General features: G+C 47.4%; 3 protein-coding genes and 1 long non-coding RNA gene across 17 annotated transcripts; 1 reads left to right on the forward strand and 3 right to left on the reverse strand.

Annotated features, from left to right (window-relative positions):
- Positions 1 to 12,547: 12,547 nt before the first annotated feature.
- Positions 12,548 to 40,296, reverse strand: TSPOAP1 (TSPO associated protein 1). 12 transcript variants are annotated; one of them, XM_030828493.1, is made up of 32 exons: positions 39,093 to 40,296; positions 38,191 to 38,298; positions 37,801 to 37,929; positions 37,047 to 37,226; positions 36,314 to 36,505; positions 34,979 to 35,056; positions 34,809 to 34,892; positions 34,461 to 34,550; positions 34,165 to 34,287; positions 33,821 to 33,925; positions 32,038 to 32,088; positions 31,615 to 31,635; positions 30,597 to 30,801; positions 29,787 to 29,959; positions 27,973 to 28,088; positions 27,571 to 27,680; positions 23,149 to 23,979; positions 22,828 to 22,979; positions 22,113 to 22,490; positions 21,789 to 22,028; positions 21,241 to 21,435; positions 19,815 to 20,654; positions 19,116 to 19,215; positions 18,884 to 19,035; positions 18,075 to 18,243; positions 17,617 to 17,661; positions 17,121 to 17,153; positions 16,828 to 16,931; positions 16,673 to 16,744; positions 16,347 to 16,457; positions 15,649 to 15,710; positions 12,548 to 13,766 (listed from the first exon to the last, which is right to left on the reverse strand). In XM_030828493.1, exons 1-31 carry the CDS (start codon positions 39,423 to 39,425, stop codon positions 15,681 to 15,683), a joined length of 5,550 nt encoding a protein of 1,849 aa, XP_030684353.1. In that variant the 5' UTR covers positions 39,426 to 40,296; the 3' UTR covers positions 12,548 to 13,766; positions 15,649 to 15,680. The 12 variants fall into 12 exon arrangements, with proteins under 12 accessions (XP_030684353.1, XP_030684352.1, XP_030684357.1 ...); XM_030828492.1 differs by having other exon boundaries at positions 17,617 to 17,688; XM_030828497.1 differs by lacking the exon at positions 37,047 to 37,226 and having other exon boundaries at positions 17,617 to 17,688.
- A 147-nt stretch (positions 40,297 to 40,443) lies between these two features.
- LOC105739063 lies at positions 40,444 to 65,238 on the forward strand. 2 transcript variants are annotated; one of them, XR_001114926.2, is made up of 4 exons: positions 40,444 to 40,580; positions 48,972 to 49,203; positions 63,260 to 63,439; positions 63,523 to 65,238. It is a non-coding gene; the product is annotated as an uncharacterized LOC105739063 (long non-coding RNA). The 2 variants fall into 2 exon arrangements; XR_004033434.1 differs by lacking the exon at positions 40,444 to 40,580 and adding an exon at positions 41,107 to 41,166.
- On the reverse strand, positions 57,455 to 63,733 carry SUPT4H1 (SPT4 homolog, DSIF elongation factor subunit). The gene is made up of 5 exons (XM_004090325.3): positions 63,591 to 63,733; positions 62,926 to 63,032; positions 59,074 to 59,129; positions 58,726 to 58,779; positions 57,455 to 57,854 (listed from the first exon to the last, which is right to left on the reverse strand). The coding sequence occupies exons 1-5, from the start codon at positions 63,708 to 63,710 to the stop codon at positions 57,787 to 57,789; spliced, it is 405 nt and encodes a 134-aa protein (XP_004090373.1). The 5' UTR covers positions 63,711 to 63,733; the 3' UTR covers positions 57,455 to 57,786.
- RNF43 (ring finger protein 43) lies at positions 65,187 to 83,070 on the reverse strand. 2 transcript variants are annotated; one of them, XM_030828500.1, is made up of 8 exons: positions 82,856 to 83,070; positions 75,029 to 75,103; positions 74,779 to 74,910; positions 74,048 to 74,152; positions 72,324 to 72,485; positions 71,691 to 71,793; positions 68,990 to 70,345; positions 65,187 to 66,497 (listed from the first exon to the last, which is right to left on the reverse strand). In XM_030828500.1, the coding sequence occupies exons 2-8, from the start codon at positions 75,095 to 75,097 to the stop codon at positions 66,454 to 66,456; spliced, it is 1,971 nt and encodes a 656-aa protein (XP_030684360.1). In that variant the 5' UTR covers positions 75,098 to 75,103; positions 82,856 to 83,070; the 3' UTR covers positions 65,187 to 66,453. The 2 variants fall into 2 exon arrangements, with proteins under 2 accessions (XP_030684360.1, XP_030684359.1); XM_030828499.1 differs by lacking the exon at positions 65,187 to 66,497 and having other exon boundaries at positions 68,688 to 70,345.
- Between the last annotated feature and the right edge of the window lie 49,770 nt (positions 83,071 to 132,840).

Consider the following 132,840-nt stretch of genomic DNA (forward strand, 5'->3'; position numbering starts at 1 on the left):
GACTTCGTGATCCACCCACCTCAGCCTCCCAAAGTGCTGGGATTACAGGTGTGAGCCACCACGCCTGGCCCTTATTTTTTTTTTTTATAGAGACGGGATCTCACTATGTTGCTCAGGCTGGAGGTACAGTGGCTATTCACAGGCACAGCCATTGCACACTACAACCTTGAACTCCTTAGCTCAAGCGATCTTCCTGCTTCAGCCTCCTGAGTAGCTGAGACTACAGGTGTGTGCACTGTTCCCAGCAAAGGTAAGTATTCTTAAAGAAAACGAAATGTAATGGGATTCTACTCTTTTAGTTTTCTATAAAAGGTAGATTCATTTATCTGAAAAGCACTACATTTCTAACCGACCTTTCTACAAAGGTTAGAGTCTGTATCTGATGAAGATACAATGTTTTGTTTGTTTGTTTTGAGACCGAGTTTCCCTCTATCACCTAGGCTGGAGTACAATGGCATGATCTCAGCTCACTGCAACCTCCATCTCCCGGGTTCAAGCAATTCTCCTGCCTCAGCCTCCCAAGTAGCTGGGATTACAAGCATGTCCCACCATGCCATGCTAATTTTTGTATTTTTAGTAGAGGCAGGGTTTCACGATGTTGGTCAGGCTGGTCTCAAACTCCTGACCTTGTGATCCACCCGCCTCAGCCTCCCAAAGTGCTGGGATTACAGGCGTAAGCCACTGCACCCGGCCAAGATATAATTTTTTTAAAGAGTGAATTTTTGCTGGCATGGTGGCTCACACCTGTAATCCCAGCACTTTGGGAGGCTGAGGCAGGCTGATCACAAGGTCAGGAGTTTGAGACCAGCCTGGCCAACATGGCGAAACCCCTTCTCTACTAAAAAAAATACAAAAATTAGCCTGGCATGGTGGTGCGCACCTGCAATCCCAGCTACCTAGGAGGTTGAGGCAGGAGAATTGCTTGAACCCAGGAGGCGGAGGTTGCATTGAGCTGAGATTGCGCCACTGCACTCCAGCCTGGGCAACAGAGCAAGACTCCGTCTCAAAAAAAAAAAAAAAAGAGTTAATTTAAAAAATTTTTTAGTTTCAAATTTGGTTTTCAAATATGTTTAGGTCAGTACTGTAAAAGTTAAGACAAGTTAAATTCTGTGATTTTACAAATGCTTAATGGTTTTTCAGTTACTCCACCCTTTATACTTGTGGTTATTTGGGGAGGGGGTAAGCTTCCATGAGTCAAAGTTCTACAAAAGACACTAAAAATAAGAAACATTAAACTCAAAGAACAAGAATTAAACAGCATCTTCACCAATAAGATTAGTTAAAATAGAAAAGACTGATAAACCCAGTGCCAGTCAGGATGTGAAAAAAAAAAAAGCATAGCTTGGCCCTATGCCATGGGATGGCAATCTGACAACGTAAGTCAAACTCCAAAGTGCTCTGACTCAGCAATTCCACTTCCAGGTAGGAATTTATCTTTCAGACACATTCTTAGGAAAGCATAAAGATACCTACCCAAGTGTGTTCATTTCCACCTCATTTGCAACAACCAAAAGACTGGAAGCAAGCCAAATGTCCATCAGAAAAGTTTTGCCAGGTTGTGGTATATCCTGGTAAATGTGTTTTATGCAGCCTTTAAAACAGAGGGACATCTATTTGTAGCAAAATGGTAAGATTCAACCTGAGAAAACTGATTGGGAAAAAAAAATGAAGAAAAAGAACAAAATGGCAAGAAATGTTGCCAAAAGAAAATAACTAGTTACAAAACATTATATACAGCATGTTGCAATTCATACAAAACACACAGACATACATACATGCATAGGCACCACACACATGCACACAGAAGTGTTTACATACACATAAAGATTCCGAGAGCAGGCACAAAAGCCTATTTACAGTGGTTACATCCGGGGAATAAGCTGAAGGGGCTGAGGAACAAGACCTTTTTGCTTCATACTCATTGCTCTTCTCCAAGTTTTACAAGGAAAATATAATAATTTTATCATGAAAGAACTAAAAATCTCTCCCTCACCACAATCCCTCAAAGTAGCAAACTTTGGTTTTACTTAATCAGTAGGTTTGGATTACTTTTACATTGGCTTACTAATATGAAGCCAGACACTAACAAAGATTGAAGTGGTAGCACTGGGCCAGGTGCGGTGGCTCACTCCTGTAATCCCAGCACTTTGGGAGGCCAAGGCAGGCGGATCACTTGAGGTCAGGAGTTTGAGACCAGCCTGGCCAATATGACAAACCTCCGTCTTTTTTTTTTTTTGAGACAGTTTCGTTCTTGTTGCCGCTCCTGGAGTGCAATGGTGCGATCTCGGCTCACCACAACCTCCTCCTCCCAGATTCAAGTGGTTCTCCTGCCTCAGCCTCCCGAGTAGCTGGGATTACAGGCACATACCACCACGCCCGGCCAATTTTTCTGTATTTTCAGTAGAGATGGGGTTTCTCCATGTTGGTCAGGCTGGTCTCGAACTCCCAACCTCAGGTGATCCACCCATCTCAGCCTCCCAAAGTGCTGGGATTACAGGCATGAGCCACCATGCCCGGACCTCTGTCTTTACTAAAAATATAAAAATTAGCCAGGCATGCTGGCGCACACTTGTAATCCTAGCTACTCAGGAGGTTGAGGCATGAGAATTGCTTCAATCTGGAAGGCAGAGGTTGCAGTGAGCCAAAATTGAACCACTGCACTCCAGCCTGGGTGACAGAGTAAGACTCTGTCTCAAAAAATGGAAATCAAAAACAAACAAACAAAAACATTCTTTGCAAACTAAGAAGAAAAGGAACTTCCTCAAGCCTGACAAAGGATATCTACAAACAAAGATATCACTAGCGTGATACTTAATGAAGAAAGACTGAATGCATTCTCCCTAAGACAGGGAATGAGGCAAGGATGTCTGCTTCTGCCGTTTCTATTCAGCATTGTATTGGAGAGTCTGTGCTGTACAATGAGACAAGAAAAGGAAATTAAAGGGATCAGAATTTGAATTCTGTCTTTGCTTATATACAATATGATCACATATATACATACACACACAGAGATACACACACACATATATATATATGATTCTGAGGAATCTACGTAAAATCTAGTAGAATCAGTAAGTGAGTTTAGGAAGGTTGCAATATACAGGGCCAAAATACAAAAATTAGCTGTGTTTCTATATACTAGCAACAAACAATCAGAAATTGAAATAAACATAACAATACCACTTTCAATTAAGCATCGAAAATGTGAAACACTTAGGGATAAATCTGACAAAAGATATACAAGATTGATACTGAAAACAAAAAAACATTGCTAAGAGAAATTAAAGGAGACCTAAATAAATGGAAGGATATACTTTTTGATAGGTCAACAGACTCTATATTGTGAAAATGTCAATTCTTCCCAAATTGATCTATAATTCAATGCAATCGAGATATTAATAAGAAGCTCCCATTCTAGGTAAGATGGAATAAACACATTCCACACTGTCTGTCTCTCTCACAATGAATGCAGCTATAAATTTTGTACAGAATGCATGGAGCAACTATATGAAGATTCTGAAAGTAAATCAACGCAGGCAGATTGGAGAAGAATAGTATATTTGAACATACCACTCGAGTAGCAGTGAGTTTACTGTATTTTTTCCTCTGGTATCCCCCAACCTGAACTCAATGCAGCCCAAAACCCAATATGGGCATCTATGGGGACAGAGGGGGCTCCAGGAGAAAACTCTCTGGATCTGGCTTAAGGTGCAGGAAAGAGATCTCCTAAGTTCAGAGAGTACAGAGGTCTTCCACTTTTCTCTTTTTCTTTTCTCCATTATCTTGCACCCCAGTTCCTAGCAATCCTTGGTAATAGTGGCAGCAGCAGGAGAAGGGGCCAGAGAGACCCTAGAACTCTGAGGGAGGGCAGACTTCCTCTCCATTCAGAGGAGCTGTCGTCCCAGTAAGGTGGAATGAATCCTTCATACTCTTTCTTCTCTCTCTCTCTGTCTTCCCATTGCCCTGCCCCTGGTGCAGGCATGGTCACAGGAAGTACATCACAGAACAAGGTAAATAAGCTTTTTGGCTGAGGGATCAAGAATCTCAAGGAATCATAATGCATCAGGGAGATGACAGAAAAGGAGGGGCTCAGGAAAGCAACCCTTTAAAGAACCTGTGGGACAATACCAAAAGGTCTAACATTTGTGTCATCCAAGTCTCAGTAGGAGAGGGAGAAAAATGTGGCATAGAAAAATATTTGAAGAAAACTTCAAATTTGGCAAACTCCCCAAATTTGGCAAAGACATAGACCTATAGAATCAAGAAGCTCAGCAAACCCCAAATAGAATAAACATAAATAAACATAAAAGAACCCATATTCAACACGCAGTCAAACTGCTGAGAACAAAGGACAAAGACAAAAATCTTGCAAGAAACCAAAGAAAGATACATTACTACAGAGAATCAACAATTTGCATGACTGTGGCTTTCTTATCAGAGATTATGAAACAGCAGGAAGGGAAACAATATTTTTAAAGTGTTGAAATAAAGAACTTTCAACCCATAATTCTCTATCCAATGAAAATATCCTTCAAGAATGAAAGTGAAATAAAGACATTCTCAGTTGAAGAAAAACTAAGATAATCCACTGTCACCATTTCTCTGAAATGACACCAGAAAGAAACTTGGGACATCAGAAATAAAGAAAGAGCAACAAAATGTTAAATATCTCGGTTAAATATAATAGACTATTTCTCTCCTTTGAGTTTCTTAAAACCTATTTTCTGGTTGAAAGCAAAAGTTATAGTGCTGCCCAATGAAATTTTTCATGTATGTAGAGACACGTGGCAACTGGGGAGAAAGATTAAGGAAAATATATGGTGGTAAAATCTCTAAATCCCACTTAAAGTGCTAAAATATTGATTTAAGTAATGAAAAGTCAAATGTATATGCTATCATACCTAAAGCAACCACTAAAAATGTTATATATCTGTATATATACATATAATGTGTGTACATGTATATATAAATGCAATAATATTTAAAAGAATACCAAAAATTGTTCAAACAACCCAGAAGAAAGCAAGAAAGAGAAAACAGAGGGAACAAGCAGAAAACAAATAATATAATTGTAAACCAAAATATAAATAATCACACTGAATCTAAGTGAATGGTCTTAACACATCAGTTAAAACACAGATTGTCAGAATGATTTGGTTTTTTTTTAGACAGGGTCTCACTCTGTCACCCAGCCTGGAGTGCAGTGGTGCAATCTCAGCTCACTGCAACCTCCACCTCCCAGGCTCAAGTGATTCTCCTGCCTCAGCCTCCCATGTAGCTGAGATTACAGGCACACACCACTACCGCCCGGCTAATTTTTGTATTTTCAGTAGAGACGGTGTTTCACCACATTGACCAGGCTGGTCTTGAACTCCTGACCTCAAATAATCCGCCCGCCTCAGCTTCCCAATGTGCTGGGATTACAGGCATGAGCCACCATGCTCAGCCCAGAACGATTTTTTAAATGACACAACTATATATTGTCTAAAAGAAGCCCACTTCAAATATAATCATATAAGTAGGTTAAAGGCAAAAGGATAGAAAAAGATATGCAATGCTAACATAAATCAAAATAGAGCTAGAGTGGCTATACTAGTATCCAACAAAAATACTTCAAAGTAAAGAAAATAACTAATGATAAAGCAGGAAAGAGTTAATTCTCTAAGAAGACCTAACAATTCTAGATTTATAAGTGTTTAACAACAGGGCTTTGAAGAACAAAGCAAAACTGACAAAATTAAAAGGAAAAATAAATAAATTCACAATTGTAGTTGGAGGCTTTTACACTCCTCTCTCAGTAATTAGTAGAACCAATGGCAATTCCATTTGCTTTCCTCTGATACTCCAAACATGGACTCACACAATCCTCCCACCTCAGCTTCCTGAGTAGCTGGAACTATAGGTGAACACCACTAAGCCCAGCTGATTTATTTATTTATTTATGTTTGTAGAGATAGAGGTCTCGCCGTGTTGCCCAGGCTGGTCTCAAACTCCTAGCGTCAAGCAATCCTCCCACCTTGGCCTCCCAAAGTGCTGGGATTACAGGCATGAGCCACCGTGCTTGGCCCAATTTCTTTTACAGGCTATGAAAGAGGAAGCAACACCAATCGGATGAATTATAAGAAGAATCAGAATCTCGGTCATGCAAAGAGAGACCCAGTTTCCCCAGTGATTCCTGTCAGCTACAACATTTTGAAGTATATTAACATTAAGCCCTGAATATGCTTCTTATTTTAAATACTGTGGTATAGTGCAATTCATTAGCCTTTTTGAAAGGCATAGAAAGGATTTGAAGTCAAGCGTGTCTTAAAGAAGCAGAGAGACTGATAGTCAATACCAATCGCCCAGACCCAGAAGTGGGGCAACAAGCGCAGAGCGCAGGCTTAGTATCAACCTGATTGTGTCTAATGCATTCTAATGACACCTCTGCAACTGAGCGTTAGCATCCATACTGTTCCAATTCTCCATACGGCATCTTCTACAGAAGCAGATCTCTAGGAGGAGAATTGAAAAAGTTTCATCCAATCTTCAAAAAAAGTTAATGTCAAGTAAGGACATTACTGTTACATTATAATATTGCATCCCAAAGTCAGCCTAGTGAAACAAATGCTTAATTTCTTCTCCTCCTTCTTATTTGTAGTGTCAACAGATCAAAAGGCAAATGTACTCTAAAACTAAATCTAAATATTTAAAATTATTCACCTCTTTTTACTGCTTATTATCCCTCATAAATAATAACTAGCTAACCAAGACATGGAAATTTTACTCAGAAAGAAAAGCTTAGTTATGGCAATAAAAATATTCTTATAATACAAACTAAAATAAAAAACCTAATATTCCTTTGTCTGCTCTATTGATAAGCAATAGAATCAAATTAAAATTAGAATCAAATATTTTAGGAATGTCAGTGACCTTAGAGATGGTTTAGCTAAAAAATCTCACTTTAAGACTACAAAGATGAAGTTTGAGCATCATAAGAAACCTGTCGAGGTAACACAGAATACTACCGGCAAAAAGTGGCTGCAGATCCCTGGCTGCCTATCCACCAGTTTTGTGTCCCTTTGTTTATTAAATGCTGTCTTTTCACAGTGTTATGAAGGTAAAAGGCTAGCACACCAGCCTCTCTGGCTTGTAAGTAAGTAATGAATGGGGGATATAAAGTAGTCTAACTCACTGTGCATTGAAAGTAGATAGAAACCTCTTGTGAACACCTGGGCAGTAGAATAACTGAAATAAACAATTTTTCTAGTTGCTACAGCAGAAGCAAGAAAGAATGAAGTTGACTTTATTTATCTATTTAAAGAGTGAAGACAGAAACTGCAATAAGAATTCTGGCATCACTGTTCAACCAAGAGCTAACATTTATATTGTTTTAGAAAATGTAGTCATTGGCCGGGCGCGGTGGCTCAAGTCTGTAATCCCAGCACTTTGAGAGGCTGAGGCGGGCAGATCACAAGGTCAGGAGTTCGAGACCAGCCTGGCCAATATGGTGAAACCCTGTCTCTACTAAAAATACAAAAATTAGCCAGGAGTGGTGGCGCGTGTCTGTAGTCCCAGCTACTCAGGAGGCTGAGGCAGGAGAATCGCTTCAACTCCAGAGGCGGAGGTTGCAATGAGCCGAGATCATACCACTGCACTCCAGCCTGGGCAACAGAGTGAGACTCTGTCTCAAAAAAAAAAAAAAAAAAGAAAGTGTAGTGACTATTTTATTGTCGATGATTTTACCTCATATGACATTCCTGACATTGTGATTAATAAATAAAAGTTGTGCTGCCAGAAAAAAAAAAAAAAGAACTAATGGAGAGAAAATCAGCAAAGATATATACTGAACAACACCATCAACCAAATGGAAACAATTTATATGTATACAAAATGCTACCTAATAATAGCAGAATAAACATTATTTCCAAGTGCACATGGAACACTCATAAAAATAGGCCACATTCTAGGCCATAAAGCAAGCCTCAACAAATTTAAGAGAATTAAAATCTTACAAAGTGTGTTCTTTAAGCATAATGGGATCAAACTAGAAAACAATAAAAGAAAGATAACAGGAAAACATCCAAACACTTGGAAACTAAGAAAACACACTTCTAAATAACCCATAAGTCAAGAAATGTTTTTTTAAAAAATGAGAACTGAGGATGGGCCGGTGGCTCGCACCTGTAATCCCAGCACTTTGGGAGGCCGAGATGAGCAGATCACCTGAGGTCAGGAGCTCAAAACCAGCCTGGCCAAAGTGGTAAAACCCCGTCTCTACTAAAAATACAAAAATTGGCCAGGTGTGGTGGTGCACGCTTGTAATCCCAGCCACTTGGGAGGTTGAGGCAGGAGAATCACTTGAACTCAGGAGGCGGAGGTTGCAGTGAGCAGAGATTGCATCACTGCACTCCAGCCTGGGCCATAGAGTGAGAATCTGTCTCAAAAAATAAATAAATAAATAAATAAATAAATAAAACAGAATGAAAATTGAAACAATATGTCAAAATTTGTGGAATGCAGCTAAACAATGCATAGAGGGAAATTTGTAGCATTAAATGCTTACATTAGAAAAGAAAGAAATGTCTCAAATCAATGATCTAAGCTTATGCTTTGTTAAACAAGAAAAAGAAGACTACAGTAAACAAAGCAAGCAGAAGGATAAAATAATAAAGGCTAGAAATTAATTAAATAATAAAATAAATGTCAGAAATTAATGAAATTTAACACAGAAAAATAATAGAGAAAAAAATGAAACCAAGAAGATGATTCTTTGAAAGATCGATTTTATTGATAAACCTCTAGTTAAACTGACCAAGCAAAAAAGAAGACAACTTACAAACATCAGTAATAAAAGAGGGAACATTACCACAGACCCTACATATATTATGAATATAAATGTGACAACTAGGATAAAAAATTCCTTGAAACAAATTACAAAAGCTCACTCAAGAAGAAATAGTTATATTTAAGTCCTGTATCTATTAGTGACATTAAATTCATGGTTTAAAAGCCTCACACAAAGAAAACTCCAACCCTAGATGCTTTCACTGGCAAATTTTATCAAACATTTAAGAAAGATATAATGTGGGCTGGGTGCGGTGGTTCACGCCTATAATCCCAGCACTTTGGGAGGCCGAGGTGCACAGATCACTTGAGGTCGGGAGTTCCGAGACCAGCCTGGTCAACATGGTGAAACCCTGTCTCTACTAAAAATACAAAAATTAGCTGGGTGTGGTAGCACATGCCTATAATCCAAGTTACTCAGGAGGCTGTGGCAGAAGAATCGCTTAAACCTGGGAGGTGGAGGTTGCAGTGAGCTAAGACTGCGCCATTGCACTCCAGCCTGGGCGACAGAGCAAAACTCCGTCTAAAAAAAAAAAAGAAAGAAAGAAAGATATAATGCTAGTTCTACACAATCTCTTCCATGATGTAGAATGTCATAGAAATTTTCCACCTTATTTTATGAGGCTAACTGTACTCGATATTAAAACCTGACATGGACATTACAATAAAAGAATACTACAGAACAAGATAACTCATGAAAACACATGCAAAATTCCTCAACAAAATAGTAGCAAATTGAATTCAGCAATATAAAAAAAGTAACAGTGGGGTTTATCCTGGGAGTACAAATCTATTTCAACTTTTGAAAAATCAATTTAATTCAGCTTATCAACAGCCTAAAGAAAAAAAAAGACATTTGATCATCTTAATAGATGCAGAACAAACATTTGACAAAATTTAACACCCATTCTTGATAAAAATCTCTCTGCAATCTAGGAAAAAACAAAAGGAACTTTTTCTGCCTGACAAACGGCATCTATAAAAGCAAAACAGAAAAACTCAATGAAAATCATTCTTAATGGTGAACAACTGAATGCCTTTCCCCTAAGATTAGAAAGAAAGCAAGGATATCTGTTTTCACCACTCCTAGTCAACATGGTACTGGAGGTCCTGGCCAGTGCAATAGGCAAGGAAAAAAATTAATGTCATACAAATTGTAAAGGAAGAAATAAAACTGTCCCCATTCCCAGATAACAAATTGCTTAAAAAATTCCAAAGAATAACCAAGAAAAAAGCTACTAGAACTAATAAGTGAGTTTAGCAAGGTTGCAGGATACAAAATCAGTATACAAAACTCAATCGTATTTCTTCATCCTAGATTTTTCTTTGCAGGACAGTTCTCCAGGTAGCCTTAGACCAACCCAGTTCTTCCCCTTTGTTGTTTGTAGTTATCAAGAATGACTGTAAAATTTGCTGGGAATACAACATCCTGAGATAGGGAGGAACTGACCAGAACAGCCTGGGCTCTCCTCCAGTACCCCGTCCCCCAACAGAAGACAGATGTCCTTCAAGGCTTTATCCCAGAGAGTCCTGAGGTATAAAACCCAGAGTAGGCTGTCTTCCAGGGTCCCACAGCTGCAGTGCAAATGGGGTACATGCAGATAAGATTCCACCCAATTTCCTTATTTTTCTTATCTGCTATATATTTAGAAACTATGAAAGTATGCTTTCACTTATCAAATGATTTTTCAGCATCTTGAAGTGAGTATGTGGTTTTTCTCCTTTGATCTGTTAAAGTAGTGAATTCTATTAACATAGAATAATAGAATTAATCAATGTAATAATAAAATGGTGAAACACTTTTGCCTTATTAAGATAAACGCTACAGGCCAGGCACAGTGGCTCATGTCTGTAATCCCAACAGTTTAGAAGGCCAAGGCAAGAGAATCACTTGAGGCCAGGAGTTCAAGACCAGCCTGGGTAACATAGCAAGACTCTGTCTCTTAAAAATTGTTTTTAAATTAGTTGGGCATGGTGGCATGTGCCTATACTCCCAGCTACTCAGGAGGCTGAGGTGAGAAGATCATTTGTGCCCAGGAAGTCAAGGCTGCAGTGAGCTGTGATCATGCCACTGTACTCCAGCCTAGGTGACAGAGCAAGACCCTGTCTCAAAAAAAAAAAAAAAAAATTTAAAAATGCTACAGCCATGATGTATATTTAATTTCCTAAATCTATATTTAGGATATTCTGTGTTCATAAACAAGATAGATCTGTCATAATGTTTTCTTGTCCTGTTCTAGTTTGGGTGACAAGATTATTCAAGTCTCAAACACTGAATTGGGTTGCTTCTGTACTTGTAATTTATTTATCAGCTTCACATGCAGTAAGTCTTTTGAATGTAAGTATCTGTGTCTTTCTTCAGTCCTAGAAAATTTATAGCCATTATTTGTTCTATCACTCATGGTCTCTACTTCTCCCCACATCTTCCCAACCCCGGGGTATTCTTATGAATAGATACTGAAACATTTGACCCCATCCTCCATGTATAACTTTTCTTTCATTTTGCTCATCTCTTTTATCCCTTTGTACAGCACTCTGAGGGAATTACTTACCTCAAATTTCAAGCTTACTAATTGCATCCAACTATGAATTATATGCTCTTCACCCATATATTGAGTCCTTTTTTAACAAGAATATATGTATTTTTTTGCAAGATCTCTATTAGGATATTTTTCATAACTACTTGTTCTTGTTTCCCATATGTAATTCCTTTATTTCTCCAACAATAACTGTAGACTTTTTAAAGTTTTCTCCTAATGCTTTATTGACTTGTGTATATTTTTCCATTTCCATTTGTTGTCTCTCTTAGTGAAGTTGGCTTTCCTCAAATATTTTTTGAGTCTTTACTGTGTTCTTGCCATTGTGGTTGGGAGTCTCTGCTGGACGGCTGGGTGGGAACTGCTGCCATGATTCTGAGGGTTTCGGTTGAGAGGGAAGGGTCACAGTATGCTGCGGTTTGGTGGCTTCTCACCTGGGCGGTGATACATCTTGTTTCTGCCAGGTGTAGCCAGCCACGTAAAGTACCACCTGGTCTCTGATCCCAGCTGCAACCCCTACTGTTCTCTAAGTCTGTCATCTAAAGGCGGACATTTTCACCTTTGCCCTTGGCCCATGGCAGAAGGAGAATGTGCAACAATCAATCAAAGAAAAACCCCAACTAACCACACCATCGGTAGGCCCTAGGGTCTCTTCTGCCCTGTTTGCACTGCCTGTAGTCCAGAGGCAGCGTGCAGAGCTCTCCCACATACACCCTACTCTCAAGTTTCTCAGTATGATCTGCCATCTGTTCTTGTCTTTTCCAGAATCCCGTTGTTTCTAGTCTACTGAGAGTCCCCTTTCTTGCTTTCAAATGGAACTGTGTATAGTGTTTATTTGTTCTATTTCTCTCATGTCTATTATTTCTGTGCATTTGATGTAGAGGAGAAAGACTGCAGTGTGTGTTCAGTCCACCATCTTGAAACTGGTGCTTTCCCTCTGTGTGTTTCCCCTGTCTGTCCCATCTTCCTCCACAACCCCAGCCCCAGTAGTAAATACCTGGCCCTGTGACCACGGGCTCAGGAAGCTACCAAACCTTCTTAGGAAAAGGATTCAAAAGCTCGTGGTGTTGATTGGTTTTTGCCCCTGTTACCCCAGGATGTAACTTCTGGGGTCTGAAGTCCAGAGTCCAAAGCCCAGCTGCCCCACCCCTCCAAGGAGTCCTTTGCCCACGTAGAGTCCAGCATAGATTTTGTGAAAATAGACTTTATTATAATAAAATGTCTTTTAAACAAATTCCCCCACCATTCCACACCCCTGGAGACCAAGGTCGGGGTGGGGGCTCAGTCAAACTATCTCCCACCACAGCAAAGGAAACATGCAAAGAGACACTCACCCTCAGAGGGTGGGGGATGGAGTGGATCGGGTAACGGTGGAGAACCCCTACCCCACTCTGAACAGGGAATGTATGAAAATAGCTGCATAAATCTGTCCTTTTCTCCAGCCCCTGGACTCCAACAGGGCTTAGAAGAAAACTATGCAAAAGAACTTGAATCCAATGAGCAAAATAAGGCAAACCCAACTCCGCTTTTGGTCCCGCTGGCCCCAGGGTCTTTGGGTGCGGGACCATACAGGGGCCAGCAGGCCCCGTCAGGGAAGGATGGAGCACGACGGGGGCAGGGTGGGGCCCACTTTGGCTTGGCCTTTCTCCTTCCCGGGCCTGTGCAGTGGAAGCGAGGTGGAGGAAGCTGAACTGAGGCACTGAGTATGTACATATATACAGGCTCCGCCCACCTGCCCGCTGGGGAGATGGGGCTCCAAGAAAATCCAGTGCAAACTTTCCTTCAGAGGAGGGAAGACATGATCAGGACAGCCAGAGCCATCAGGGGGCACAGGCTCCTTTCTCCCCCCAGGGTCCGTCCTGGGACTGGGAAGGGTTGCAGAAGGGACTAGCGCAGCACTGTGGGACACTAGTAGACGAGGTGGGTGGACCAGGACGTGAGAGTCCTGGGTCCAGTCCTGGCTCAGTGACCTTGGTCAAGTTACATACTCACTGTGGGCTCAGTTTCCCCTCCTGTAGGAGGAAGGTGCTTCTCTAGAGAGTTCATCCTTAAGGAGCCATTTAGCTCTGACCTTCACCAAGGCTCTTTGATTCCCTCTGAATGCCACAGTGTTAACACAGAAGAACAGGGGCTCTGGGCCCAGTCTGAGCCTTCCCTGCTCAGCAGAGACAGTGATCTGGGGGCCTCTCAGGGCCTCTTCTGCCTGCAGGATGGGCCACAGCTTCACTCCTTCTTCCCAGAGCCCAGCCTCCTGAGGAGCTGCTTCCCCTTGGAGAAGAAACCCCACATCTTCTCGCTTCTGCCCTGGGGCTCCCCGCGTTCAATCCTGGGGGCGCTGCCAGGGCTGGGGGCACAAGGCCCACCTGGGGGCCCCGGGGGCCCTTGTGTGGTGCAGCCCCAGTCCTGAAATGTGAGACAGAAGGAGCAAGGTCAGGGCCTGATTCCCTCCTGACCCCCTGACCCCTTTTTTCCACAGCCTAAGGGGCCTGCAGCCTCCCATGTCACAGAACCATGGGTGAGAACCAGGTCCTCACCTCCCACCACTGTCAGACACACACAGCACAGGCGGTGAATGGGAGAGTGATGCCGAGGGAACACTGAGCTGGGAGGCCCAGGGGATGCAGTCTCGGTTCCGGATTGCTCACCCGTGACCCTGGGCAGGCCCCTTCCCTTCTCCTTCCAGGGTGCAGGGCTGACAGGGCCCAAGAGTTCTTGGAACCTGCCCCTCAGGATGGGTGCCCGCAACTTCTCACATGTCACCTCCCTCCCAAAACATGGAGCGCAAGGACAAGGACTGCTTAGAAGCAGCGGTCACTGCCAAGGAAGGCAGCTTCTACAGCCCCTCATAGACAGAAAGAGCGTCTCCCCAAACCCAGCAGATGTGGCCCCCCAGGCCTTCATGGTGTGCAGCCAGTACCCACTCCATGGGGAAGAAGATTGGGACTCTCCCTTAAGGGCCCCTAAGAGGACTGTGGGGAGGCCAAGGACCCAGAGGGACTCACAGCTGGGGGCACCACTCAGCCCCCACCACAGGCTCTGGAGGCTCTAGCGTCTTCTCCCTCACTGAATCTCCTCCGAACTCCACTCCCTTTGCCTCAAGCCCACCCAGACGGCGCTCCTTAATGATCTAAGGCCAGGGAGCTGGGAGAACAGAGAAGCCACCAGAAAGCCCCCCACACCTATGTTCCCACCTTCACCTCTGGTACCTGGCACAGCTCTGTCAGCTCTTGCCGGCCTGCATGATTTCCCTTCCTCAAACTCCCACTTGCTGCCCAGAGCCTGGCAGGCTCCCAGCCAGAACCAACTATAGAGCCCAGGCCAAAGGCAAGGAAAGTGGGTGCACAACCGAAGCCCCACCCCCGCCCCAGGCCTGCAGTGATTTGGCAGGACTGCCCGCAGAGGCCAAAGCATCTACCCCCAAACCAGCCAGAGCCAACAGCCGGCTGGCGAGCCCCAGGCCCTTCCCACTCCCTCTTAGGGCTCCTTCCACAACATCCAGGAGGGAGAGGTTGTTAGGGAAACAAAAGGAGGATGTTTCTGAGCCCCAGAGAATAATGGTTTGGGGTTATTTATGGATTTGAACTACTCAAACTTCCCTTTTATTTTTTTATTTTTGAGACAGTCTTGCTCTGTCACCCAGGCTGGAGTGCAGTGGCGTGATCACCGCTCACTGCAGCCTCGACCTCCTGGGCTCAAGTGACTCCCACCTCAACCTCCCAAGTAGCTAGTATTAAAGGCATGAGCCATCACACCTGGCCAAACCTCCCCTTTTATCCCCCAAGTAGAGAAAACTGAGAGTTGGAGGTAAATCATGCATCTGATCACCCTAACAGGTCACAATGCAGAGGACAAGGGTGGGAAGCCTATTATTACTGGTGGCATTAGAGTGTCACCCTGGCTCCAGTAATAATTACGATATTATAATACCATAGCCACACAGTATCATAATACCACTGATGAGTCCCAATGTGGATGCCACGTCATGTTCTATAAACCACATGTGTTATAGAATAGGAGGCATCAGCTAATGTGGGACATCACACACTAAGATGACATGTAATCCTATGACAGCTGGCACTGCCTTGGATAAAGGCAAGGCAAGGGGAGCAGGGAGGGGGAAGGATGACTCTTTATGCAAATCTGGCTCATGGCAAGCTCTCCTTCGCCATTCCCTGGACGACAGTGGGAAAGCTGGGTCAGCTCCAGTATTTGAGACAAAGGAGCACTGTCTGATTATGGTCAAGTGGGGGTGGACGGTCACACAGGGGGGCAGTCCCCCACTTACATGTTGCTCTCTCTACATATATCTATCTCCATCTAGCACTGGACTCTTCTCCTCCTCGTTCTCTGAGGACAGGGAACAAAGAGAGGAGATGGGTTACCGACAGACCCGCGTCTTCTCCGCCCAGCTGCCAGGTGGCCCTGCACAGGGATGGGCCCTACTCTCCAAGGCCTTTGCGTTTACACATGGAAGCCCTGAGTTTTCTGGCTGGGGCTTGGCCTCTTCACCCTCTCTCCCTGCCCTCTGAGGGTGGAGGCTTAGTTGTATTCCACTCACCCCAAGGAGAGACAAGCTCTAGGAGTGAGAACCCAGGAAGCTGGGCCTGGCTGGGCAACTGGCTTCCAAAGGCACCTGGGAGGTAGGGAGACCCTCCCCCAGGGTGGGAGTGTCCTGAAACAGGGACTTTGATTGGCTACAGGTGTGAGGCGGAGGGTCCTTTTCCACAGGGCCCCCTCACCTGTGTCAGCCCCCAGGTGTTGGCAGCCGGTGAGATGGCCTGAGGGTCAGGGTCACAGCTATCATCCCTCTGCAGAGAGGGGCACATACTGGGGGGCAGCTGCCTGGTGGGGCTCCCCTCTGGTGGTCACTTAGCGGCTCTGTGCTGGACACAGTGCAACCCTGCCGCAACACTGCCCTGGCCCTACCACCCCACCAGTAGGGCAGACTGCCCTGCCAAGCTGGGTGCCCAGCTCCTCACTGACCTGACTCTCAGCCTGGGGTGTCCTGGGTTCCCTGTCCAGGCCGCCTGCCTCAGGCCCAGGGCCCTCCAGGAAGTTGGATGGAACCAGGCCCCTTTGTCCATTTAATTCCCCCTGGAGAGGAGAGGCCGGTGAGACTGAGATCAGGAAAGAGGCTCTAGCCCTGCCCCTCGACCCTGATGCCCCTGGGGAACAGCTGGGGCCAAAACCACTGTCCAGGGAGGTGACCCGTTCCATTCCTCCAGACTTCCTGAGGGTTCCTTGCCTATCCCCCTGCGCGAAGTCTGGGGGGCTGGGATATGGTACACCCTCCCCAACAATGTTCTCACATAGTAGAAACCGTCATCGTCCATGCCCCCAAACACAGTAATGACGTCCCCTGCCCGGAAGGGCAGCTCTGCCTGTGGAAAACAAGAGGAGGGCATCAGGCCCAGGAAGGCTCTGCCACCGCCCCCTTTGCTGGGCTCTATCTGAGGGTCCTCACCTCCACGTCCATATTGGGGGAACTCTCCTGGGGGTTGTAGTCAAATGCAGCCACCATGGAGCGGGGAGCTTTCAGGTCAGCCGAGGGGACCAGCTTAGGGGGGCCTGCAGGGGGAGGAGGAGAAGACTCTGGACTCTCTGGAGAGCCCTACACCCCATCCTGTCTTCTGCCCCGGACCCCTGCTGACCCCCTGTCACCACCTCCCCACTGGTTGTAGCCAATGGGGCGAGGCCAGAGGGGCCACCCACCCTATTTCCTTCCCCAGCCTCCCGGGCCCAGGGATGTTCCTTCACCTGGACAGGGCTGGGCAGGGCCTTCCGACTCAGCTGTGGAAAGAATGTGCCTGTGAGCCCCCTCCCACCCCGCCCACCCAGGCTGCAGGTGCTGCAGCGCAGGCCAGACACTCGCCCACACACAAGTAGGCTGCTGAGGGCGCATCTCCCCAACCCATTTGTGTGGCAGTGAACTAACACCCAGAAAGGGTAAATGGCACGCTCTGGGATTCATGGATTTTATAGTCAGGTGCCTGTGGGAACAGAGAGTTCCACAAACCATCCCTCATCCCCACCGGAACAAAGCCCCCCATGGGGGGAGGCAGCGGATGTGGGTGGTCTGCCGATTCCCTTTACCTGCTCAAAACCCCAGAGGTGCCTCCCCAGACAGCCAAGCAGCGCCACCCACCAGCACACACATCCTCCCAGCACCTGAGAGAAAACAGACAGCCAAGCAGCGCCACCCACCAGCACACACACCCTCCCAGCACCTGAGAGAGAATTCGGTCTTACCCACCTTTCTTGGAGCGGCGGGGCTTGGGAGGAGGCCCAGTTGTGCGGGCTGTGGAGTACACAAAGGGACCATTCCCTGATCCAGGAAAGCAGAGAGAAAGCGAGGCAGGGGAAGTGGGAGAGACAGGACTGGGACTCTGGAGTTTCCTCTCAGGGCCGTGCTGGGTTACTGAGCTTGTTTCGTAAGGGCATTCATCTCCCATCCCTGACAAGAGCCCCACCCAACCTCCAGGACCCAAAATTCCTGGCTGCATGGCTGCATTCTCCTCTGCAACAGACGCCCACTCCACGCGGCCAGCCCACGTACAGTCTGACCACTGCGTCACAGGGTTCAAGGCAGGCTCCAAGGCTCTGCTAGAGTCTGGGGAAGGGGGAGCACCCCAGACACAACAATTGCTCAGGGTCAGGTGGAGTTGGAAGGGGGCTGGTGGGAGGTGGGTGAGGGACAGCAGCAGGTCATACCTGAGCCCTCAAGGAGAATATCTGGGGACAAATAACCCCGCTGGAGCAGCTGCTGTCTCCCAGCAGGGCTGTCCACAGCCGCCTCAGCCACCATGTTGCAGGGAATGTAGCCTGTCCGGCCCCCACCTTCGCCCTGGTAGAAGCCATCGGCATCCTTGTCCCCAAACACCTGGAGGCAAAACCAGTGGTCTCAGCCAGTTCTGCTTGCTCCCTGTGCCCCTAGGCCCCGAACCCCAGCAACACCCCACTTGGAAATGCAGAAGAATGTTCTCCCTTTTGTATGCCATGGAATGGGAAAAGGGGGAACACAGCAAAGAACAGGATCACAGGGATAGGAGAAGACAGCCCTTTCTGTATTATGCCCATTCACTGTCTACATGGCCATGCCCTTCGCCCACCCCAGACTGGATCTCCTTAATCTCAGAGCAATAGCAAAATGCCTTTAATCAATACTTGGAGGAATAATAAAAATAGTAATGTCAGCAGCAGATAGTTAGATTGTGCTGCCTATGTGTCAGGTGGTTTAAGCACTTTATGTACATTGGATCATTTAATCCACAAACCACCCTGTGAGGTAGACACTAATATTATCCCATTTTACCAATAAGAAAACTGAGGCCCGGGGGCCTAGGTAATCTACTCAAGGTTACACAGCTAGAAGCAGCAGAGTCAGGTCCAAACCCACGTCATCTGCTCTGGAAGCCATGTGCTCCACCATGATTCTGTGCTACCTCCAGTGGAGGAAAGGAGGGAGGAGGGAAGACCTAGTTGGTGTTTGGAGCTCTGAGACCTGATGGCGAATCAGTCACCTTCAGGATCTGACCCTCTCGGAAGGGAAGCTCTTCTTCTCCAGCATCAGGATTGGGCGACATTGACACGGGGTCATAGTCAAACAGAGCCACAAAGATCCTGACGGGTAGGTGTTGGTAAGCCAGTGTTTCTGAGGGGCTCCTCGCAGGGACTGTGGAGACAGTGGAGAGGGGCGGTGTTGCAGCGAGCTCTGGCCAAGGGGCTCTAGCTCAAGCCCCATCAGGTGCTCACCTAGCTCTGCAGTGCTTGGCCTGGGGACTCGGACACCTCTCTTCTGGGAGCCCCTCCGCCCAGAGCTGTCCTGCCCTCTGGCCTCTCCGGTCTCTGTTGCCTGCAAAAAGAGGGCAACAGACGGCAAAAGTAACACACCATCCCTCTGGTGGGCTCGTGCTCCCCCAGCTCTGCCCCATCAGCGTAAGCAGCACAGCAGCGCAGGAGCACAGCGTTCCTCTCCTGGAGCCTCGGCCCAGCCTGCTGGAGACCTCAGACACCCCCACAGTGGAAGGGAGGGCAGGAGGGGAGGCCCCAGCCCCAGCCCCCGAGTAGATGAGTGGAGTAGAGGGAACTGGAGTTGGCTGAGGAGCCTGCGAGAGGAGGGCCTCCCGTCAGCATCAGGGCAGGTAACCCTGGACATGGCATCACAGTCAGCGTCCTGAAGCCATAACTAGCTATGCAGAGGAAAGGGCGACCCTGCCCAAAGGCTGCAACAGGTGACTAGTGATAGAATATTGTGCATCCCAGTTCTGATCAGCAGAAGCAGCAAAGCAGTGGAATGTGGGTGGGAGGAGGCAGGTGAGGGAGCCCGGAGGCCTGGCCCCACCTCTGCTGATGGAGGCGGGCAGCGTGGAATGGGAGCTGCTGGTGGGCAGCAAGCAGGGCCACCAAGTGGCAGCAGGCAGAGGCTGCCCAGGGCGGGGAGTGAGCACGGACCCGGGAGAGTGGCTCCTTGGCTCTGCCCGTCGCACTGCGGCCTCTCCGCTCTGGCTCCCCTTTTTCCCAGGCTGGGAGGCGTGGGTAGGGTTTGGGGCCTGAATTGGCCTTCGGAGGCCCCCTGGGCCTTCCTACAGTTGCTGTGCCCCAGGCCTCCCCATCTCCAGGGTAGCAGGAGCTGGTGATGCTGATGCCCCCGCTGCCTGCCTCCTGCTCGTCCTCCGAATCATATTCAATGCTGATTTCCAAGCACTTGGGGGAAAGGCAGCTGGCCAGGCCAGGCTCCAGCGCCCGGCCACGGGAGCACCTCCGGGAAGGGCCCAGCCGCCCTCTCCCACTAGCCTCTAGTCCAGTCCTGGGGCCCTCAATTACGGGGAGGCCACCCCTCTCCCGCGTGGGGCCCGGTCGTCCAGAGGCCTGGGGCCCATTGTTGCTGAGAAGTCGGCTGCAGTGTTCACGGGGATCTGGAGGCCGCCTGCGGCTTGGGGGCTTCTCAGGGGAGCCCCCTCCTCTCCTCCGGCTGCTTCCACCAACTAATCCAGGCATGTCTTCCAGGCAGTCTCCAGCCCTGGAGGACTCAGGAGACAAGGGCCACTGGCCAGGTCTTCGGGGCTGACCACTGTCACAGCCCAGCCCCAGCAATGCAGGTTCAGGTGGGCCAGGGTCTCGGGAAGAACAGCCTGCCCCTGGCTTCTCCTCCTCCTCGTCCTCCTCTTCCTCCTCCTCCTCTTCTGGGATACTAAAGAGCTTCTTGCTGCAGAACTGCTGGAGGGGCAGCTCCAGGATCTGCTCCAAGATCTCCTCATCGCTGTCAGTCTCACAAAACGGGTCGGGCTGGGACTGGTGGAGGTGGGGAGGTGGGAGTAGAACACAGCAGGGAAGAGAGATGCGTGGGGAAGAGGAGACAGAGCTGTGATCTTTGCCCTCAAACGACGGCAGGGGTTACGGACAACCCCACAGCCCTCCCACAGCTTCCTCCGAGAGGAAAGAACCAGAGGGACAGTGGCTGGCCCAAAGTCGCACACATATCCAGTGAGAGCCAAAGGAAGAATTAGGGAACACACTCTAGGAACCGTCACCAGCCCCTGTGGGACAGGAGCATTGAGGAGCAGGCCTCCCCATCTCCTCCCCAGAAGCTACCAGCACAAGGATCTTAGGTGGCACCAGCCTCCCCTGGCCAGGGCGCTGTATCTGGTGGGCTGGAGGGAGAGAAGGTACAGAAATGAGCTCCTCCTCTTCCCCTTTCTTTCCAGGAGGGCAGAGGCCAATCCTGGGCCACTTCCTATCTTCTGCTTAGGACAGGGCCCAGGCCACAGACCTGGAATGTTGCTGGCACTCAGTGGCGGTCAGAGCAGCTGCTGACACACAGTGGGGAGGCCCCAGAGTCTGAGGCCTGGGGCCCAGCAGCCTATCCCTACCCCGTTACCTTGGCCCCATTCTCCCTGATGCTGTTGCCAGCAACCTGCTTCTGGAAGGAGCAAGTCCTGGAACTCAGCTCCTCCTCCTCCTCCTCCTCCTCTTCCTCTTCCTCTTCCTCCTGGATATCTGACAGGTCTGAGTTGCGGCCGTGGTCCACGAGGGAGTTCACCAGATGAACCCCGAGCTCTGCTGTGTCCTCCTTCTGCAAGAAGCGAGGCAAGGCAGGAGAGATAAGGACAGTGAGGGGGAACAGGGGGTTCCAGGCAGGGTCAGCCCCAGCCACAATAACAAGGGTCCTTTGGCAGAGGGAGAAAGAGCCATGTCCTAAATGGGGGAGGTACACCATGGGTCAGGGGCAGGGTGGGAGAAGGGAGATGGGAGCCACATGGGACAGAGAAATTCTAGAAGAAAAACAGACACATAGCACAGCCAAAGGTGTGAGAGCAGGACCAGGGCAGAGGACAGGCAGAGAGGGCAACTGGATTTGGGCTGGCAGAAGGTAGGGAGACAGGCCCCAATTCTCTGAAGTGACACAGTGTGTCCCCAAACCCCTACCTCAGCCCTGGGCCTCAGCCCAGACCCTGGGTCTCCTCCTTGGCACGTCTCGGTATTCGGCGCCTGCTGGGCCGGTGCTCCCTGGGTGGAGCTGGAGGCCGGGCAGGCCTCTCCTGCAGTCCACTCGGCCTCCTGCTTGGCCAGTGAGGGAGCTGCGGGGCCAGGGTCCTTCTCACCCAGGGTGGATGTGCTGGCTGTCCTCTCCTCTGAGGTGCCCAGCACTGCTGCCCCAGCCTCCTCCTGGAACAGAGAGCACTGAGGAAGGACCCAAGCCCAGGTCCCTCTGCCAGCCTGCACCTGCTCCCCTCTCCCCGGACAGGGTACCTGGGAGCAAGGTGCTGGAGGGTCCTCGTGGGACCCTTTTGGCATCTCTCTGGAAGGGCTTGCAGGGGGTGCTCCTGGAGGCTCTTGAGTTCCCAGGGGAGCAGGGTGCTGGAGAGGAGAGCTGGGGTCTCCAGGCCCTGGGGAGGCTGAAGCAAGGGGCGCTCTGGCCTCTGGGCTTGGTTGCGGTGAGGGGCAGGAGACTCGGGCTGGCAGGCTGGCCGGAGCCAGGGCGGGAGTGATAGGAGCCGGGATGGAGTCCGCCGACTCCCCGTGGGGCGACATGGTGCGCACGACCACCTCACGACACACCTGCAGCAGCTGCAGCTGGGACAACTCCACCAGTACACTGCCTGCCGTGGGCGAGGCCACCTCCATGATCTGCAGGGTGGAGGGGGCACAGGATAGGAAACAGAGGCTGAGACAGCCAAGCGTGAGGATGCACTGACAGCAGTGGCAGCTAGCATTATGCCAGGTACTGTGCTAAGCCCTCTGCATGGCCTATCTCATTTCATCCTCCTGGCCATATGGCTTCAGTGATGGAACAGTTCTAAAATCCGTCATGTGCTGCCAGAGCCCATGCTCTTAACCCATCTGCCTCATGGTGCCCAACTGCCAGGGCCTGGGCATCTCTGTGCCGGGCCAGAGAGCCTAGGCCTCTGAGCATAGCAAGAAGGGACCCACCCCCACTCCTAGGGTACAGTGGGCAGGGCCATACCTTCTGCCCATCAGCGTAGATGGCATAGCCTGTGACCCGGACACCATTGGATGTGCCAGCAGCATCGATGGTGACTGGGAGCCAACTGATGATCAAGATCCCAGGGGAGGGCCCAGGCTCGATCTGCACATCCAGAGGGGCATCAGGTGGGCCTGGGGGCAGGGAGGCACAAGACCCAATGATGCAGGACGCTCCCCATCAGAGATACCTGCCCAATTTGCTATTTCCCTGATAACGCAAATAAGATCAGGGTCCCCTTCTTCCGTCACCCACGGCCTGGCCTCCTGGGTGTTCTGGACAACAGGGCCCAAGCCCACATACCTGCTGGGAGTGTGGTGAACTGCAGGGTGGCAGCCCGCTGCTCCAGCCTCTCCCAGCCTGGTTCCCAGGGCCCTTGGGGTGGGAGCTGAGCCTCCACTTGGGCCTGATAGGGTGTGCCAGGCCGTAAGTGGCAGAAGGTGGCCCAGTAGGTACTGGGGCTGGCAGGTGGGCACTCTTCCCCATTGAGGTAGATGGCATGGGCCAAGTTGCTATTGCCGGGCACCCAGGTGATCTCAGCAGATGTGGCTGTCAATCGATGGACCCGCAGCTGGCTGGGCACCACTCTGGCCCGGGCACCCACCGCCAAGCAACAGCGCAGTGGGTCAGAGCTGCCCCGGCTGGTCAGGGCCTGGACAGAAATGTGAAGGGGCCCAGCCCGCAGGTCCAGGTTCTCCAGCACAGCCTTGGGTGGCGCCCCAGGCCCCAGGGCCTGTCGCAGCTCCCCATTCACACAGATATGGAAGCCGTGTAGCTCCACTCGCTCAGGAGGTGGCTCCCAGGCCAGCACCACGCTATGGGCCAGCTGCTTGAGGACCACCAGACGGCGGGGGTAAGGCACGGCAGAAGGCTCGCCCAGGCCCTCCGGTGATGGGGTCAGACTGAGCTCGTCGCCTGCATCCTCCTCCTCAGGTCTGGGCTGGCTCCGTCCCCCGCTGCTTTGGTCCCCGCTACTGCTGCCACCCCCACCTACACTCAGGAAACTGAGTTCAGGACCTGAGCTGTGGGACAAATCGGCCAGCTCTGGAGGGAGGGAGGTCAGGAGGTCATCATCCGATACACGCTCTACAAAATTGGAAGGCACCAGGCCCCTTCGGCCATCCATGAGCTCTCCTGGCAAGAGGAGGACCAGGAAAGGGCAGGGCAGGGGAAGACAGAGAGGAGATAAAGAAAAAACGGTATAATAAATGCCTTTTAGCAACTGCTAGTGGATGATCTTCAGCATTTGATTCAAATCAACATTTAACTGTCAATTCTTTTAAAAGACAAGAGCAGTAAAGATCTGGATTAGAGATAGGTCTGCTAATAGTATTTTGGTTCTATAGGACAGTGCTTCTTCAATTTTAACTTGCGTATGAATCACCTAGAGATTTGTTAAAATGCAGATTCTAACTTGGTTGGGTCTGGATGGGGCTGAGATTCTGTAACTCTAATAAGCCACCAGGTGACAATTGGGCTGCGAGGATGGAGGATAATATCATGTTCTAAGTAAGCATGTTGAGTATTTCAAGGTAAAATATCATAATGCTTTTAAAATCATGTTTAATCTACACATAGATAAAGCAAATATGCCAAAGTTTTAACAACTGTTGAATCTAGGCGCTGGGTATATAAGTATTCAAATGTATTCTGTACATTTGAAAACTTTTGTGTTAAAAATTGCAACAATAATTTCATAATTTCATATTAAAGTTTTAAAAAATAAGCAGGTCAGGATGAGAAAACTGGCCAGGCATCGTGGCTTATGCCTGTAATCCCAGCACTTCAGGAGGATGAGGCAGGCAGATCGCTTGAGCCCAGGAGTTTGTGACCAATCTGGGCAACATGACAAAACCCCATCTCTACAAAAAATGCAAAAATTAGCTGGGAGTGGTGGCACGCCTGTAGTTGCAGCTACTCAGGAGCCTGAGGTGGAAGGATTGCTTGAGCCCAGGAGGCAGAAGCTACAAGCCGTAATCGCACCACTGCACTCCAGCCTGGGCGACAGAGCAAGATGCTGTATAAAAAAAAAAAAAAAAAAAATTCTGCTGATTGGGTTTTACCTGGGCCTGAGGAATAGGGGCGGGGGTGCCCCTCAACTTCCCTTTGTGAACAGCAGACATCCACAGAGGGAGAGAGAGACAGCCAACTCAGCAGAGTAAAGGAGGAATCTTTAGAGACAAACGAAGTAAGTGCTAGCGAAATAGTCACTTGTAAGTTCTAGAAGGATCAGGAGCTCCAGCAGGCCTGTGTCTAGGAGCATGACTGACAGCAGTCAATCCAGGCAGCCACCAATGGTTATGTTTTGTTACCTGCGTCAGTTCTCCTGAAGACTTGACAAGAGAGTATTTTAAAACATTTGCTGTTGTTGTTTGATTGAGGGATGTCAAGGAAGCTGGGCACCCAGCATGTAATGTCACGGTCAATTTAAAGAAGAAAAAAAGTTCTCAGGAAACAGACAGCTGGTAGCTGGTGTGCTTTATTGAGAGGAAGGGGGAGCACGAGCCAGGGCTTAGGGGAGAGGGGTGAGTGTAGGCAGGTCTGAGCTGCAGTGGGGCCTGGCGTTTCCCCTAACAGTCATCTGTGCCCCTCACCTCTACCCTATCTCTGTCTGCCTATGCTAGGAAAAAAAGAAGTAAGGAACTTGAAGAAACAAGAGGGACTATCAATAAATTCGCTGATAAAATAAGCACTGTAGAGGGTTGAATGGTGGCCGCCCAAAAACACGTCCATGTTCTAATCCCCGGAACTCGTGAACATGACCTTATTTGGAAAAAGCGTCTTTGCAGATGTAATTAAGTTAAGGATCTTGAGATGAGATCATCCTAGATTATCCGGGTGGGTCCTAAATCTAATGACAAGTGTTTTTATAAGAGACATGCAGAGGAGAAACACTAAGAGGAGGAGGCAATGGTGACCACAGATAGAGACTGGAGTGAGGTGGCCATAAGCCAAGGAACAACTGGAGCCACCGTAAGCTGAAAGAGACAAGGAACAGAACCTCCCCTAGAGCCCCCAAGGAGATGCAGTTCCGCCAATACCTTGATTTCAGACTTCTGGCCTCCAGAAGAGGCCAGTGAGAGAATAAATGTCTATTGTTTCAAGCCACTCCATGCTAATTGTTCCTGCAGCCCTAGGAAAGGATCATAAGCACCAGCACTGTGGAGTGGGAGACAAAGGCAGGAGTCTTCACACTAAGAGGATCTCCAGCCTGCAGGGCTGAAGCTGGAGCCTGGGCTGGAGTCAGGCACATGCTCCAGAAGCCCATGCAGCTGAGAACAGCCTAGGTGGCCCAGACGTAGAGGGAGCCGTCCTTTAGCTAAGGTTGGACAGGGAATACGGCATCTGCCCCCGGTGGTCTATGTGCCTTTACGTCTATCCCGATTTATCCCAGATCGCGGAGTTCAAATTCTAGTCATTTGTGGCCGGGCGTGGTGGCTCACGCTTGTAATCCCCGCACTTTGTGAGGCCGAGGCGGGCGGATCACGAGGTCAGGAGATCGACACCACGGTGAAACCCCGTCTCTACTAAAAATACAAAAAAATTAGCCAGGCGTGGTGGCGGGCGCCTGTAGTCCCAGCTACTTGGAGAGGCTGAGGCAGGAGAATGGCGTGAACCCGGGAGGCGGAGCTTGCAGTGAGCCGAGATTGCGCCACTGCACTCCAGCCTGGGCGACAGAGCGAGACTCCGTCTCAAAAAAAAAAAAAAAAAAATTCTAGTCATTTGTGGTTAGTTAATACTTATGCCTTTGCTGCCCCCCTCCAAAAAAAAAGTGTTTGGGTTTTGGTTTTTGATTTGGGTGGTCTTTTTTTTTCTTCATTTATAAAGTATTATTTTCCTGAAAGGTTTTTATTAATTCTGATCTTTGTAATCTACCCGTGTAGGGAGTTTAACTGTTTAGGCCATAAAGCCAGGTACCATGGGTCCCAGCAGCTCCTCAAGTAACAGGCAGAGGACCCAGGGAAAAGAAGCTGAGCAGGCTCCCAAGCTTCCAGGGTTACGGATTCAGAGGTAAGCCCGTTCCTGAATCTCTACACACAGTTGCAGCTCTCGCCCTGCCCTGTCCATGCCCCATCCAATTCTCAACACAGTGCCATCCTCTCTGCTGCTGATGGACTCAGCCTGGTAGTACCCAGGCCAGAGCCACCCTGAGAGAGTCTCCCAAGGCCATGTCTTCCGCAGGCCCATGGTGCCAACTCTCAATGAGGCATCTGCCTTTAGTTGCCTGATCAGCCCTCTGACTCCCCACAGGAGCTGCAGAACCTCCCTGAAGCAGACACCCTGCCTGGGCCCTGACAGCTGCTAACCGCTTGCGAACACCTTCCCCTGGGATCTTCACCCTGATTCCTCCTTCGCATACCTGACTGGAGTCCAGCATCAAATGCTGCATACCTGACCTCGGGTGTCACTAGTGTGAAACACTGCCATGCCCTGACTATCCACACAAAAATGAATCTAGCCAAAATCTCCTGTGACACTCTCTCCACCATCTGGACTATGCTGTCCTGTCCTGCTTGAAGCCAGACTCCCTTCTTTCTCTTTCCCCAATGGCCACTAGGTCTCTGTATGCCTTTTAGCTGAGACCAAAAAGTTAAGGTGGGCTGAGCATGCTGGGCAGAGGGGATGGATGGATGGATGGATGGATGGATGGATGGATATCCGTCTTTGGGAACATGGGCTCAAAGGCAGGGGAATGGACAGAACGACCCCCCACTACCTTCCTACCTTCAAAAAAGCCATCCTCATCCATGTTGCCATAGACGTAGATGTACTCGCCAGCTGTCAGCGGAAGCTCTGCTTCTGGATTCTCATTGGGACCCTCAAAGGGGTTGTAGCTGTTAGGCGAGGCACAGATGAGGAGGAGGAGAGTGACCTACACTCCACTTCCATGTCCTATCTTCTCTCTCCCACTGCACTGAGCCTTTACAGAGACTTGGCTGTGGTTGGCCACCACCAGCAAAGCCGAGCCCTCACTGCGCCCACCTTGGCCCAACTAGGTTATTAGAATAGGTCCGTTGTGTCCTGTACTGCCCCCACCACTTCCAGAGGTCTCTAGCTCCACCCGGCCCCCTCCTACACCCCAAATGCTGGGGCTGGGCTCAGGGGCAGTGAGGGTGAGGGACCCACCTATAACGTGCAAGGAAGACCTGGATCCTGGCTCCTCCCCGGCTGCCCTCTGGCGCGGCTGGGAGCAGGGAGACACTGTCTGCCTCCAGCTCCTCTACCTCACTGGCTGTGTCCACCTGGGGGCAAACAGAAAGGGCTGGTTTCTCTTCAGGGCCTGGGGCCAAACGCCAAGCAGGCAGGTTTCCAGGCTGAGCCAGAGGACCTATTGCTTTAAGAAGGGAAAGTGAACACATACATGCTGCAGAGGACCAGTGGCAAGGACCCCCTGATGCTCTCTAAATCAGTACCTGAGACAGCAGGTCCTGGCAGAGCCCAGCTGCCCTGGGCAGTGGGGATAACCCAGACCCCTCCCTGAGCCTCTACTGCACCCACCAGGAAATAAAGCCACTTCCCTCCTCTCAGAGGGGCACAGGCCATGCTGGTGTGGGGAGTGGGTGTCAACAGAAGTTTGGTTTGGTTCCTTAAGATAAAAAAACTCAGCAAAGTTGCCAGGTGCAGTGGCTTGCGCCTATAATTCCAGCACTTTGAGAGGCTGAGGAGGGCGGATTGCTTGAGCCAGGAGTTTGAGACCAGCATGAGAAGCATAACAAAACCCCATCTCTACTAAAAATACAAAAATTAGCTGCGCGTGGTGGTGGATGCCTGTGGTCCCAGCTACTTGGGAGGTGGAGGTGGGAGGATCGCTTGAGCCCAGGAGGCAGAGGTTGCAGTGAGCCGAGATTGCACCACCGCACTGCAGCCTGGGAGATAGAGCGAGACCCTGTCTAAAAAAAAAAACAGAACAAAGAAAAAAGAAACACCTCAGCAAAGCACCCCAACTGTAAATCGTTGGAAGCAAGGAGGCAAAAGTAGCTTGAGAGGTCCCGGCTTCTAGCCGAGTGACAGTGTGTCTGCTGCTCAGCTCTGGAACTCAGAACTTCCTGTCTACTTGCCCGGTCCACAGCCCAGGGCACCACAACCTCAGGGCACCCTGATTCTCTGACCCTCGTTGAGGTTGCTGGGGTAGCCTGAGGAACACTCTGTCTTCTCTTCTCTGCCAATGCCTGGGAGAAGGGGACCAAGTGGGCAACCTCTCCACAGCCACATCCAAAGCTGGCACCACCCTTCTATCCCACGAGGGGGCAATAGAGGCCCAGGGCTTCGTTCTACCACTTTCTAAATGTTTGGCTCTCAGAGCTGCTCCTGACCTGCCCCCTCCACCTTCTGGGGTTTGTGGGTAGAAAGAAGGATGAGTTGACGACCAGAGCTATGAGTGATGCCCAGGAACTTAGTAATAATAACAGCTGCCCCCTGTTGAGCACACATCCTGTGTGCCCCACACTGAGACCGGCATGTTCCTTATTCATTTAACTCTCACGACAACCTTAGAAGGCAGGTTTTATTAGCTCCAAGATTCAGACAAGGAAACAGAAGCCGAGAAAGGCTCAGTGACTTGCCTAAGGCAAAGCTGGGATTTGAATCCTGGAACGTGTGCTTTCTCATACAACCACCTGCTTTCACTACAGATGCTCTTAGGAACAGTCTCATTATGCAGATCCTCGTGCCCAAGTGTCTCCTGCAGCCAGCCCAGCACTCCAGAGCCTCCGTGGGCCTCCCAGGGGTGGGCTGGGGTGGCCCCAGGTGGGGCTTGCAGGCAGGCAGTGGAGGGCAGGAACCGCTCCACCGGAGCCCCTCGCCCACAGGAGGAATCCACAGGCCTCCCACCTCCCATGTTGCCACCCAACTCCTGGGGACCCCAGAAGAGGTCAGGGCCACCTGCCCTGCACCCTTCCCCAAGCCAAAGCCAGAACTTCAGGCCCCACCCCAGCACTTACCTCAGGTGTAGGGCATGACTTGGGGCTGTTGTGGACGGACTCGGAGTGGGAGGAGTTGGAGAGAGACTCTGCCTTCTTGGCTGTCCTTCGAGGGACCCCAGTGAGGGTGGCAGGGGCAGGCTCGGAAGACTTTGGGGTGCAGCGCCCAGGGGAGCCCGGCGGGAGGTCAAGGTCTAAAGAGAAGATGGCACGTGGGCTTGGGGTCTGTGGCCTGAGGAGGGACCGGGAGATAGGGTGGTGCTTCTTGGATATGGGGACCAGGCCCTCCATAGCCGGGCTTCCTTACAAAAAGGGAAATATTTAGAGAGAAACTTACTAAATAGAGGTATAGCTGGTTTACCAATACTATTTCACATGATCGTCAAAACAGCTCGATGAGATGCATTTAATTATTCCTGTCTTACAGCTTACGAAACTAGGGCCCAGAGAGGTTAAGCAGCATTCTCAAATCACAGTGACTGTCAAGTGAGTGGAGCTGGGACCACCAGATCCGACTGACCCCCAAGCCCCCACTCTGCACAAGGCCACACTGCCTGCTACTGACTCCTAGTGCCCAACCCCTAGCTCTGACCATTCAGGTCCTTTTGGAAGGAGAGGAGCAGTGGCCCATGATGCCTGGGCCAGACTCTGGGACAGTCACTCCCCTGGGCTTTATTTTTCCCCAACAGAACCTGGTTCTAGCCAGGCACAGCTCTAACCTGCTGTGTGACTCTGGATGAGTTGCTGGCCTTCTCTGATCTTGAACTCCCTGCTCTATACAAAAGCCCAGGCCTGGGGATTCCAGGCCAATGCCACTGGGGTCCACCTTACCTTTGGGGCCAGACCCCCGGCAAGGCTGGGGAGTGGAGCAGCAGCAGGGGGGTGGTGGGCAGTCTCTAAGGCTCCCGCAGTCCAGGGCAGATGTGAGCAGATCCAAGGGGCCCGGGTGCAGGCGGAAAGCCTGGAGTTCCTGTGCCAGGAGGCTGAACTGCTCGGTTTGGCTGCGGCACTGTTCCTCGAGCTCTCGAACCCGGGCCTGGGCCAAGACCCACCATGAGCCACCAGGCCCCTCAAAGCTACGCAGTGCCAGCCTGTGCCATCTCTACACAGCCCTACACTGGGTTTCAGGTCACATCCATCCACCCAGCCCCAGGCCTAGGCACCAGCCTTGCCTTGGCCACCCCACTGTCCTTAATGCATCAGAGCTGAGGGTGAAGTCTTGGCCTGTGTCCTGGGACATCTTCACCCCAGCCCACTCCAGAGCCAAGGCCGGGGCCTGCCACACACTCACCAACCCTCAGGCCCTAGGCGATGGCACTTCTGCCTCTGGCTGCTTTCTAGGCCAACAGGGATCATTCCCACCCCATCATCACCACCATCACCGCAGGAGTTTTCTCAGCTCCACCGCTCATCACCCTCCCACAATCAGCAACTCAGACCCCTTCCCTGAGAGAGGTGGGCAGGAAATTCCACAGGGGAGCCAGGGATGTCTTCGTGATGGGAATGGCCAATGCCCGGGAAGTTTTCTCAGGTCTGAGGAGAGTCCCAATAGCAGGGGCTCTCTCCGGCCACTATGGCGAGGCTCTTAAGTTAGACTGGTGATGAACTTCCTCATGATCAGGGTGGCTAGAGAGGGGAGGCCCAGTGTCTGACAGACACAGCGGCAGGCCTGGGACAAGGGGACAGCCGCACATGTCCTGTAGGAACCCCACCCCCTATGGATTCTCATGCCTGCTCCCAGTGACACCCCCTCTTCTGGATGAGAGAGTGGGACTGCCTGGGCCCTGAGGGAGGAGATGCAACTCAGCCAGCCTAGAGAGGTGTGGGGAAGTGGAGAACGAGGCGCTACCTGCATGGAATCCAAGGTAGACTGTTGCAGGAAAGGAAGCAGAGAATAGGTTAGAACCCTGAGAGCTGTGGGTTGCTAACCCAGAGAGGGAGGCGGAGAAGGGGACCTAAGTGGATGTCATCCAGTCAGCTCCCTGGACTGACTAGCAGTTCCTAAACAAAAGGATATCTCAGGGTGAAGGCAGCCTCTGGGGGTGGCAGCAATGGGAGACTGCTGCCACCAGATTTAGGCGTCCCCTGCCCAGCCGTGCCCACCCTGAGAAATAGGCCAGTAGTGGAGCGGACTCCCCCAGGTCCTGGAGCATTTAAGGGCCCCTCCTGCAACCCCTCTCCCCACCGCCATAGTCCATTTCAGCTCTAACTGGAGGTCCCCTGCCTTCCTCCCAAGATGGTGGAACTGGGGGGCCACTTCCAGGCGCCCTACCTCCAGCAGCTGCACGGCTCCTTCATGTTCCCTCTTGGCTTCCGCCTGGGCCTACAGGTGGGAGGAACCAAAATACTGGAGGGAAGGAGAAGGAATGGGGTGGAGTAGAGAGGGGTGCGAGGGAGGAAGGGTAGAAAGGACAGAGGCAGGGGAGGAAGAAGCCGGGAGAAAGAAAAGGGTAGGGAGAGAGGGAAGAGGGATAGGCAAGGGGGAGGCTGAAGGGTTTCTCCCTCCTGAACACCATCCTGAACCATACCTTAGACCAGAAGGCAAAGGGGTCCAGGAGAGGCGTGGCTGAGTCAGCTCCCCTCTTTCCTGAGCATCCGTCCTCCGGGTTTCCCCCCTACCTCTCTGGATGCTCCTTCTCAGCCTCTTTTGCCTGTTCCCTGCCCCCCATTTTGAATGTTAGGGTTCCCCCGGACCCAGTGCTGGGCCCAGTTTATATTGTCTACTCTCTTCCTAGGGCTCCCATCTACTCATACAACTAAGCACACTGGTGGCTCCAAATATCTCCAAGACCAACTTACCCATAACCCCAGGCTCACGTATCCAAGTGCATGTGGACGGCTCCCCTTGAATGTTTCACACGCAGCTCAGAGATGGCCCAAGTGGAACTCAGCACTCGGGATGTCCTACCTCTCAGATCTGCTGCCCCTTCATCCTTCACCTCACGGAGTGTGTGTGAAGAGCCCCACCCTCCACCAAGGTTTATACAGCAAATGGCTGTCAGAGAAGGGATTCAACTGGAATCTCACAGGGATCCTTGTCAATTCTTTTTTTTTTTTTTTTTGAGATGGAGTCTCGCTCTGTCGCCCAGGCTGGAGTGCAGTGGTGCGATCTCAGCTCACTGCAAGCTCTGCCTCCCGGGTTCAAACGATTCTCCTGCCTCAGCCTCCTGAGTAGCTGGGACTACAGGCGCCCGCCATCATGTCAGGTTAATTTTTGTATTTTTGGTAGAGACGGGGATTCACCATATTGGCCAGGCTGGCCTCGAACTCCTGACCTCAAGAGATCCACCCACCTTGGCCTCCCAAAGTGCTGGGATGACAGGCATGAGCCACCATGCCCGGCCAGAACTTTGTCAGTTCTATCTCTAAAACATAACTCAAACCAGGGCACTTGTCTCCCGTTCCACTGCATGCATCTCTGTCCAGACAGCCACCATCTCCCTCCCAGGCCACCGCCCAGGTCCTGCTCCACGCCTGCTCCCACAGTCCACCCTCCACAGTACCACCCATGTGATCCTGTAAAAGTATGACTCAGATCATGTCACTCCCCCACTTAGGATCTTTCAGGAGCTTCTAACTACTCACAGAGCAAAATACCCAAACTCTTCCCATGGCCGTTAAGGCCCGACAGGATCGGGTTCTTGTCTGCTCCCACCACGCTGCCCATCCCTTGCTGTATTCTAGCCGCATTGGTCTCAGGCTTCGCCAGCTCTTCCCTGCCACAGAGCACGTGCATGTCTACGCCTCCTGGCAGGCAAGGTCAATTGTCACCTCCTCAGGGAGGCCTTCCCTGATGACCTCTAAAAGGCTCCTCACCCCATTCCAGTCACTTTGTCACATCACCCTGTTCTTCTCCACCACTGTGCTCATCAGTGTCTGAAATCAGCTCACTCATGGATCTGCTAATTTGCTGACTGCTCAGGGACCTGGTCTTTGTTCCCCACAGTCTCCCCGATGCCTAGCACAGTGCCGGGCACACAGTAAATGCTTGTGGAATGAGTGAGTGGCAAAGCTGGTGTCCAGCAGCCTGCCAGCTTCCCTCACTGCCGCCCCACCTGCTGCAGCCTCTGGACCTCCTCCTGCTTCTCCCGTAGGCTGAGCCGAGCCTGTTCATGCTCCACCTCCAGCTGCTGCCGCCGCTGGGCCACCTCCCGCATGTGCTGAAACACAAGATCCGAGTCAAGGCCAGATCCCCCACTTGGCCATTTCTAGAGAAGATCTAAGATGAGGAAGCCTCAAACACCATTTGCTCCAGATTCCTCTATTACAAAGGAAACAGCCTGGAGCAGCTCCTGGCCCAGGCCTCAGAGCTAGTGCCCCTCGCTAAGCATATTCTGCTGTCCCACTTGCTCCCCATGCCAGGGCCCAGCACCCTCTCCCACCTGCACCATCCCCTCACCTTCAGCACTTGCTCCAGGCTCTCCAGCTTGCTCTGCAGGCCCTGGCTCTTGCGAAGGGCTGAGTCCCTCTCCTGTGTCACCCCCAGGAGCTGGCCCCTCAGCTCCGCATTCTCCCACTCCACCTGGCGAGGGGGCAGTGGCAGGGAGTTGGGTGGGTGAGCCTTGACCCACCAGCGCCCTCACAGCGGGAACAGTCCCCTACCCCTGCTCAGGGGTGGAGGAGAAAGCCCTTTGGCTGGGGATCGGGGCCCTGGTGGGAGCACAGGTCTCCACAGCACCTGGGCGGAAGTGGTACCTGCTCCTTCTCTGTAGCTCTCCCACTGAGCCGGGAGTTCTCCTCCACCAGGCGGGCATTCTCATTCTGCGCTTCTCTCAGCTGCAGTTCCTGAGCAGGCAGAGGAGCTCTCGGGAGGCAGCCCAGCACCCACATTCCCCCTCTCCCCACACAGAGGACCCTGCCCTCCTCCCAGGCAAGGCCTTCCTCCCCTGCTGGAACCTGCACCAGCCAGGAAAGGAAAGGAGCAGGAGGGAAAATGTGTTCTTGAGGGCAGCGGGGGTGGGAGCAGAGCTGAGAGGGAGGCCACCACCTGGCTGGCCGGGGCGAAGGAAGGAGCTGGCCTCTGGGCTGCCCTCAAGAGCTCACCAGCTCCTCACATCGCCTCTGCTTTTTCCGGGCTTCCTGCTCCAGGCTCTCGCATTTCTTCCGCTTCTTGCTGAGCTCCGATTCCTGTGAGGTCAGAACCAAGGGCTTCTCATGACGGAAGGTACCTCTGCCCACAGCAGGCTGCCTCCAGCCCTTGACCTAGGACTTACCAGCTGCTGCACCCTCTGCTTTTTCTCTGGCTCCCCTAGAATCACGGGTAGGTTGTCCGCATCCTCCTGGGGCGTGGCCTGGAAATGCCCAGGGGCAAGGGGCTGGCACCTGAGAACAGGGCCCCAGGGCAGCCTGCCCCAGCCCAGCCTGCCCAGAGCAGGTTCCCGCCCCATCATTCAGCCAGCAAGAGATCCCTGCCTGGCAAGGGCAAAGAGGGGCACTGCCTGCCCACCCCCTCCCATTGTCTCCAGCTGATGTATAAGTACAAAGGCTGCACCCCTGTGTCCTGGAGCCATAAGTGCTTTGAGATCCTGGGACCCACGTGTGCCCTGGGAGATGGGTCCTTTATCCAGGCCAAAGCTTTCCCTTTTTAGCTTCCAGCAGCAGCCCTGCTCTGCACTCAATAACTGTCCTGGGTGTCCTTCAGCGACTGGCAGAGAACTAGGAGGCTGCTTGGGCCCCCGGGGATGTGGTGTTCCCCAAGATAGGGGTTCTGTATGATCCAAATCTGGGCTTGGCCTAGAGCAACTCAAGTCCAGCCAGACCCTTCTTCTGGCTTCCCCCGAGCCCACCCTACCACACCTTCCGTTTATCCGTGCAAACTTTGGGGGAGGACAGGTCTTGATGGGAGGTGCATCTCCCTTCCAGGGCCAGCCAGGGAGACAAAAGCTGAGCAAGAAGCCTCCCCCCACCCGGAGGTTTTGGTCACTATCAGATCACTACCTGGTCTCTCCTCCCAGCCCTCTTCCCAGAAGGAGGAGGACCTACTTGCTGCCTACCTAGGATGACGGAGAGACCCCCTAAGTTCTGGGGGTCCGGAGCGGGTCCCTGGCCCTGGAGACAGGGGCTGCCTAAGCCCCCCGCTCAGTGAGGGTTGCCTGTACCTGGAGCCGGGACGGACGTACCGCCGCCCCCGGGTAGCCGGGGCCAGGCCTGGCCAGCCAGGCGGGCGCTGACGGGGGCGTCCCCGCTCTACGGCGGCGGCGGGAGGAGGCGGCGCGGGCTGGGCCCCGGGCGGCTGCCAGGGCAACCAGGGATTTGCGGCCGGGCCGTACCACAGGCAGCGCGGCAGGGGCGGCCGGCCAGGCCCAGCTGGGCGCAGGCCTATGGAGGGCGGAACCCTGGAGCCCCCAGGGGAGGGCACGGCGCAGGTACGAGCACCGGAGGCTTGGAGGTGGACCCTGCCCAGGACGGGAAAACTCCCCAGCCCCTGGGAGTGCGCACACCACCACTGAATCCTTGGGTTTCTGAGCACGGTGCAGGGGAGATCCCGGTGGTCGTTCCCCCCACCCATCTGCACGCACCCACACACCTGCCCTTGCGCCGGCGCTCACCTCGCCCGGGGCCCCGGGAGCCGGCGCCCCTGCTCTGGCCTGGAGAGCAGGGCCCGGGGGCCGGGACGGCGGGAGCGGGGGCGTCTCCCGCTGGTTGCGCAGCGCGATCTGCCTCTGCAGCCGCAGCACCTCCCGCTGGGACTCGCGCAGCAGCCGATCGAAGTCCCGCACGTGGAGCCACTGGGGACCCTCCTGAGGTTGGGGGACAGGGACAGGGAGGGGAGTCAGGCCTAACCCTTGCCCGCCCCCTGCCATCCCCTGCAGAGCCCTTCGCCTTGCTGGAGGGGCTCCGATGCGCGGGACTCCCTCGCGCATGCACACCCTCCCATGCCTACATGCCTGGTTACATGTGCATGCGTATGTGGCCACATGCTCCCGCGAGCCCCTATGCGGTCATTCTCAGTAACTTATTTCTCGGGTGCTCTCAATGTGCCCAGCACTGTGCTAAATACCTTGTGAACATCCCTTCACACAGGGGATGTGTGGATGCATACAGCCAAACCCACCGGCAAACAGCCTCAAGCCTGGAGCACAGAAATGCCCAGGTCTGGGACTCATGGCTCCACCCCCTTGTCCCCTCTCCCACCTGGGCCGTTGCCAGGGGAACCTACACCCAGCAACCTCCACCCTCCCGTTTCATCTGCATCTCATTAACATCTTGTCCGCATCCCACAACAGGCAGATGGCCCTGTGCAGGGCTGAGCTGGAACAGGTGACCAGGGCCTCCTCGCACCTTGCCCACCAGAGTGAGCCTGGCCTGCAGCTCCCTGCACTCCCGCTGCAAGGCAGCAATCTGCTTGTCCTTGGCCAGCAGTGCACTGGCTGTCTCACTGAGGTCCCGGGCTCGCTGGCGGGCTAGGGCCTTCCGACACAACTCCAAGCTGGCCCCCGGCCGGGGCAAGGGGGCACTCACCTAGCCAGAGGAGGGGTAAGGCCAATGGTCACCTGAGGGCTGGGGCACTTCTCCCACTCCTCATCTCCTCCCAAAGGAGGAGTTAGCATGAAAACCTAGGGGGGTTGCCACCTGCTTCCACCTTGACTGGGGTCTCAGAAAACCAGCAGCCCCACTCTACCCCATCCCAGCAGCTGGAAAGGATTAACTCTACATCTGAGTTTAGGATCAAAGGATGCTGCTAATTTGGGGCTGCCACTGTGATGGGTCTCATCCCTGCCCCCATTCCAGCTCTATACCCTGAGATGAGCTCAGCAGGAGGCTGCCGCCAGCACCAGCACGTGGTAATCCAGAATCCTGCTCCCTGCCTGCTCAGGAACCTCCCCATCCAGCTCTTCTCTGCCCCCTGCAGCTCCAGAAACCTTTGGCCTCCTTGCCTGGCCAACCTCTGCCCTTCCTGCACCTTAGCCCCTAGATTCTTGCTTTCCTAGGTGCTGAGTCTGTGACTCCCAAGCTTCAGACAGCCCTCAGGCCCAGCCCTGGCTCCCCTCTTCCTTGGTCACCCAGCCTCCGCCCAGCAGCCTCCTTTCCTCACCACCCTCAGGTTCGTTTCCTGCAGCTTTCGGGCCCTCTCCTCCAGGCGCTTGGCAATGACTGCCAGCTCGGCGTTCTTCCTCTTCAGCCTCCGCACCTTCTCTTCCGTCTCAGGGAAGCTGCTCTTCCTCTGACAAGGGGTCAGGCAGAATTGGGGCATGTAGGGAGCACCCCACAGACCCAGTCCTAACGGCCCAAGTCTGAGGCTAGAGCCCTAGGCTCACAGTGGGGTCCTTGGCAACTCTAGGCAGGGATTGACCCTCTCTGGGTCTCAGGATTTTGTCACCTCCATGGAGCCCCCACTTGGAGAGATGTTCATGGGGTGAGGAGGGCACTGAGGCAGAGGGCCTGGCTCCAGCCAGAACGCAGGACCCCAGTCTCCAAGCCTCACCAGCATCTGATTTTCCTCCTTAAGGATGGCACAGCGCTGCCGCAGCTCCCCCAGGGCCCTCAGCAGCTCCAGATTGGGCCTGTCCCCAAAGCTCATTTTCAGCTTGGCCTGGCATGGGAAAGGACCGAGGACAGCACCTCAGAAACCCACGTCACCCAGCCAGAGCCTTCCCTGTGGAAGCATCCCCCATCCATGGTCCAAGGAGACATGGAGATGAAACGGTTTCCCCCACGTCCCAGGCCTTCAGAGAGGAGCAGAGGAGGCCTAGGAGAAGGAACTGTCCAGTCATCCCTGTCCACATAGGCGCCCCCAAACCTGGCACCCTCCTGCTCCTCCCTGATCCTTCCCATTCCTACCCATCTTCTCCTCCAGGTATATGCCAGCTCGAGCTCCCACTCCCATCCCTCCAGACTCCCCTGCCCTCCCCCGAAGTCCTGTTCCCTCTTCTACAGGAGCCTGCTCACACCCACCCCAACCCTGGCTCAGCCCAGCACCAAGCCCCCTCCCCTCAATCTACTTCCCCTGCACTGATTCTCCGTGCACCTCCACACTCCTCCTGTACCCCCCGGCCCCCAAGGACAGACAGACTCATGGAAGAAGAGACACAGACAGACACACTGTCAGGGGGAGGCACAGAGAGGGATGGGGCAGCAGCAGGGCCAGATCTAGACAGACAGGCAGAAGAGGGTCAGAAGGACAGACAAATGACGAAAGAAATGGAGCCCCTCAGATTTCTGCTCGATGAAGAGAGGACAGATAGCCACAGAGATGGACCCACAGACAGGCCAAGAGAGGAGAGGTGGGCATTGGGGATGCATACCTCGCCTCACCTCCTGGCCAGGCTGGAGGACATAGTGAAAGATCTCCACCTTGCAGAACCCAGCCCTCCACAGATCTCTTACCTTCGGGAAAGCCTCCACTTCCTCATCCTCTGGCCTCTGGCAGGCGGGTCCAGAGCTCGATGCTTGCTGGCCCAGGCTGGGCAGACAAGCCTCTGCTCCTTCAGGGTCAGTTCCCACCACGGGCCGCGAGCTCCCGGCTCCTTTGGGCTTGGAACTCTCCTCAGACCTCAGTTCTTGAAGCTGCAGAGCTGCCGGAGGAGTATCAGCGACGCTTGGGGCTGCACTGCCAGGTTCACCCCCTCGACCTGGAGTCCAGCTCTGCCAGGTGGGCAGTGCCCATGGCTCCATGGCTCCGGGGTCCCCAGGCCGTGGGAGGGTTGTCAGTTGCTCCATGGTACTGCCAAGGGGCCCCAGAACCCAGGCCGGGGGACATCACCCAGCCAGGTGGGGGGACTGGCGAGGGTCATGCCAGGCCAGCCCCTCTCCCCTCTGAGCTCTTGCTTCACCAACGCTCCATCCAAGGTTGGCTGAGCTCTTCCCCACCCACAAAGGAGGCTGCAGAAGGCGCCAGGGCTGCTGGAGCTGGAGCCAGGGGTATGTGAGCTATGTTTGCTGGTGGCTGTGTGTGTGCGAGAGTATGTGGAGGAGCGAGGGTGTCCCCGTGGGGGTGGGGAGGATGTGCAGAGGCCACCGACAGCTGCGCCTGGGTGAGGGTGCGTGTGTGTGTCTCCAGGTCTGTCCGTGCAGGTCAATGCTGTCTCGTGTGTTGGAAAGATGGGTGCCCCCACTTCTGTGTGTTGAGGGGGGTGGTGCTGTGTGTCACTGTCTGCCCATTTCAGAGTTGCCAGTTGTTTCTGTGTGTGTGTGTGGGTGTCTGTATTGCAGGGCTGTGGCAGTATGTGATGCTGTCCCTGGTTGTATCTGACTGTGTCAGTGTCGTGCAGCTGTGTGCATCGGTGTCGTTGTGTGTCTGTCAGTGTCTGTGGGTCTGGCTGTCCGTCGCAACCCCTCAGCCCAGCCAGGGGCTTCAGGAGCTGCTGGGGGTGATCCCCAGTGGTCCTCTGTGGTCCTTTATCTCCGGCCCTGCTCTCCGCTGCTGCTCTCTCGCTTGCTGGGTGGCTGGGCTGGTCCTAAGGAGGCCTGGGTCGATGGGCTGCTTGCCTCATAGTCTCAGCCCCTGCTAGCCTCAGCTCTGGGGACTGCAGGGGTCCCTTACAGTCCAGGAGCCTCGAGATGGTGGGCTCCGAGGAGGGCTGAGCCTCAGAATTGGGTGGGGGGGGGGGTGAGCCTGGAAGAGCCAGCCCTCCCCTCCTCCTCCTCCTCCCCTCCCACCCACCAATAGGAAGTCGGCTGCTGGTTTCCATGGTGATGGAGCTGGACTGGTGGGCTGAACCGGCTGACAGGGTCGGGGACAGAAGGAAGAGCAGGTTTCTCACGGGATGTCAGCCCAGGGCTCCCACATGTGGCCTCCCACCCTCATCTTCTCACATTCGCACACCTTCCGGAGTACAGAGGCGAGCGGGGTGCAGATGGTCCTCCCCACATCGGGTGAGACTGATGGAGACAGAACGGGGGAGGGTATGACAGAGATCCAGCCACAGAGAAGGGCAGAACTAGAAAAGATGGGACTTGAGATGAAACAGAGAGAGACAGAAACCAAGAGAGAAACCGGGAAGACAAGCAAAGAGACAGGTAGAAATAGACGGAGAATTGCTTCTGCTTCCTCCTGGCAGATTGCAATTGTGGGGTAACCTGGCTGTCCCAGGCCACCAGGGAAGCCCACATACCCTGTTGGGTTGGCTTTGCCCCGAATTGCCTGGAAGTTCATCTTCTGTCTAGCCTTAGACATCGTTGCTAAATAATCTGGAGGACAAGGACGTGAGAATCCCCTCAGCCAGGAGTCAGCCTATATGCAGGGGCAGAGGTCTAGACAGAGTCCCCAGAGCCAGAGGTGTTGGGAGAAGCCCCGAGAGGCAGCCCCTCTCCCCTCTGAACCCGGGACTCATTAGACAAGCCAGTTTCAGCCAAGGTCGGGGGCCCTCGTGTGGCACCCCCACAGAATAGCAGCGGTGATACTGAACCCTAGAGCCCCTGACTGTGGGCTCCACCCAGGCAAGAGCCAATGGAACTGGAGGTAGGGGGTGCATGGGGAGGAGTGGACATCTTCACTTCCCTAAAGCAGTGTGTAGGTCAACACGCACGCCACTGCATGATGTGTTGCTGATGTTTATGTCAGAGTATATCTGCATGCCATTATGCGCATGCGTGTGTATAGTATGCATATATAGAAGAGACATATTATCTATTTCTGTGCATGTGAAGGGGCCATTGTGTGTATATATGTGTGTGCTATTATGTGTCTATGAGTCACATAATAAAACATAACAAAAACACATTGGGTGTATCTGTATGTATGTTTCTGTGTCATTGCATCTATGTCTGTTTGCCACTGTGTCTGTGTGTGTGCTGTTATGTGCATGGGAGGCTGTCATTGCGTGAGTTTATAAATTACAACACATCATGATATATACAGATATGGATGCTACTATATGGTACAATATAGTAATTGATTACAAAATATATGACATGCTCATATAGTCATGTAAATATGCATAATGACATGGTTTGATTTATATATATATCACCATGTATCTATTTATGTATTCTATATTTATCATGATATATGAACGTGTCTCTATCTATGTATGTGTATGGAGCCACCGTGTTTATTATGCAAATGTCACTGTATGTGTGTGCTCTTCTATGTGTAAGACACGCCCTATGTTTCTATTATTGCATGTGTGTACTACTGAATATGTATGTGCCCTGGGTGTGTGTAATCCCTGTGTGTGTCATGCCAGTCATGTCACATGTGTCTGTGTGCGTGTTACTGGCACACTGCCGGAGGCCTCTGTGTGTAAATGCATTTGCATCTCAGTGTGTGCTTTGGATAGGAGTGTCTGTGCCCTTGTCTAAGATGCTGTGTATGTGCCACAGTGGATTTTGCCCAGTTTTTATATGACCTAGGAGCCCCTGGACTTTCTTAGATTAAAACTAGATGTAGGCAGCTTTCAGTTTGGGCGTGTAGAGAGTGAGTGGGGGGCAGGATAGGGCCAGAGCTAGGGTAGAAGGTGAGAGGATGCCTTACATCCCTGCCCATTTCTGCAGATGGTCCAGGCCTTTCTTTCCTCCGGCTATGGCCTGGCCAGGCCCAGAGCCCTCTTCTGATCTCATAGGCAGGGCCAAACCCGTATCTTCCAGAGGAGCGACAGAGATCTCCCTCCCAGCCCTTCCGTGCGCCCGTACTGTCCATGTGCCTGCCGCCCGCATTCAGCTCCCCACCCCAGCAACAGAGTCTCAGACAAAAGACAAGCACAGTCCAGTCTTTATTAGCATTGGGTCCCTGGTCCCACCACCCATTCCCCTCCACGTACCATCCCTTCCCACCCCTTCCTCGTCCTTGCGGCTGCGGCTGCATCAGGGTTCCACGTGTCCAGCCCTCCCCACCCCCAAAGACTGCAGGGCAGCAGAGGAGCTGCTGTGGCCTTTCCCCAGCTGTCCAGCACCAGGAAGGGCGGGAGAGCCATGGAGGCCTTTCAGGCATCTGGGCAGGGTAGGGAGGGGCCATAAGGTGCTCACCTGTCACACGAGGTCCCCGAGCGCCAAGGAAGATGGTGGCAGGCAGCGGGCGGCAGCAGTGGCGTGATCTCCGAAGCCCACAGTACACTCATCCATAAAGTAGGAAACACTACACCCTCCAGTGCTGTTAGTAGTGCTTTCTACTTTATGGGTGACTGCACTGTCTGTCTGTCCATCGGCGTGTACTCTTCGGGTTGCCCGGGCCTCCTGACTCCTGCTCCAAGAGCCCCTCAGCCCTCCTTGTGGCTTCCTAAGATCCCCTCAACCCTGCCAGGGCCCCCCGAGGGCCCGCCCTGGGCCTTGTGGGTGGTGACTCAGCATGGCGCCAGACTTGCCTCCTCTACCTCCCTCCCCCACTTCCTCTTCAGTTCCCTCTTCCCTTCCCCCTAAAGGCTCCACCCCATCCCCCCAGTTTCAGAGACACTCAGGTAGAGACCAGGGCCTCTGGAGGCCTCACCTTCAGTTCTGTGACCCCCTGGCTGGCTGCTCCCAGCCACGCTAGCCACCCTCCAGTGTCCAAACGAGGCAGCCACAGCTCCCCTGCCAAGGTCTTGGTCTCCAGTCTACCCCAACCCTGAGGTCCTGACTGCCCAGAGCCTCAGTCCTCACCCTTCACCCTCCCCACCAGCCCAAGGTCCTGACCCCCCAGGGCCTAAGCCCCCAGCCTCCCCAACAGCCCAGGGCCCTGACCCCCCAGGGCCTCAGGCTCTGGCCTCCCCACCAGCCCAAGGTCTTGAACACACCAGGGCCTCAATTCCCAGCCTCCCCACCAGCTCAAGGTCCTAAGCCCCCCCAGAGCCTCAATCCCGGCCTCCATAGCAGCCCAAAGTCCTGACCCCCACAGGGCCTCAGTCCCCAGCCACTCCACCAGCCCGAAAGTCCTGACTCCCCAGAGCCTTGATTCTCGGCCTCCCCACCGGCCCAAAGTCCTGACCCCCTCACTGCCCTGCTGTTCCCCTGGCAGGAGCCCAAGGCTATCCCAACAAAAATGGTGGCCATGTTGGGCGGAGGAAGAGGCTGGCACCCCTTGAGACACTGGTCCCACTTCTCAGCCTCTGCCTACCCTCTGCCATCCCCGCCTCACCCTCCAGCCCTCCTCCTTGGACACCTCTTTCCCCGGCTGGGGTCCAGGAGCCGTTTTACCTTCCTTCACTAGAGAGGGTTTCAAGGTGCTTTGCCCTGAGCTTCCCGTATGGGGCTCACACCCAAGCTCCTCGACACCCGCAATGCGCCTCCACCCAGACCAGCAGCCCAAGCCCTAGAGGCCCCGAGCTGAGGAGCCCCTGTTGGGGCAGCAGTGAAGGTCCGGGTCCTTACCTGAGGCTGCAGGGCGGAGGAGAGCGCGCCCTGTGCTCCAGGCTCCGAAGTGGGGTTCCCTTCAGGGAGGGCAGGGCTTATAACCCCGAGGCCACGTGGGCCAGATCTCAGGGCGCCCAACGGTCTCAGAGCCCGCCCCGCCCCCGCCCGCAGGGGATGAGCGCCCTCCCTCCCTCCCTCCCTGGGGAGGACAGACTGACAGGAAACAGAGGGGGGTGGACCTGTGGGAGGGCTGGGGACCCTCTCTCATGCCCTCGGCAGGTGGCTTCCGGCCCCAGCTGCCCTTCCCCCCGGCACCAGCTCCAAGGGATGGCTCAAGAGCCTGGGACTGACTCAGGGCATTGAGGGTGACCCCAGAAGACCAGGGCTCCTCGACAGGGCCCTCGGTGAGTGCCCAAAACAGGGAGTCCAGAACTCCAGCACAAGAAAAGGACCTTCTCTCTGAGCCCCACCGCTGCTGACCTCAGCCCAGAAAACTCCCTTCCCTTCCCAACACTCAGGCCAGGCCCTGGCTCCTCTGCGTGTGCTCCCGAGGGCCATGGAGGTGCTGATGCATGAAGGGCGTCCATGGAGGCTGTTGTCCTCAGTACCCGGCAAAGCCACCCCTCCTGCAGCCTCAGACTGCAGGGCACAGTGCAGGGGGCACTCTCAGGCCCGGTGGGCCTGATGGCACTAGGCTAGGTGTTCATGCTCTCTTTGGGGCCTGTGGGGACAAGAGGGCAGGGGAGAGCTGGGTGAGGACCAGGTCCTAAGGCAGGGCACAGGTGCTACGGGGAGAGAAGGGGGCTTGGAGGAGTGGAGGGAAAGAGGCTCGAGGGAAGGTTCTGGCGGCCACCGGATGTGGGCATGGGGCCCACCCACCTGCATGCCACCCCTGATTTCCCCATGGGGAAGGCAGGAAGCTGCCCAGCCCAGGGCCCCTGGCTGGGGGAGGGGAGTAGGGTGTGGGGGTGGGCAGGGGGCAGGGTGGGCTGAGCCCAGCCCACACCATCTTCCCCCAGCGTTCTCCAAGCCTCTCGGCGGGCTTGGCTCTGGAAGCAAGAGGAATGGGTTTGGGGAGGTAGGAGCGGTAGAGAGAAAACCACCCAGTGACTCCTCCCCAGAAGGCCATGGACCTCTTCTCTGGGTCCTCCATTTAGGCCCACACAGACCTTAGGGAGCTGTCAGATTCAGGGCCTAGAAGAGGATTGGCGTGGGGGGCAGTGGGGAGGGAGATGGCCCCACACCCTTCCCTCCAGGAAGGGGGTCCTTCAACCTGGAAAGTTGCCCCATTCCTGGGTCCCTAAAATGGGACAGAGAAAGGGGGAACAGGGCCTTTCACCCCCTTGAGTCTAAAGAGAAAGTGGTGAGGAGAGTTGCCTTGTAGGGCCAGCTGGCCAGAAATGGGGTGATACTCCTTTAAGAGACCACCGCTGCCTCTGACCTGGGTGGAGGGGAAGTGGCTGCCCCAGGCGATAAGAGGATAAGAATATCAAAGTTGTGCAGTAACCTGGGTTCCTGGACCCCCATTCTTCAGGGCTCCTCCCCTGAGAGCATCTTACCTCCTACTCCTGCTTATGATGCCTCCATAGCCCTCACTTCAGAGGCGTCCTGTCCCCGCAAAAGAGAATCACAGAATGGGACCCAGGAGCCCGGCTTCTGGGCCCAGCTATGCCATAGACCCCTCAGCATGTGACCTGTGGCAAGTCAGAGCTGAGATTCCAAGGGACACACATGGCTCCAACAGTCTCCAATCGAGCCCTTCTCCTGCCCTGAGCAGCGTGAGGTGTCCCTGATGCCTGCTGCCTTGTGACAACAGAGGCTGATTTTCTCTGTACAACCTCAATGCCCAAAGACCACCAATAGTTTTTTATTTTTATTTATCTATTTTCTTTTTTTGAGAAGAGAGCTTAGGGCCCAGCTTCTCTGTCAACGGAGCTTCTGGGGTCAGGGGGTTTCTGGAGAGTCTAGGCCCTCTGCTGGTTCCCATCCCGAGGCTGGGGCTAAAGAAGGATGGAATGAGGACCTGGACTTTCCCCAGCCCAGCGATGACTCCCGGCTCTGCTGGGCCTCAAACCAGGAGAAATGGTACAGGGCCACAGACAAAATCAAGGACAGGGGAAGGGGCAGAGTCTAAAATAAGAATGCAGAGACAATAAGAAACCTTGTGAGAATGGCTAGGATACATGGAATGGGCTGTCCACCTGTGAGTGGAACAAGGCTGCTGGACTCGAAGCCTGACGTAGGCTGCCACCACCCAGATGGGTGGCCTGTGTGACTGACCAGCAGGTGCCTGAGGGAAGAGCAGCCAGTGCCTGCGTGGAAACACACATGCACACACAGCGGCCCAGAGAGCCCAAAACATTCAGACACAGACACACTGTCGCTGACACACCCTGCAGGCCTGTACACACACCTAGAGGAAAGCCTATCTACACTCCTGGACACACCTGCCTCCTCCCCAAGAGACACAGGGAGGGTCACCTGGGAATCTGGGGCCAGTGCTTGGCAGGGTGACTGGAAGGAGCTGGGGGTGGATTCAGAACATAGGTACCTCTGTGAAAGTGGCCTGGCTCCCACTCCTGCCTCCAAAGCCACCTGTTGCCTGAGTTCCCCAGGATGAGAAAAACCAAACCCTTGATGTCTTTGTGGAGAGAGGAGTTCAAGTTGATACTTCAAACTCTGCCCCCTTGGCAGCCGGTCCAGGTTCAAGCAGGCTGTCACTGGGCAACCTTGGCTTACTTGGACTTGCTGTCAAAAGTCCCCCCACGGCCCTCTCTGGTTCTGACGTTCAGATTCTTGCTCAGGGGAGGTAGGGGTGGGGGCGGCAGGAACAAGGTGGGAACAGCCCTTCACCAGGATAGAGGGATCTGGGCTTGGAATCCTGGAGGGCTCCAGGCTCACGGTCCCTCACTGCCACCCCCACCTTACCGACCTGGGGGACAACCATCTCTGTGTGCCAAGCTGAGGCTGTGGGTAGGCAAAGGTGAGCCGGCAGAGAAAAGGACACAGGACCCGTCCTTGGGCACTCGCAGCCTGATAGGCAGTGTGTACGAGTGTGTGTGTCAGTGCAAGTGAGTGTCTTGTACCCAAAGCAGGGCCAGAGCTTCAGGTCTGATGGGGACACTTGGCTCCTACTTCCAGTGAGCACTGAATCTGAGGGTGAAGTAGACACACACATCTAGATTTAACATAGTAACAGCAACAGGCACAAGGCCATCCCAGGTGGGGGTTGCCAGGGCCCAGGGGGCTGGGATGTTGGATGCTGTAGTGGCAACCTTAGACTCACAGGAGTCCCATCAGAGAAGGCTTCCTGGAGAATGTGAGTACAGGTGGAAGAGGGTTTAGAAGGAGAGATTGGGCAAGGAGGAGAAACAGGGAGAAAATGGTCTTTTGAAGGCCTAATGCCTGTAAGGAGAGCAGGCCCAGAGAGTGGAAGAAATGACACGAGCTCATTGTCCCACGTGAAGGCAGAAAAGAAAATCAACCCTTCCCTGCCATCTGCAGGGGCTTGGGGCCCTCATTCACAGGCAGGCAGGCAGCCAGTGGGAGATGGCAGCTCAGATAACCTGCCTTACGAAGAGACAACAAGAGAGAAGCCACAGACTTAACCACTCACAAACAGGAAGTCCAGAAGGCAGAGCAGGCCCGCCCTCCAGTAAGCTACGGTTGGGGACAGGCCTGGCCACAAAGGAGGGAAACTGAGCCCCTAGCATTGCAAAATGGGGCTAAAGCAAATTGGAGTCAATAGTCCCAAATGTCGAGACCCTCTCCCATCTCCCTGGAGGGGCAGCCAAGGGAAGCAGGTGCCAAGAGAGGCAAGTGCCTTAAGAACCTAAGACAGCCCATGTCCCCTACAGAGGTCATCTCAGCACCTCAGAAGATCTCTGTCTCATCTCAGAGCCTTGGGAGCACAAGGAGTGCTAAAGGGCCTCCAGGCAAGGAGGGAGGGCAAGCTGGCTGCCCCTCAGCCCCTGCCTGCTTGGCCCAGACTCCCCTAGGTTTAATTTCACACTCTCCTGCTCTACTCTGTCTGGCAAGGGGCAGCTCCAATGCACAGTGGCCCACACTAGGAGGTCACTTTGCACTGGGGCAGGGTTCTGGCTCAGGTCTCCTGGGATCATAAGACCCAAGGACTTTTAAGCAGCAAGGTTAGGCAGCAACTGGTCCCGAGTCAGGAAACAGAGCTGCAAGCCCAGAGAGAGGCAGAAGGCAGCCTGAGGTCACAAAACAAGTTGGGGCCAAGCTGGATTCTTTCCACAACATCTGGGAAAAGGCAGGATGGGCTGGGTGGAAAGGGGGTGTGGGTGTGAGGAAGGCTACCCTGACCACTGCTGTGGGAGTGGCCGTGAAACCAGAAGCTTTCTTCTCTGGGATCTTCTAGGGACACAAGTGGAGAGATGAAAGCTCCCTCTGGACTATCTCCACACACAGGTGCCGGGTTTAACTTGCATAGCTGCACCTGCTCCAGTTCCAACTGCTGCAAATAATTGTGTGTGTATGTGTGGCGGGGGCAGGGAGAGGGTCCAAGAGCTGGTTTTCTGCCTGGGACCCACTACGATCCCTCATCAGCCCCACTCCCTATGCCAACATCAGGATCACTAAGCAGAGGATAAAATTAAGTGTCAAGAAACTAGGGGTCTAGTCCTCACCCTGTGATTATTTATGGTACAATTCTGGGCCAGTCACTGAATCTGCCCCTAAACCCCAGCCTGTTTCTTCACCTATAAAAAAAATGGGGAGGGAGTTGACCAAAAGACTTGTTTGTGCTCTAGGAAGTCCCCAAGAGCATAGGAGCCCACGGACTTCGCAGGAGGAAGCAGCCGTATCTGTGTTCCAAATCCTGCCCAGCCCCCAGGCAGCCATGGTATCTTCCCAGCTGGCTCAAGGGCACACCTCCCAAAATGCAGAGAAGGCAGGGTGGCTAGGAATGGCTCTAGTAGAATTCTCCCCTTGTCTTGCCTGGAAACAAGGGGCAAAGGGCTATCTATTTCCTCCTGCCAGCCTCCTGCCCCCAACAGGATTCCTCACATCCCAGGACCAGCTGGAAAAGGCGGTGAGAGTTGGAAAGAGACTGCTCAGTGAGGACTGCCCTGTGAACCAGCTTGGATTCATCCCGTTCACCTCCACGTTCTGCACACGGGGCCGAGGTAAGGGAGGCAGCCCACGCAGCTAGAGAACTTGATGAAACACACTCAATCTGAATCTCGCTTGATCGTCATGCTGACCCAGTGAGGTAAGTGATGGTATCCCCATCTCAGAGATGAGGAACCGGAAACTCAGCGAGGTTAAGTTTCACCTTCCTGAAAATCGGGCACCCCGTTTCTGTTCCCCAGAGGGAGCTCAATTCAAAGTCCCCAAAGAACAGGTCTTCTGTGAAGACCTGTTCTCCCCTCACAACCCCGTTGGAAAAAGCAGTGGGAGCGACCCAGGGCGTACCCTCTGGCCCAGGCTTGTGGGTTGGGGGGCAGAGGGGCCTAAGTGGGTGGCCAGGTGGTCCACAGAGTCTCTCCAGCAGCAGATGGCCTCCCCAGCCCTTTCCTCCAGAGCCTATTAAGCAGTCAGATGGGGGAGGGTTGGCCCCCAAGGCCAGGGACCCAGCAGCAGCAGCAGCTCACAACACTGGAGCCGTTAAAAAGTGACTCAACCAGAAAGTGCGTTTGAAGCGACGCCCGCCAGGGCCCCAGAGCCCCAGAGCCAAACCTCAAAAAGGCGAAGTGAGAGAGACAGGCCTGCGGGGGCTGGGCGGGGGTGGAGACCCAGCCTGGAGCTGGCCTGGCCAAATAAGGGCAAATGCACTAGGGCGGGCCAATGGGGCAACAGCGGCTGGCTGCGTCACGGGGCTGCGGCTCTGGGGAGGGGGAGGTGAGAAGCCTGGGACAAAATGGGGGTGGGCGTCAGGGGGCCCAGCCCCTCTTCGAGGGGTCCCAGGGTGGGTGAACACAGGAGGCATGGAAGCCCTCACCCCCAAGGAGGCTTTGTTACTAAGGTCAGTGGACCTGCCACCCCAGGGCCCCACCTGCAGGCTGGGTGGGGTTCAAGGGAGAAAAAGGGAAACCTGGAGGACCCCCATGCCCCTGCCCCAGTTATGGGCTCTGGATCCCCGTCTGTCATGCAGAACTGAAGGGAGGCCATAGGGACAGCAGCATTGTGCAAGGGGAAAGGCTGAAGCACCAGTGCAGCTTCACCAGGCCACTGACTGTGGGCAAGAGATGTAATGGAAACTCAGTTTTCTCACCTGTGAAAGGGGAATAATATTGCCTCGTGGGATGGCACTGAGGGTCAAATGCAATAATAGAGGTGGCCCATTTTGAACCTGGAAATTGCCATAGGGATGTAATAGATGATTTGTGTAGAGGCACAAGGCCAAATGTTGCTTCTTAGATTCTTGTTTCCAGTTGCTATAAAAGATCCCTTTGCAAGTACACCATGTGGTTCTCAATTTTGGCCCCTGGTGTCTAGAACAAGGTAGGGGGAGGTGCAGAGGCCAGAGGGATTCCTGAATCTTAGTCCCTAAGCAAAAGCAGAAGAGACTGATGACTGCCTGCCTCCAGCTGATTCCCCAGGGACATACCCCCCCCCTTCATTTCTCCTGCCTCTCCTCACCTTCCATGAATCCAGACCATGCCCCACCCCTCCTCCTGAGACCCCGCCCTCCATCTCCCGGCCTCTCTAGGGTGCAGGGCAGAGGAAGTGAGTCTACTCAGCTGACCAGAGAAAGTGCTGCAGCTGCCTGCACTGGGTGGGCCAACTGCTGGCTTGTTCAGGTCCTATGATAACTCCCTTGCCTCAGGCCTCCCCAGCCCCTGCTGGGACCACTGGCCCAGGAGGAAGGCCGGGTTCTGGCTGCCACCTGCTTCCTCTGAGGAGTTCTTCTCCCTCCCAAGCATGGATTTGCATTTCCCCCTCTGCCTTCTGCTACTCAAGCCCCCAGGGATGAGGTGACAGTTAACCCCCCACTTCCTGCTAGTGGTCCCAGAGCGCTCACTTCCTTCCAGGTATTTTCTGGGATGGGGGAAGGGGTTGAAAGGGTGGTAGTTGCTGGGTTTGGAAAGGGGATGAGGGATTCATTTTGGAGAGAAACTGAGGTCCCCCTACCCTGCTGTCTGAAGCTCTCCTTCCCTTCCCTCACGCTCACTCTGTAACACAAGAGCTCAGTTTGCAGGAAGAAGAGTGCATAGGCCGGAAGCAGCACACAGGAGCTTTCAAAAGGGGCTAGGCCAGCTCTCTCTTAGAGGCCCAGGCCTCTATCCACCATAGATAGACCCCCAAGGAAAGTTCCTTGGACTTCAAGTTCCCTATCAGGACAACATAATGTCTGCCCTCTACCCAGAAGGCAGAGGGTTGAGAACGGGGGAGTGCCAAGGCATAGAGGGGAAATGTTTTCCATCCTATTTCTCAGAGGATCTGGCATCCTGGTACCAGCAGCACAAGGCAGAGTGTTCTCTGCACTCAGTTCCCGCTTCCTGGGATCTTATGGCAGAGAAACACAGCATCTTTAGACAAGAGGTACTGAGCTAGGCAGTGTAGGACATACAAAGTAGCAGCAACCCGCTCCTGAAGTCAAGCTGACCAGTCTCTGGGGCTCAGTCCTCTCCCCTAAAAAGTGAGGGGCTGGCCTAAGTCATGACTCCCCCAGTCCTAATGTTCTGTGGTCTGCCTTCACTCCTCTGTAGACTCTGTGTCTCACCTTGCCACTGGTGAAGGCCTCGAAACCCCAAGACTGAGGCAGGCAGCCATGTGCTCTTCTCCCCAGTCTAAACCTTACTGGCGCAACCTATAGCAATGTTTACCAAGTGTGGCTGTCTGTTCTCCTAGGTCAGACAAGATTGGAAGGGGGACAGCCACACATGAGCAACAGAAGTGACAGCTGACAGGTTGCTATGAATCCAAGAGATAGAAAAAGAGTCAGTCCCAGAACCATTTCACCACATGATACAAAAATGGAGGTTTACAACAATGACTTTGAACCAAATCAGGTTAAATCACATTCAGAATCTTGTATCCAAATAGCAAGGAAGTATATAACACATTTTTAAAAATTTAAGCTAGGTGTAATGGCACATGCCTGTAGTCCCAGCTACCTGTGAGGCTGAAGTGGGAGAATTTCTTGAGCCCAGGAATTCAAGGCCAGTCTGGGCAACATAGTGAGACCCTGTCTAAAAAAAAAGAACCACAGAAAAACAAAGCAAAACAAAACAAAACAAAAAAAAACCCAAACCAAAACTTTATCTTATAAAAAACGAGAACATAAAGATTAAAATTAAAAAAAAACCTCGGCCAGGCACAGTGGCTCACGCATATAATCCTAGCCTTTTAGGAGGCTGAGGCCGAAGGAACATTTGAGGCCAGGAATTTGAAACCCTATCTCTACAAAAAATACCAAAAATGCCCCAAAATTAGCTGGGTGGAGTGCTGCGCACCTGTATTGTTAGATACTCTAGGAGCTGAAGTGAGAGGATTGATTGAGCCCAGGAGCTGGAGGCTTCAGTGAGCTACAATTGTGCCACTGCACTCCTGCCTGGGAAACAGAACAAGACCCTGTCTTTGGAAAAAAAAAAAAAAAAAAAGCCCTGGTGCTTGAAGGAAAATGTTTCTGTTTTGATTCAGTTTTGATGTATTTATGTATGATATATGTGGTGGAACACCTATTACCCAACAATGCTGGAAGGATGAAATTCTTGTCACACCTATCTAGAACTTACCTAGAGATAGACAACCTTGGATAATGACAATTCCTTACATACTTAGTTTACAACTCTCAAATTGCTTTTGCCTAAATTATTGTATTTGATTTTTTTTTTTGAGACAGGGTCTTGCTCTGTTGCCCAGGCTAGAGTGCAGTGGCACAATCGGGACTCACTGCACCCTTGACCTCCTGGGCTCAAGTGATCCTCTTGCCTCAGCCTCCCAAGTAGTTGGGACTACAGGCGGGTGCCACCACGCCCAGCTAATTTAAAAAAATTTTTAGTAGAGACAGGGCATCACCATTTTGCACAGGCTGATCTCAAACTCCTGAGCTCAAGCAATCCACCTGCTTCAGCCTCCCAAAATGCTGGGATTACAGGTGTGAGCCACCACACCCAGCCAAAGCAAACTTTTTATTTGAAGTATAACAGTGAACAAATCCTAAGTATATAACAATATATTTTCAGAAAGTGAACTGACCTACATAACTAGCATCAAGATCAAGATAAAAGGCCAGACGCGGTGGCTCATGCCTGTAGTCCCAGCAGTTTGGGAGGCCGAGGTGGGTGGATCGCTTGAGCCCAGGAGTTCAAGACCAGCCTGGGCAGCATGACGAAACCCCGTCTCTACCAAAATATAAAAATTAGCTGGATGTGGTGGTGGACGCCTGTAGACCCCACTACTTGAGGCACTGAGGTGGGAGGATTAACTGAGCCCAGGAGGTTGAGGCTGCAGTGAGCCATGATCATGCCACTGTACTGCAGTCTGGGTGACAAAGTGAGACCCTGTCTCAAAAAAAAAAAAAAAAAATTAAGAAAAGAAAAGAAAGAAAGAAAGGGAAGGAAGGGAAGGGAGGGAAGGGAGAAAGAAAGAAAGAAAAAGAAAGAAAAGGAAGGAAGGAAAGAAGGAGGGAAGGAAGGAAGGAAGCAAGGAAGGAAGGAAGGAAAGAAACAAAATATAACCAGCACCTTAGGTGCTTCTCATGCCCTCCTCCACCACCACCTATCACAGCTAACCACGATCCTGCCCTTAACATCATAGTTTTGTCAACTGCACTTCATAGACAAGAAACTTCATTTTAGAGGTGACTTGGGAAAGTCACAGGGTTGGTGGCTGGTGGAGGCAGCAGGGCCAGGACTCTGCCCCTAGTTAGATACATGTATTTTCATCACACAAGTCTCAGTGTTCCGGTGGAGTGTGACAGTGCCATCATCAGTCTGCAGATGGAGGGAGGTGAGGAGGAAAAAGAGAGGTTGGGAGGTGTGGGGCACACAGATCAGCAGGTGTGTAAGAGCTGCTGGAGTGGAACAGAAGATGCAGCCAGGAGTAACTCATGAAGGGCTAGACTGGTTTCCCAATGCTCTGCACAGGGATCCTTGAGTAAATCCCAAGGATCCCCTCCCTGGGCCATTGCCCCACTGCCTCCATCTCTTTGGCTAATTTTAGACTTAGGGACTAGAGTGGTGGGATTAGAGTGGTTGGTGGGCTCAACGTGTAGGGACAATGTGTTGTAATAACTTCACTCAGAAGAAAGCTAATGCCTCACGCTGGTTCTGTGGAACACTCACGGAGGGAAAAAAACTTGCTGTGTTTGTGGACAACTGTGTCACAGTTAGTAGCCCTAAACTTGGTGTGGACATTTTATTTCTTGAGCTGAGGCTCCATTACTTGATTATGGCTAAAACACTTTAACTCTTCCCCGCCCTGAGACAGAGTCTTGCTCTGTCACCCCGGCTGGAGTGCAGTGGCACGATCTTGGCTCACTGCAACCTCCGCCTCCCGGGTTCAAGCACTTCTCCTGCCTCAGCCTCCCGTGTAGCTGGGATTACAGGCGCCCGCCACCACACCTGGCTAGCTTTTTGTATTTTTAGTAGAGATGGGTCTTCACCACCTTTGCCAGGCTGGTCTTGAACTCCTGATCTCATGATCCACCCACCTTGGCCTCCCAAAGTGCTGGGATTACAGGCATGAGCCACCGTGCCCAGTCAAGACACTTTAACTCTTTGAGCCTCAGTCTCCTCATCACCAAATAAGGATGTTAACTAGTTCCAGGGTTTCTGTGAGAATCAAATGAGATACTGGATGTGAAAGCCCTTTGTCAACTGTATTTGGGTTTGCTTTGTTGTTTTTTGAGACACGGTCTCGCTCTGTCACCCAGGCTGGAGTGCAGTGGCGCCATCACGGCTCACTGCAGCCTCAAACTCCCGGACTCAAGGGATCCTCCCACCTCAGCCTCCCAAGTAGCTGGGACTATAGGTGTACACCACCAAGCCTGGCTAATTCTTTGTATTTTTTGTAGAGATGGGCTTTTGCCATGTTGCCCAGGCTGGTCTCAGACTGCTGGGTTCAAAGTGATCTGCCCGCTTTGACCTCCCCAAAGTGCTGGGATTAGAGGTGTGAGCCACAGCACCCAGCACCTTTGTCAACTGTAAAAATATTTACATGAAAGGCTTTACCGATACTAAACATGAACCAGACTTCCAGACAAAGTTATTATTAGTCTGTTCCTAAACATGACCTACCTGCCTCTTTGATAGAGACCAGATGTCAGGGAGGGGACCTGAGGATCAAGTAGCAGGCTGCAGACAGACTAGGAGTAACAAGGCAGAAGCCACACCAAGAGCAAAGCCTCAGTTCCCAACCCTGGTGAAACTGCTCCCCTCCAAGACCAGACCATCCTGACCCTTGCTCTATCAGCTACCAGTCCTTTCTTGAGCTGGAGGCTGCATTACCAACGCACTGCCACTGAGCTCCTCAGTGTTCTGGGAGCCCCTAACTCCACAGCATGTGGCGGGGAGAAAGCAGAGAATGAGGTATGGGCAGGCAAGGGGAAGGCAGCCTGGCTACTATTCCTAGTCTCTGTCTGACTTGCATCTGTCCTTGTTGAGCTAGGGAGGAGGCTTGCTCTTCAGAAGGACAGAAGCCAAACTACTGAGCAAGACAACAAGGAGAGATCTTAAGATGCTGTGCACTCAGAACTTTGGCAGCCAGAATGGGACTGAAACTTTGACAGACACAATGGGCCAATGGGCAGGACATAGCTCTCATGGCCGCCCTCACAGCCATGGAAAGCAGAGCAGTGGTACCAGGACCGCCCACTCCCAGGGAGCTGTGAACCAAGTCCTTGTCTTAGTTTCTTTGGGTTCCCAGTAGAGGATGGGACTCTAGCTCCTTTCTGCCTGTCTGGGTTGCTGAGTGGCACCACCTGCATGTTCAAGTACCAGAGAAAGCAAGAAAGCTAGTTCAGCAGCAGCTCCCAGGGACAGCCCACTTGGTACAGTCTGTGAATCCAGGAAGGAAAACAGGCCACCCTTCCTCCACGAGCATCAATGGCTATGCTGTCTTTTGCTTCCTGTGAGACTGTTAGGGCCCAGTTCAGTGTGGGGCTGAGGCGGCCTGAATGTGGTTATTTGTGCAAGCTCCTCTTGCCTCCCCTCCCCACAACTGTTTCCATTCTCACCAAGCAGCCACGTCCGGGTCAGACACCCAGGACAGCAGCTGGGGCTTTCCAAGGGACTTTTTGAGAAGCTAGTGAAAGTTGGGTGTTGGCTGCACAGCCTGGGCACTTGCTGAAACGCACTTCTTCCATCCAGGACGTAAGCTCTAGCCTGGCAGGGTTGCTTTCAGGTTGAAATTGAACAGAGATCACCACCCATGGAGCTTTCTGTTTGCTGGGCTGGGGAAATCCTTGAGAAACTCAGTTTGGAGTTGGGGTTATCTGACCATTCCCTCAGAGCTTGAAGGCACCAGAGAAAATGGTTTTGGTTTGAAGACCATGAGTGGACACGAGCAGCCTGGCCAGTCCCAGTTTCCCTCCCATAGGCCTATGCGAGGACAAGGAAGGGGAGCAGACAAACTAATCAGTCAGGTCAGCATCTCTCCTCCTTCCCACACTCTCCAGGCCACAGGTAACAAGCAAAATCAACTCAAGAGCAACACCAGGTGGCTGAGACACAAAGCCCTAGCACAGCACAGCTCACCCTGCAGTTGTGGTTCTCAGCATTTCCCCTACTATTTTGGCTGATCGTGCACATATTCTACGTACTGAAAAACGGCCCAAAAAGGAGACCAAAAGTATTTCACCTTTATAATACTTATATAATTTTCACATAGCTTCGCTTCTACAATCACAACAATCCTGAGGTAAACAGGCAGGGTGTAATCATTCTCTTTTTTACAGGGATAACAAGGAACTTAGGGAAATCAAAATGGGGATACTAACAGGATTTCTGTGGAAAATTTAAATGAGAATTTGTGGTAAATCTTTTTATCCTAAAACAACTCACCTTGGCCAAAAAATGGGATGTTACCCAAGGTCCCCTACTAGGCCAGGGGAGAAAAGGACCTACCTCCTACAGGGGCACAAACAAGGGAGACTAGGACCCAATGGTCGCCCAAGGCCCAAGGGTCTCCAGTGAGTGCTTGAGACTGGCCTAAGGTATAGGAAGAGCAGTGAAGAGAAGAAAATAGACGAGCAGGGGAGGGAAGAATTATTCAACATGGTCAAGGAGCACTCTACAAAGCCTCAGGATTTCTTCAAGGGATACTGCTGTGCCAGGTCTCGAGGGCAGAAGGATACAAGTGCAAGACACCAGGGCCACCAAGTCGATGGGGTTACTGAGCGTCTGGATCAGCACCTTCTGATAGGAAGCAAGGAAGCACACTAGAAAGGCTGCAATCCCAGAGGCTGACACAGTCAAGAGGGAGTAGAAGGGCCTCTGCTGCTCTGGGAAGGTTCTTATAGGGCAAATAAGCTATTACTGTGCCTAAGAGAATGGAAGAGGGAGGCAAGGCAGGTGTCACGGCCTTCAGAACTTTCTCGAGGTTTGTATTTATTCACATTTGACCTAGAGTCCTTGGCATGGGGAAGGCACAGACCTGGGCCACGGGTAGGAAAATCAGCATCCTACTCTCTCAATTCCATCTGTTAATTCACCAACCCAAATCCCTCCCACCCCACCTGTAGTCCAAAGAAGATAAAATGATAAAATGATGTGCTGCTCTCTCAACAGTCAGCTGAGTCTGAATTGGAGGGTAGGAAGTATTTGAAGTTCTGTTCATTTAGTTCCAGAACAAGAAATAAGCAGAGGCAGGAGGTGGAGAGCAAAGATGCTGGCAGCCCTGCATCTTGCTAGGTCTTTATAGCTGTGTCTCTGGATTTGTAGGCCACTCCTCGACTTTTCAGCTCCCGCACGATTCCTGAAGCAGGAAAAGAAACAGCTCTGTGAGGTAAGATTCAGAAGGGTAAGATAGGCCACTCAGCTGCCACCTTGAGGGGGTACCATAAGCAAACTGGAGTTCCTAGACTACTTATCAATAGTCTGCTTGGCCAGGCATGGTGGCTCATGCCTGTAATCTCAGCACTTTGGGAGGTCAAGGTGGATCACTTGAGGTCAGGAGTTCAAGACCAGCCTGGGCTACAGAGGAAGGCCCCATCTCTACAAAAACTTTAAAAAATCAGCCAGGTGTACTGGCTTGCACCTGTAGTCCCAGCTATTTGGGAGGCTGAGGCCGGAGGATCCCTTGAATCCATCAGTTCAAGGCTGCAGTGAGCTATGATAATGCCACTATACTTCAGCCTGGGTGACAGAGACTCCGTCTCAAAAAAAAAAAAAAAAAAAAGTCCTGCTTAGTTGATTCATTACCAGTGAAGACCCAGGCAAGTGTTTGGTAAGAATGAGAAGAAAAAGAGGGATACATGTAGTCATCAAAAGCAAAGGTTCTAAGCCAGGCACCTGTAGTCCCAGCTACTCAGGAGGCAGAGGTGGGAGGAGCGCATGAGCCCAGGAGTTAGAGTCCAGCCTGGGCAACATAGTGAGACCTTGTCTCTAAAAAAAATAAAAAACAGAAACAGCAAAAATTCTGGAGCCAGAATGCCTGGATTCCAATCCTGGCTCCTCATTTACTAGCTGGTGACCTCCAGCAAGTGATTTAACCTCTCTGTGCCTGGTTCTCCCCATCTGTAAAATGCTGAACCTCATGAAGTGTGAGAATTGGCATTAATTCAGATAGAAAAAACTTCTGCAGAGCTTTACAGTAAATGAACATTGGCTGTTATGATTATTATTACCTTGGGGCAGGCGACCAGTGACTGACACCGCATATACACCTGGCTTAAAGTTACCTGAGAGAGAAGAAAAAAGATACAAGATTACAGTGAAGTGAGTTAAGACTCAAGATCAAATGGAAGCTTAAGCTAAACATTAAAGAAGTGATGCAACTCCAAGAGAAGAGCTATCCCCTCTTTTGGCTACAAGTATTAAATGACAAGGCACAGGACACTGCTTCCCTGTGTTTCCTACAACCCGATCTTTCCCACCCTGAGGTCACTCATCTTGCTGATTTCAGACTCCCTAATGGACCTGAGGAACAGTAACAACACTACAACTAAGCCGAAAGGAGAAAGGCCAACACTTACTGACTCGCTGCCACTTGGAGACCCAGCTGTCCTCTGGACTCATCATCGCAATGATTCTAGGGAGGGAAAAGAAATGGAGAGTCAGCCTGAGCCTCCCCTGGGCCTGAGCTCAATTCTGAGAGCGGAATCTAGGAAAAAGCCAAGTACTGAGTCTCCACTGGAAAGCCGGGAAAACTGCCTTCTGATGTTGGGATGAGGCTGACTCAAAGCTAGGACTGACAAAAGTTCTTCGTTCTTATGTCCTTGGCCCGCCAGCCACAGGTCAGTTGCCATCCCCAAAAGATTATCTCACCCGGCTCACAAACATCCTTAGCCTAACATTCCCTAGAAAATGAGACGGCTTTAGGACTAGGGGTCCAATAGTTACAACTAACACAACTACAAGGGGTCTAGGGCCTAGTGCAAAGAGGAGGGTGAGTCAAAACAATGGATCCTACTACTAGAAAGGAGTTCAACTTGGCTAAGCTTTTCCTCTAATGACCTATACATGTGGGGTTCCCTTCTCAGAACCTCATCAGTAAGTTGAGACTCAAAGGTTGAGATAATACATGAAAAACACCCAGCACAAAGACTAGCACAGACTAGGTGCTAAATAAGCATTAGCTCTCCTCATTATCCTAATAGTCCTTCCCAGGTAGCTGTGATTCCAGAGGAATGGTAAGGCTATTCAAGGGCTAGAAGATGCTGCTTGAGCAAGATGGATAAGCATTTTTGTCATTCAATGCATTCAATCAAACTCTTACTGCCTGCCTATTGTGTTGGGTGTAAGCACTGACATTTGTTGACTGCCTCCTCAATATGCCTCCCCTCTTGTCTCAGTAACAATCTTGGATTCTTATTTGAGAAGATTCCCTTCCCATCCAAATCCTACATTCTCAGCCATGCGCTGTTAAGTGGAACCGACCCTACCTCCAGGGGTGACAAGCAGAACACCAGCCCCCAGCCCTGCAGCCTGATGGGAGATAGGCATGTATGCAGGCCATGCTCCTGACCACAAGCATATTCTTCTCTGTCCTTCGCAATCTATCTTTTTAGCCTTAGGGTCCCTACAGCCCAACCTTATGATTTAACCTAAACAGAATTCCCACTGTTCTCCAAACACATCCTGGTTTTCCTCATCCTAAGCCTTTGCTCTAGTCACTCCCTTTATTTGGAATGTTCTATCTCTCTCTCACCTCAACTTCCTCAAAAATCCCAAACTTCTTTCCTTAAGAGGAAAATACTACCTCTTCCAATTCTGGTTGAGGTCATGTAGCCCTCCTCCGATCTTTAATTTGCCCACTCTTTAAGACCTAATATGCACTAGAATTATACAAATAATTCCTACAAGCTAACAACAAAAAAACCAAACTGAAGTCAAAAATGAGCAAAGGCCTTGAATAGGCATTTCTCCAAAGATATACAAATGGCTATAAGCACATAAGAGGCTCAACATTACCATTCATTGGGGGAAATGGGACACCAAAGACACATCCATCAGGATGGCTATTATTAATAAATAATAAGTGTTGGTGAGGATGGGGAGAAATTAGAACCTTTGGGCACTGTTGGTGGGAATGGAAAATGGTGCAGTTGCTAAACAGTATGACAGTTCCTCAAAAAATTAAACACTGAATTATCATATGATCTAGCAATTTCACCTGTGGATATACAGATGATCCCTGACTTACCTTAGTTCAACTTATGATTTTTCAAATTTATGATTGTGCAAAAGTGACATGCATTCGGTAGAAATCGTTTTCAAATTTTAAATTTTGTTCTTTTCCAGGCTAGCAATTCAGTACAATATTCTGTCATGATGCTGTGCAGCAGCCATGAACCACAGCTTCTGGTCAGCCACAGTAACATAAGCGTTCTGAGCACATGTGAAGTAGGCTAACTTATGATATTCACTAGGTTGGGTGTATTAAATGCACTTTTGGCTTACATTTTCAACTTATGATGGGCTTATTAGGTTGTAACTCCTCGTAAGTTGAGGAGCATCTGTACTGAAAATAATGAAAAGCAGGGACCTGAACACATATTTATATACCAGTGTTCACAGCAGTATTATTCACAAATAGCCAAAAGGGAGAAGCAACCCAAGATATCATTGATGAATGAATGGGCAGCAGAACATGCTATACACATACAAGGGAATATTATTCAGCTCAAAAAAGGAGGGAAATTCTGTTGCATGCTACAATATGAATGAACCTTGAAGACATTATGTTAAGTGAAAGAAGCTACAAAATGCTACTGAATGAGCCCATAGGTACCTAAGGGTGCCTAAGGTGGCCAAATTCGGAGACAAAGCATAGTGGTTGTCAGGGACAGGAGGGAGGAAAGAATGAGGAGCTAGTGTTTAATGGGTACAGATGAAAAAAGTTCTGGAGATGGATGGTGGTGATGGTTGCACAACGAGTATGCACTAATGCCACTGAATTGTGTATTTAGAAATGGCGACCGGGCGCAGTGGCTCACGCCTGTAATCCCAGCACTTTGGGAGGCTGAGACGGGAGGATCACCTGAGGTCAGGAGTTCGAGACCAGCCTGGCCAGCATGGCGAAACCCTGTCTCTACTAAAAAAGTACAAAAATTAGCTGGGGGTGGGTGGTGGGTGCCTGTAATCCCAGCTACTCAGGAGGCTGAGGCAGGAGAATCGCTTGAACCTGGGAGGCGGAGGTTGCAGTGAGCTGAGATCGTGCCATTGCAGCCGGGCGCTGTGGCTCACTCTTGTAATCCCAGCACTTTGGGAGGCCGAGGCGGGTGGATCATGAGGTCAGCAGTTCAAGACCAGTCTGACCAACATGGTGAAACCCCGTCTATACTAAAAATACAAAAATTAGCTGGGCGTGGTGGCAGGTGCCTGTAATCCCAGCTACTCAGGAGGCTGAGGCAGAGAACTGCTTGAACTTGGGAGGCAGAAGTTGCAGTGAGCCGAGACTGTGCCACTGCACTCCAGCCTGGGCGACAGAGCGAGACTCCATCTCAAATAAATAAATAAATAAGTAAAATGGCTAAAATGGGCCGGGCATGGTGACTCACACTTGTAATCCCAGCACTATGAGAGGCCGAGGTGGGCAGATCACCTGAGGTCAGGAGTTCGAGACCAGCCTGGCCAACATGGTGAAACCCCGTCTCTACTAAAAATACAAAAATTAGGTGGGAGTGGTGGCGGGTGCCTGTAATCCCAGCTACTCAAGAGGCTGAGGCAGGAGAATTGCTTGAACCCGGGAGGCAGAGGTTGCAGTGAGCCAAGATTGCGCCATTGTACTCCAGCCTGAGTGACAAGAGCGAAGTCTCTCCAAAAAAAAAAAAAAAAAAAAAAAAAAGCAACAGCTTTTGGGCAATGATCTATCATTACTATACCTCCCTTCCCTTCATTTTCAAAAAAAATTTTCATGCATTTAACAAACACTATTAAGATTACATTCCTTCTTCTCATGTTAAGTCTTTGAAATCTGGGGTATATTTTATACTTAAAAGCATGTCTTAATTTGAACTAGACACATTTCAAGTGCTCAGTAGCTACATGTGGCTAGTGGTTACTGCATTAAATGCATAGCACTAGTATGTCCCAAAATAACTGTTGAGGCTGGACACAATGGCTTACACCTATAATCCCAGCACTTTGGGAGGTTGAAGTCGGAGGATCGTTTCACGCTGCAGTGAGCTATGATCATGCCACTGCACTCCAGCCTGAGCCACAGAGCAAAACCCTGACTCAAAAAAAAAAAAAAAACCCCACAAAAAATAATCCCAAAAAACGAATGGCTGGGACCAACTAGGATTAACACTTGCCCTGCATTTACTTCTCTGGGTGCGGGTTGGGTAATGCAGAAGTGAATGATGGAATCTGAAGCAGCTTACCCATCAAAGGAAGAGCTGGTGCAGTCATATACCATCTCTCGGTTACCCTTCATTTGTAGATATGCATCACAATTGTCACAACCATCATATTCAAACTGGTCTATAGTCTGGAAGTGAAAGAAAAATAAAGGAAAAGGAGAGATAAGCATGAACAAGACCAAGAGAAAAAAGTAGCTTTCTCAATACTTCGACCTGCTCAATTTCTTGTTTCCCTATGTTGACTTTGTCTCCTAAGGTTCCCCACCTACTACTCTCGAAGCTCCGTTCCTAAGTCCCACCCTCCCACTCCTTCCTCCCTTGTTCCCAATTCCGTTTTATCTATTCCTTTCTCTAGTCTACTCAGGGTCAGGCACCCTTTCCGACTACTCACTCAGCAGCGGATCCCCACCCGCCTCTGACTCCCAGTGTCTTTCCGCTCCAACGTAAGTTCACCGAACGTCTAAGAGCTGAGGATTCAAAGGCATGTAAGACCGCCCGTGCCCTCAGCTGCAAGACCTGTCCGCGCTACTACGAGGTAAACGATGGCCTCCTTCGGCTTCCCACTCCCCCTGCCACCTCTGAGTTCTGAGCCTTACTTTTCTCTTTACTGTCCCACAGCCCCATTCCGCCCTCTTTCCCCGACCTTGGTCCCCCATGGGCCCTACAACCAGGTCCCCGACTGACACCTTGACCAGCGAACACAGCAAACAGGCCCGCAGATGCCGCAGGTCCTTCGGCACCGTCTCCAGGGCCATCTTCGCCGATGGGAAGAGCAACAGGGAGGTAGACGACCACAGCCTGTGCATCCGCAGGAAGTAAATAGCTGGTTACCCAGAATGCCCGCCACTTCTGGCGCTTAGACTTCCTCTTCCGGTGTGGGCGGGCGCCGGCTCCGCCCCTACCCCCGCCAGAGGAGATGGTTTCTCCCACCGGCAAGCGGGGAGGCGGGGCGGCCGGCCTCCACCTGGGCCGGGGCGCGTCCCACCCACCTGAGCCCGCCGAGGGCGCGGCGGAGGCTGTGTAGGGTAGTCAGCGGGCCCCCAAGGCGGGGCGGGGGGGCGGCTGCGCCTGCGCGGGAGTGTGTCGGGCTGAGCCGCAGCGCCGAGACGCGGGCCGTTTGATCTGGGCTGCTGGCCCTGGGATCCGGTCCTGTTCCCCGATGGTAACCCGAAGTTTGTTTTTTTTTTGTTTTGTCTTCCCGTTTTAGAAGCACTGGGGGCAGTGAATCCACTGTCTCCCTCTGGATTATCTCTGCAGAGACCCAGAACAAATCCAGGGACAGCCCCACCCCTCCTTCCTAACTGCGAGAGCGCTATAGGGTTTCCATTTGCTTCCCACAGGAATGCTGGCCTGGGAGCTACGGCGGAAAAAATGCGTATTTATCTTTTAAAACTCCGTCTGTTTGCTCGTTCCGGCTGATAATTTATACTTTGCGCAGTTCTTAGCACTTAGACACGGTTCCTTTACTAAAGAACATTTGTAGGCGATTAGGTGTCCTTTTTTTCCCTTTCATTTCACCGTCTAGGAAGCGAAACGCCTTGTTCTATAGGCACCAAACCACCACCCCTACCAAACCTCTCTCGGGGAAGCAGGAGGGGAACTTGTGCCTTGTGAGGAAGCGACAAAGGCCCCTTCTGGCCCTGGAGACTTCATGCCAATGGAGCACCAGCTCTCTGTCCTCGCAATAGCCCGAGTGCAGGCAGAACGCAGTCATTTGTGTTTATCTGAGAGGAGCTTTGGGATATAAATAGTTTCAGGCCCCGCTGCTCTATCATTCCAGCCCAGCCTCCTGACTGAGCTGCTTCCGGGCGGGCTTGCTTCTTGTTGCCGGTCCCATGCTGTGTTCAGACGGACTCTGTGACACGTTTGGATGTTTTCTATCACTGAATAAAACTTTCCACTTTGGAACATATTTTCTGCACTATTATCTCAGGTAAGTCCTGCAAGTAGGCCCATTTTATGGACCGAAAAAGCGAGGCACAGAGTATTTGCCCAAGGTCTAAGTCACTGAAGTATGATAATGTGTGAAGTGAACAGTATAATAACATGACTGAAGCACAGTAAGAATCCAGTCATGCTTTCTCCTTCCCTGATCTCACTAAGGCACACTTTTAGGGGCTTACAAACCAGTTCTTATTGCCAAGCCCTCTACCCTATCCTTTCATAAATCGGAGCCTAGCCTCTGATAACAGAAATAATTTATTTCTCTTGATGTAGAAAGAGATGAAGTTGTTACCCTGAGTGACAGTCACGACAGAACAAAACCACAAGACCAGACCACATTTGTGGATAAATATATTAGCAAATAAATATATTTCTTAACATAGTGCCTGATTCAAGCGTCTGTCTGGTTCAGATATAAATACCCATGTGGGTGCCTAGGTGCTAGTCTCCCCACTAACTGAGGGAAGAAGGTTCCCGGGTGGGGTCCTGTGCCCACTTTGCCACCACATTCACATTCCAAATGGGATAGTGCCTGCGGGGCTAACAGTGGTCAGGCTGCCCTGGGGTGAACGTCACCCTGATGAGGCCCCTCAGCTCTTGTCCACTCACTCAGGCCAGGCTTGTGCTCTAATCCACTCTCCTGTGGGTCCCTGGCCTGTATGGCTTATACTGGGGAGCTGGGCCTCTGGGCCGTCCAAACCCAAGGGTCACACTTTGCTTTTCCTTTGTTGTCTCCATTTTCCATCCTTGCTCTGAGACAAAACTTCTCCCAGAGAAGAACTCTTTGTTGTCCCCGCTCAGCTGTAATTCTGCCTTTTCTACCTTCATTCCATCCTTCCTCTGCCCAGATGAAGTCCAGCAGAAATTCCTCCTTTCTACCTGCTCTGGGACTCTGAGACAGGAAATCTTCAAGGAGGAGTTTTTCCCTCCCCACTATTCTTACTCTCAACCCCTAGAGGAACCAAGGCTGCTATACCCACCTCAGGGACAGAACTCCACACTATAGTGGGAAAGCTTCAGGGACCCCTCCTTTTAGTGCTCAGGGCTCACCTATGCTCCTGGTCCTTTTGGCAAAAAAGGAAAATGATAGAGCCAGGGTTGCCCCGATGTAGCAGCCTTACTGTGGAGGGGCCAAAGCTGGTGTGCAGAGCTCACCCGAGGAGGGAGGTGATAAGGTGTCATGCGTTCTGCTGAACCCACTGGCTGGTATGAACATGAGGCTTGGGGTGAGGGAGACCAAGTAGGCGTTGGGGAAGGAGCAGCACCTTTGTAACACCTGGCTACCCATAGCTAGCTTTCTGCCCTCAAAAACTCAGCCTTCAAGGGATCCAGCCCACACACACCACAGGCAGCAGCTGGTTGCCTGGCTGGACATGGATTTCCTGCACTACAGATGTGTTCTGCAGACAAGGTCTGGAGCTGGAGCAGGAAACGGCACCCTCCCACCCTCCACCATCACCAGTCCTCTTCCAGTGCTTCTAGGAAGTATGGCAAAAAGAATGGCGTTTGCCGTGGTCCTTTCCTTTCCCAGGAGCAGGACTCTGTGCCAGGCAGGGCCCAAACACATCTGGAGCACACTCTTGGTTGGAGCTAGGCCTGAACATCTCACACAGCCTGTTCACACAGCTCCTCGAGTTCCTCCTCTGAGCCTGTATTCAGAGAGAGGGGAGGAAAGAGGTCATTGAGGGTCAGGCCAGGCACCTGCTTCTCTCGCCTGCAGAAGAGTGTGGCTGGGAGAGGACCACAGGGAGGGAGGTGCAGAGACTGTCTGGAAAGGGTGGTTAGATTGAAAGCTAAGGGGGCCCCAGTAGGGACACAGGGGAGAGAAAAACAAATCTAAAGAAATATATATAGCAACCAGTGTGTTACCAATACTTACTATTCATTTATTCACCCAATAAATATTAAGCATTCGTTGTGAATTTGGTCTGCTACCATGTGCCAAATAGAAGACCAAAAAGAATAAGCAGGGACCTGGTGACCTTTCTGGAGAGAAAGTATGAAAACAAATGGCCATTACGCCAGTGGGACAGGACAGGAGTCAGGAGGGATGCATTAAGGAAGGAGAGAGACCGGGTCCAAGTGCAGCAATCAGGAAAGGCTTCCTGGAAGTGGGGATAAATGAGCTGATTCTGTAGGAATAGGTAATAATTAGATTTATGGGAATAGAGAAGGCAGGAGAATATTCTGGGCTACAGGAACTACAAGAATTGTTTACCCAGTTTGGCTAAAGCATGGGCCCAGGGAAGGGAGGGAAGAGAGTAGAAAATAAGGTTGAGAAAGAAGATGGGGGCTGGCTGGTGCAGGAACCTTTGAGGCCAAAGCAGATTGGATTTTTCCTCTCTGTGGACAAACAGAACATTTGAAGATTTCTGGACCGTTTACTGTAAGGCAGATGATGCTGGCAGCAATAGGGAGGGTAAGTGAGCAGTGGAACTGTGGCGCACTTTATGGGACATACTGGATGGGCAGTACTCAGCCTTCGAGGCCCTGTAAGAGGGAAGGGAAGAGCTAGGAGGCTCCTGCATGGATCTTTAGGGTATACCTAAGACACTGGCAGGGCCATCAGTACTGGACTTGAAAAGAACATGATAAAGCTAGCCAAGATACAGTTAACAGAATCTGGCACTGATTAGATGTGAGAGGCAAGAAAAAGAGAGGCACTGAAACTAGTTCTGAGTTTGAGAGAAAAGGGAGATAGTGGTGTGGTACTGGCAGCACTTCAAGTACACACACAATAGGGTCCGAATGGAATCACAAACACATAGCTAAAGCTTGCAGTACATAGCTCTCTCCCCATGGACCTGGGTGTCCTGACTGGCAAGTTCCATGTCCTCAGAGCCTAGCCTGGAACCTAGCACAAAGCAGGCATATAGTCAGAAGGAAAAAAAGGGAGGAAGGAGGAAGGAAATGAATAAATGAATGAATTGGATGAGGGCAGCTCCTAGGTCCCACATGAAGAATTCCTACACTGAAGAATATTTCAGGACCTTTGTGTCACCTCCTGGGTTGGAAGGGTTCTAGTGATGGCTGTAGACAAAGAACTGTGTCATCTACACCATGGGGGAAGATGGGGAAGAGTAGAAGGCGGAAGGTCCTGAATGGAAAAGAGAGATATGTGGACAAGTAAACACCATGTTAAAGTTGAGAATTTACATGATCACCACTTATGATATAGGGATGCACTGAATCCCCGAGAAATTAAGGTCAGTCTTATTAATAATGATGCGTCGAAGGGAAGTCCTCCTTGTTCTTTTACCACAGGGGAAGAGAAGAAAACCTAAGGCCCCACAGGGCTGCTGGGAACCACCTGTTGTTTCTCTCTCTCTCTCTCTCTCTCTCTCTCTCTTTTTTCTCATTACTTACATAGCTCTTCTTATATAGTCTCGTATTATGGTTATGTGTAATTATTTCTACTATAGCTCTCCCCAAGGAACACTTCTTGGCCTTCTTTGTATTTAGAACTAATACTGAGCTGTGAGCATTGGTAGAACTAAACCAGTTATTAAAATATAGAAACACTTATGTTTGAGCTGCTACCCTGGGACCATTCCAAGTGCGTCTTTTTTTTTTTTTTTTTTTTTTGAGACAGAGTCTCACTCTGTTACCCAGGGTGGAGTGCAGTGGCACCATCTTGGCTCACTGCAACTTCCGCCTCTCAGGTTCACGCGATTCTCCTGCCTCAGCCTCCTGAGTAGCTGGGATTATAGGTGCCCACCACCATGCCCGGCTAATTTTTGTACTTTTAGTAAAGATAGGGTTTCACCATGTTGGCCAGGTTGGTCTTGAACTCCTGGCCTCAAGGGATCCACCCACCTAGGCCTCCCAAAGTTCTGGGATTACAGGCATGAGCCATCACACCCGGCCTTCCAAGTGCCTTTCTGATGCCTCAGCCACACCAGCACCTCCCTGGGACCTCCCTGTGATCTGCCAACTAAAGGGGTAGCACCTGGCAGAGCTGGGGTGTTCCTGCACTCTAGCCAGCATGATATGCTGTCCCGATGGTTAAGTATTTTGGTTGTCACCTCTGCTGTATCCTTCTCAGCTTCCATCAACCCTTTGTTGGCTGACTTCACCTGTCCTGAAATATTCAGCTCTAGTCTCCTCTCCCTAGCACACCCACTTCCCTCTGAAAACTCACCAAGCTGGGCTGACAGCACCTGGCAGTGTGGATAAGGGCATGGCCTGCCCTCTGCGGTGTCAGAACTCCATTCAGAAGGCCCCTCCCCAGGTGGATGTGGTTCCGGGGGCTGGCGAGGAGTCAGACACAACCACACTGGCTGTGAATTTGAGTAACAGGGGCCTGGGGTTTCTGGTAGTAGCCTCCTGTCCAGGCCTGGAGGTCCAAAGATCAAGGGGTGTGCCTCTGGGGACCAAGGATATGCCACACTGGAGGTGTAATGGGGAAAAATCTGGCAAGCTGGGTGCACAGTTGCATCCTGGGGCCGAGAGCCAGGGCTGGGCTCGGAGGGACCCCCCCGCCTTTTCCTCTGTGGGTGTCGGGCAGAGAGGCTGGATTTTTGCAAGTTGAACAGACTGCTGGTACTGGGGCAGATGCTGGAGGCTTCAACTGGGCCAGGGGCTGGCTCAGGGAGGGCCCTGGGGCACTGTGGGTTAGAGAGCCGCCCCAAAGGGGCTGCTGAGTTGGATCTGGTGACTTGCTGATCAGGAGAAGGTGGCTCCGGCTGGGGCTGTGTCCGAGGAATAGGAGGCCTGGACTGGGGGACCCCAGTTTCTGGGCCAGGCTTCCTGCCATGCCACTGGAACCGCTTTTTGTAGTGGTGGTGCCGGTGGCGGTGGTAGTGGACATGGCTGGAAACCTGGGTTTCCCCTGTGGGCACCACCGAGTCCAAGGAACGAGGCCGAGAAGTCACGCTAGGCTGCATGTCCGCTCGCTGGGGATCCCCTTCAGGGCTGCAGTACACTAGGGGGTCAAAGTCACTGCTTAGGGAGCTGCAGAAGGTAGAACTGCTGCCATGGACCCCCTGTAGGCTGATGTCCGTGCAGTTGACCACGGAGTCACTGGAAGAGCCATGACAGGGCCCTGAGCTGGAGTCACTGGCTGGCCCATCTGCCAGGTACCCACTGCGTTCTGTGCAATAGCTTTCTCCAGATCCACTGCTGTCAGGGGGCCTGGCCCGGCGTAGGGGCACTGGGCAAGCAGCAGGGTGCTGTGAGGTGGATTGGAGGTGGCTCAGTCCCCAGCCTTGTGCATAGGGGTGCTGGGCTCCTGCCAGGCGCTGCTGCTCTCCTGGAGCCCGGGGATGTGCAGCTCTGGGGAAGCGGTGATGCCGAGGGCCCATGCCTGGCTCCTGGGATGGCAGGAAGGGACCAGGTCGTGGGGGCCGAGCCACTGCACTCTGGGAAGGGCCCAACAGGTAGGCAGCAGGGAGGTGGTAGTGGGCATGGCCGGGATGCTGGCGAATGAGGTGGAGTCTTCGACCTGGTTCTTGGTAAGATCGAGAGGGTCCCAGGGACTGGGAAAATGAATCTCCCTCTGGAAAAAAGACCCAAGAGCACAGATGTTTAACTCTACAAACCTACAGAGAATGCATTCAGAAAGACATGGCTGTAGCTAATCTATTTGACCCTGAGTAGCCTGTGAGCTCAGAGATTAGGGGACCAAGGACGTGCCCAACCTGCCTGTGCTCTGGGACTCCTTCGTTCCCTCCAGTCAGGCTGCCTACCCTGGGAGGGCCACTATGCATGTCAATCCCTAATCCTCCCATCAGCCATTTGGAGCTCTTTCACCCAGGGCCACTGCTAGCCCATAGGGCACCCGCGGGTACCTTAGAAAAAGGTTCTCTTTCCTCAAGATATTTATTTCACTTTCATCTTTTAGAAAATTATGTTAACATACTGATTGTTAGAATAGGATATTTTATTGCCAGAAAATTGGAATAATATACATACAAATCAGCCAGATTTAGAATCAACAAACTTGCCATGAAATACAAATAATTTTTACAATAATAAAGATGATCTACGGCCGGGCGCAGTGGCTCACGCCTGTAATCCCAGCACTTGGGAGGATGAGGCGGGTGGATCACAAGGTCAGGAGATGGAGATCATCCTGGCTAACACAATGAAACCGTGTCTCTACTAAAAATACAAACAACAACAACAACAACAAAAATTAGCCAGGCATGGTGGCAAGCGCCTGTAGTCCCAGCTACTCTGGAGGCTGAGGCAGGAGAATGGTGTGAACCCGGGAGGTGGAGCTTGCAGTGAGCCAAGATCGTGCCACTGCACTCCAGCCTGGGTGACAGAGCGAGACTCCGACTCAAAAAAAAAAATAAAATAAAATAATAATAATAATAATAATAAAGATATCTACATGCCAGGCACGGTGGCTCATGCCTGTAATCCCAGCACTTTGGAAGGCCGAGGTGGGCGGATCACCTGAGGTCAGCAATTTCAGACCAGCCTGGCCAACATGGAGAAACCCCATCTCTACTAAAAATACAAAATTAGCCGGGCATGGTGGTGCATGCCTGTAATCTCAGCTACTCGGGAGGCTGAGGCAGGAGAATCACTTGAACTTGGGAGGAGGAGGTTGCAGTGAACCGAGATCGCGCCATTGCACTCCAGCCTGGGCAATGAGAGGGAAACTCCGTCTCAAAAAATAAAAATTAAAATTAAAAAATAAACACATAAAGATATTTACATTCTGAATGGCCCTTCCCCTCGAGGGAGGCACTCTGGAGCAGTGTACAGCCCATATAACTATGGTGGCAGTTCTGCTTTCTCCCCAGCTTCAAGACTGCAACCCTTTCCCAAAGAGAAGCCACATTCTAGACCTGTCTGCCTACACAGAGGGGAGTCCTTGGCCCACCTCCTACCTATGATGTTGAACATGCAGAGGGGGCAAGTCCGATGCTGATGTAACCAGGGGTCCACACAGTTACGATGGAACTCATGGAGGCAGGAAATGACCCGTAGCTCCTGGAGAAAAAGAGGGGGTCCAAACCAAAGGGTTCTGTAGCCATAGGAATTGCCAGGAATCAGGACATCCCCAACTCCCTTAGGCCTCTCCTTGCTATTATCTACTTGTAAAAGACCTCACAGTAGAGTAGGAACGGTATGAGCTTTGGTATCACATAGACCTGGATTTTGCACCTAGCTGCATGACGTTGGGCAAGTTTCTTAACAGACAGTTTTCTGCTGTAAAATGAAGATAAAAAAATGAATCTAACCCCACCCTTCATCGCCATGGGTCTAAAATGAGATAATGCATCCAAAGCACCACTGCAGCCTGGCACGTGGTACACTCTCAACAAACAATAGTGCTCTTTCACTGGAAGGTCAGAAAAGTGACCAAACTTCAGGCTGGTCCCTGATCTCTGCCTCATGCAGGATACATGGGAAACAGATGTAGCCAGGGTACCCATACCAGCCCCTAGGCCTGCCCACCCCTCCCCCAGCTTCAGTCTCCCCAGTCTGGTCATGGAGGTGAACCACAGGACCTGCCTTACCTGCCCCTCAGAGAACTCCTCCAGACAGATGGCACACACAGGGGCTGAGCTGCAGCTGCTCCCTGAGTCTGGCCACTCACCCCGGGCCTGCCTGCTGCTGGCCTGGTACCTCCTGGTGGCCAGCTGGCTGATGGCCCAGGCTGTTCTCTGCTGAAGCGGATCCTGGGAAGAGGAATGGGGCTCAGACTGGGGCATGGGCTCCCCTTCCCTCCCTCTCTGGACCCCAGCTTGGACTCCGTTCCCAGTCACTCAGGTAGATCACATGGCCAGTTGAACATCCTTAGGAGTTCGTCTCCTTGGAGCTCATATATGGCTCTGCCAAGCATGCCAAGCCCTCCCAGTCCACCCACCTGCTTATACCATTAGCTTTTCTTCCTTTGATGACCCATGAGAGAAACTTTTTATCCAACTGCTGCTTGACATTTCAATTTGGATATCTAATAAGCATTTCAAACTTACATGCCTCATCTTATTAACCATGGGTTCATCTCCAACCACATACCTGTCTTCCCCGTCTTCCCCATTATAGCAAATGGCAATTCCATTCTCTTAATTGCTCAGGCCAAAAATCTTGGTGCCATCCTTGAGTCCTCTCATATCCCACAATCAATCCATTACTAAATCTGTTGGCTTTGCCTTCAAAATATACCCAGAACCTAACTATTGCTCACCATTTTAACTGCCACCTTCCTAATCCAAGCTACCATTACTGTCACCTGGATTCCTGCAATAGCCTCTTAGCTGGTTTCTCTGTTTCCAGCTTTGCCTCCCTGTAGTCTATTCTCATTACAACAGCAAGAATGATCATATTAAAACTTCAGTCAGATCGTGACGCCCCTTCTCTCACAACACTCCAGTGGCTCCTGTTTCACCCACAGTAAAAAACAAATGGCCTCAACAGTCCAATACAACGGGCCCCCACCAGCTACTCTGCCGTCTCACTCTGCTTCAGCCACAGCCTTCATGCTGTTCCTCAGATACACTAGACACATTTCTGCCTTAAGGCCTTTGCATTTACTGTTCTCTCTGCCTAGATCCCTTTCTCCTCAGATACCTGCACAGATCACTCCCTCTCCCATTTAGGGTCTTTGCTGCAATGCCATCTTCTCAATGTGGCCTTCCCTGGACTTGCAAAAATACAAAAATTAGTAGCTCCCAGCTGCTCGTGAGACTGAGGCAGGAGAATTGCTTGAACCCAGGAGGCAGAGATTGCAGTGGGCCGAGATCACGCCACTGCATTCCACCCTGGGTGACAGGGCAAGACCCTGTCTCAAAAAAAAAAAAAAAAAAAAAAAAAAATTAACCCTGTTCCCTTGCATTCCCTCCCTCCCCACTTTGCTATCAGCATTATCATTTTTTCTCCGTAGTACACATCACCATCTAAAACATTATAGATTTTACTTATTTAGTCTGTTTATTGTCTGTTTTTTCCCTCTAGAATAAAAGCTCTTTGAGGGTAGGGGTTTTTTGTCATCTTCTTCACTGTACTACCCTCAGCACCTGGAACAGTGCCCGACACATAATAGAGCTTGGTGTATTTGTTGAATGGATGAGTAATACGAGGAGAGGCTGCTGGGAGTCAACAGAGACAGATGCTGGGGTATTTTGATGTAAATAGTTTCATAGGTATAAAGGTGCCTTCCTCACGTACTCCTTCCTTCTCCCCAACACCCACCCACACGCACGCACACGTTCACAGCCGCCAAAGACCCCACACTGCTCACCGGCCTGCTGTGGCGGGGGCGGCACCGGATGCGCAGCACCGAAGCCAGGATGATCACAAAGATGGTGCCCACCACTGTCAGAAGGATCCACACATCATAATCTGGCTGGGGAGTGAGCAGAGAGGGAAAGGATCATACTTCCAGGGTGGGCTGGGTCAATTCAGGAGGAAACACAGGAGCCCGGGAGGCACATAGCTAGCTGGAGGTTCCCTTGAGTCCTCCATCTGAGGGGATGGAGAGGAATCTGCAAGTGGGATTAGGTGGGCCCTCCCTGCCCAAGGGCACTCAGAGAGGGTCTTCCAGATGTCACTAGGAGAAGTACTATCTCAAAACCCATATGCTTGGGGAAAAAAGAGAAAGGGACCCCTCTGCAAGGTGGGAGTTTCTTGCCAGCGAGCCGCTGGATGAGGTTCTTGGCCAGTAGAGAAGCCCCAATCAGGGGTCATGGATCACGGGACCAGGGTTTCATCCTGGCTCTGCTATTCCATGCCATGAAGCCACAGAGCTGTAAGGAACTTTAGAACTCATCTGTCCTGATCTGTTCATTCTGTAGGTGAGGCCCAAAGACGGGGGAAAGCTTGCCCAGAGGCACACAGCTGATGGATGAAGTTGGACTAGAGAGTTTCCAGGATCTCTCTCAGCTCCAGGAGTCTAAGGGCTTTTGGTGGGAGTTGCCACAGGACAAAGTAGGGGTAAGTGCAGGGCAAGGTCTGGAGGTCTAGTGTGCTTACCCAGGCCGGGGGCTCCTTCAGCTCGATCCTCACATGGGCCTTTTGGTTCTTGTACACAAACTCCATCAGCTTCTCAGCGTCATTACCCCAGATCAACACCACTGGCCAGGTCAGCCCCAGCGGCTGCTGCAGCTACGGGGGAAAGTGCCCACAGGGCTGCTGTGACTTCTCCCTGCCCTTCCCTCTCCCCTGAGAGCTTTATCTTCCTCCATCCAGCCCCCTCCTTGAACACGCAAATGTCCCTGGGTACCTGCTCAGCAGCAGCTCGATCCTCAGTGATGTCAAAGAGGACAGCACTGGCTCCTCGCTCACCCGCCATCCGAGCCTGCAGAGGCACACAGTAGAGGTTGGGCTAAGGTCAGGGAAGGACAGAGCCCACCCACGGGCTAGCCTCACCCCTCACACATCTATCCCTTCCTAGGATTATGCCCACAGCACACCTCTGCACACTCACATCTACCTATGCAAGGGGTCACTGGGTCTAAGATCTCCTCTTCTGCCTCCTGAGCTCACTCAGGTCCCCACTGCCTTCAAGGGATAATATCTAGCTTTTCCTTTTGTAATGCAACAAATCCTTAAGGGGGGTTTACAGGGTGCCAGGTGGTGGACCTGGCTCTAGGATGAAAGACAAATAAGACACAGCTCCTGCCCTCAGGGTACAATCAGCCTGCCTTCACTAAGAGGTATGAGCACGAAGAGCAGGAGTGACCTGCACCCCTTCGAAGGAGAAGAGAGAGAAAGAAGGGGACAGCAGAGAAGTACAGCTCTCCTTCAGAGGGAACTGGGCTTTCCAGGGCCCAGCCCTGCCTGCAGGGCATCTCCCCAGCTCAGGCAAAGGTCTAAGAGCCTGGGACGCTACTCTCACCCAAGGCCACCATCACAAAGCCCCAGTCTCAGCTCATCTCATGGGCTCCTTCTCCTTGCCACACTCTACTTTGCCAAGTCTTTCTCTGGCTCCAATTCAAGGACTTAGAGGAGTCCTTGTCCAGTGGTTTATCCTTTTGTCCTCTCCCTTAGGGTGGCATTAGAGACAAAAGTGGGGAGGGACTCAAGGGGCTAGTCCCATATGGTAAGTGTGCACACGTGCATGTTCACCAAGGGCTCCAAGAGCCAGCTTGAGGAAGCAGAATCTAGCCTACCAGGGAGAACAGATAGCAGTGCCAGAAAGAGAACAAAAAGCAGGAATCCAGGGGGTGTGTGTAGGGAGGGGAGTAAGGAAAGGGAGATAAGAGCTAAAGGTGGGGGGAGGGGGGAGGCACAACAGCAAACAACTAACAGGCACTGTGAGGAGCTGCTCCTGGCCTTGGCCTGGGGCCTCCCGGCCTAGCACAGCCACCCTCCAGCCTTCCTCCCTAGGGCAAAGGTTCATCTTCTAATGGCATCAGGCTGTGATTTTACATCCCTGGGCACCGCCCCCCCGCCCCCAAAGTCTCTGGGGTCTTCCCACAGGCATTGAAGGAGTTAACCCTCCTGCAAGTAGTGGTGGCAGCAAGAAGAGCCAGCACTGGGACTTACTCACAGGCTCAGCACTTTGATCTCTGCCTGTCCTCCCAGGGAGAGCCTGTCAGGGCAGGTCTCCTGCCAGGCAGGCTGGGAGCAGCTCCTTTCCTTGCTCCAGCTCCCTGCTCTCCACTCCCCAGACGGCGGCAGGGCCCAGGGGGCCACTCAGAGCCCACTGCCTGCAGGCAGAGGAGACACTCAAGTGTGGGGCCACATTTTGGTCAGGAAGGTCACTTTCCTTCCTCCCCCAGGAACTAGGCCAAGCCTAGGGCCCAGGCTTACCAGGCTAATTGACTGGAAATTCACAGGACCAGTCAATTCCAGAATGGAAGTGCTGAAGGAGTTGAGAGGTTCATGGCTTCCATCTTGCCTACTCACTTCCTCCCAGGAAGTCCACCCCATCTAAGCTACTCCAGGCAGGTAGAGACTTTCCAATCTTCAGAACCCTCCTAACAAGGGTATGGGAGAAGTACCAGGGGAAAAGGAATCCCTGGTAGGGAACCCTACTGGTGATCTCCTATTCCAGGGATTTGGTCAAGGGACAGGAGAGGTCACCCCAGTAGTCACAGAACTGGGACTCCCAGGCCTCAGTTTTCACATCCCTAGAACAAGACCCTGGACCCACCCTGGCCTGGAAGAGCATGAGGAAGGGCAAAGACTTTCTTCTTTGGAGATTTTGTTATTTCCCCTCCCCTCTCTCTTTGAAGAATTGGGGTAGGAACAGTGGAAGGCAATTACTGTGACATTCAAACACTCCAGCCCATTACGGCCCATAATTACAAAGTTGTAAAAGTGATCAAAGAGCCCAGAGCACTGGCCAACAGGGGAAAACAAACAGGACTTTCAGGCAGTGAGTCCCTGTGTCCAGAATTCTAGGAATAAAAAGCAAGATTTGGGGACAGATAGCAGTCCAATCTAGGGCTATCTATGCCTCCTGTCCACCTGCCCCCAAGAAAGTAAGTGGAGGCAAAAAGGAAAAAAGTACTTCTTTGAGGACTGGAATTTGGAAAGCAGAGAGAGGATAGGCAGGCCCTCAGGACAGGAAGACAGTTTTAGAAAGAATCCAGAGAGCTCTTTGGAAGCTTCAGAGTTGGCCAGCCCTAGGGGTAACAGGCAAGGCTGCCACAGCCTCTAGCAACAGGAGCCATTACAGAGAGAGCAATGAGAGTGAGTTGCAAGTCTGCCTCTTACTTGCAGGACTCACTGGTCAGCTGCTGCATTTCTCTGGGCCTTAGATTTTCTTCTCCAGACAAGAGTCCCTGTATATCTTCTGCTCATCAAAAATGAGGCACCTACCGTGCCCAGGGCACCAAGCCACGGAAGGCCAGGCCCTCCAAAACAGCTCATAATATAGTTGTGGAGACAAGGCACATACATAAAGCTATAACGCTGATAATATTCTAGAGCACAAAGGAATAGAAACAGAAGTTTCCAGACCTTTTTTCACTCCAGAAGGCTCTCCCCTCTACTATCCCCTCCACCAACACACATACACACAATCTGGCACAAATGTTCAATATACAAAGCAGATAAAAGTGAGGCTGCTTACTTTGAGGTAGGGGTGGGGACAGGAAGGACCTTTGGCCTCTCCCCTCCACCCACCGTGTGCCTCCCTGAAATCTAGACTTAGCAGAAGATGGTGTTGAAAGCATGCACAGACACCCTACCCGCTGGAGGCATGCCCCCAGGGAGGGATTTCTGCTCCTTCTGGGCTGGCTGGGCCTGGGCTGGTCAGGATAGATTCAGTAGCAAAGGTGGGATTCCTTTGGGCTTGAAAGTTAAGGGTGAAAGGAAGGAGAAGGAATATAACCTTTATTGAGATCCAGTGCCCAGATTGCCTAGGGTTGAACCCTGGCTCTGATACCAACTATTAGCTGTGAGACTTGGGACAAGTCACTTCACTACTCTGTGTCTGTTTTTTTTTTTTTTTTCTGTAAACTGGGATAATAACAGGACCTAGTCCATAGGGTTGTTATGAGGACTACATAAACGAATCCACACAAAGCATTTATAATAGTGCCTGGCACGTGGTGTTGCTTAAGCATTAGTTATTATTATATCAACTATTATAATAATTATTATTATTTTTGAGACGGAGTCTCACCCTGTTGCCCAGGCTGGAGTGCAGGGGTGCAGTCTCAGCTCACTGCAGTCTCCGCCTCCTGGGTTCAAGAGATTCTCCTGCCTCAGCCTCCTGAGTAGCTGGGATTACAGGCATGCGCCACAGGGCCCGGCTAAATTTTTTTTTTTTTTTTGAGAGGGAGTCTCGCTCTGTCACCAGGCTAGACTGCAGTAGCGTGTGGTGTGATCTCGGCTCACTGCAACTTCCGCCTCCTGGGTTCAAGCAATTCTCCTGTCTCAGCCTCCCGAGTAGCTGGGACTACAGGCGCGTACCACCACGCCCGGCTAATTTTTGTATTTTTAGTAGAGATGAGGTTTCACCATGTTAGCCAGACTGGTCTCAAACTCCTGACCTCGTGATCCACCCACCTTGGCCTCCGAAAGTGCTGGGATGACAGGCGTGAGTCACCACACCTGGCCCTTATATCAACTATTATTAATACTACGTGTTTCCCACATGTGATTTCATTTACTCCTCACAACTCTGTAAGATAGTCATCAGCCCCACTTTTGAGTTGGGAAACTGAGGCTCAGAGGAACTAAATAATTTGCCCAGGGTCACCAACTGAGAAGCGGTGGAGGCAGAATTTGCACCCAGGACCTCAGCCTTCAGACTGCCTGTTCTTCACTACCAGGCAGTGGCCTCCACGGTAAGAGGGACAGGGCTTGCACCCATCTGCTTTTCTCCAGATCTAGCTCCTTCTAGCAGGCAAAAGGCCAGTGCACTAGTTCAGGCATGAGGTGATAAGGCTCCGGCTCATCGCCAGGATGGCTGTGGAGCTGCTAATAAAGAAACAGAAACCAATCTGGGTGACTGGACAGAGGGTGGAGGGGGTAGTGGAGTGGTGACAAGAATGGAAGCCTCCAGAAGAATTATGGTGAGGGTTTCAGAAAAGAATAAGCGAGATAACAAATGGAAGGAAAAATATCCCCAACCTTGTTAACTACAAAAGCACGGAATGATGATGCCAATGATGATGATAGTAATGATAATTGCAATCATTTATCGAGTGGTTACCATGTACGTGGCATGGGGCTAAAGGCTTCCATCTGTACTGTCTCATTAAATCCTCCTAACTACTTACAAGTCCCATTATTATTCCCCTTTTACAGATGAGGAAATAGAGGCTTAGAGAGGTGAGCTAAAAAAGTCCAAGTCACACTGAGGGGCAGTGGAGGAGCCAGGCTCCAAGCCCAGGGCTATCTGACTTGAGAGCCCCAGCTCTGTCATTGGTGACAACACCATTGACACCAATAGGAAAAGCCAAACCAGAGCTGCAGGGGGTCAGTGGTTTCCAAACTCTCCCTCCCCTAAGACTCCATCTTTCCCTTAGACCTCTCATGAGTCACATTTTAAGAAAAACAGATGTTCGGCTGGGCCCAGTGGCTCATGCCTGTAATCCCAGCACTTTGGGAGGCCGAGGCAGGCAGAACTCTGGAGGTCAGGAGTTTGAGACCAGCCTGGCCAACACGGTGAAACCCCGTCTCTACTAAAAATACAAAAATTAGGCTGGGCACGGTGGCTCATGCCTGTAATCCCAGCACTTTGGGAGGCCAAGGCGGGTGGATCACGAGGTCAGGAGTTCAAGACCAGCCTGGTCAAGATGGTGAAACCCCGTCTCTGCTAAAAATACAAAAATTAGCCGGGCGTGGTGGTGGGCACCTGTAATCCCAGCTACTTGGGAGGCTGAGGTAGAGAATTGCTTGAACCCCGGAGGCAGAGGTTGCAATGAGCTGAGACCGCGATACTGCACTCCAGCCTGGGCGACAGAGCAAGACTCCATCTCAAAAAAAAAAAAAAAAAATTAGCTGGGCATGGTGGCGCACAACTGAAATCCCAGCTACTCAGGAGGCTGAGGCAGGAGAATCACTTGAACCTGGGAGGCGGAGGTTGCAGTGAGCCAAGATGGAGCCACTGCACTCCAGCCTGGGCAACAGAGCAAGATTCTGTCTCAAAAAAAAAAAAAAGAAAAACAGATGTTCTACCAAACTAACTACACTTATTACTTACAATTTATTTTCTTATGAGATAACTTGTATTAACATGCTGAACTAATAGAATTCCAACCAAAACAAAACCAAGTACTTGAGGTAAGCCTGTGGAACCTCTGAAATATTGGAGGTAGCTCAAAGACTCATAAGAGTCACAGGCAAAGGTCTAGAGGTCCTGTGAGGTTGCAGGCCAGGGTGCAGTAGGCAAAAGAGAAGGCCCACAGCTGTGGAAAGGGGGGCAGCCCCAGGCCAGCTCACATCAATAGCAGCAAAGCTTCTCGGAACCCTTCTTCCCCATCTCTCTCTCTCTCTCTCTCTCTCTCATACACACACACATACTCACTATGTAATGCAGTACAGGCACTGGGAACTTGTTTGCCAAATGAGTAAATGAATGACATTTGCCCATATTTTGTAAGGAAAGAGAAACGAAACATCCAGAAGTAGGGCAGGCAGCTGCAGCCTAACAACTCTGCCGCCATGAAGGCTCATAGCCTTGCAGAGATGCCACACTCCCCAGCTCCTCCAAGTGCATCCTGACCCCCTGCTTCCCACCACCTCTGGAGTCGCCTTCCTTGTCAGCATGGCCAGGCCAGGTGAATATCTTCACCCACATTCAGAATCCTGCCCACATCCCTGCCTGCCATGGGATGAGGTAAGAACCCAGGCTGTTTCCTTGCCCCCAGGAGAATGAGGATATCCACAAGGGATCTGGGCCTGAGACAGCAAGCTAGCACAAAGGCCGGGAGTGTCACTCTCCTCTCTCACCACCCTTGGGGGCATACCCGTGTGTGCCACACAAAATCTAACTACACTCCACACGTATGTTCAGTTTTCCAGCTAGAAGGGAGGCCACAGATAGATTAAGCCTAGTTTTGAGAAACAGACAGGGTTCGATTCAAAGCTCAGCTCCACCCCTTCCTAACTGTGTCATCCAGCAAGTTACTTGACTTTTCTGATCTTCACTTGTCTCATACGTCAAATGGAGAATAATAAATGCCTACCTTTCCCGATTGTCCTGAAAAGTGAATAAGATCATACACACAAAGAATCTGTCCCATGTCCACATGGCACATTGTAAGCACATAGAAAACAGTAACTGCTGGCCGGGCGCGGTGGCTCACGCTTGTAATCCCAGCACTTTGGGAGGCCGAGGCGGATCACGAGGTCAGGAGATCGAGACCACGGTGAAACCCCGGCTCTACTAAAAATACAAAAAAATTAGCCGGGCATAGTGGCGGGCACCTGTAGTCCCAGCTACTCGGAGAGGCTGAGGCAGGAGAATGGCATGAACCCGGGAGGCGGAGCTTGCAGTGAGCTGAGATTGCGCCACTGCACTCCAGCCTGGGCGACAGAGTGAGACTCCGTCTCAAAAAAAAAAAAAAAAAAAAAAAAAAAAAAAAAAAAAAAAAAAAAAGATAACAGTAACTGCTATTGTTAGTTAAACCAACAGTCACAGGCAAAGGTCTAAAGGTCCCGTGAGGTAGCAGGCCAGGGTGGAGCAGGCAAAAGAGAAGGCCCACAGCTGTGGAAAAGGGGCAGCCCCGGCCCAGCTCCCACCAACCATGGCCTGCAGCAATGTGCTTTGCAGCTTTCTTCTAAAGACGCTGAAAATCTGAGGTTGTTTTTTTTTTTTTTTTGAGACAAAGTGCCGCTCTGTCACCCAGGCTGGAGTGCAGTGGCGCGATCTCAGCTCACTGCAAGCTCCGCCTCCCAGGTTCACGCCATTCTCCTGCCTCAGCCTCCTGAGTAGCTGGGATTACAGGCATGCGCCACCACGCCCGGCTAATTTTTTGTATTTTTAGTAGAGACGGGGTTTCACCGTGTTAGCCAGGATGGTCTCAATCTCCTGACCTCGTGATCCACCCACCTTGGCCTCCCCAAGTGCTGGGATTACAGGCGTGAGCCACGGCGCCTAGTGAAAATCTGAGCTTTTATATAAACATTTTTAATTTTTAAATGTGGCAATTAATTTACACATTGAAAAGTCGCTGTGAGGGTTAAGCACAACGCGTCTGCAAGCCAAACCCAGCTCATGGGCCACCAGTTTGCAGCCTCAGGGGAAAAGTGTAAACTTTTTCAGGGTGGGGCAATGGTTTCTATTTCTGCTGTTCTTGCACAGTGCTCAGTGTATATTTCTAAAAGATGGAAATCCCTTCAATTGACCCCTTCTTTGCTCTGGTGCAGAGCAGGGGAAGGGACTCAGGAACTCCCAAGTGATGGGAAGGAGGTGGGATGGGGAGCATGCTGGGATGAAGGTCAAAAAGTCCTGCTAGTGCTAGTCGGAGGAGAAAGAAGAGAGGTGTGAATTTCCACTTCTCTCAGACCAGTCATGGGTTAGGGAAATCCAAGGGAATCAGGTACATCACTCTTAGGAAACATGGGGACAAGAGGGCACAGGGTCTTCTCACAGCCCAGAGCTGGGTGAAGTTCCGGGTATGTGTAGGGTGAAGTGTGAGTCTACCTTGCTGGCCAGTGACAGGCAGGGGCGGGGGGCCCGTCGAGGACTCTCCAGCTTGACGATGCTGATGAATCCAGGCTCCAGATTGTCGTCATCACTGGCATTGCACAGGTACAGGGGGTGGGACTGCAGAGAGAGACAGACTTGGGTTAGGGAGGCTTTAGGCAGCAGGAGTGAGCTGTGAGAGCCATATACCTCTCCATTATTCTAGGGAGGTACCAGGCAGGTCTCTTGGTGCCGTAAAAGAGTAGGCGTTATGATTAGATTGCCTCATAGTAAGCTAGTGACCACTGTTTGTTACTTCAGAGATGCTGGGGCCAAGGACACAGGTAGTGGAGGCAGATAGGAGGCAGAGGGTGTCCCAGAGGGGACCTAAATGAAGAGCTTGCTGCAAAGCAACTCTAACAACCTTCAACTCCAACAATCCTACTTCTCTAAACTGGCCAGATGCAGATGGCTCTTCTCCTGGCCCCAGCCTCTCTACCTCCTGATCCTTCTACCTGCTCCCCAAGCCCCAGGCTAAGAGAATATCCACGTGTGCCTGCATCGGTGCTTTCAGAATCCCCATGGGCAGTGCTGGGTGCTGCTGGTGCCTCCTGCCTCCTCAGGCTCTCTTCATCAAAGGGATGAGACCACCTCTTCTCATTCATGGCGATTTGTACACCCATTCGAATCTAATTTTCCCTAAACAAAATGTCAGAGTGCAATGAGAACAAAGTATGACTTATTTGGCCCTGAATAATCCTATGGGCCAGGGACTCCTATATAGTAGAAACCCCACGTATCCTGGCAAGAAAGAGATTTCTTATTAGAGAGCTGCCCACACTTCCCCTCTACTACTGTTGAAGTCTGAAGGACTTCCAGAAAGAACCATCAGAGGAACCACAGAGAATCTTGAATTTATAAAGATGTTTATGAAGATAATGTCAATGATGGATTTAAAAGCACACTTTCTGAAAGCTCTTTCAGGCTATTTCCTCTCACTGTGTCACTGCGGTCCCTTGAACATGGTAGGTTCTCAATAACTATGTACTACCTTGCTTTGAATCAAAAATCTCTGGGCAGGGGGTGTTGAGATAGGAAGGAGTTCCATTCTTGCTCCCAGAGTTTAAGGCCTACCAGTCTGGTAGTGAGCAAGGCTTAGTGTGGGAGAAAGGTTATAATGTGCCCCTGCCCCAAGAAAAAGGCTGGGCCATGAGGGTGGAGTTGTTTTCACGTAAGTGAAGCTGTAGCCCCTGCCTCAACAAGCTGCATTAGTCTCTCCGTCTGTCCATGCATCTATTCATTTCTTTGTTCTGCCAACACGGAAGGCCCCCTTGGTGTCAGGCTCTGTCCAATGCAGTGAGGAGCTAATGATGAGTAAGAGAGGCTCCTTGCCTTAAAGCAGCTCAAAAGACAAGCATGCAAACACACTGTGATGTTACAATGCAAGGGCCTATGGGAGGGCACAAAGAGGGGCAGCTAACAATACATATGGGAAGCAGAGCAGTTTTCACATGAGGTGACTGGAGAGTTACCTTGAAGGCTAACTAGGTATGTGTTCATCTCAGGGACCAATGAAAGGGAGCGGGGTTGGGGACCCACATTCCTAGCAGAGGAAGCCACTGCAGCAAGGAACGGAGGCCCTGCATGAGGCTGAGGTAGACTGTGGGCAGTGAGGTCTGGCACGAAAGGGAAGGCAGGACATGAGGCTGAAAGGATCTGCAAGAGTCAGGCCACAGAGCTGGGACCACAGATTTGCACTGGAGACCAATTTCTCTGAAGACTGTGGAGGAGACTCTGGTGTGGTGGGGAATCTGAAGGCAGCTGCTCCACCAGAGCAGAAGATGGAGGCCTTCCCTGAGGAAGGACAAATCGCAGCCACAGAAGGTTCTGCTCTGCTTGCTCTTCGACCCTCCCCACACGGTCCAGCCTTCTCCTGATGACTCCAAGATGCCACTCACTGACAAGAGGGTCGCCTGGGAGAGGAAAGTCACTTTGGAGAAGTTCCTACAGTGTGTCTGCAGAAATTTAAACAGCACTCTTCCCCAGGTTTGAACAGGGAACCAGCATCTACAGCTCAGTGCTGCATTGTAGGACACCTCTGACAAGGTGGAAGGGAAAAAAACCTGGTGTGAGTCACCAAACTTGCCTGGTTCTGAATTAACAACTATGGAAGAAGGAATGGAAGGAAATTAACCATCAATAAAGGCCTCTCTTGTGTGCCAGAGCTTTTAGACATTATTTCACTATAAGGTAGGTGTTATAGCCATTTTCAAAAACAATTATTTAATTTTTATGAGCACATAGTAGGTGTATATATTTATGGGATACATGATATGTTTTGATACAGGCATGCAATGTGTAATAATCACATCATGGAGAATGGAATATCCATCTCCTCAAGCATTAATCCTTTGTGTTACAAACAATTCAATTATACTCTTTTAGTTATTTTTAAATGTACAATAAAATTATTGTTGACTATAGTCACCCATTGTACTATCAAATCCTAGGCCTTATTCATTCATTGTAACTTTTTTTTTTAAACCCGTTAACCATCTCCATCTCCCCACTACCCCTATCATAGCCACTTAAAGAACTGAAGCTTGAGGCTGAGAGAAATCAAGGTCACACAAGATTTGAACTCAACTCTGCCTGACTCCATTGTCGGAGCCATGGAGCTCCAAATGAACCCTCCATCCATCAACCCTCCATCCATCTCCATGCTAATGATAGTCAGGATAAGGACAGTACAGTTTATATTTATTGGGTAAATACTGTGGGCCAGTGATTGTTCTATGCACTTTTTCATATTAACTCTTTTCATCCTCATAACAACACTATCAGGTAAAGATTGTTATTGTCCCCATTTTAAAGATGAGGAAACTGAAGCACTAAAAGGTTAAATAACATGCCCAAGATTACACAGCTAGTAAGTGGTAGAGATTAGAAAAAAAATGGAAAGTAGTAGTAGGAGAAGGTTAAAAAAATATTTAAGAACAATTTACATTTTATTTTTAAAACATACCTTCCCTGAACTCATTTACTAAGAAAATTTATCTTACTAAAGCATAAGGGCCCAAATACAAGTCCCTAAAATGTTGGTGATGACCCACGGGATTCTTAGACCCTCTTCTCTTTTCACTCTTCTTTTTTTCTTTTTTTTTTGAGACAGAGTCTCGCTGTGTCGCCGAGGCTGGAGTGCAGTGGCGCAATCTCAGCTCGCTGCAACCTCCACCTCCTGGGTTCAAGTGATTCTCCTGCCTCAGCTTCCCAAGTAGCTGGGACTACAGGCGCCCGCCACCATGTCTCGCTAATTTTTGTATTTTTAGTAGAGATGGGGTTTCACTATGTTGGCCAGGTTGGTCTTGAACTCCTGACCTCATGATCTGCCCGCCTCGGCCTCCTACAGTGCTGGGATTACAGGCATGAGCCACCATGTCTGGCCCCCTCTTTTCACTCTTGATGACTTCTCTGGGTGACCGCAGCCAATCCCATGGCTACGGTGCCCACACAGAGGTCAGTGATTACATATGTACAGTTTCATCTTCTCTTGAGCTCCAGACCCTTATGTCTAACAGCTCCCTGACGTTTCTACCTTAATAATCTTAAGTAGAACACCTCAAACTCAGCATGTTCAAGACTGAACTCATTCTATCCCCAAAACTGCTCCTCCAGTGTTTGCTGTCTCTGGGATTGGAACCACCATCCATCTCTTACCCAAGCGAGATGTTGTCCTCCTAGCCTCCATCTCCTTCACTCCCACTCCAACCACCAATATCCAATCAATCACCAAATTCTAACAATTCTACCTCCTAAATATGTGTCTTATTTTATTCTTTCTTCCATTCTCACTATCACTATTCTAATACAGGCCACCATCACTGTCAACCCTATTTACCGACATAACCTACTCCCTAGGGTCACTTCATCCCATTGGTTCTCTATATTGCAGCCAAAGTGATCTAAAATGCTAACTTGAGCATGTTACTCTTCCACTTGCAGCTCTTACAAGGCTCCTCATAGCTCCTGAAATAAAGTCTGTACTCTTAAACATAGCTTAAAAGGCTCCGCCTGGTCTGGGCCCTGCCTCATGGCTTAACATTCCCTTCCTATATCTCTTCCCACCTTGCGACCTATGTTCCAGAAATAATAACTTGTTTCATTTCCCTGAACACCTTTGGCACTTGCTGCTCTGTCCGGCATTTCCCTAATCATACATTACCCCACGGTATTGTAATTGTCAGCTTACTTCCCTCTCTTCTCCAGATGATGACTGAGTCTAGCCTGCCCCCCACTGCCTGTTACTTTGTGGGCACTCAATCAATATTTGTTGATTAAATATTGAAAGTCTATAACCAGATAATTGACAATAGTTAACTATGAAGACAAGACAGAGCATACCCAAATCCTCATAATGGTTGCTCTGGGAGAGGAATTAGAGAGGGGGTAGTAGAGAGGGACTTTGGTGTTTTGCTTTGAATGCTTTGATCACAGGATAATACATGCGATTTGAGTTTTGTTTTTTGCTGTTGTAGAAGAATAAAAAAGAACGACAGTTATTTATATTTTGTTCCATGTCTTTTCCCTACTTCCCTTCCAAGAAGATGGCTTCACCTTCTATTTCCTTGCCTTAGGGGCATTTGCCAAAAGCAAATGTTGTTTAAAGTCCTCCCTTCCTGGCTTTTGCAGAAAAACTGAACTTACTGAGGAAGTGTGAGTGTCCAGAAGGCAGAAGGGCCTGTGGTGAAGGGAGGGGTCAAAGTCTCAGAACCTGGAGGGCAGGAAGGAGGGGTCTGGAGCCAGTGTGAGGGGCCTGGAGCTGAGTAGTGGGAAGCTGCAGCCTGTGCCCCAGAAGAGGTGGGTCCCTGGAGAAGGATTGAGTACTAGACCCCAGGAGGCTGGCCCCTGGCAGAGATGATGTGCCTGTGTGGATTTCAAGGGAACGCCTGTGTTTGGACAAGGAACGTATCTGTGGTGGCCAGCACGGATGAATATCAGAGGGGTCCCTTGGATATCTTGGTTTTTATAAAACTCTGGGACTTTTGTGCTACTCTGTGAGGAGAAGTGCCCTTGAAAACAAATGTCTATGCAGCTAATGGGATAGGACCTTGGTGTTAGATTTGATAAAAAAAAAAAAAATAAAGTAACATGATCTTTCTAGTACAATCATATCTGTGGCATGACAATCATACTCATACTTTTGTATGGTTTGACTCTTTTACAATGAGAGCTTTTCAAATATTCTCAAATTAAAAACAAATAATAGCTATTTGAACTAGGACTCAGTTCAGCACCTAGCAAGAAAGACAGCATCGGCATTCCTTGGGTATAACACAGGGGCTGTCTTTGCCCTTCCTCCAAGGAATTTTCAGCCAGGAAGCGGGCTCTTGAGAAAACAGATGCAAATACATCTGTCTTCTTGGAATGCAAGGTCTCCTAATCATGAAGATGCAAACATGATTTCTACCCTGGGCCACCTGTCCCCTCAGTGACACCAGGGGAGGGTCAAGAGAAATGAGCTTGCCTGATTTGAGAAGGGTGTGGTTGTGGAGGGCTCATGGAAACTTGGTGAATTTGACTTCCTCAAAGGCCAGGAGTTAGGACACCACCGTCTCACAGGCTGCCATGAGGGGCAAATTAAGAGGCACTTGCTTTCAAGCACGAGTTAGGTCATTCTGACTCAGAATTCAGCTTTGCATACACATTTTATACCCCCTGTGTAAAGACATGTGAACTGTCCTTTAGTGGTGTGTGTTGTATTTCATATTCCTGAGTCTATTCTCCCTGTGTTCTCCTTAACTTATTTGTTCTGATTTTTTCCCCTCCCTCCCAAGACAGACCTAGGGTTCAAATTCTGACCCCATCATTTACCTGTGTGACCTTGGGCATGTTAATCTTTCTGAGCCTCATATTGCTCATCTTTGGAATGGGAACAAAAATGCTTTGTGTAGACAGGAGATAATGGATATCAGTGCCTAGCGCAAAGCCTAACACTTACTAAGTGCTCACTTAATGGCAGCTGTTTTTATTACTGTATCTATAATAAAGTCCCTTCTTATTCCTGGAAGGGACAAGGCCTTTTCTGAACCCCTCCCCCCTTCTTTGGTAATCAACAGTGCCTCTAAATGCCAGTGTTCTGCAAGGCACAGTCTGGGACAGCTCATTATCCACAGTCACTTCCCTCCTGTTCTCAGCCCTCCAAACCCCACTGAACAAGCTCTTCCAGTTCTCAGCCTGCCTCCTTCCCATGAAGGAAGCCATGTGATCTCATTACCTCCTCACAAAGGGCATTTCAGGGCTCAACCGGGCCTGGAACTTAATGCTGGTCTCCCCTCATCCATGGCATCTCCTCCTCTTTAGGTGTATGTTCCTGCAAGCAATTCTTCACTGTCTCCTGTTTCCCAGGAACTCTCCTCCCCACCCTCCCTCCCACCCTCTCCCGCCCCCACCACTGACCTCTGTTGCAATCATCTCTTAGTTCTCTGATTCCACGTACAGACCTTCAACCAGGCCTTGGACAGGTAACTTTACTGCTTGCTACAATTTTGCCTTTGTAATCAAGAACATTGGCCAGGCATCAAAGGCATCATTCTCCCCATTTCCTCTTTTCAGATTTTACAATCATCCTTTCCTGCGCAACCTCCATTACCTGAACTTTTATCTTAGGTAGGAGGACACACCGGCATCATAAAGTAAAGCTCCTGCAGATATGGGGGTGGGAAAAAAACAGATTGGCCTGAAGTTGCTGCTTCCGGATCCCGGCACCAGAATAGGCCCACCACTGAGACCCAGCTTGGTCACCTTGCCTTGTACTAAAGGGAGTCAATGCTCACATCTACAGGTTAGATCCTAATGGTGATTGTTCAGGCTTAGATTTAGGAACCTCCAGACCTCTTTCGAACCCTTACATAAACTTGTCACTATCTCTTTGGGATGACTGAGTTTCCATGAATCAAGTTGGGAGGCTGGGGAATTGTCGAGAGGAGTTTCTCTTTATTTTATTTTACTCTATTTATTTTTGAGATAGGGTCTTGCTCTGTCACCCAAGCTGGAGTGCAGTGGTACAGTCTCAGCTCACTGCAGCCTCAACCTCCTGGGCTCAAGCAATCCTCCTGCCTCAGCCTCCTGAGGTGCTGGGACTACAGGCGTGCCTCACCAGCCTGGCTAATTTTTGTGTTTTTTGTAGAGACAAGGTTTCACCATATTGCCCAAGCTGGTCTTGAACTCTGGGCTCAAGTGATCCTCTTGCCTCGGTCTCCCAAAGTGCTGGGATTACAAGCATGCTATCTATTTTTTAAAAATTATTTTACCAGAAAAGTGTATTCCTGCTTCATCGTATATACTTTTTTAAGCTACAAAAGAAAATAATGTTGGAGAAGCATAACCTTGGGCCATCTGATGGGAGTGCACACTAGCAGGGGATGGACGAAGAGGCCTCCATGATTTCCCACTTGATTCAGGAAACTTCCCTGGGGGAACGGGGGTGCTGGTGAGCAAAAGAGCTGACAAGATAGAACTGAAATGATGTTCCAGAATCTAATAGGAAGCAGGGTGGCAAAATCTGAGGGAAAAACTGAGCTCACTGAAACTCCAGTCTGGGGCTCTGCATATCATAGGCCCTTGGTGTTTGGTGACAGAATGAATAAAACTTGATTTGAATCCAGTTGCCTGTAGTTTATAGAAGAGATGTAAATTGCTAACAGCTGAGCCTGGTTCACACCCATAACAGACCTTCAAAATTTGTCTTTTACAGCTGAAGAAAGCAAGACTCAAGTTACAGATTGCCCACCTAGTTAAAGTTAGTCAACCTAGTTAACACCTAGTTAAAGGAGGTTGAGGTCCCCTAAATTCAACCCCACACTGCCTCCGGGTATGCACGCTGGGGAGGCTTTTCTGTGGCATGGTAAACATTAGGTGAGTACTGTAATATAATGCCTGGGATCACAGTGGAAGGCTTCAGGGTCCCCATTTCTAGAATTTTCAAACTTGAATCATTCTTAACAAGACAGAAGCAGGATCTGTCGTGCTCCTTGTGCTCTGCCTCCCAACCTCGGCTTCCTTCCTCTCCTCTAGGGTTTATCTCATCTCCTCTCCTAGCCACAACAAAGGCAGCCAGACCCAGACGCTGCTCAGAGACACTTTCCCAGTGAAAAGTCCCTGTTGGTTTAGGATGAGAAAGGTGTGTCCTGAAATTAGAGGTCACAGAAGCTCAGACCCAAATAATGGTCATTCAGCCAGACTGCCATTTTCCTCACTCCTTCACCCCACATTACAGACGCCATTCTTCAACTTCCGAATTCACCTATCCTCATTTCAGACTGTGCTGGAGCTCCATGATGCAACTTGACTTCTTTACATGAAAACAGCCCCCATGGTGGGGTTTTCCTGACCCCACACTCTGCCTGGCATCTTTGTATGGTGATTCACAGGTCATGAGTGCACTCGTAAGCAAACGGAATAAGGAAAGGAGAAGAACTAATTATCTGAGCTTCTTTTGAAATAAAGTGATATCAGAGAAGAAAGTTTATTTGGCACTAATCATAGACAGAGAGAAGGAGAAAAATCCTAGCCACTCAAGAAGTAGAACTTTTATATCATTATATTCTCATACGGAAACAGGGTTTGTCCTGACTCAGTCAGATCAGAATGACCTCCAGCTACAAAGGTACTAGGAAGCTACTCATGAAGTTAGAAGCAAAGAAGAGGGAGCCCATTAAATATCATTTTAGTTACATCAGGGATCTTTAGAAGCAAGGCCATGAAATAGAATACCAAGTTCTGAGGCCTATGAAGATCAAGACCTTAAAAGATAACCCAGTCATGTGTTCCTGGACTCCTTTTCTCCACCAGGTGAGGAACTCAGGGCTCAACCATCCAAAAATCATACTAATTAGTCCTGGGAAGTCAGCTGAGTTCTGATCACTGTCCCAGGAAAGATCTTGTCACCCTCACTGACCTCCATCTTATAAGGAGTACCACTGAGTCCCCTTGTTTAGCTAGGTCTTATCCAAAGAAGTCCTCTGCAGAAAGGCTGAGGTCTTGACACAGATGGCAAGTATTGCTAGGGGTAATATCTAATTCCCACAGGCCCAGGATAAGGTCTATAGAGGCTTTGTCTAGGGCCCTTCTGAGGCATGGTCTTAACTCTTGCCACAACAAAGTAGTTAACTGAACTCTCACACCTAACCCAATGTGCTACTCGCAAACAGCCTTGACACAGTTTGCTTTATGATTTGATTTTGCTGTTCCTGTTCCAGCCAAAGTCACGCCAGAGATGGCAGGAATCTGAAAACCTACTAGAATCAGATAAGTGTTTATTTTTGAGTAATTATTTAGGTTAAGATTTCAATGCTTAAAAGGCCAAAGACTAAAGCCAGACAGTCCCTGTGAAAAACACCAAAGAAATGAAACTTAAGGAAACCAGATCATTTGTTTAAATATGCCAGAGGCCCATCTGGACTACCGGCAGAGCTACTTGAGCATTGCTAAGTTTGGTGATTTCAGTGCAAGAGTGAGGAATAGCTTCATTAACATGGTTACTTCACACATACGCCAGGTCTTTCAGGCTTAGTCTCCTGCTCAGATGCTGTAGGGATTTCAAGGTGTCCTGCAAACTCTGCTCCATACTGCTGTCTTCGACAACTGGCTTGCCCTGGGGCTTAGAAGCCCTTTGAGGGCAGATACTATCTCCAAATGGGCTGGCTCAATGAAATCTTCTATGCTCAGATTTGCTTTGGCACATGTAAGTGGGGATGGAATGAAGCTATGAAGCTTGCTCGGCTGGTCCCAGTCCCCAGCTCCTGGGCAGTAACACACAATATTGTATTTACATTGCAAAGTGGAAAAAATATGGAGGATGGGCCTGGGGTTCAATAAAGAAACAATAAAGGGATCACAGGGGTAGTTGCACTCAGAAATTACATCAGGAGGAAAAGGACAAAATTATTCAAGCCACCAGCCAACTCAGATGCCCAGAGTCTCTCCTCAGAAGCCATTGGGGGGTTGACATTAGGCCAAGAAGGCTTCTGTTCAGAAGAGGCAACAGCCAGGAAGGGCTTGTGTTGGAGATAGCCCAAGGGCTCCAGCCTGACTGCTGACAGCCCTTTGACCACAGCTCTGAATCTTTGTCCATGGGGTGGCCCTAGGGAAGAGGCCTGCTTTGGGGGGACTGTTTAATGATTTGCCAGCAAAGAACAAGGCAAACAGACTGCTGGCAGCTGCCTAGATGCAACAGGAGAGTGGATTTTTATTCCCACCCACAGTGTAGCCTTCCAGGCAGGGGATAAAAGAAAAAGTGAGATGGCTCTGGGAGAGCCTGGGAGGGACTGCCATTTGGGGCTCAGCATTTCACTGGGTCTCTATGGATGGTGCCTGGATATCTCAGCATTGGTGCCAGCTGGTATTTCCATCCTCTGAATATTTTAGAAATTCCCAATAGTAGCATCTCTTGCGCTCCTAGGAACTAAAAAGTAAGATATATAAATAGCCTTTTATGGCAGAATTCTAGGCATTAAAGAGAATGAAAGCAGAAAAACACTGTCTTAGCTCCTAGGAAGTCTTTTACAGAAAACATATGATGGGAAGATAGTTTGGTTCTCTGCCAAATTATTTTTCCTTTCTCTTCCCATGGACGTTTCCCTATTTCCTTGGTTCTATAGAGAAAAAAAATTGCACCTCTTCTATCCCCTGTGAGCCAAAGACTGTGAGAACTCCAATCCTATAGCTCTCTACCTCTTTTTGCTCTTGACTCCCCATGCCAGTTCAAATTGGGCCCTTCTCTAATCCTTTGACCAGCCCTCAGTCCCCAGAAACTAAATACTTTCCCTCATATATTCCCCTAAAGCCATCTATTCAAAATTCTTAAATGACACTTACCTCTTACTGTGGGTCAGTGCTCCATTGTGACCCACTCTCTACCTATTTCCTCCAGCAGAATGCCTGATTCTTAGTGCAATAAAACATTAGTTCTTTCCTCCTTCCTGCAAAGTAGAATCTGAGCTCCTTGAGGTCACGGACTAGGTCTTATTCATCACTTACATCATGCCATGCACACAGTAGATATTAAGAAAAATGCATGTTGAATCATCTGTTTTAATAAAAAGATGTGAGGTAAAATAAATTTGGTGGTTGCCTTGTCATTTTATCAGGATATGATTATTTTCAGATTTCTGCTTTCTCTTCAGAAACTTTGTGTATACTCCCTGTAAGTTTCAGTTTCAAAGTCAGCTTTAGAGTATCTTGACCTCATCACAAGGCAGAGTTCTCTTCTTTCCTTTTCACCATCATGCCTAGATCTCCTCCACAACCCTGAACAAAACTCACTTTCTGGAGAATCTTCCTGTTTAATAACCCATCCCGTTATGCTTTTTTGTCTCCTCTCAGTATCAGTGTACTGCTGAGTTATGTATAACCCTGAATGGGGAAGAAAGCAACAGCCTCCCGCCCCAAAGGAATGAGTCCTGGTCTCAGGAGAGTAACACCTGACTGTAGGCTACAGCAGTGTATACACATGCTCAATGCACAGGGTCTTAAGGCCATTTGTTAGACAACACACAGGGCATGGGAACGCACAGAGCACAGCACATAAACACTGGGGGAATGTGGAATGATGGACTCACTTGCTCTTGCTGTATGGCTTTGGAAGTACTCTCTTGTCATTTTGGGCCCTTCAGTCTCTCTCCCAGATTTGTTGAGAAGTTATTTTTTGAGAGAAGCCATTTAGAGACTATTACAAACAATTAAAAAAAAATCCTGCAGTATTGACAGAAAGAAACTGTTGCTCCCCACTGGCTTCAGGCCATAGTGTCAGCTGTCTGCAGTGAACTTCAGTCCCTACCAAAATTTTATGAGGACTTGGCCCAGAGATCTGCACAGAAAAGTTCTGGGAAAACTTAGAATCAGTTCACTCCGGATAATATTCCATATTTTTTCTGAGTGGGTTTTTCTTACATTTGGTGGGATGAGAGATGAATTACATTTTTTCCCCCGTCCTTTATTCCTTGAAAAGCGGATGTATATGAAGCCCAAGTTTTTGTGTTTGTTTTTCTTTGTTTTTGAGACAGAGTCTCACTTTGTCACCCAGGCTAGATAGAGTGTGGTGGTGTAATCATGGCTCACTGCTGCCTCGACCTCCCAGGCCCAAACCTGGGAGGATCATACCTCAGCACCCCTCAAGTGGCTGGGACTACAGGAGCACACCACCAAGCCCGGTTAATGTTTTTAATTTCTATTTTTGGTAGAGACAGGGTCTCCCTGTGTTGCCCAGGCTGGTCTCAAAATCCTGGCCTCAAGCGATCCTCCTGCCTCAGCCTCCCAAAGGGCTAGGACTATAAGCATGAGCCACTGCATCCAGCTGAAGCCCAAGTTTTTTTGCTTTTTGGATTTTAGTTTTTTTTTTTTTTTTTCTGTTGCCCAGGCTGGAGTGCAATGGCATGATCTCGGCTCACTGCAACCTCCGTCTCCTGCGTTCAAGCGATTCTCCAGCCTCAGCCTCCTGAGTAGCTGGGATTACAGGCATGTGCCACCATGCCTGGCTAATTTTTGTACTTTTAGTAGAGATGGGGTTTCACCATGTTGGTCAGGCTGGTCTCGAACTCCTGACCTCAAGTGACCTACCCGACTTGACCTCCCAAAGTGCTGGGATTACAGGTGTGAGCTACCGCACCCAGCTAAAGCCCAAGTTTTAAAGACTTCAGTTGAAGAGACATTTGATTCCACCACCCTGCCTTTGCTTCAGCTTCCTGGCAGCTTGATCAGCTCTCCAGCCTACCCTGCCCCTGAGAATGTATGTAGGCCACCTCATGCCAAAGGCAGTTGTGTGTTCAAATATTCCAGACATCCTTTGACTTGCTCTTCGTGAACTATGAGCTCTTTGTTACTTCTTAATTGTTCAAACCTCTTTATTTTTCTTGCTAAGCACAAATAGTAAGAGACACAAAAAGATAACAGAAGGCTAATAAATGAGAGAGGAATCTTCTCAGTTATCAAGTGGGCTCTGCTGAATAGGAGTTCCTGTTCGCATTTGTCAGGAGATTCAGGGAGGTGCCATCACCACACTGAGTGGGTAAGGGAAGTACTTAGAGAGTTAGGGAGCGAAGCCAAATTCCTGGGTTGAGAGTTCACAGGGCAACGAGGATCAATAGCAGCACTTTTGATTTGTACACTGTTATCAAGGTGCAAAGCAACACTACCCTTTGTCCTTTTTATTTTTACTCTGCTAATGGAACCTTTCACCCTAAATTAAGACTATTATTCAGCTTTGATGTTGCATTTTATATTAGCAAAGTGCTTTATAATCCTTCATTAGCTATTTTACTCTCCCTTTATTAGTACCACCCGTTTCACAAATTAGGTAACTGAGCCTTGAAGAGACAATGCAATGCATATTGGGCTTGTGACCTGGCTTCTGGGCATTGGTTTCAGGTACTAAATCTAATGAAGGGAGACTTGACAGACCACAGGAAGAACCACAGAGTAAAAGGGCAGAAGCACGGACATAACAGGAGCTTCCTTGGAACTAAACCTCCAATGACATAGAGAAATACTTCAAAATGTTGCTTTCTTTTGCTGGCAGTAAAATTGAGAGCTCTCACTAGCTTAAATGAAAAATGGACTACCAAACACATCTTTAACAGAAAACAGTTTTCTTGATTGCTGAATTTCCTCCCTAACAGAGTTGAAATAGAAAAACGAATGTGTTTGAACTTAATGGTGTCAGTTGTTTCCTAAGAAACGGACTGATGCTACAGCAAGACAAACAGCCCTAAATTACTTCTGACCCAATGAATACGCGCTTCTTGACTCTTCACGTGTTGCTCATGACATAATGCTATTCTAGTTCTTCCACTTCTCTGATTGTCCTCACTTGTTGCCTCTTCCTCTTACTTTTCTTCCTCTCCTTCTCGTTTAAATATATGTTTCCTAAAGATGTATTCTCTGATCTCTATTATCTCTCTTCCGAGGTTCTTATTCAATCCAGTATCTTTAATTATGAATTTCCAAATTGGTCTCTGAAGTCAAATCTTCTATACTTCAAAATGCTTGTTAGACATTATTTATTTGAAGTCCTACTGATACCTCAAACTTAAATATACCGAACGTAAATATCATATTCTCCCTGCACTCCACCCTAAGCCAATAACCTCTCTTAACTTACCTATTTCAGTTAACGGCACCACCATTTTCCTAGAGACTCTGGCTGAGCACCTCACAGTCCTTATGATTCCCCCTCCTAGTAATTGCAAAGACTATGCCATCACTTGTCTTTGGAGACCTACCTTTTCTATGTCTCTGGAGTTGGAACCATTACAGCAGACTTCTAACTAGTCTTTAGTCTTTCACCATTCTAAAGCTCTCTGTCATTTCAAGAACAATCTTCCTAGACACAGCACTGATCCTATCATTGCCCTCTTCAAATACGATCAGTGGCTGTCCACTGTCTTCTGAATTAAATTCAAACTCCATAGCCTATCAAATCAAGGCCTCAGTGCTCTGTACTGGTTTTGGAATCAGACAAGTTGGTTTTAAATTTCAACTCGGTTTTGCATTTCAACTCTATCACTTCCAAGCTGTGGGTAACCTAATCTGAGTCTCCTTTTAAAAATGGAGGCTGGGCATGGTGGCTCATGCTTGTAATCCCATAACTTTGGGAGGCCAAAACGGGCGAATTACTTGAGTTCACAAGTTCAAGACCAGCCTGGGAAACAGCAAGACCCCATCTCTACGAAAAATATTTTAAAAATTAGCTGGGCACACTAGCACATGTCTGTAATCCCAGCTACTCAGGAGGTTGAGGCTGCAAGATTGCTTGAGCCCACGAGGTTGAGGCTACAATGAGCTATGACTGTGCCACTGCACTCCAGCCTGTGCAAGACCTTGTCCCTAAAAAAACAAAAAACGAAACAACAACAACAAAAAACACCATGCAGCCAGGTGTGGTGGCTCATGTCTGTAATCCCAGCACTTTGGGAGGCCGAGATGGGAGGATCACAAGGTTAGGAGTTCGAGACCAGCCTGGCCAATGTGGTGAAACCCTGTCTCTACTAAAAATACAAAAATTAGCCAGACTTGGTGATGCGCACCGGTAGTCCCAGCTATTTGGGAGGCTGAGGCAGAAGAATCGCTTGAACCCAAGAAGTGGAGGGTTGCAGTGAGCTGAGATTGTGCCACTGCACTCCAGCCTGGGCAACAGAGTGACTCTGTAAAAAAAACAAAACAAAACAAAACAAACAAAAACACCGTGCAAGAAGATCACTGCAGAGATAAAATGAAGTAACATATTTAAAGTACCAGCAGTTCCTGCACATAGTAATCACTGAAAAGTATGTGTTTCTTCCCTTCTCCTCTACCTTTTCAGTTTCATCCCCACCTCTCTCCTCAATGCACCATACTACCTGTCCAAAATAAATTGGATTACTCACTATTCTCTCACATTCTCTTGGAATGCCTATTATTTCTGTTCTGGGACTTACTAAAATCCTATATATCCTTCAAGGGCAAGTTCATATGCTACCTCTTCCATGAAGAATCTCTTCTTCTTCATCTGAAATGCCCCAAATATCTCGTTTGTATCTATGTGTGGTAATTTTCACCTTTTGCTTTATGTATTTATACATATATATATATATATATATATTTTTTTTTAAATAAACAGAGATGGGGTCTTGCTATGTTGCCCAGACTGGTCTCAAACTTCTGGCCTCAAGTGATCTTCCTGCCTTGGCCTCCCAAAGTGCTGAGATTACAGGTGTGAGCCACCATGCCTGGCCTATACTCTTACTTACTAAACTGAGAGCAGGGGTTTCTTTATAATCCCGCATAGCACAATGCTCTAACATAAAAGGCAGTCAATAAATGTGTGCTAAATTAATACTGAAAACGTGAGCTTTTGGTATCCCAGGTAAACTTTGGTCCATTTCTTTGTGATTCGTACCTCACACTAAGCACTCGTTAGAAACAACCTCTGGAGGGATATCAGAATTTCAAGCAATGTTAACAGAGAAGCTGAGTCAGTCTGGGATTAAGTCCAGTCCTAGTTCAGCCAAAAGGAATTGTCTGGACCCTGTTCCTGCTTGAGGAGATATCATAATTTGGCAGCTGTGTGAGCCATGGGAACACACTTGAATACCTTTACATGAGAACATATTTGTCTTAGAAATAGGTACGCCAAAGTGCATGACACCTGGCTGGGTGCGGTGGCTCACACCTGTAATCCCAGCACTTTGGGGAACCGAGGCAGGCAGATCACTTGAGGTCAGAAGTTCGTGACCAGCCTGGCCAACATGGTGAAACCCCATCTCTACTAAAAATACAAAAATTAGCCGGGCATGGTGGCAGGCGCCTGTAATCCCAGGTACTCAAGAGGCTGAGGCAGGAGAATCAGGAGAATCGCTTGAACCTGGGAGGCGGAGGTTGCAGTGAGCCAAGACTGTGCCACTGCACTCTAGCCTGGGCGACAGAGAGAGACTCCATCTTCAAAAAAAAAAAAAAAACAAAGTGCAAGACACCTATAAAAGTCAACTACTATTAGATTGACAGTGACAATGGCTTCTCTGGAAACAAAAGGAGATCCAAAAAGTTCTGAATATGGCTCAGCTAAGATATAACTATCTTACTCTGGCTTTCATCCAATACATTTCCTCTTGGCCCAGTTAGCAAATGGGTAATTATATGACATCAGCCACCATGGGGTAGCTGGGACATAAGGTGGCTTCATGGTGCCATATAATGTGGCACCAAGTTTCTTAATCACCAACCACAGGTGCATCAACTCTTCCCCCCACCACACACACCCCCTCCATAAAACCACCTTATCTGATATTTCTGTTGACACAGTGACTATGCTTCAGGCACTTTCCTTTGCTTCTTCTTAATGTTTGTTCGGGTGGGTACCTCTGTGCAGATGCCTATAAATGAGTTCTTAGGGTATAGGAGTAACCACCCAGTCATCAGGTCATACTTTTGTTTTTAGGCAGGCTTAACTCAGAAAGTAGCAGCATATGTAATTGCTAAGCCAAAACCTACCTGAAATACTTCAGAGGCTAAGCCCCTTTCCTAGCCAAATACCTAACTACTAGCGTTGCTGTCTGTCACTAAGTTGATTCCTTGCCTGCGCATTATCGGACCTGTTTCTGGAGCCATCTTTCTCCCTAAAATGACAGCTGCTACAGTTTCCCCCAAACCCTTTGTGACACGGCAGATCAATGGCTCCCAAGTGATCCTTGTCAAGAAACAGAGACTCACTTCATGTGACCACTGAGTACAATGCTGGATGGGTATGAACAGAGATCTCCCTCATAGGTACATCAGAATGGGTCTGAAATATGGCCTCTGACTTGGCAAGTATTTGATGAGCATCTATCTTCTTCTCAAAACCGTTAGGTCCAACCCATGAGGTACAGTCTCACTGGGGAGATGACATATACACAAAGTAAATGGTGGTACAAAATGACATTGTATCAAAGGCCACATTGTGTGGTAAAGCCAATAGGTCCTACAGGATTTGTCGAGGAGATGGATCTTAAGCTCACCCTTAAAGACGACAGAATTTGGACAGGAAAAAAATAGCCACAGGATCTAGTCCATTGGCATCTGTCAAATGGATTTTTCAAACTTCTGAGCTTACTTGAGAAGAAACCAGGAGCCAGGTGAGAGAAAAAGTAAGGTTCTTGAGCAGTTTCTCTCAAGTCTTCAGGGTACAGGAAGACTTGTCTGACTGAAAAAATAGATCTGCAAAGATAGCTTGGATAGCTGAGGTAGGATCAAATTACAAAGGCTACTGCATGCCAAGATGAGAGTTAGAGCTTGCTCTCATATGCAAAAAAGGAATCATCCTAAATTCTTAAGGGGGTCTCATTATCAAAACAATACTGTAAGCAGAGCAATTTAATAGCAGAGTAAACTAGTGCAATGAAGAGAAAACTAGTGGTAGGAAAATCGATTAGAGAGCTGTTCCAGTAATCTAGTACTGCATGATGAGAGCTTGAACTCTGGTAGTAACAGTTAAAAGGAGAAGGAATTAATCACAGAAATTATGAAGGAAGTGTTGAAAGTACTTGACAGCTTGGAGTACAAGGATGAAGGAAATGGAGGAGTTAAAAGTTCTAAACTTGGAGAATTGGAAAAAAGATGTTGCATTAACAAAATGGGGAAATTAGAAAAAAGCTAGAGTAGGGAAAATTTAAGTCAGTCGATATACTAAATGAGAGATGAACATTTAAATCTTAAAGGCAGTTTGAAATAGGAATTGGAGTTTGAGTGACAAGCCTTCTGAAACTGATTCTGATATATGCTAAAATTTGCTAACCGCTGATCAACAGGGACCAAAACAATTCTAGGCAGTTTCCTTACTACATGTAGAATGAAAAGCCACCAGAGTGGGAGGCCAATATGCAAAACTGGTCATTTCCCAAAAGATAGACTCCATGTTCAGGTAGAAGAACAGGGGCTTCCTCCATTATTTCCCCATCATATTAAATTTACATATCACCTCCGTATTAACCAGGGCATTGAATTGAGTGGATCTGAAACATCTGCAGAAGCTTCAAAGCTTTCTTGTATCTTATAAATTCTGTATTTCTACAATTCTACTACATAAATATGATCTAACACATACTTTCAAATAACTACTCTCCTGTTTACTATGAACAAATAACAATGCTGGACAAAATGGTAACAAAACTTGATTTAGTTTGATTTAGTGCTTCAATTCTTCTAAAGGACCTAATTTCTTTTTAAGATTGAACTACTGCTTTTCCATGGAAGAAAGTATTACTCGTCTTAGATGAAAGAAAGGATACACTGCTTATCTCTGCAGTTGGTAAATCAGAAGCAGAGCACATGACGGGCTGCAGGGCAGCATGTCCTCATCCTCAAGCTCTGCACTCTTTTATTTTATCCATGCTCCTCCAAAGCTACATTCAGAATCAGCAAAGAAAATGTGGATGGTGGGAACGAGACAAACCCCAAATCCAGAATATGTAAAGGGAATGAAACGGTGCCCCGAAAGCTGAGCAAAATGGAATACAAAACAAAGAAAACAGAAGGCATGAAATCAGAGCTTTCTAACTAATAAGTTGTAAGGGCCCCAGTCAAGTTATATAAGGCAGATCCTTTTTTTAAAAAAAATTTTCTAGAAGAATGTTGCATGGCCCTATCATTTTTCTTTAGTTGAAGAAAGTGAGGCAAATGTTAAGATATTGTTTTCTAGAGCAAAAGAGTCTAGCTGCTTTACACTTGGGATTCTGGTGTAAAGGGTAAAACCTGCAACTTTGATGCTCACCCTGAATACCAGTGAGTGTAGGATTTTATTTCACCTGCTATTTAAAACCTGTGGCCTAATCTATACTGTTTCAGCAACAGTAGCCTTAAAACTATATGAACATCTTTAGAAATAGTAATCAGAAAAGGGTCTTCTGAAATTAAGATGCTTACAATCAGTTGCACTTGGTTTTCCTGCACCATCCTTTGATACCAGAATACTCAAATTCTAGCTCCTCAGCTAAATTCTAAAAGAGGTTTAATGATCCCATTTACTAAGTGCCTAGAGCACTCAATATTGCTTAGCAAAAGTAGCAATTTAATGAAAAAGGCAAAAGAAAATGGGTGAGAAACATGAAAGAAAAGCAAATTTTAAACAAAGGACTGAAACTTTTTGTTTTTCACGGAATGAAGTTTCCCTGATCACTCTTGTCCACGCTGCTGTTCTTTCTCATTGTAAACTCCCATAGAAACTCACTGTATATCTTATTTAGCACCTATTATAAACTCTAAAGGTAGAGTTCTCTAGTATATATCTAGAGTATCTGAAGGGCTCCATTAGTAAGCACCTTGAGGGCAGGAATGTTTGTTATCCTATGCTCCTTCAGGCCCTCTCCAGGGCCCAGCATTGTGCCTTGCACCAGGGTTTAGTAATACCGAGTAATTGTGAAGCCAACTGGAGATATGGAGTACACTGAGGACCAAACTTAGAAAGATCGTGAAGCAGAGGGACAAATAAAAAGGGTGAGGGGTGAGCTTTCAGACATGAGTGTGTGCTGGAAAATTGAGCTGAAAAATTAAATTTCTAATTCCAGATAATTCCTTTGCCATTGTTTATTCCTGGTCAGGGATCCCACCTCTCCACCACCACCCCCATTCCCCACCGCCCAACACATTTTTTTCCTTCCAGCATTAGCCAGGTGCAGAACAAAAGGAAATTAATGATTTAGTTATTGCTCCAATGCTGAAAGTTTGAAAGTCAGTCATTTGGAGCAGGTTCCATTGTGTGTCCCTGCATGTCTTGGGCTTTGGTGGCTGTGCACAGAGTACCGTGGCTCCAGTCACCACAGCGGGGGCCAATGCTAGACGCCCCGGCTTCTGAGCAAGAGAGATGAAAGGCTTCTTCTAATGTAATAACTGACGGCCTCTCAGTGCCGTTTGAACTGTTTACAGGCTGAGTTAACGATTACAGGCAATGTGTATCTTGGCCAGGTGCCCGAAATTCTTACCCACCCGTCAGATATTATCAAAGAGCCCTTCCATGCCTGGCTGGAGTCCTTCCAAAGCACCTCACAGAGATGCCGACACAAAAGGAGGAGTGTTCAGAATGTGCTCTCTGTCTATCCAGAGGCCAAGCAAGAAAGTCAGAGGATCAGCATGAATTAGGTGCTGAGGACACTGAGTTTCCAGGACCATTCAGGACTGGGGAGAGGGTCAAGGTCAGTATTGGGGCCAGCAGAACCAGATTCCTTTCAAAGCAGTTTAGGAGGTGTATGTAAGAGTCTTTGCAGCTGGTAGCTAAAGGATGGGGGTAGAAAAACGATGCTCAAGATGAAACAGAAATCTACACCACATAATAGAGCAAGCAGCCCCTAAGACAGTGGATCTGGAAGAATGGACAAATTATTATGGGGCAGTGATCAGAGGAGGGACGAAAGTATATTTTCCCCCCAAGGGATATGCACACAATTTGTAAAAGAACATCACCTTAAGGACAGGACAGAGCAGGACAGAGTAGGAAACTTCAAAAATAATAGTGAATAAAGTAGGGAGAGCTAAGAAAATAACTCTTTATTGGGGTGAATCCCAAGAGACTAAATGGCGTCTGTTTAGGAACTATCAAAATGTTTTTCGCACAAATACATGCTTCATATTAATCATGAGATATAATGGGAAGCCAGCTAGTTTATGACCAAAAAATGAACTTATCATCAAATAATGCTGGAAAAGCTTAGGAAAATAGTCATTTTTACTTCTTATTTATTAAGTACCTATTGACCTCTGGAATACATATGGAAGGGAACTAAATGGCAGTCCCTACAACTAAGACATATAAATCTAAAGTCAATATGTAAGACAGTTACACACTCATTCCAAAACTATTATCACTACAACAATTCTCTCAAAGGGGAATATCTGTCTTCAAAATCTAGAGAGGGGGTTATATGGCTTCTTTATCTCCATACACAGCCTAATGTAGAGGACAGCATATAACTTAGCACAAAATGCTCTCACAAGAAACTCTGGCAACAATGGATGTAATTCATGCTCTTTTACCCATATGTGAATATAATAATCATTATTACCTTGTGTTTCCTTGAAGCTTCTATTGGATATGGTTGTTTCATTCTCTTGTCCTAACTTGCTGGTTAATGTTGCTATTATGGAGCAGCTGGTGACCCACGCTGCGTAGTGGGGGATAGGCCCTCGTGTTAAAAGACTCTTCTTTGGGTTATCTACCTTGAGGAGGAGATACATTTGACATTACAGTTGACCCTTAAACAACACGAGTTTGAACCGCGTGGATTGTCTTCTGCCTCTGACACCCCTGAAACAGTAAGAACAACCCCTTGTCTTCCTCCTTAACCTAGTAAGGTGAAGACAAGGAGGATGAAGACCTTTATGATGATCCACTTTCACTTAATGAATAGTAAATACATTTTCTTGGGCCGGGCACGGTGACTTATGCCTTTAATCCCAGCACTTTGGGAGGCCGAGGTGGGTGGATCACCTGAGGTCAGGAGTTCGAGACCAGACTAACCAAAATGGTGAAACGCCATCTCTACTAAAAATACAAAAATTAGCCAGCATGGTGGCAGATGCCTGTAGTCCCAGCTACTTGGGACGCTGAGGCAGGAGAATCACTTGAACACAGGAGGCAGAGGTTGCAGTGAGCCAAGATGGCGCCACTGCACTCCAGCCTGGGCATCTAGAGCAAAACTCCATCTCAAAAAAAAAAATCCTCTTATGATTTTCTTAGTAATATTTTCTTTTTTCTAACTTACATTATTGTATCACAGTATATGATACACATAACATGCAAAATATGTTAGTCTACTGTTATTAGTAAGGATTCTAGTCAATAGTAGGCTAGGTTTTGGGGGTATCCTATGTTATATGCAGATTTTTGACGTGCAGGAAGTTAATGCCCCAATCCCTGTGTTGTTCAAGAGTCAACTGTACTATTTTGATTACAATGTAGGTCAAGAAACTGACTAATTTAATATTTGCGATTCATTGTAATGCTTTCTACAACAGATCATAACTCATGTGCATTTTACGTGGGCAGTGCCCTGAATAGAAACACAACTGGAGGGCCGGGCGCGGTGGCTTACGTGTGTAATCCCAGCACTTTGGGAGGCTGAGGCGGGCGGATCATGAGGTCAGGAGATCGAGACCATCCTGGCTAACATGGTGAAACCCCATCTCTACTAAAAATACAAAAAAAATTAGCCGGGCGTGGTGGTGGGCACCTATAGTCCCAGCTACTCGGGAGGCTGAGGCAGGAGAATGGAGTGAACCCCGGGAGGCGGAGCTTGCAGTGAGCTGAGATTGTGTCACTGCACTCCAGCCTGGGCGACAGAGCGAGACTCCGTCTCCAAAAGAAACAGAATTGGATGTGGTTGGGTTGTTTCAGAGAAGCGCTCCCAACATTCCCTAGACTCCTCTCTACTGGGGATACCCTTCTCTCTTGAGGAAAGACAAGAGTTCAGTTTGATTTTTAGAACACAATTAGAAATCTTGGTTGCAATGAAATGAAAGAATGTGAGTCAGTGGTAAGTTTTGAAAGGTAAAACTGCAAAAGGAAACCCTATCCGTTGATGGTGAATTTTAGAAGAAATTTCAGAGAATCTCTTAGAATGTGGCCGCATGCTCTTCTAGAAAATAGCCTTAAAACAAGAAGAGAACATGTCTTTGGCTTATCTATGACTTGATATCAAATAGAATAATGAAGAAGAGTAAAGCATTGAGTATTATGTAAATGAAGAGAAATAATTTAGAAAGTTATTAGAGAAACAGAAGAAATCAAGTAAAGTAAGAACTTAGATATCACTGCACTTCTGAAATATGCAGAAACCAGATAGTTCAACAATCCTCACACAGCGTGGGTGAGAGTACACCTGGAGCACTTCCTATCCTATGCTTAGAGGTCTTACTTTGTAAAAGGGATTAACACACAAGAAGTTCAAAGCAGGCCAACAAAAGGGTAGAAGGACTTGAGGAGATGATTCACAGGGAAGGGCAAGGGCCACCTAGATGAATACTTCCGAGAATAGCAACAGGAAGGGTACCCGCAATAGTTACCTCTCCAGTAACTGGGCTGCCCCAGATGCATTGGCTCCATTGAAACACCAGACAAAGACCAGCTGTGTCTTTGAACTTTAGGACTCTTGGGGTGGATGGGAAATAGCCCTCTTTCATCCTCCCAACTGCTGTTACTTTCAGGGTTGTGAAAATCTATGGAGGCACAATGGTTCAGCTATTCCACCTTATCTAGAGAGTTGAAACTCCACCACAGAGCTCTCCGAAGTGGCACGTGGTGCTGTGCAGGCAAGTATATCGAGAGGAAAACAAAGCTCCTTATCAGTTTGCCGTATAGTAAGTCTGTTTGGACAGATTGACAGTATATGGAAAATGGATAAGAAACACTGATTTCCTTCCTCACAAGATACTACTACAACCTCTTTCTGCCTTCAGTACCTAGCAAAACTAGCAAATATTAAACAGGATCTGAAATTCCTTTGGGAAAAAAATATAAGGCAATGACTTTGAGACAGCCAAATAGTCTGTCATAGCATGTCTTACTTATCCAAAGATAATGGAAAGATGATTGTCAATACAAGGCAATATAATGTGATGTTAAGTTCCCTAGCTTTAAATGTATATACAACTCAACTATTTCTGATCAGAGATCTGGTTCCATAGTCAGATGCATCCAAATCCACTACCACAGCAATAGCTATGAAGTTACCCCTTACCCCTTTATGAGGGACAGTTTATTATTGTGTACACTTGAATTCCTAGAAATAGTCACAGTGCCCCGTGACTGAGTTCCCCGTGACTAATAAGTAATTCTATTATTATGGCAATTTGATCAGAAAGCTATAGAACACAAAAATCTGAGAAATATTCTTTTGGAAGAAAGATCATGTAACTTAGTCCCTCACTATAAAGATCAGGTGTTAAACTAAAAAAAAAAGAGTAGACTGGTTTTGCAGCTTGAGAAAAAGAAAGGTGTTTTCTCTAGCTAAAAGTATGTAGATGATGCAGGAACTGCTGCTTAGAAACTACTTTCTAAACAAGCTGCAAAGGGATGACTATAAACATTTTATCAACATATTACAATAAAATCCTCTAAGAAGCTGCCTCACTATTAAGGATAGAGAAAAACCACAGATGCTGTGATTTCAGTTCTTCTCTTTCATTTTGTGTATTTTGTAATTGTCTCTAAAATCTAAGCCTTCATTTGACAGGGAGGGGAAAAAAGATCTTTTTCTGATGGGAAGACACAACTGTTAGGATGTAGCCTGGCATACATTTCCATTACCTGTTAATGTAGCCTGCAGAAAACTGTCTCCAGAGGAACAAGAGCAGCAATACACCAACTTATTCAACAAAATGATGGTTATTTTATCACATTTATTGAAATGTAGACAGTGAACTCAGTATAGCATATGACATAGGAGGGAACAGGCCTGCTCATCAAAATCCCAACCTAAAAAAGACCAGCGTGATATGGAGGATACAGAAATGATAACAACTGTTGATAGAAGAAACGTTTGACTTGACAGTGGGCATGGATTTTCAAATCACCCAAAAATGAAAATGAGAGACAAAAAACAGAAGGACCACCATGTAGATTAAAATTTTTAAGGGGCAAGATAGTCAACACAACTGAGGAGAGACGAGCATGCAACCATTTAACAGGACAAAAACTCAGATCCCACATGCTGAAACAGACAAGCCTTAGACAAGGCTGAAACAGAGGGAAAGAAGTCAGTCTGTGAGGAGGTCAGACTTAACTGTTTTCTACTAAGTACAATTAACTAAAATAATGAGTGGAAGAGGGGACTTGAGGGGGAAAAAAACAGAGCGGGTACTGTCCTAAGGTTATCCATTTTACATGTAACCATGCTCTAAACAGGCAAAATTTCAAAGGCCAGATATTTAATTTGCCTTCAGGGTCTCCAAAGGGAGCTATTTTTAGAGACTGGTCTGAGGTTTGCTTAGAGTTAGTAGCTTCCTCTAAAGGACTGAAAATAAGGATTTAGAATATTGTCTCTATAGAATATATACAATATGGAATATGTATGTATGTATGGAATACATCTATACAATATATAGACATAATCATTCTAACCTAAACTTTTTTTAACCTTTACATACACACACACACACACACACATACACACACTACCATAGTAGTTGCTTTTGTATAAAATCAAATATGATGCTAATTTCAAATAATTCTCTATCAGTGGTTGGTATGACATACACAATCTTCAATTTCAATTTCCTTCAGAACTTGTTGAGTTCCTTTGGTTCTGGTAGAAAGATTCAGGGTTTTGATTTTCTAGCTTACCTTTACTTGATGACAGCTAAGCTTAGAAAAAAAAAAAAAAAAAAAACTCCGTGTGTGAAGGAATGCAGAAACCAGGGTAGAGATTAAAAGAAAAAAAAAAACACTGAAAACCTAGAGGAGGAAAAATAATTGTGTGTGTACAAGCAAACTTTATTACGGGATAATCATTTAAAATGTGAAACAATTCATCAACTAGGATTACGAAGAATGTGCCATTTTTTTATGAAACAGAGCAACCCCACAAACTCAAAAGGAAAGACAAAAACATGAAAAGAAAAGAGATAATTCTACCTAATTCTCAAATACAACTGCCAATTATGGAATACAATCTTCTGATTAGCACAGATCGCTAATAATAAAAGTTTTTGGCCAGGCATGGTGGCTCATGCCTGTAATCCCAGCACTTTGGGAGGCTGAGGTGGGAGGACCACCTGAGGTCAGGAGTTCCAGACCAGCCAGGCCAACATGGTGCAACCCTGTCTCTACTAAAAAAATACAAAAATTAGCTGGGCATGGTGGCAGTCACCTGTAATCCCAGCTACTCGGGAGGCTGAGGCAGGAGAATCACTTGAATCTGGGAAGCAGAGGTTACAGTGAGCTGAGATTGCACCATTGCATTCCAGCCTGGGTGACAACAGTGAAACTCCGTTTCAAAAAAAAAAAAAAAAAAAGTTTGTGACGAGAAAAGAAAATAGCTTTTATATGAAGAATGGAAGTCCTTTTAATTATCAGGCCCAGAGAGACATTAAAATGAGACCGCAGTCAAGTCCTACTCCCCGCTTTAGGCTATGTTATTCATCTCTTGAAACTACTTGCTGTTGCCACAAATAGCTATAAATTAATCTAATAGTGCCACACCAGACACTATAACCCATACCCTGTAGCTTAAAAATGTATAGCCAATTACTAATCAATGTTATTTCTGTAAACCAATGAGAATTTCTGACAAACAACTTTGTATCAGCCCACTCCCTATCCCTCTTTTTTGCTTTTAAAAATCCACTTGTAACTGCTGCTAATCAGAGTGTATATTCAGGGCAACTTGAATCTAGGCTCTGGGATTGCAATCCTTAAACTTGGCTCAAATAAGCTCTCCACTTATATTAATTTTGCCTCAGCTTCTTCCTTTTAGGTTGACAGTGATTTATTTACCTTTCTGAAGACCAGGAAGTCCTTATAAATTCAATCTGTACTGTTGAAATCCTTTCTTCAATGTATTGGTGCACTTTCCTGCCTAAATACATCATGTTGAACAAAAGTTAGCCTTTACTTGGTGTCTACATTACAAGGATATCATTATGGTCATTTTTGGCATGAAATAATTTATGTACTAAAGTATAAGAGACTGGGCTAAACTTACAATCTCTCTGGGAAGTTCTTATTTGCTTTTTAGGTCGATTACATCTGCTTTTTTTTGATGTATCTCTGGTTAATAGCATAGTAGACAAAAAATTCCAGTTAATTTATTATTTATTTAATGAAAAGTATCCTACAGAACTTTGGTTCTGGGGTAAGGTACAGAATAGGAAGTAAAAACTCAAGTGACCAGATATTAAATTAACCTTGCCACCAATATTGCCAAACTGGAACAACAGGGTATCTAAAGACAAAAACACATTTTCAGAAATTCCACCCACAGAAATGGAGTCTAGCAATCATTCATTCTTAGCACTGTATTGCTTAGTATCTCAAGACTTTGTCCAATAGCCTCAATAAATGTATAAAGATATCAAGAAGTAAAGGTCAAAAAAGGAACCGTGAACATCAAACAAGGCCGCTGGAAGTGACCCAAAACATCACATGCTGGGCTTTCCTTTTTAATGATAATAACAGTGATATTGAATGTTTATCCTTGCCTTTCTTTCAAAGAGCTTCTAATTCTTTGCAGACATCTCTTACTAATCTTTATTAGGCTTTGGGAAGAAAACAGTTTTCCCCAAGAAGTGCCTTCGGAGAAGAAGGAGGCTTCCCAAAGCCAATAAAAAGGAAGATGTTTACCCTTCTCCAGGTTCTCCCCCCGCCGCACCGGTCTCCTAACTCCCACTGTGTTGTACTGGTGATTGAAATGAATTATAATACCATGCAAGTATTGAAAGGATAATAATGGTAATTCAGTTTGTTTCCAAAAGAGTTATAAGCTGTGCATGTTTAATCATAACAGGGAACAGGTAAGTAGAAAAGATGAGGAAACCCATAATTACCTTTATCTCATTATTTACTTATTTTGGGAAGAGACTTCAAATTGGTAAAGTTACAAAACACTGACCACAGATTTTTTTATACTGCAGACTGTTAGTCTCTGAGAAGGCTCAAAGGATGGTCTTTACCTGAAAATTTTTTCAGGGAGACAAATATTTGATAGATGCTATGACAAAAACTCTGCTTATTCTTACTTTGATCCAATTCTTCTCAGTTAGGGAACTGAGAGTCTTAGAGACTTGCGGGATAATTTCCAAGCAGGCTATAGAATCGTATCTGCTGAGTTTCAGAAAACATGTTGGGACCAGCACAGTATAATGAACTGAGGAAAGTAGTCCCCTTCACATTCTGAACTCCTTCCCTTCTGTTCCTTAGAAACATGGCTGCAAGCTACACACCAGAAGCTGAAGCGCCAGCATTCTGAGCAACTGTCCCAGAGTAGCAGCAATTTTTTTTTTTTTTTTTTTTGAGACAAAGTCTCACTCTGTCACCCAGGCTGGAGTGCAGTGGTGCCATCGCAGCTCACTGCAACCTCCACCTCCCAGGTTCAAGTGATTCTCCTGCCTCAGCCTCCCGAGTAGCTGGGATTACAGTTGCGTACCACCATGCCTGGCTAATTTTTGTATTCTTAGTAGAGACTGGGTTTCACCATGCTGCTCAGACTGGTCTCAAACTCCTGACTTCATGATCCACCTGCCTCAGCCTCCCAAAGTACTAGGATTACAGGCGTGAGCCATCGCGCCCGGCCAATAGCAGCAATTTTTTAAAATACCCTAAAATTTCAAAAAGGGAAGATGTAAGAGTGATATTTAATGTGGTTCTAGGATCCCTCAGACTCTGATAAGTAAAAACTTAGAAAACAGCTGCTTTGTGTCAGTGATCACCTCATTGATCATGGAAGGAAGCTAATGGGGTTACCAATACAGAACAGGCACACATACAAAAGTCCAGGGCAGATAAGTGATTCACCGTACCACAAGTAACAGGTATTAAGTTCCCACCCCAGAACTCACACACTATTAGTCATTCTTTAAACCACTAAGGCTACCTGTACTACATCATGGTAATATTTAATCAGCACTCTTGACCCACAAAATTTTGAAGCTAAAGCCTTGTCCTTTTGGCTACATTAAAAATACAAACAGTCTTGCTTAGTTATGTTAAGCTGATGCCAAATTGAACGCAAATAGGTTAACTGAGCCTAAATCAATAACCTTCACACATAGTAATATTTCTGATAGTAATTAGGTGAATAAGGAATAGCTCAGGTTTAATTACTATTAATAATAATACCTAACATTTTCCATTTTCAAAGACAACACTCATACATTATTTCATTTCAGGTAGTCAGGCCATTTATTACTATTATTCCCATTTTACTCAAGAAGCCACAAGCTCAAAGAGGTTAAGCAATTTTTCTTTAGGTCATAAAGCTAAGAAGGATCAGCACTGAGATTAAAATACAAGTCTACTGAGAGCACTTTTCACTGTAGGATGTTGCTCCTCATTTTAGAATATCTTTTATGCCTTATTATCATATTATATCATTATATATGAATCCTGTGCAAAGAGCACCATTTGGTGGGCATATTATCTTAATTATTTGATTGGTGATAGAAATTATGTTCTTAGGCCAGAAGGCATCCAGTTATACACATAAGTTAGAAGATAATGAAGTAACTCTGCCCTGAGGGAACCCAAGAAACACTCTGATATTCAAAAAGAAAGAAGTTCTCATCTAGGATGTCAGATTGCCTACAAAACAACTGCCTAATCACAGAGCATTCAACTGGTGACCATAGGGTAACCTACATTTCTGGGAAAAGGAAAAAGCAACAGGCAGAAATGGTAGTTTCTCACCTTAGGAACTTTGCATGGTGGTCTGACTTCAGAGATACGTTCCTGATCTATTTTGGGGAGAATATACTTTCCTTCATGCTCACTAGATGCAGCACTGGACAGGTAATTTTCAAATAATAATTACCAAATGATTCATGCTTATTAATAGATCCTCATGAAAGTCTTGAAAACCAGGTAAACCAGAAAGTTACTTCTCCTCCATTTGATAAATTAAATGATCGTTGAATGTCATGCCAAAGACTGTTTTACAAGTCATCTGGAGAACTAGTGGTACTAGTCCTCCTGATGTTGGGACATCCAAGTGTTTGGGTATGCACCCACTGTTTGGGTATGCACCCACTGTTTGGGTATGCACCCACTGTTTGGGTGCCAAGCCCTCGTTTCTGTGTAGAGTTTAGCTACAAGAGAAAATCAGATCTTCTGGCAGCACTTACAAGGCAGGTGCAGTCATAAAGAACTTGACTTTTGATTCCATTGTCTCTGCCAGGACAGGTGGTATGGTAGAAGTATGGAATCTTGCCAGACAGGCTCTAACTCAAACCTCCCTTTAGAAAACAAAACAATAAAAATGGAAACAAAATGCCAAATCCTATTCCATACCCTGAAGACTGACATTGCTTGAAAAAGTAGGGCATTTTATATAATACATTCATTTGTTTTAAGCCTACATCAACTCAGGAGAAATAAGACCATGAAAATGAAAGGTCAGTTGCAGGCTGGGCTCTTTCCTTATAAATTCAATTCCCTATTCCTCTGTATAAGCTAAAGGGACACTTTCATTTCAATGAATTTTATCCATATATTCCTAGTGTAAAAAAAAAACCCTATAATCTAATACCTGCATAGGAGTAACACAGGCAAGTTAACACTGCTGAGTAGAATAAAAACCTTTGGCAAATCCTACTTACTTCCCAGATCCTACCTTACCTTCCTAATACAAACTAGCACATCTCAAATTTTTGAGAATGGTCAGTTGATGATTCCATGAAAGAGACGGTCTTTCTCTAAAAAACTACAGCATGTTTGTTCAGAACCAAGTAAAAACAAAAGGATTGTTTCTAGTGGCAAAGATAGACAATTGATTATTTTTACCAGGTTTGTCTCCAGGGCAAGTCTTTGTGATTGATGATGTGTCTCCTGACCACATGCACACCACAAGAAGGCTCAGAGGAAGAGTGCTCAAAGGATCCCTGTGAGGGCACTGTTAGCTGTCACCGTTGGAAATACTGAGCATTTCTGGTGTTCCTGGAATCTATTTCCAACCACTACTCTGTGGTTGTGATGAAGGGATAGGAAGAGATTGGAAATCTTCTAGAGCAAATGCTCTCTTCAGTTCAAAACCACAGAACCAAGATAAAATAACAAGAATGTACTTTGCCCAAGGCATAATTCTGCCTAAATTTGCCCTATCCTTCATTTTTTCCCCCTAATTCTTGTTTATGTTGTTGTTAATCTGCTCAAGGAAGGAAAGCTAGATAATCTACAAACAGGTTCCGGAAAGGCTTGGAAAATTTGTGGATTCAGAGAAGGATATTTAAGAGGGAGCCAAAATCTCTGAGAACAATGCCCTATAAATGCCCCAAAGTGTAAGAACCAAAATATTAAATGAATTATTGTTCTTACCCAGAAGATAATTTCTTAAAGTTACAGTCTTAATTTTCTTCAAATGATAAATTGTCTATTCATGTCCCCCAGATGAGGCTGTGACGCTAATACTTGGCGTGGTGGTTGTGTCTCTTTATGCCTGACTCAATTAGTTGAAATCCAAAAGTAAGTTCTTCCTTGATTTACCTGCCAAGACCTGAGTTCAGGCCCTCAGGGTGCTGAGGTTTTCCTTTGTGGGAGAAAATGACATCATCAACACCTCAGCAACAGTAGGGGAATGCAGGGAATGTGGCTCCCAACATTTGGTGATATCATCAACTGTCCTGGGAGAAACCCCAAACTCCCAAGAGTCAAACATTGGTTTAAAAAAGGAGTTTTTTTGGGGTGGGGGGGTAGGTTGTTGTCTCAAGTTTATTAATAGTGTTTGATGTTTCCAAACACCAGTTTTAAAAGGGAAGATAGGTTAGGGGGACCTCTTCCAGTAAGTGTGTACCTCAAGAACCAAACATCCATGAATTAAGTCCAGATAAGGCAATGCAACTCATTTGTATCTTACTGGGGCACATCCAACCAAGGAAGAATAGAGACTTAGTTATATTAGGCTGTCTCCCAGCTCTGAGATGAGTATATTATTTGGGGGACTTGCTAATGTTGCAAGTTTGCATTCAAAATAAATTCTAGGCACTCACATAATCCCCCAGTCTCCTCCAAACTTTCTTTGATGTCCAACAACTAAGGACAAGGATCTTTGATTATAAAACAATTTCTTTGGTTGGAAGAAAATTCTTTGCAGGGCGTGAACGGCAGGAGAAAGAAAAGGTTTTTCTGAAGTGCAAACTAGTTGGAAACCCCCTGGGGAAAGAATCTGATTCCCAGTCTTTGAGAGGAACAGGCCTGCCTGTACAAGCTGCCTCTGCTGAAGGCCTCTAAGAAGGCGCTTTTGTGTCTACTGTATGGCCCTCAGCAACAGCACGGCGGCCCTTCTCTTTTTTTTTGCCAGCGGAAGTTTTCCAACTCTGGGAATACACAATGCAGAAAGTCACGGTTTAATAACAAGGCATAGTTACTAATCAGATGGCCCCATTTCCACTCCTCCCAGTTGCCTCCAGATGCTTACATACTAGAGCTCTATCCCCCTCACCCCATGGGTGAACACCCACCAGCTGCTCTGAAATCTTATTTTTAGTATAAGTATTCAGCTCATCTCCAATAATTCACTTCACAGAATACTTAGGATCAGAAGCATCCTACTCCTTTTACTTTCATGGCCCAGACTGGTTCTAGGTTGTCTCTGGCTCTTTCAGGTTTTTCCAAAGGTTAGATTCACTTAGGTGCAGGTTAGTGATTGAAGTCAGTGTGCTCTGATCATTGGGATAACCTTGACGAAGCATTTACAATACGGGTCCTCAATCTACTACAGATATTTTAAAATATGAAACTCCAGAGAAAGCCTCCTTTTTTGAGTGTGTTAACTGGAATGTAAAGACAGTACAGTACCAGAAGACTGGGAGTACAACTGAGTCTCATGCTTAGTTCTGCTACCTATTTATTGTAAGATATTAATTTAGTCAGATTTTTTTCTATTACCTACCAAACATTTTGTCTTTGATGTCCAACAACTAAGGACAAAGAAAAAGAACTAAATAGGCAAGATACATGTCCCTTTAATATATGAAATCTATTTCTAGAATAAGCATAAACTCTAAAAGTTTAGAGCTGGAAAGGATCTTAAAGATTATTTAGTTCTCCCCCAACCCTACACCAACAGATGAAAGATTAAATGACTTGCTTTTACTTAAAATGATCATAAGGTACCTATGGACTTTTCATATACCCCAAGGGGGCAACTCAGTAATCCCAAACACTCACCAATGATAATTTTTAAATGTTTAATGTATGTCATAGAGTTTACTAACTTTACAGTAAAATAACCTAATGTCATAGTGGATCGGTACATTCTTCTTAAATCGTTCTCTATATGCCTCATATTATACTAAAATCAACACATTTTAGGGAACAGGAATAACACACATTTATGACTAAAGTCAATAATAAGAAAATGGTACTAGAAACAATTTTTGCTAAATAGATATGATATTCAAACACTCTTCACCTTCTACATAAAAGGTCTTAGTATTTATTTCTTCCCTTATGGAATGTAGTTTGTGAAGAATTAAAATCAAGCTAGTTGAGATAAATTCAAACAAAACTTCCAATATGTTGAATTCTGTTTAAAGCTAAATTTACTGTTTTAACTGAAATTTAACAGGGACTGATTGGCACATTTTAGAAAGTCAGTTTGCAATCTGAAAAAAAAAAAAGCCATGGTGTCTAGTCATTCTAGACTCCTAAACAAAATCCTAAAGATGAGTATTATACACACAGGAATATAACAACCTGTAATTAACTGATAACAGTAAAAAGTTAGAAGGTATGACTGAGTTGTAGTACTTCTTTTTTTTTTTTTTTTTTTTTTGAGACAGAGTCTCGCTCTGTCGCCCAGGCTGGAGTGCAGTGGCACCATCTCGGCTCACTGCAAGCTCCGCCTCCCGGGTTCACGCCATTCTCCTGCCTCAGCCTCCCAAGTAGCTGGGACTACAGGTGCCCGCCACCACACTCGGCTAATTTTTTGTATTTTTAGTAGAGACGGGGTTTCACCATGTTAGCCAGGATGGTCTCAATCTCCTGACCTCGTGATCCACCTGCCTCGGCCTCCCAAAGTGCTGGGATTACAGGCATGAGCCACCGCACCTGGCCTGTAGTACTTCTTTCTCTAACTTTAAGCTACTTGAAGTTGCCTGGGTTAAAATTTAATGTTTTTTCATTGGTTTTTTCTTTAATCATAGGGAATCTGAGACAGAATTACCACAGTCATATTTGAATGACTCCTGAAAAAATGAAAATCAGTACTCTAGGCCAGGAACGGTAGCTCATGCCTGTAATCCCAGAGTTTTGGGAGGCAGAAGTGGGAGGATGGCTTGAACCCAGGAGTTCAAGGTTATAGTAAGCTCTGATGGTGCCACTGCACTCCAGCCTGGGTGACAGAGAGAGGTGACAGAGAGAGTGACCCTGTCTCTAATGACCCCCAAGAAAGAAAGAAGGAAGGAAGGAAGGAAGGAAGGAAGGAAGGAAGGAAGGAAGGAAAGAAAGAAAGAAAGAAAGAAAGAAAGAAAGAAAGAAAGAAAGAGAAAGAGAAAGAAAATAAATCAGCACTCTAATGCATTTATGCCTACACCTACATCTGGCATTCAATACATAAAGCCTCCTGCTGTTTAAGTTGATTCTCCTCAGTTGGACAAGGCTAAGGTGTTGTTCTTTGAATTACTATAGTATCTGTCACAGAATTTGGTACAAATAGGAAAACCACATTATAAGGCATCTAGGGAATCCAGTGCACCTTCCAGTCTTGGTAAGATTCTCAGCCTAGACTTTATAAAGAGGTGATACTGCTCTGAGAAGATCCAGGACTACAGACCACCTGATGTGCAGTGATTCTGTGGCAGAATAAACAACACATGCACCACGTAAAGTATTGCTGAACTGTGGTGAGGTATTTTTGGTCTGTTCACTTATTTTAAAGTATGCCTTGTAGTTGACTAGGGATCAAAGAGGAAAGAGACCCTGCGGCAGTCTATATCTTCTTAATGGAATGTTCAGGGGGAAATCTCTGCTGACATCTGCTTTTTAATTTCCCTGCAGTGACCCCAAAAGGTTTATAATAAATAAATAAACTATGCTAAAAATATTGGCCAGTAAGATACAGCAGCAGATGGGAATTCTTTGATAAGCACTAATCTGAGTTCAATTCTTCATATATAAAATGAGAAGACTGGACTGATTGTTTTTTTTAGCTTGAAATTTGATGATTATATTTCACAAATGGAATATTCTGCCATTTTTCCCTCCCCTCCATCAAAACTGTATTTTACTCTAAGAATGGAAAACTGAATAGGACTTAATTCCAATATAGGGCCAATACAGTCCTTCAAAAGTTAAAGAAACTTGACCACAAGAATTTTAAAGTCAGATCATCAATATAATTCCAGGTAGAAGATATTAAAATGAAGGAACACAAAGCCTAGATCATATAAAAGATGTTTTTTGTTGTTTTAAAGTAGATAATATAAAAGACTGTAGAAAATGGTTTGGAGGGAAAAAAACGAATGGAAATCTATACTTTTTTTTTTTTTTTTTTTAGAAAATAGCAAAATAAGTAGACTTAAAACATAAGGCCTTTAGTCTCATCCGAATTATTCTACAAAAGTAAAATACCAACAGTGTTTCTCAAATGTCATATATTTATATTTGTATAACAATACCTTTTTGATATACTAGCATGCACAAAAGTGATAGGTACATAATAATTTAATGTGCTATTTAAAATTACAGTCGTATTATAGTCAATTTCCATCATGACAGGTATTCTAGATTTAAAGCAACAACAACAAACAGGAGTCTTGAAGATAGTTATGCTGCCTCTGCTTTAGATTCAGAGATCAGAATTTTTTTTTTTTTTTTTTTTTTTTTTTTTGAGACAGGAGTACAGTGGCACAATCTTGGCTCACTACAACCTCTGCCTCCCAGATTCAAGCAATTCTCCTGCCTCAGCCTCCCGAGTAGCTGGGACTACAGGTGTGCACTACCACACCCAGCTAATTTTTTAATTTTTTGGTAGAGACAGGGTTTCACCATGTCGGCCAGGCTGGTCTCCAACTCCTGACTTCAAGTGATCCACCTGCCCTAGCCTCCCAAAGTGCTGGGATTACAGGCGCGAGCCACTGCACCCGGCCTAGAGACAAGAATTTCTAAGTATTGTAGTCTAACTTCTTATCTTGAGGAATAATGCGCCAGGCCTTTGTGCTTGCAATTTTTAAAAAACCTTAGTTTTAAATCATTTTGGTGGCTCTGGTGTTTCCAAATTTGTAAATTAAACACAGATACCAATATATTAAAAAGTATTAAAAAAATAAAATTTATCCACAAACTGTAAAGTTTAGAACCCAGATAAAAAGAGTATGTAAAGTAGCTTATCTGTTATTCAAAACAAGCAAGCAACAACAAATCTTGGCTTTAAAAAATACATAAAGTTTTCTATTAGAGCAAATAGAAATTTAAGGGCCTAAAGAACCCTGCCCTAGGGAAAGCAATGGAGCTTAAAGACTGGAAACTAAAGACATGGGAAGAAAACAAAGTCAAAGTTTGTTTTATACCCTCAGTTTTCTGAATGTAGTAACTAAATAGACACATAAAGCCACAATGGTTCTACTAATCTCAAAACATGTGAGTAAAATATCCGTTATTCTTAAGGGCCTTTCAGTGGAACCACTATGCTGAAGGGATTGTAAGCATTTCTTGAACTGATGTAGTTTCACTTCATATTTGGAGAGCAGAATTCATTTACTACACATAAGAAGATCTCTGTCAGACATCAATTTTTACTTCTGGAGTTCCTTCACCTAAGGTCAGGCCACTTTCTTATAACTGCATCACAATACTGTTGTCTGTCTGACTTTAAGTAATACATACAAGTACTTTTCAAATTAAGTAAACTGAAGGTAAATTTGTTTTGAAAATTTGGTTTAATTTCTTGAAATAATTGGGATTATGTTAGGATAGTTGCTTTTCATCTGGAGTCCTTAGATCCCTAGACATGTCTTAGAGACTCAACTCACTGAGATTTTATGCAAAATTGTGTATGTTAAGTATTTGTGTGTATTTTGTGCCTATGGTCAATAACGATGATCACATTCTCAAAGGGGCCTGTGGCACACACAAACAAGATTAAAAACTGTGCTTTAGGGTATCTAAAAACCAGAATTGGTCATCACGAATTTAAGTACTAAGAAGGTAAGGTCCTTTGGATGCACGATAATATCCTAAAATCAAAGGTTTAAAATCAGGACCTGAATAAATCATTCTTGGAAAACCAGAATATCCTAAACAGCAAGGTTTAAGCTATCAAACTAAAGAAAAAATTTAAAAATCCTGTGTAAAGGAGCACCTTAAACATACCGATTACAGCCATATTTATGATTTTGAAATAACAAGACACTAGGCTGTTGGTAAGTCAGAAGAGTAAAGGAACATAGCCTGCTATATCAAACCACAACACTCAAAATAATCCACCTTATAACATACTTAAAAATGTGATAAGCATGTTTTATTCTAGAGTGATCTCCCAGCCATCAGAGTTACTCAGTACCACAATATTCCTTATATTCATTAATAAATATTTACTGAGTACCCACCATGCCCAAGGAGTAAGTATACTTAGGCGCCATTCTCAGGGATACAGCTTTGAACAAAGGAGACAAAAATCCTTGCTTTCACAGAACTCATATTCCACTGTGGGGAGATAGACAACTACAAAACTAAAACATTATAGCATGCCACGTCAATAATTCTGTAAAGAAAAATAAAGAAGGAAAGGAGAATATGAGTCCCCGGGGAAATAGGAAAAGGCCTTTAGGATTTCCACTCAGCAGAACTGACCCCTGAGAAATCCACATCTTCAGATTCCTTAAAAATTGATTACTCTCCTATCTCCTGCAAACCAGACTGGCTCAGTCTCTGTGCAACTTTGTTCTTAGATGATTTACTTTCTTTCTCTTTCCCAGTATACTTCCTTTTCTGTAAAATGGAGTTAATATCACCTATTCTTACCTGGCTCCAGGTATTGTGAATCATTTTAAGCTTCTTGGAAGAAAATTTCCACATACATTTAATGGAATGTCATTCTCACAGTCTTCTCTAACAATATCCTGCTACCAATTCTGGTTCCTAACAGGATATTACTCATTTATAACATTTTAAAAAATCTACTGTAATTAGCAATTTGAAAGGGATAAAAGGGAAAAAAACATTTAAAAAATCCAATAAACTCTTTCCAATGAACAAAATGTAAAGGCTTTTTAATAAAACAAAAACAAAAAGCAAAACCATGACCTCCAGGAATACCTTGTTTCTTAGATGGTCTCACTATGTTGCCCAGGCTGGTCTCGAACTCCTGGGCTCAAGTGATCCTCCCACCTTAGCCTCTCACGGTGCTGGGATTACAGACATGAGCCACCACACCTGGCCCGGGAATACCTTTAATACTGCAGACAACATGGCAAAACCCTGTCTCTACAAAAAATTAAAAAATTAGCTGGGCATGGTGCCCCGTGCTTGTGGTCCCAGCTACTTGGGGGAGCTGAGGTGGGCAGATCGCTTGAGCCCAGGAGGTTGAGGCTGCAGTGAGCCCTGTCTGCACCACTGCACTCCAGCCTGGAAGACAGAACAAGACCCTATCTCAAAATACAAAGAAACAAAAAAAGTAAAGTAAATTATGGCTAGTTTTGGGATAATTACAACACACACACATATATACATACACACTTTACTATAATACAAAACCCAAGGAAGTACCTACCCCCCCCACCTTGCCCCCCGCCAACCAAGAGTCTGCCAAATGAACACTAAATAGCCTGATGGGAGCAATAGCCAGGGACATACTTCGTTCATTACCTCCTACTAACCAGATATGTACGAAGCTGAACTTACAAATTTTTGTTGGATACAAATTTTTGTTGAAGTACAGAACTGTTATATATATAAATCTGTTTGATGATAACTTATAAAAGATATCTTCTTAACTTGAAAAATTATTATTTAAAAAATTCTGCAGCTTTTCTCTTCTCTGGGTGCCAGGCTTCTAATAACAAGGCCAAGTCTAGAATAGAAGACTCTAAAAGCCATGTCAGGAAGGCTCTGAGCTGGGATCATAGGAGGCAAGCACCTAAGAATGTTTGTGCGCACAGAGGAACTGTGTCTGATGGTGTACTCCTGACTACATTCCAAGGTCAATTATTAATTAATTGGATTTTCTGCACCTTCATTTATATAAATAACAGAGTTGATCATACTTTGAATATCTACTCTGTACTTCTTTTAAAGGCTGGCATCAAAACAAAATCACAAAATTTCTATTTTAAAATTTCTTCATAGAAGGAACTTGAGCAATGTCAGTTAAATGCATGCTATTTCAATGTTTATTATTTCAGGTTCCTATATTAGATAACTTAAGCTAGACTTTTAAAATGAAGAGAAAGGTGATGAAATACGTTACATTATAGGGGAGATACTGAGTAAATAGACATTGTGATTTACTAATATCTTTGCAAATGAAACACAAAATGAGAGAAATAGAAGAAATATAGAGATTATTAGAAGGTAGCAGGATATGCATTCTGGCTCAATCTCAGATAATGGTGCTTATCACTTTCATTCCTTTCTACTCTGGAAATAAATTTTTTATACAAAGCCTATACTGATATTCTCTTCATCTGTGGCATTCTTACATATACAGAATTTTAGAGCTGGAAAAGCATGGGCTCTGCAGTTCAGTTCCAGCAACACCACTTACTAAATAATAATAGTTAATACTTTGACAGATATTAACATTTTAATCCTCAGTTTCCTTATCTGTAAAATGTAAAAAATAAAGGTACTGAATTTCTTCTCTCATAAAGTTATTATGAGAATTCAGTGAGCTAATACATGTAAAGTGCATGTAAATAGCACAAGTTTGGCAATATTGTATTTTAATTCCTCAACTTCACAGCCTGGGAATCTGAAGCCTAGAAAGGTAAAAACTATTTTGTCCCAAATCACACAACTATTAATATTTAGTGTCAGCATATTCCTCTGTGTGTAGAACTAAAAGTCAAGCCCCTCAAGTCACAGTTTAGACACTTTGTCAACTATAGTTTGCAATATAGGACTGTCTCTCTAGCTTTGGCCAAAAACTTAAAAGTTTCAGGCCCTGCCTACAAATAACGTAAAAATGCAAAGATGGGATAACTATGTGTTGACTAACAGATAAAATTAAGAGGCAAGCAGAGACACTGGGCAAAGGGGAATTTCTCCAGGAGGTGCTCACTGCTACTGGCCAAGTGCTAAACTACTGCTGCTCCCATTGTAGGTCTGAAGCCTCAGGGGAATACATTTTAATCTTGATCATAACTTTATCCTGGAGTCTAAGAAAATCCAGGATAACCAGCTGAGCAGGAAGAGTGTGATAGAGAATTGGTGACCTCTCTTGTGCTACACTAAGATCCTCTTACTCTTTTGCTCTGAGAGGAAAGATTAATTTTGAGTTGTCCCTTGAAATAATATTTATAAATAATAAACAGGATTGAGAAATAAAATATGACTGTAATCATTTTTAGAAGTGGTGGCAATAATATTGCTTGAAATAATAGAAACAAACATTGATAAGAGGTAACCACACCAGAAAACTGGAAATTAGACAATGAATCAGTTCCAACACTTTTCCTTCTACAATGGTATAAACCAGGAGAGAAAGAATATATTCCAATGTGAATAAAAACAGTAAGAAGTAATCACTATCATTTAGTCCTTTTTATCAGTCACTGCCAGGTAATTAGGAGATCTGAAAAGTTTCCTTGACCTGGATTTTTGATGGCTATTAAAATACCAATCCAGAATAGCAGTAGAAGGTAATCCTAAATATACAAATTCAGTGGAAAACAAAAGAAAAATAAAAGGGTGGAAGAAATCAAAGAAGAGGAAGAGAAATACTTTGGCAAATATAGAGGAAACCTAAGAATTAGATACTTTAAAGACAATGACAAACCTGCAAAAACAGTTGGAACGATACAGTAATATAAAGGAGCAACTCTTGGGGAAAATAATAAAATTTGGACAGGACTAAAATGAGATGTTCTGAAATGGAAAAGAGAGGACTTGTGAAATAAAAGGGCAAAGGCAACACCATTTCCTCTTCTATTTTGATTTTCTTCTAGCGCTTTTAGAAGAATATTACAATTTATAATTTTGAACACACCTTGTAAAATGAATCATTACTACTGGCAAGGACAAACCTAAGCACAAAAACTGAGAGATAAGAATCAGAACAAAAATCATCAAAACTTGAATTTCAATGCCCTTATACATACAGCCATCAGATAAAGTTGAGACAAAATTCTTTTGGAGGCAATTCTATGGTCTATTTTACTATTCAACAAATTGGGGGCACATTGTCAAGGGAGGGTCTCCTTTTGTCTAAGAAAAATTAAAATCATAATACAAATGAAAATTCAGTTAGTTTGGTCCTTATGAAATTGTCTATACACTGAATTAACTGAGCAAAATGTAAAGAAATGTCTGATTTTCAGAAATTATCTCAGAATTCCAGAAATAACAACATGGTTTTTTCTTAAATCACTGTTGTCATAACTGTACATTTTTTGGTACATGGCATCCTCAAGTTTAAAAAGATTTGACTGCAATCTTTGGAGACAACTAATCTCAACAGGCAACTAGAACAATTCGTAGGTAGAAGGATTCACAGAATTATCCAGAATTCCTAAAAACCAAAGAGAAGACTACTTTTAGATTTGTGACACCAGGGTACAGCTCTCCATTGAGAAAGCTAAAGTGCAGCAAAGCACATCTCTAGAAGATATAAACTTCAGTTAAATGGAAGGCTTGGCTAACCACAGTTGAGTAAACCTGAGTTGCAGTGTAATCTGATAAGGAACAAACAGCATGGATTCCAGAAGTGTAAACCGTGTGTCCCGAACACACTAGAGTTCTTTGAAAGAATTAATCAAAGAATGGATAAAGAAAACCATATATATAATTCAGAAGCTTGTTTTTTAAAAATAAAGTTTCTCACAAGAGACTGTTGAAAAACTTTAATAACTGTTGTAGATTAAAAATTGATTAACAGACAATAAACTGAAACCAATATGGAAAGTATCCAGAAATTAATACTAAGCTAGTGAAAAAACCTATTTAAACACCTTAAAGAAGCATATGTGGACAGAAAGGTGAAGACTAAAAATTGCCAGTGACATAAAACTATCCACTGTAAAGCCTGAAAATCTTTGCTAAGTTATGATGAAATTCCCTCTTCACAAAGTAAAAGCAATACTTAATGTATAATGATAGGATCAAAGTTAATAGTTTAAAAAACAAGAAAGATTGGTAAGATTTGCCAGAGTGAGAAAAAGGATAGAACAAGAGAAGATATGATAAAGATTGATAAAATAATGAATGGCAAAGAGAATGCCAACTGGTGCTGTTTGTTTACTTTTTCCTTTATGAAAACACAAACTTTATGTAGAGCTTTATGATAATAAGATTAAAACTTAAAAGAATACATTATTTTATGGACCACATAATTAGCCCACTGAACATGCTATCACAGGATATCAATAAGGCATGTCTGGCTCTCAAAAACTTCAGTGATATCAAAATATGACTAGTAAAATTACTTATGGTAAAAACTAAAATGGAGCACACAATTCATGCTTCAGGGTATTAACTAGGCAAGGCCAGGAAGGAAGTTTCCTTTCCAATTGCCATAGTATTCAAGATGATCTATGAGTTCAGCTTTTAAGTATTCCTAATTCCATTTTAGAGTTCAAATTATCTTATTCAAAAAAATCGTATGCCATTTTTCCAGATATACTCTTCTTTCCTATTTTTCTAAATAGCAAAGCCTTCCATTTTCACCTAATTCTCCTTCCACTTCATTTATCCCAGCTTCAAAATATTGCCTAAGAAGTGATAATGAATAACCACTAAACCATATATTAAAGAATACATGTTTGGGAATAAGTTCTATAATTTGTTAAATTTTCCTATCTTCTCTAAATAGACAAAAATTAAAATTCATACAATAAATTGGTTCTGTTCATAGTCTGTTCATATCACAAAATTAAAATTTGAGTTTGGATGCTAAGATGGATCACACTTAAGAATATTTTAACCTATGTCCAGTAGCTACAGCAAGAAGTGTTCTTTTACATGATAAATTTCAATCAATAAGCAACATCATTTTATGGAGTAAGACAATGGAATGCCCATTAAAAAGGTATAGCCCTCTAGGCTCTGTCTTTACTATGGGGAATGAGCAATTGGTCTATGAAATGCTATGGCCCCAGCCATTTCATAAAGTCACCACATAAAGAATAGGCCATGTATGAATGAGTTACAGGCACAATTCACAGCCTGAAAGCCTAAGAAACTGTGTCTGAAAAACTTGGCAGATCAGTAAAAAACATGTTAAATTTAAATTCTTGAAAATGATAAAATTATGTGTGGACAAGGCCAAAGTGATCAGGAGGCAGGTTTACACCTTGTGTCCATTTTGTAATCCAGTCCTCTCCATTTTGGGCTTAGCAATAGGGTGCCACACGTGGTGTAAGGCCAGCCATAGCATTCAAGCTTGACTGAATTTTAAAAGTGACACAGTAATCAAATATGCTCCAAGGGCATTCCAGAATTTCAGGTACTGCTGACCATTAAAAATCAACCTTCTTAGTGCTTCAATTTAAACAGGATGTAAAGTACAATCCTCACATCAATTAAATACAAGCTCATATATTTCATCTATCAAAAATTAGTGCCCAGAATATATCACTTGAAAAAAAAGGTATTATTATGTGTATCTAAGTAGTTATGCAACACCAGTTTAAAATAAGCAGATAATCTTCTAAAATATAGGATTTATGTATTTCCTCCAGAGTATAAAATAAGAATTTGCTTTAGAATGCCAATAAGGCAGTATCTACTCTTTCTATGAAATAGAAAGCTAAGCAGTAGAAGCCCATGTATGGTATTTCATTTGGGAGACAAAAGAAGAAAGGCATATTTCAAACAGATGGAAAGTGAAATATAATAAAGTTATACTTGCCTGCATTAATTTTCCTTCTGCTGGAGTTATTTCAGCAACACCAGCAAACACACCTTCCAAAGTGAGATTCAGTTTTCCTGTGGGGTCCATTTTCAAGGGGATCACTCTGATAATAGCTTTCTGTTCTGCTGATCTTTCAGACTCCACCGCTGCTGCCAGTACCAGTCCTGTGCGTCCAAAGCCTGCCTGCAGGGTAGCCATCAGCAGCCAGGGCCAGAGGGCAGCCAGCTGCAGCTGGTGGCCACCACTCATGCTACCAGCTGCAGCAATGCACTTCAACCATACATACTGCTTCCACTAGCTAATACCAAATGCAGGTTCTCAGATCCAGACAAATGGAGGAAAAGAACATTTATGCTTCAGTTTCAGAAAGCCAAGTCGTAGTTTTGGCCCTTCCTTTCTCTAAAGTTTATTCCCAAGAACAGGTAGCATTCCTGATTGGGCAGAGAAGAGGATATTTTCAGCCCACATCTGCTGCAGGTATGGCATTTTCTCCCATCTTCACTGTGACTAGTAAAGATCTCACCACTTCTCTTTGGAATTTCCAACTTTGCTTGTGATTGAATGTCACATCGTGAATTTGTATTATGTCAGATCACTTGGCATTGCTCTTCCATATGCATCAAGTTGCCAGGCACTAAACCCAATGTTCATGAACAAAACAAGGCAAAGTAAACAGCTAAGGCCATGCATCAAAGGTGAGCGTGAAGAACTCCAGCTCAGAAAAGGAAGGGATGGCCCTTTTTAAGCCATAATATGTGTCAATGGTAAATGACTAAATACCACAAGGAGATTTTTTTTTTTTTTTTTAATGGAGGAGAAGAGGGAACAATAATAAAAATTTCAGGCCACACATTGATGTCCAAAGATGCTACAATGTGTATTTAGAAAAGCTTCCACATTAAACTGTATTTCAGTGTGGCCAGGTTTCTAGGCCCACTGCATTTACATACTTTTCATGAACTTAGACATACCATAATTTTTTGTGTTTTACCAAAATTTGCCTATAAATTAGGTGCTAATTTATGTATCTTCACACATTACAGGATAATCCTGAGCATCACAACCTTTTCCAACTTTCATAATTAGAGTATTTGAAAAGGTTAGCTTTCCAATTATTTTTCCCAGTTAAAATTCATATTTCTATCTCCATTTTCTTTTCTCTCTTAAGGATTCTTGATTTTATTCTCCATCTCGGAAATGCCGAGCGCTTTGATTTCCCATGAGATGCTTTTGGAAACTACTTTAATATCCAGATTTTATGATCTGTAATTTTCTAGGTTCATAAGAAAAACAAAAGACTATTCCTAACATGTATTCAAATTCCTTGAGGGGGTAGGGAATAAAAGGTAGGGGGAGCAGGGAGGCGATTAACCACAGGCTCTAGGTAGAATACCCTGAAAAAATACAAATAAGCTTGAGTAGAATAGATCTGTGCTATTTCTAGGCACTATGAAAATTTGGGTCTTTGTACAAACACAGAATAAGATTTTTAAAATGTGCACCCTTAAGTAAATATAAATACACTTTACCCACAAAGCCCTCTGTGTTCCAAGGTCAAGTTTAAAAATATTATAAAGTCTTCAGAATAAGTGCTGAAAAGCCAAGCAATTGAACATGAACCTGTTATATAGATTCTTTTCTTTTGCTGAGGCAGAGGGAGGGGGGAGAAAAGAATTTCAAAAGAAATCTGCAAACCTGTTGCGCTGTCGGGCCCACTGGAATCCACGGGGTTGAAACAAATTCAATTATGCTTTTACAGATCCTGCTCAAAAAAGGTTTCAACTGCTTAACCAAGTACAGCTCATTCTTCCACCTTCTTACTCTGCAACCAAACCAAGTGCCCCATACTACAGGTAGGTGCCAAGAAATTCCGCAGCCTGAAAAAATAATCCATGCAGGTCAAAGGCAGAAATTTACTCCAGGATGAGAGATGCTGTCCCCAAGAACTAGATTAAACACTTACAGAAAATCCAAAATCATTTCTGAAACCTCCTTTCTAACAAAAGTTCTTTTTTTCTCCAAACAGCATATAAAATGATCAAGTCTTGAAAGAGAAAAGAAGCAAAGTAGCAAATACATCAACAATTCACTATCAGAAACACATAAAATCCCAGGGAGAGAAGGCAGTATCTCTGAATCATGGATGGACTTGGAAAGTTCGGAAGGATTCGAGTGCTTCCTTCCTTTCAGAAAGACAATTCTGGATCAACTCCCTAGAGCAGGAAGCCTGTGGTTTGTAATTGGTGTTCTAGCTCTGACTCCCTCCCCTGGGACTGCAATCACGCTCTCTACCTGCTGACAAAGTGAGGGTGGAGCTGCTAGAGGCAACCACCCCCCACCCTACCCCCCTCCTCCTGGTGCGCACACACAACACTTACTTAACCAGACACGTTCTTTCGCTCTCTGCCCTCGCTCAGCTCCTCTACTCCCTCTACTGAGCCACAGCTAAACTGCATCCAATTCAATCCCGAGTACCTTTCTCTGGGTAAGCAAGCTACCACATGCAAATCAGGGCCACTCAAAGATATCTAAGCAGACTCTGCACCCAACAGAGCATAGATGATGGTATGAGGAAATAAACAGAAAAAAATAAAGGTAATCCGGAAGATAAAGAATGGACACAAGGTTTTGCAAATGTTAAGTTCAAAAGGATTTCTGCTCATTCCAAGTTTGAGTGTCTGTAAATGGCAGAAAGCCAGAATAAAGTGATCCTGTGTTTTAGTACTTCCTGATTTATTGCTGCTTATGTCTGCTACCCTGGGAAGGGCTCTGTCCATTTTATGCTTAGCTTTTCTTCAGCTCTTACTAATTTAAATTCGGTAGCTCTGTCTAAACTGTGCCTACATGGAACTTTCAAATCAGGTTGATGTCAGATGTCTGGAATCCAACTGTTATTTTCTTTTCAATCTTTGGGAGGTGAAATAATACTATGGATCACACCTATGCCTTCAATGTAAGACTCCAAATAAGTCCATGTCATAAATACAAGCCAAAGGGTAAAATATGATTAATGAGAAGAGTGTAGGCAAAAAGAAAATGAATTTCTGGCTAATTACCACATTCATGAACTATAATCCTTATTACTACCTTGCCATTAGAAATAATACAGCAGTTTCTAATACATTTATAACATTTGAAGTTTCAAATTACCAGATTATATTTGACTGTGGTGAGACATTTTATTTCTGAACTGCTGCCATAAACTTTCAAAATTATACAAATGAACAACAATGTGATATAGTTAAATCTAGTGAACTGTACACTTAAAAATGGTTATGATAGTAAATTTTATGTATTTCCTACCTCATGTAAAAACGAATCTCTGATCATCTGTAAAATGCCGATGATAATAATTACGATAGGTCTGTTGGAAAGATTAAATGACATAATGCCTCTGAAAGCAAAAAGGATGAGTAGCCTATTGACCTTCAACATTGTTTGCCCTGTAGATAAGGTTTATGACGGTAGTTTCAGAATTTCAGATCTAATAACTAACCTAGATCAAAGACAAATTCGAAAATTATTTTTGTTGTTTGAGACAGGGTCTTGTGTCACCCACGCTGGAGCACAGTTGTGCCATCATGGCTCACTGCAGCCTTGACCTTCATGGCCTCCCACCTCAGCCTCCAGAGTAGCTGGGATCACAGGTGCATCCCACCACACCCTGCAAATTTTTTTTTTTTTTTTTTTGAGACAGAGTCCCGCTCTGTTGCCCAGGCTGGAGTGCAGTGGCACCATCTCGGCTCACTGCAAGCTCTGCCTCTCGGTTCACGCCATTCTCCTGCCTCAGCCTCCCGAGTAGCTGGTATTACAGGCACCCGCCACAATGCCCAGCTAATTTTTTGTATTTTCAGTAGAGATGGGGTTTCACCGTGTTAGCCAGGATGGTCTCGATCTCCTGACCTCGTGATCCACCCGCCTCGGTCTCCCAAAGTGCTAGGATTACAGGCGTGAGCCACTGCGCCCGACCAACACCCTGCAAATTTTAAAAAATTTTTTGTTGGGCCAGGCGTGGTGACTCACGTCTATAATCCCACGAGGATCACGAGGTCGGGAATTTGAGACCAGCCTGACCAACATAGTTTAGTTTAACATAGTTAAACTAAAAAATAACCTACAAATGGGCTTTGCCTCATCTATTCCTGCTTAAAACGTGCAAAGGAATGAAGAAACCTAGCCCTAGTAATTAATACACACACTGAATTGACAGAAAGAAGACAGTTACAAATGTGGTTGCCCTCTCTTGAGGAAACTCTGAGATTTGGAAATGATGATGATATGCATCACGAACCTGGAGACCTGGAGAAACTTAAGATCAAACCAAACAGCTCTGTGTGTTTAGTTCACCGTTTTAGGTCACCAGAATTGCAGGAGCAATTATTCTTCAGCTTCAAAGTTTTGGAGTTACCCTCTAGGGTTGATATACTACAACATTTTCCTAGAGATGTCATAAAGATGCCATCACTATTGTAATGAAATGCCTAAGTCTCAATGACATCTACTAGCTAGTCTTATACATGAGACAGATCATCCTTCAGGATATACTTTCACCTCTGGATTGATTAAATTTATCAAAGATCATTCATCCTTTTCCAAAAATGTAGGTTTCTGTAAAACATGTCTAAGAATTGTCCCTATCCTTAACGGCATTTAAAAAATTCCATTGCTATTCAAGTACAAATGAAAAAAAAAAACTTTTAAAATTCAGATTATTTGAAAAATAAAGTACAATCTCATTTGAATTATACTATTAACTGTCATAATTATTGAGTTTTCTATTAATCACCAATCAAACAGTAAGAACAAGCAAGACAACAAGTCTAGTTGGAACATCCACTTTATTGTTGACTGATTGAAATTTATCAGTGCTTAAGATGCTGAAATACTGAGGTACTAGTCAGGAACCTTGTTAGTTGACTAGTTGTGTCAGACCCTACTGGCTAATTCACAGGAAGACTTTATTATACCTCTTGCCATTTTGCCCAAGTCATTAATGACAGCTTTAGTTGATAGATACAAGGCGTGTAAGGATAGCAGGAGATCCAGCTCCTTGGTCTGCTGTATTCATATATAAAAATGTTTGGAAAGCTGATTAAGGCATTTCATTAAGCCTTAAAACAACTGAAACCAAATCTATGCCAAGGTTCCTGCTTGACATGTGTTCCTCAAAAGATACTATCTCAACATATATAAAGCTAAGAAAGCCATATTTAGGGGAAAATCTACACAGTATATTAGCTCTTCAACATGACAGAGAAAAAGCAAAGTTTCTTCATTTGGAAATTGGGTCTCCTCTTCACATACTCTGACAAAATATTACATAGTCTGGCCAAAAGATATAGGTGTCTTACTAATTTGCTTTTAAACCTTGCTAATAAAGATAAATAAATGCCCATCACATAGACATTAACTAGTCTAATCAGATGGACCACATAGGTCGCTTTTCAGAACCTACTTTAATATCTAAACAGAGTCACTGCAGATCAATACAGAGCTCACTCTTTTCCAGAAAAGTAGATCTCTGTAATATTTCTAGGGTTTGACATCATTGGGAAGGCACAATGCAGTATAAGAAATGAACTGTTACATCCACAATGGCTAGCATAGTACTATGTCATATCACCAAGTGCCTTTTTAATTAGTTTCATATTCCTAGGCTTTCCTTTCGTTTATGCAGTGCTTAATAGGAGAACTGAAGCAGAATCCAATAAGAAAGTTCTGGTCAATTGAAAGACTTTAAATCAGAAAGTTTCTTGCTGTCACTGGATAAGCAAGTAAGGGATCAACCAC

Source organism: Nomascus leucogenys, chromosome 14 (assembly GCF_006542625.1).
Source record: "Nomascus leucogenys isolate Asia chromosome 14, Asia_NLE_v1, whole genome shotgun sequence".
In the NCBI taxonomy this organism is placed as follows: domain Eukaryota; kingdom Metazoa; phylum Chordata; class Mammalia; order Primates; family Hylobatidae; genus Nomascus; species Nomascus leucogenys.

Bases quoted from the DNA above. Each gene is read 5' to 3' on its own strand.
- RNF43 (XM_030828499.1), bottom strand. From the start codon at position 75,097: ATGGCGGGTGAGCGAGGAGCCAGTGCTGTCCTCTTTGACATCACTGAG. The intron at 74,153-74,778 runs GTAAGCACACTA...CTCACTCCCCAG, and splicing joins TGAAGGAGCCCCCGGCCTGG to CCAGATTATGATGTGTGGAT. The intron at 70,346-71,690 runs GTAGGAGGTGGG...TCTTTTTTCCAG, and splicing joins CTGCATGTTCAACATCATAG to AGGGAGATTCATTTTCCCAG.
- SUPT4H1 (XM_004090325.3), bottom strand. From the start codon at position 63,710: ATGCACAGGCTGTGGTCGTCTACCTCCCTGTTGCTCTTCCCATCGGCG. The intron at 58,780-59,073 runs GTAAGTGTTGGC...CTTCTCTCTCAG, and splicing joins CTCCAAGTGGCAGCGAGTCA to GTAACTTTAAGCCAGGTGTA. The intron at 57,855-58,725 runs GTAATAATAATC...TTCCTGCTTCAG, and splicing joins CACTGGTCGCCTGCCCCAAG to GAATCGTGCGGGAGCTGAAA.
- TSPOAP1 (XM_030828487.1), bottom strand. From the start codon at position 39,425: ATGGAGCAACTGACAACCCTCCCACGGCCTGGGGACCCCGGAGCCATG. The intron at 20,655-21,240 runs GTAACGGGGTAG...CACCTCCACCAG, and splicing joins TCAGGGAGAATGGGGCCAAG to TCCCAGCCCGACCCGTTTTG. The intron at 13,767-16,346 runs GTCAGTGAGGAG...CTCACATTTCAG, and splicing joins CACCCCAGGCTGAGAGTCAG to GACTGGGGCTGCACCACACA.